At 46.6% G+C, this 144,179-nt stretch overlaps 2 protein-coding genes across 9 annotated transcripts in view; both read left to right on the top strand.

The window, feature by feature from the left end:
* Positions 1 to 31,128: 31,128 nt before the first annotated feature.
* JCAD (junctional cadherin 5 associated) lies at positions 31,129 to 81,075 on the top strand. Of its 8 annotated transcripts, none has more exons than XM_066387287.1 (5): positions 31,129 to 31,258; positions 46,118 to 46,447; positions 65,012 to 68,495; positions 68,670 to 68,760; positions 76,956 to 81,075. In XM_066387287.1, exons 2-5 carry the CDS (start codon positions 46,176 to 46,178, stop codon positions 76,988 to 76,990), a joined length of 3,882 nt encoding a protein of 1,293 aa, XP_066243384.1. In that variant the 5' UTR covers positions 31,129 to 31,258; positions 46,118 to 46,175; the 3' UTR covers positions 76,991 to 81,075. The 8 variants fall into 8 exon arrangements, with proteins under 8 accessions (XP_066243384.1, XP_066243385.1, XP_066243383.1 ...); XM_066387288.1 differs by having other exon boundaries at positions 68,670 to 68,748; XM_066387286.1 differs by having other exon boundaries at positions 65,012 to 68,232; positions 68,365 to 68,760.
* A 62,887-nt stretch (positions 81,076 to 143,962) lies between these two features.
* LOC136406548 (uncharacterized) overlaps positions 143,963 to 144,179 on the top strand; it is a 1,611-nt gene continuing 1,394 nt past the window's right edge. Inside the window, exon 1 of the mRNA XM_066386558.1 lies at positions 143,963 to 144,179. This exon is cut by the window's right edge and continues 1,394 nt beyond it. Coding sequence (XP_066242655.1) covers positions 143,963 to 144,179 — 217 coding nt within the window.

Here is a 144,179-nt window from a genome sequence, read left to right on the forward strand (position 1 = left end):
TTGTTTATTTGCTCGCCTGTCTTTGTGAGTCTCCAATAAACGGGTATGGCCCAACACTTTCTGGCTCCACACTTTCTGTACCGTCTGCCCAAATCCTATGTGGACCTGCCTGGCCTCGGTCACTGGCATTACATCTGGTGTAGTGGGCAGGGCTCAGAGCAGATGGCTATGGAACCACTGACACCCTTGAAGGGTGGGGTAGAGGAGTGGTCACTGTTCTCCAGTGTATGGTTCCCTGTGGCTGGGTGTTTTTTATATCCCTACCAGAAAAAATGAAGAGCTCTGTGCAAGAGGCGGCATAAGGTTGAAAGCTCCAGGGTGAGCTGTGGAACGAGAAGCAACAATGGCATGAGCTGGAACAGTCACTGGAGAAAGAGCTGCAGATTCAAGAATTGCAAGTCGGACTGCAGGCTGAGAACCAGTGACAGCATGAACTGGAGCCAGCACTGTAGAGGGAGGCCGACTGGGTTCAAGAGTTGTATTGTGAGGTGCAGGCTGAACACCAATGGTACCTGGAACTGGAGTGGTCTCAGGAGAAGGAATTGCAGATTCGCAAGTTGCAGTTTGCCCTGGAAGCAGAATGTTGGCAGTGACCGCTGTTGGAGAAACAATGGCGGGTTCAGGAATTCGAGAGTCAGCTTCAGGCCAAGAGGTGGTAGCCACAGGAGACAAAGCAGGTGCAGAAGACACAGCTGCATTCCTGCCTGTGAGGTGGCTCTGAGTCAGAAGGAGCAGGCATTTCTGACTTCTCCTCTTCTGAGGGGGAGGCTTAGGCTGCAACTGCCATCTGTAGACTCAGAGCTTGGCCAGTGGTTGCCAAGAAGGTAAAATCCGAGCAGCAAAGGGTCCCTCGGGGGCAACCACAGCCTCCTCTCCAGGTAGTGGAGCACTCTGTGGTCCCGCCCTACACCCAGGTGGAGCTAATGGAGTTGGGGGCACAATCCACACAGCCTGATTACCGAGGTTGTGGGACATAGGGGTGGATGGCATCATGCTCTCCAGAAGAGAGATGGAAAAATTGGCCGTCATTACCACACACTCCTCCTTGAGGCAGCGTCTTCAGAACTGCCATGACAACCTAGGAAACCACATCCTATTAGAATGGGTGATGGCTGTCATTCGTACGGTCTGGCAGAATGCTGGGGACTTACTGGGGGCAGTGAGTCAATGGCAGTGCTACAGTGAGTTAGTAAAAGTCTTTGGGAACTAGGTATGAAGAATGCTACTTTCCACCCAGGGTCCCATGGACCAGAAGAGGAAGTGTTTACGGCTGGGATGTGGGATCTTGTCCTCTGCAGCACCCCATCAGCCCTTTTTGGGTCACTAGTGGCTATCCTGGGCCCCTATGTGAGACAGCCCATCAACGTGGTTACACAGATGGTAGCAGATTTGGGGGAGCTGGAGGTAGCACGGAATCACAAAGCTGTGAGGGCTGCTGCCCGTGCTCCCCCTCTGACTAGCAAGAGGAACGGGCCTGTGAAAGTTACCCGACACAGATGTGGTAGATTTCATTGTGGCTGGGGCAGATAGGGAAAAATTGGATGGCAAGCCTACTAAGGTTCCTTTGGAACTTTGGCAGCAGCTTAAACCAGGACAGAGATTCCAGCCACTGAGATGAATGGTCCCAGCAGCTACCAATAAAACGGTTGGTGCGCGGACAGCACGGTTATAAGATTATATGATGGAGACCACTGAAGGAGAGGAGGACCCCCAAGACCCACTGTTCCAGTTTGAATAGGGGGAAGGCCAAGGGACCCGTCTAACAGGGACGGGCAGGGACCAGAGGCCACATGTGGAACTGGCTATCCACTGGTCCCCTTCTAATGTACAACAGGTATTGGCCTTGGTGGATACAGGTGCAGAACGTTTTCTCCTTTATGGGAACCCAGAATAATTTGCTAGGACCCCAGTGGCCATTGATGGGTATGGAGCCCAAACTGTTCAAGTGAAGCCAATAACTATTCCATTGGGGAAAGGAAGACTGCCTCCTAAGCCGTATAAGGTGTATGTATGTCCTATTCCTGAATATATTTTGGGGGTAGATGTCTTACAAGGACTGTGGTTGAAAACTACAGCCTGGGAGTTCTGCCTGCGAGTCCGGGTCATGAAGGCAGTGTTGCAGGGACATGCATCACATTCCCCCTTGCAATTACCCGTTCCCCAGCATGTGACTAGCATGAAGCAGTACCACCTGCCAGGGGGCTATGAAGAAATCACTGGGACAATCCTTAAACTAGAAAAGGTGGGGATCATCCGGCCAGCACACAGACCTTACAATACCCTAGTGTGGCCTGTAGGCAAACCAGACGGAACCTGACGAATGACAGTGGATTACAGGAACTGAATAAAGTTGTTCCCTCTTTGCACGCTGCTGTTCCCTCTATAGCTAACATGATGGATTGGTTAAGCCATGAGTTGGGGACTTACCACTTTGTGGCAGATTTGGCTAACACCTTTTTCTCTATTGATATAGCTACATAGAGTCAAGATCAATTTGCCTTCACTTGAGAAGGGCAGCAATGGACCTTTACAGTGTTACCACAGGGCTATCTGCATAGCCCCACCTTGTGCCATGGGCTAGTAGCTGCTGACCTGGATAAATGGAAAAAGCCAGAGGTGGTTCATATGTATCATTACATTGATGACATTATGCTAACCAGTGACTCTTTTCCAGAATTGGAGCAAGCAGTCCCTACCCTGCTATCCCACATGAAAGTGTGTGGCTGGGTGGTTAACAGGGCAAATTACAAGCACCTGGGTTGTCTGTTGAGTTCTTGGGAGTTGTCTAGTCAGGTAAGACAAAGGTTATCCCTGATGCAGTTATAGATAAGATCCAAGCATACCCTGTGCCCACTACAGTAAAGCAGTTACAGGAATTCCTAGATCTGTTGGAGTATGAGCAAGCATCCATACCCCATTTAGCTCAGTTACTACATCCCTTATATCACCTTATTCAGAAGGGGGTTCATTGGGATTGGACTGAGCAGGCACAAGGTGCACGTGCAGCAGCTAAGATAGCTGTCAAGGTGGCACAGGCCTTGACTGTGTTTGATCCTGCCAGGCCCTGTGAGCTTGATGTCCATGTAACCCCTGAGGGGTTTGGATGGGACTTGTGGCAACGGACAGAGTGCCTAGCAGGGGTCGTCAAACTTTTTATAAAAACCGCCCACTTTTGCAGTGCTGGTCAACCTGGTCCCTACCATGCAACCAAACAGCGCTGCGATTGGCCCATCATGAAAGCTGGAATGCCCACTAGTGGGCGGTAGGGACCAGGTCTACCAGCACTGCAAAAGTGGGCGGTTTTTATAAAAATTTGATGACCCCTGGACTGCAACCTACTGGGGTTTGGTCCCAATTGTGGAAAGGTGCTGAAGTCCATTACTCATTAGTGGAGAAACAGTTGGCAGCTGTGTATACTGCCCTCCTGGCCACTGAGAGTTTTGTGACCACAACTCCAGTTATGGTCAAGACCACATATCCTATTGCAGGATGGGTGAGAGATTGGGCAACCAACCTCATAGTGGTACAGCCCAAACCTCCACCCTGGCAAAGTGGGGTGAATACTTGCAACAATGCTGTGCTCTTAGCACCAGCCCATTGAGAGCAGAACTGCAGGAAGTCTTGGGTCCAGTCACCTATGTGACCTTAGAGTCAGGTGCAGCTGGGGCTCAGGAGGCAGAACCTGAAGTCAGTCCCTACCAGGAGGGGCGAACGCCCATCCCTGAGGATGCCTGGTATACTGATGGTTCCAGCAGGGACCAACCTGCCAAGTGGATGGTCATAGCCTTCCATCTGGCCACTGAGACTATTTGGATGGGCACAGGTACAGGCCAGAGCAGCCAATGGGCAGAATTAAGAGCTGTATGGCTAGTTGCTCATAATGAACCTTCACCTCTGGTGATCTGTACTGACAGCTGGGTTGTCTATTGTGGACTAATCCTTTGAATTTCTACTTGGCCCATTAACCAGTGGATGGTAATGCACTGTCCACTATGGGGTCAGGCCATGTGGCAGGACTTATGGGATATAGGGCACCAGAAATAGGTGATAATATACCATGTCACAGGGCATGCCCCTCTACCCATCCTGAAAATGATGAGGCAGACACTTTGGTGAGGGTGCAATGGTTGGAGACTGTACCTGCAGGTGGTGTCTGCTCCATATGGTACAAAAAACTATGTGGGCTACCGCTAAGGCATGGGACTTGCCCGTGTGCTAAGCAGATGTACTTGCAGCCTGAGAGCAATGTGCAGTGTGTTCCAAGCAGCACCCACAGAGACAACTGGCATCACCTGGACAGATCCAGAGAGGTCGTGTTCCTCTGACATGGTGGTAAATAGACATCATCGGATCCTTACCAAAGGCAGTATGCAATCACATGTGTGGATACTGCCACCAGTCTGCTTGCTGCTTACCCTGCCTGTAACCCAGACCAAATGGCAGTCATGCATTCTCTGGACCACCTAAGTACTATTTATGGGCTGCCACTCGTCCTTGAAAGTGACAATGGGTCCTTGAAAGTGACATTTCACAGGTTCTATGGTGAGGCAATAGGCTCAAGACATAGGGGTATCCTCTACCACCCACAGGCTACTGATATCAATGAGCAGTATAATGGACTCTTAAAGCAGGGACTGCGACAGTAGGGGGACATTGGCACCCTTACTGGGTGGACACGCCGCTTGTGAACAGTTCTCCAGATTTTGAATGAGAAACCTTGACCAGGGGGAGGATAGGAGCAGCTCTAGTGGAGGCCCTCTTGCACTGGGCAGCTGCTCCCGTCCAGTTGCAGATACACACCAAGGGCGCTTTGCTCAAGCCAGGCTTTGAACGGCAGGGCAATGTGCCTTTGCCTGCCCCAACAGCCCTCCTTAAAGGCCAACGGCTTCAATGGACACAGCCCTGGACTGTACAGGCCCCCACCTATGATGGGTGGCCTTGTTGGCACCTTGGGGTAGGGGACTAGAGGTGGACCTCCAGTTAACTCCCTGGGCAACCAGCTCCTGGCCGCCTAAGGTAGAAGTGTATTATCCCTTGATACTCAGGGAGCAGCGTTATGAAGAGCACCTTTGTAACTTCTTTATGGCCCATAATGACTTCTCCCATCTTGCTGCACATTGAACCAGCAGACCCTGGTGTGCAGGCCAGTAAGGTTTGCTATGCCCACCCGGGGCGGCCTCTGGTACCTGCTGCTCTGCTGTCTGCAGACAGAACTTGGGCCTGTATTCTGGCAGAAGGGAAAGATTTGCCTCTCTTGGTGCCGCTGACACTCTATCATTTCACCCACAGCTGTGTTAGCAATTCTGTTGCTGTAGTCTGTACTCTTGTTTCTGTAATGTACCTCACTCCTCACACAGGGACCATCACAGAAGAAACCTGTCACATAGATTGTGAGGTGAGCAGCCCTAAGGGGGTGGAATGTGGGGCAGAGGTGTTAGGCTTGCTCATGGGGTTGCCAGCTGCAAGCCCTTTGCCTGATTAGTGCGTGAGCACGTGGCAGAGGCAGGTGTGCAGAGCCTATGTAAGGCTGTGGGTGCTTCCCCTGGGCGGAGATTCTCCCAGATCACTCTCCCGCCAACCTGAGGTGTGGTTTTCCTTGCTCCCTTGCCCTTACTGAGAATTGTAGCTTTTCCTGTGTGTTTTAGCTCTTTCACTTTTGTTGTTTATTTGGTCGCCAGTCCTTGGGAGCCTCCAATAAACTGGTATGGCCTGACACTTTCTGGCTATCTCTTTACCGTCTGCCCAATCCAATGTGAACTTTCCTCACCTTGGCCACCAGCATTACTCATGGAAACCAAATGGACTTCATCCAGTTCCTGCTTGGGGGTTATTATGTTTCTGAACCTTATTATTTTTAAAAGAGAAAGAAACTAAACCTGAATCAGGGTCTTTATCACACAGTCTCCCAAACCACTCGATTTAAAATCTGGGCGCTGAGCTGGCAGGCCCTCTGCTGCTGTGAGCACACAGTGGTCAGAGGGCGCTGAGAACAGTGGTGTGTTCTGAGACTCTAGGGAGACTGTCTGATCCTGAACTTCCCATGGGAGTAATACTGGTGCTTTCTATTCTAATGCTAACAATACTTCTTTGGGATTTTGAAGCTGGATTGACTGCTTCAAACTGCCTTTTCTTTATAATTTTCACACTCAACCTAATTTGCTTTTTGCCATGAGATTCATTTTCTCCACTTTCATTAATTTTAGGCAAAATTTACTAAAGGCCAATGAGATTCTAGGTGCCATACCAGGTCTTTTTGCATAGGAATGAATAAATAACACACACAACCTTTTCTCTTTTCATATTCAGAACCAGTCGAGTAAAGTAATTGTATTACAGTTAAAATGAATTTGGAGAATGTGGTTTCAGTCTATTGGGCTTAAAATACCAAATGGGCTTAATACCACTGAGCATAATTTAGTGGGCCTCTGAATTAGATATATCTTCCCAGCCACGGACAGTGTCACTGCCGAGCAAATACAGTCCCCGCACCCCACCCTGTGAACTAAGTGTGTGCTGAGTTGTAGACTCAGAGGGAGGGTGGAGGAAGGCGCTGATCTGAGTGTGTCAGTTCCTTCCCGACTTGACAATGAGGTTCCACTCTGCCTCCTGCCCGGGGTGGAGGGTGTGAAGGAGTGAGAACCTGGGGCATGCCTCTGTATCTCCAGTGGGGATAGTACCCCTTCATGTAATGCTGGTGGTTGAAGCCAGGCCGGTTCTCACTGAATTCGGGCAGATGGTAGAGGAACTGCAGAGCCGAAAAGCATCAGGCCATACCTGTTAGAGGCTCACAAAGGTAGGTGAGCAAATAAATGAAGGAAAATCTGCTATTAGCAGTAAGGGCAAGGGAGCAGGGAAAACCACACTTCATGGTGGTGGGAGAGGGATCTGGGAGAATGGCCCCCCAGGGAAAGCACCGCAGCCTTACACAGACCACACACAGTGCTGCCATGCGCCCACACACCAATCAGGTAAAGAGCTTGCACATGATAAATTCGTGAGCAAGCCTAACACAGCCATTTTCCTCACACACTGTCACACAGGTGTCCCTAATGCAGAAGAGCCAGGATTCCTACCCACGTCTCTGCCCCAGTCTGGGGTTCGCTCCACTATACCTATCTGTTCCTCTTACAGGGAAAAGTAGGAATTCTTTAGCAAGAAATAAAAATCTCCTAAAACTAAGAAATTTGCTCTATGGTATTAAAAAGAGAGCAAGAGAGAGAGAGAGAGAGAGAGAGAGAGAGAGAGAGAGAGACATATTAGTATAACTTTTAAAAAGTATTTCTAACTTCTTGGGTTGGCCTCATCTCTTTGGTTATAAGAAGTACACGGAAAAAGAAAAGAAGTACACGAACAATTTCAAATCCTATGCTTCTGATTGGAAAGAGTTCAGGTCTTATGGTTGGATAAAACAAGGCGGACCTCCCCCCGTCTCTTCATCCAGTGCAGGAGCTACAGGCAATACAAGAGCTGAAAAAGGGAAGGTGTCTTTCATCAGTGGGAGCAAAGCATTCAGCAAATCTTTTCAACAGTGGGGTTGGAGCTCCACCCAGGCTGGGTAGTAATTAATGATTTGGATTGTTAAGATGGCTCTCAGTCCAAAGCTAAGGTGAGGTCCAAACACGCACAGAGCTCCCACCTTCAGCCCCTCACATCACCCAGCAGGCAAGTGCAAGGGAGTGAGCTCTGGACTGAACTGTCAAGCGCTGCTCCTTTGGAACTCAGCAGTACTCTATTTTCTGCCCTATCAGGAAAATGCAACATTTGGGTTAATGCCCTGCACCACAGACACAGAACAGAGTTAACACCAATTTGTCTGCCAAGGGTCAAAGCTGTCCTTTGGGAGAGGGTTCAATGTCCAAAAAGAGGCAAACAAGAGGTATACTTTGTTTCTAATTGTTTTCCTAGGCAGTTAGTCTTCAGTGTACTTGGTACATGTTCATTTTTCCTTGAGGAAAGTTCTTTTTTGAAAACAACTCAATGTACTGTTTTGGTTTTTTGGTGACAGTTTAATGTTAAAAAAAAATTCCAAATTTCTCATTCTGCTTAAGAGTCAGCAGGGATACAGAGTTTTTACATTTTTGTCTATAAAATCTCATCCAATTTGCCGTTTAATTTTGCATTTTAAGATTTCAGAAGAGTTCATTTCAACACATAGACTTTTTAGAGAGAGGATTATATTTGTGTTAGAATTTGGCTAACGAGAATCCTCTCTGATGCCATAGACCCCTGCTGTGCAGATGAGCAGGATAGGCATCTCAGATCCCATAGATTGGGCAGCATCCTAAATCTGTGGGTGCTCTTTCATAGAACAAGTACCCGAGTCATTGGTGATGCTGGAGTTTAGAACTCTTGTTCCAGTTGCCAAGCAACTAGAGGGCATCCTCAAGGGTAACCCATCACTCCCCATTCACACACACAATTCCCAACAGAGATGCTGGGTTCCTAAAACTAGATCTCACTTCTGTCTCGTAACTCATGTTGTCCCTCACTTGGAAGCCCTTGCTCTTCCTTGTCTTGCACGGGCATTTCATCCCTTTCAACGAGCCTTGTGGGATGGCATGGCTCTCCCTGGGTTCCAGCTTCTTACTTTTTCAAAACCTGTGTCCTGTATGACAGCCCAGCAAGCTGGTCTTCTCTCTAGCTTGATAGTAAATGGATTGAAAGCAAAAACCATGCTCTGGCCAGTTGGCTCAGCGATAGAGCGTCGGCCTGGCGTGCAGGGAACCTGGGTTCGATTCCCGGCCAGGGCACATAGGAGAAGCGCCCATTTGCTTCTCCACCCCCACCCCTCCTCCTTCCTCTCTGTCTCTCTCCTCCCCTCCCGCAGCCAAGGCTCCATTGGAGCAAAGATGGCCCGGGCGCTGGGGATGGCTCCTTGGCCTCTGCCCCAGGAGCTAGAGTGGCTCTGGTCGCGGCAGAGTGACGCCCTGGAGGGGCAGAGCATCGCCCCCTGGTGGGCAGAGCGTCGCCCCCTGGTGGGTGTGCCGGGAGGATCCCGGTCGGGCACATGCGGGAGTCTGTCTGACTGTCTCTCCTGTTTCCAGCTTCAGAAAAATACAAAAAAAACCCAACAAAAAAAACACCATGACTTTTAGTCATTGCAGAATCTTTGAGTTAGAAGGAACCTTATGGTAAAGATCCAGAGACAAATGTGGAAATGCTACTGAAATGTCTAGTCACATAAAAATAGTGGCAAATAGAGCAGATGGTTCATACAAAGTAAGGTCTCAGAATGTGCTCATTTTATAGCAGATCACTTTCTTTAAACCTTTTTTTAAAGTGATTTCACAGTTTGAGGGACGGATTCTTTAACACTAACTATATAGGTGTGGGGCAGCTGTGTTAGGCTTGCTCACGGGCTTACCAGCTGCAAGCACTCTGCTTGATTAGTGCGTGAGCATGTGACAGAGGCAAGTGTGCATAGTTTATATACAGCTACGGGTGCTTCTCCTGGGCGGCGCTTCTCCCAGATCGCTCTCCTGCCACCATGAGGTGTGGTTTTTCTTGCTCCCTTGCCCTCACTGTGAATAGCAGATTTTCCTTTGTTTATTAGCTCTTTCCCTTTTGTTGTTTACTCGCTCACATGTCCTTGCAAGCATAAACGGGTATGGCCTGATGCTTTCTGGCTCTGCAGGTCCTCTACTGTCTGCCCAAATCCAATGTGAACCTGCCTGGCCTCGACCACCGGCATTACAATAGGTTAAATTAAAAAAAGATACTTTTCAATTACTCTTCTGAAATAGTGAAAATATAAAAACTGAACTTGAGTTCATGGAAACCAAAAGATGTAAATAATAATAATATTAATAATAATGTTATATAACTGGAAGAAAAGATACCCGTGAATAGTGGAATATCTACTCATATTCTAGAATCAGGATTCTAATACACAGGTAGGTCTAATATCAGGATGGTTACTTTATTTTTGTTGGGGGAGGATGTGGGGCAGCTGTGTTAGGCTTGCTCGCGGGGTTACCAGCTGCAAGCACTTTGCCTGAATTGGTACATGAGTGCATGGCTGTGCCATGTGCGTATGCCTATATAAGGCTATGGGTGCTTGTGCTCAAGAGGGGTAGGGGATTGCGGGTGGTGGATTGTCTGTCTGCCACTGTGAGGGGCGGTTTCCCCTGCCTCTATGCTTGTCCACCATAGTGAGACTTTATTAAACAGAATGGCCCTAACGCTTTCTGGCTCTGCAGTTTCTCTACTGTCTGCCCGAATCCAATGTCGACCTGCTTGGCCTTGGCCACCGGCATTACAGAGGATATAAAGGCAAACCAATTTGACAACTATAGGAAAATAAAAAATTGAATGACCCTGGATTGGGTGATTGTGACAATTTCCAGGCTGTAAATAACTGCTATATTTTATATTCATTTAATTTACTCTTTCACCTCACCAATCATAGACATTTTCAGGTTCTTTAAAATGGTTTTGTCCATTTGCATGTTTTCTTTCTTATGGCTTAAATGCCTATATTTTAGTTCTGACTTACGGCTGACTGTGTTTGGACTGATAGCAGAAGTTTCATTTTTATTCCCATGTAAAATTATAGATTGAGTGATTTAAACACAGATTAGATGGTTTAGTAAGTAGGCATTTATGCTTTGACAACAAAAGTTCTCCCAGATGTCTATAGACTCTGCATTCTGGGAAGTACAAGGAACTCTGCTGTTTCCGTTGAGGGTGAGACACCCAGAAGTACATTATCTTGAAAACTGGTCAAATAAAGCACTTAATTTTTTTTAATCCAATCACTTAGATTCACTTGAATGTGCAAACATAGAAAAACCAATAAGAGTGGCTATTTACAGAAATAGTCTTTTAGAAAATGACTGCTTAGCCCTGGATGGAGGTGGTAGTAAGGGTACCCAAGAGATTTGACTTTCGGAGTCTGCTCTGGCTCTAAACAGACGTCAGACCTTGGAGAAGTCATTTGCTTCATCGGTAATAACTTCTCAGAGGTTCTCCAGTTCTAGAAAACTCTACTTTGTATAAAATAGGATATTATTTTTCCTCCTACTTCTTATGGTTTGTAGAAGAGATAAAATGTTTCTACAAATGGGGGCAGAAAAACTATCAGGAAAATTCTGGAAATTCGCACTGTAATGCTGGTGGCTGAGGCCAGGCAGGTCCACACTGATTATGGGCAGATGGTAGAAAAACTGCGAAGCCAGAAAGCATTGGGCCATTCTGTTTAATAAAGTCTCACAACAGCAGACAAGCACACAGGCAGGGAAAACCACTTTCCAGGCAAACAAACAGTAAGACTGGCCCCTCACAGTGGAGGGCAGGCAATCCGCCATCTGCAATCCCCCTGAGCACAAGCGCCATAGCCTTACAGAGGCCACACACACATGGTGCTGCCACGTGCTCACACACCATTAGACAAAGGACTTGCAGCTGGTAAACCAGTGAGCAAGCCTAATACAGCTGCCCCACATGCACTGTCTTTCAAAATACATTTTGAGTTAGGTTTCATATTATTTGATTAGAGAAGCCATTTATTTTTGCACTGACAATCATTAATAGTGAGTTGTTACAGTGTTCCCATAGAAAAACTTTTTTCAAAAGAATTCATATCCTGAGGTGTTAGAACAAGTGAGAGCTTTTCTTAGCACTACCTGGGAATGACTAATTTTTATCCTGTGGAAAGCTGGGTTTGACAGCTAATGGGTCTGTTTTGTTCTAAAACCACCAACTGTTTTAGGTACTATTAAAGGTTTCTATCATTCCAATTAATATGTGAGATGTATAAATATATATTTATAATTATTCATGTCTAAGAAAAAGGTAAAAACAATTACACGTAGACTTCAAAGATATAATATCTAAACAAATGCAGCTAAGTTTAAATTGCAGAAAATAAATTTGGTATACTGTACTTGCTGACCCTCTCATTATAGACACACTTGATATCTCTAAAACTGAAGGAACAGGATTTTAGGCAATGCTGAAGGTGACAGGCCACACACAGCTTCCCAACAAGTGTCTACTGCTTCTGGGAGCTGCTGTGCGTCAGGCAGGTGTGCCCTCCTTGGGGCTGTGTCTCAGGGACATTGGTTCTTTTCTGGTCAGGAGCATCCTGGCACCTCTGCGGTGCCTGCTGGCATTTGAAATCCAGGTTCTGATTAAATGCCATACCTTGACATACCCAATTTACGTGTTCAACTCTTTAATTTTGTAATCCAATCAAATTTCTTCTGTATGACCAAGCTAGTTCAAACTGGGTACTTGTCATTTTAACCAAAAAAGTTCTTGACTGATATATAAAATATTAATATACAGTGGCCATTTTTTCTAGCCCTTTATTTCTTATAGTCAAGCAGGTAAACTGGTCCATGGTATGAGCTCCCCAGGGGCCAAGAATGCCTTATCACTCCCAGGAAACATAGCTACCTCTTGCATTCATCATCAGGCTTCGCCTGGGGAGCCACTGGTGGTCAGCAGCAGGAGATTTTACCCAGGATGAGGGTCTGTATCATTGTTCTTCAGTGAATTTGGAATACAAACAATATCTGTTACAATTCCAAAATAGGGCTGCCCTGGGGAAAAGAAGCTTCTCTTTCCTCTTCAATAAACAGATCTTGGACTCCTGGTCTCACAAGTGAGAGGAGTTTAGGGAGACAACTGAGCTGTTAACAGGCTTGGATAAGAAGACGTTGTGTGAGGCAGGAGGAGTTGATAATTTGTGAAGATTCTGGATAGGAACTTTAAGGTAGGAAGTGTGTGATGTAGAATTTGAATTTGACAGGAGCTTTATTATAGTTTTTCAAGAAGAGGAGAGGGGATCCAAATGAGATCTATGTCAGATTGTCTCCAGGCTCTGTGCAGGAAACTGGGAGTGAAAGGAAGGTCAGTGGCAGAGCCCCAGTGGGAGACTGTTGCCAAAACTGCAGGAATGTATTAGAAGGGTGTGTTGAAAGAACACAGAGATGGGACTCAGTGATGACTTACTGTGGGGGGATGAAAGAACAGGAGGGAGGGACATAAATTGACTCAAAGTTGTGAGACTCCAGGAGCTAAGAGGAGAGTGCCACTGACGCAGCTCTTTAAAGGTAGAAGAAGAAGGGAAGGTGGAGAGAAAGAAAACAACACTGAATCTTTAGGAAAAAAGACACAAGTGGTGCTTTGAAACCTAGAGTTCTTCTAAGATGAGAATTTCAAAAAGAGGAAAAATAATTTTTTTTTCAGTCAATGACTATTATTGTAGATCAACCCACTGGACAGTTAGATAATTAATTTTGTCTGTACTTATGCTGGGAAACATCTAAATGACTCAATTCAGGTAACTCAATAAAGAAACCCTCTTATAGATTTTTTTTTTCCTGCCAAGAGATTTATATGGGTATTCCTTTTATTTTTGTTTTTTTTTCTTTGAAAGGGAGGGGTTGTTTTAAAAATTAAAATCAATGATGAATAATGATTAGAAATAACTGTGCAACTAAGGCCAGAGCTAAATTCTTTTATAACTTATTCTCACAATCTGCAAGGACTGTTCTAAGAGTTAAGCAGGGAAGGTAAACATGAAGCCTGGTTTTTGTGAATGACAGATCCATAAAATGAAGGTAGAGACCCATCAACCACAGTTGTGATCCATGGTCTCTGACTCCAGAAAGTCTTTTGCTCTCTGCTTTTGGAATAGGAGCAGCATGTGACCCAGCCCTCCAGTCATAGCTGATTGGCTCTTGGTTAACAGCCTGACACAAGGGTAGCCAATCTATGGCCAAAAATCCAGCAGGAAGTTCGGCAAAAGAGCTTCCCTGGAAGACTTCTGATCAAGATGGTGTTGTAGGTAAAATGTGGTACTTGCCTCCTCCTACAACCACACAGAAATTACAATTAAACTACAGAACCACCATCATTCAGAACCACCTGAAGTTGCGCCGAATGGAAGTCCTACAACTAGGGAATTAAGAGGAAGCCACACTGAGACTGGCAGGAGGAGCAGAGACACTGAATGGGCTGGTCCCACACCCATGTGAGGAAGATAAATATCAAGAGGGTTATCTTGGTTTCCCTTTAGAAGCAAGGGGTCCCAGCCCCACTTCAGGCCTCCCAGCCCAGGGTTCCAGTGCCAAGAAGAGAAGTCCCCATAACTTCTGGCTATAAAATCTCCAGGGATAGTGGCTGAGGGAGCTGGAGGGTTGCTGGAGTCCCAGGCAGTTCTTAAAGGACCCACACAGAGACTTACTTGAACTCCCTACCTCTAAGCTCCAGCACTGGGGCAGTAGCTTGAAAGGTGTTATGTAGGAACTAGATTGTTGGGTACCGGGGCAAGAGCTGAGATTGGGGAAGCTTTCTGCCAGACAAAAGTGCTGGCAGAGACCACTGTTTCTTTCCTGAGACACCTCCCCTCCCACACACACACTAGGAGCTGGCAGGAGGGTGCCATATCTGAGTCTCCATCACCCTGACTCACTTTGTTTGCTCCTCCAAGATGATTCCCGAGACCTTGCCCCGCCCAACTTGCTGGCCCATTCAAGCTGTTTTCAGTGGCTTTTCCATACACACAGCCAGTCTTGGCTCAGGCTTTCCTAAAACCTCTCAAACAAGGAGCATCTGGCCTCTGCAAGCCCGATACCGCTTGCTAAGTGGACACTGGTCTGGCACTAGTGGTAGCTGGCCTTGGGTCACAGCTTGGCCTCTCCTGGACACTTCCAAGTGCAGCACAAGTAGCAGCTATCTGCACATCACTTTGTAGCTCCTGCTGGGTGGCCTCAGGCAATGGCTGACCATGCACCTCCTGGGAGGCCCCAGAGCCAGTACACCCAGTAGACAGCTTCACACCACACTGGATTACCACCCTGCCACCTCCATGAGTGACACACTCAAAGGAGAGACTTGGTGTGAACCAAAGCTCCACTGAAACAAGCCCTGCTCCGCAGGGTCAACTCCTGCTTGTCTCCATTTTGTTTAGGTCTGTGTCTGGAGTTTTGTCCTGTTCTTTCATTTGGGACATTTTTAAAATCTCCTCCTTTGGCAGCCTTTCTGTGTTTGTTTCTATGTATAAGATAGAGCTGCTATGTCTCTCAGGCTTGGTACAGTGGCCTAATGTAGTAGCGGCTCTGTAGGGTCCAGAGGTACAGCCTCCCGGATCACCCAAGCTGGCCACTTGAGGTGTGCCTCTCTGTGTGGGCCGTTTGCAGTCTACTACTTGTAGTTGAGTCTTGATTGCTGTTGGCACAGAAGTGGGAGGGAACTACCCAAGGCTGATCAATTGCAAGAATTGGCTGCAATCACTGACCACTGACCTTCGACCACCATGGAGGATCAGCTGCGTGGGTGTACACCCCACAGAGCGGGGCTGGATTTAGTGGGTGTCTGGTTCTCACTGAGTCTGCCCCTTGGGTGGTGATGCTTCGATATGGTCTGAAGCTGTCCCCTGGGTGCGTCGACTTAGGGACTTCCCAAGAGGAACAGGTCAAGGTCAGCTGCTGCCTGTGTTTTTTCCAGGGCCGCTCAATACGAGCTACACAATGATCTCAGTTAGATGCCACTTGTGCTGGGCTTGGAGGTACCCAGGTGAGGCCAAGCTGCAAACCAAGGCCAGCTGCTGCTGGTGCCAGGCTTGGGACCACTTAGCAAGAGGTGCAAGCACTCTGAGGCCAGATGCCTGCTTGTTTGAGAGGTTTTAGGAAAATATGAAGGCATTCATACGGAAAATCCACTGGAAACTGTGAAAAGAAAAATAAATTAAAATAAAACAATTTATCTGTCACTTTGAAGTTCAGTTGTACTTTTCTGTACCCTATACAAGTTAGCCAGAAATTTCTATAATTACTATTCTTCCTTACCCACTAACAAAGTAAGGCAGACCTTAGACCAGCATCACCAGCAGAGAGGCGAACTCCACCAATGTTGGCTGAAGAGCTGAACCAGGGTCTGACACCTAAAACCTGTTCACACCCAGACTGACAGGGCCCTGACCTCCATCTCTGCAACATCCAATAGTTTCCCATTTCAAGGGCACAGGGAAGCAGATGACAATGACATCTGACCACCTATTACCAAGATGTATTTAAGACCTCTTGTGACACCCCTTCTGTTGTGAATGTTGCCAGCATCAGTCCCTACATCGAGGGCACCTTCCTCTTAACTCTCATCAAAGAGAAATACCTGTGGCAGGTCTGCTATATCTAGTTCTAAAGGGGAATGCACTGTTGTCCTGTGGCCTTTCTATGTAGTAGCACAGAGAGCCTGTGACCATAGGCCAGTCACTGGAGAAGAGACTTCTTTGATGGATCACTCCTGATCTGGCTCTCCCCAATTATTGCATGTCTAACTTACTGTTCTGGCCGTTGGGTCAGAGCAGCTGGCTTTTCCATTAAAAGCCGTAAGCCGGGCAGCAGTCACCTTTGTTTGGCCTTCAGCCATGAGAGCATCTCTTTCAGCCACTGTCACAGGCTTGGTGGGTGAAGTGCTCATTTTGCACTAAGTGAAAGTTCTCTGATGCTGCAATATTAAAATAAAGAAAAGGAAACCCTTTATCTAGCCTGCTGGGAGTGCAAAGTACTTCCTTGATTCAGATGTTTGCCTTTCTACACTACCTACCAGTCTCTGTGCTGTGGCTATCCATTTACAGGTGGATCCTTGTAGAATAGCTCTGAGATTTGTTGGGAGAACAGGCTTCATACTCACACACACTGTTTGGTCGACCAGGCAGACCTGCTAGAATCTCAAAGGAAAAGGCTTATTTGTTTTTAGTGACAATTATTAAAAGTATGTAGTGTAAATCAAAAATCACAATGAGATACCACTACACACATTTTAGGAGAGCTGTTTTGAAAGAGCAGATGGAAAATAACAAGTATTGGCAATGATGTGGAGAAATGAGAACCTCCTTTATTGCTGGTGGGAAAGGAATGGGGTATAGTCACATGGAAGATGTTTTGGCAGTTCCTCAAAAAGTCAAACAGTAACCACGTGATCTGTAATTTCACTTGTAGGTATATACTCCAAAGACTGGAAAGCAAGAACTCAAACAGGTATTTCTGAGTCAATGTTCATAGCTGCATTATTCATAAATGCCAAAAGGTGAAAACAACCCAAATGTTCAGCGATAGACAAACAGATAAACAAGATGTGGTCTATACATATAACAAAATATTATTCTACCTTAAAGAGAAAGACATTCTGCTTGATTAGGTGGTGGTGCAGTGGATAGAGCATTGGACAGGGATGCTGAGGACCCAGGTTCTAAACCCTGAGGTCATTGGCTTGAGCATGGGCTCATCCGGCTTAAGCGCAGGCTTACCAGCTTGAGCACAGTGTCACTGGCTTGAGCGTGGGATCATAGACATGACCCATGGTCGCTGGCTTGAGCCCAAAGGTTGCTGACTTGAAGCCCAAGGTTGCTGGCTTAAGCCTATGGTCACTGGCTTAAGTAAGGGGTCACTCACTCTGCTGCAGCCCCCTGGTCAAGGCACATGTGAGAAGGCAATCAATGAACAACTAAGGAGACTAAGGAGTCCCAATGAAGAGTTGATGCCTCTCATTTATCTCCTTCAGGTCTGTCCCTATCTGTCCCTCTCTTTTTCTCTCTCTCTGTCTCTGTCACAAAAAAAAAAAAAAGAAAAGAAAAACATTCTGATACCTACTGGAACATGGATGAACCTTGAAGACATTAGGTGTGGGGCAGTGTAGCCAGTAACTTGCTCGCTGGTTACTGGCTACAAATCCTTTGTCTGATTAGTGCAATGAGCACATGGAACATAGGGGGTGGATGGCATCACACTCTCCAGAACAGAGATGGACTGTAAGTCTGTGAAGGTTGCTGCCTGTGCTACCCTTATGTCCTGCAGCTGCACCAAGCAGGCTGCCAGAGGCTCAATGGTGTCTGCCTGAATTTCAACCCCAACTCCATCAGCTCTGCTTGGGTATACGGCCAGACCACAGAGCGCTCCACTACCTGAGAGGAGACTGTGGCTGCCCCTGAGAGACTCTTGGCTCCTGGGTCTTTACTTTCTTGGCGACCACTGGCCAGGCTCCAAGTTTACGGATGGCAGTTGCAGCCTGAACCTCCCCGTCAGAAGAGAAAGAGTTGGAAACGCCTGTTCCCGCTGACTTAGAACCACTCCACTGGCAGGAATGCAGCTCCATTTTCTGCACCCGCTTTGGCTCCTGTGCTGCTGGCTCTCAGCCTGAATCTGACTCTTGAGCTCTTAAACCCACAGTTGTTTCTCCAACAGCTGTTGCTGCCAATATTCAGCTTCCAGGGAAAACTGCAACTCGCAGACCCATAGCTCTTTGTCCAGAGACTGCTCTAGTCTCAGACACTGTTGGCTCTCAGCCTGCACCTCACACTGAAACTCTCAGACCTGGTTGGCCTCCTTCTCCAGTGCTCACTCCAGTTCACACTGTCTTTGGTGCTCAGTATGTAGCTCATCCTGGAGCTTTTGACCTCACTTTGCTTCTCGCACAGAGCTCTTGGTTTCTTCTCACAGGATTGTAAAAAACACCCAACCCATGGTCCTCACCAGGAGAGCCACCTGGAACAGCCACTTCTCTATTCTACCCCTCAAGAGTGTGGGTGGCTCCATACCAATCTGCCCCTAATCCTGCCAACTACTCCAGATATAATGCTGGTGGGGGAGGCCAGACATCTCTACATTGGATTCGGGCAGGTGGTAAAAAAACTGCAAGCCAGAAAGGGTTTGACCATTTCATTTAATAAAATCTCACAATGGTGAACAAACACACAGGCAGGGGAAACCATCTCTCAGGCAAACAAAATGGCCCTTCACAGTGGCAGGCAGGCAATCCGCACATCCACAAACCCCAATCTCTCATCTCTCTAAAGTGCAAGCACCCATAGCCTTATACAGGCTATGCACACATGCCTCTGCCATGTCCTCATGCACTAATCAAGCAAAGTGCTTTCAGCTGGTAACCCCGTGAGCAAGCCTAAAACAATTGCCCCACAGTCTTTTTATATTTTTCCAAGTTCATTTAAACATATGTACATTTTTCCACCTGACATTCTGGGCAAGCAAGTTCTGCTGAAGCATGTACCCTCTCTTTACCCTGAGAAACCTTTAACATGAATGAAACATGGACTTGAGCAATTCAGCCTTCACAGGGGTTCTCACCTGCTTATGATGTGTCTTTTGTTTCCTCCTACCATTGACAAACCATGAGCTGGCTTTGCTCACATGCTGACTTTTATTTCTGGGAAGTTGAGGATAATAGGCTGTCTGTCGGTGCTATCGCACCAGAATTTAATTTAGACTCTAATGATTAGCTGTGCCATGCTACCTGAGACTGTACGTGTGCTCTTAGGTTGTCTGAACTCCACATGAATGGACCTTCACAATATCACCACAAAAATTACAAGAGATGACAGCATCATGTGGGGGGTGGGAGGGTGCTGTCTTTTGCTGAAAAAAGCAGTCCTGTTTCTAATTCTAGCTGAGTGACATTCACCATGTTGGAGGACTAGGACTTTAAAGCTCAGCTCCAGCCATGGTTTCTGCAATCAACAAATACCTGTGCAGCATCACTATTTTGATAAAATAAAAACATTGGTGGTCTCACTCTAGAAAGGAGTAACTGTCAGACTTAAAATGTTCCTGCTCAAAGCATATTTATAAATTAGAAGTAAGAAGCCCCAGGAAGCTCTAGGCTGACTCCACTTGTCATCTCGGTGGTGAAGACGCAGAACAAATGGCAGTGCTTGGACATAAATGTCATTGTGTAACGAGGAAACAGTGCCAACGCAGAGCAGGACAGCTCCTTTGCTTTTTGCCCTGATTCTTTTGAGGGACTTCTTCTCCCTTTAGCACAGAAGTAGTCAACCTTTTTATACCTACCACCCACTTTTGCATCTCTATTAGTAGTAAAATTTTCTAACCGCCCACCAGTTCCACAGTAATGGTGATTTATAAAGTAGGGAAGAAACTTTACTTTATAAAATTTATAAAGCAGAGTTACAGCAAGTTAAAGCATATAATAATAATAATTACTTATCAAGTACTTTATGTCAGATTTTCACTAAGTTTGGCAGAATAAATCTTTATAAAACAGCTTACTATAGTTTTTTTTTAAATAATTTTATTTTTTTAATGGGGCGACATCAATAAATCAGGATACATATATTCAAAGATAACAAGTCCAGGTTATCTTGTCGTTCAATTATGTTGCATACCCATCACCCAAAGTCAGATTGTCCTCTGTCACCTTCTATCTAGTTTTCTTTGTGCCCCTCCCCCTCCCCCTTTTACTATAGTTAAATCTATCTTTTTATTTATACTTTGGTTGCTCCGCTACTGCCCACCATGAAAGCTGGAACGCCCACTAGTGGGCGGTAGGGACCAGGTTGACTACCACTGCTCTAGCAGATACATTCATAAAACAAAAACAAGCTGCCGTAATTACTACACACTTAAGATTTTTCCACTGTGCTGCTCCACAATCTGATGGCATGATTCTGACTGGATGGCATCTGCCAGTGTTTGGCATTTCTAATGTGACATCAGCTTCATTTTCTGCAAGAATGCTTAATCAGAATGAGCATAAATTCCTTGAGTGGGTGGAGAATAACTCTTCCCTTCAAAATGCAGCAAGGTTGGAGTGAACGCTGGGCATTCCATGTCCTCCGCCAGCTATCAGCTCACTTATGTAACAATTACCCAGGGCCATCAGTGTGACAGGATGTTACATCAATTAGACCATTCCATGGAATTGGGTTAAAGCTGTGTGAAATGTCACCGGATTAACAGGTTTAATGAGAAGAGCATGTTGCTCCTGAGAAATCCTATCAGAAACATATTGTAAGCAGTGGGTAATGGAGCATGTTACGTGAGCATTTCCCTGGTGTCAGGGAGGAGCTATAAATGCACAGGGTCCTCTGTCACCAAAGCAGGGTATTCCCTTCGGAGATTAGGACAACCCTGGCCCATGGCACTTGGCTCCCAAGGCCTTTACCCCGTGGAAGAATAAAATGGTTCCTACATGTCTATACTGTTTATGGAATCAGAATTTAAATAAAATAATCAAGGCCTTTAAAAATGAGTGTTGCACGGGAAATGGGAAGCTGGGGGAATGCTGTCTAAGGCTAAGTAGGTATTGCTTCTTCCATGAGAAAGGATCTTGTGTGGGATACAATGGGCACAGTACCACAGGTGGCATTGCTGGCTGACCTCCATCCCGCAGTGCCCAGCTCAGAGGGCTGTGGTCATGACTTCTTCACCCTTCTAGAGTCCTTTTGTGTGTGGGAACCACTGACACCTGGAGGTGAACGCAGGTGCAGAGCCTGCTGTCCTTCCCCGGACATCACTGTGTGCATGCAGAGCCGTGAGGGGGTGGAGCTGTGTGCAGCAGCACGGCCCTGCTCTGACCCCCTGAAGCACGGAGGGGCAGTATCTGCCTGGGAACTCGTGGAAGCAGGCCTCGATGGCCAGGCTGGCCCTTCTGAGTGTTCAGGCCAGACTCTGGCTCAGGACAATAAAAGAGCATTGAAATGTGAAATCACTGAAACTTTCAGTGAGTTTATAATATGGCCACACTACCGTTACCTTGTCCAGTTGCCTAGCTTTGCAATCTCCCATTAACATTGGGAAGGAAGTGGATATAGCCAGTGGGAGAAGACATGTTAATATCCAAAGGAAGAATCCTGCAAATTCATCTGCTCATGTATGATTCAAAGAATAGCCTTGATTTAGTATCAGATGGCTATTTTGTCCATAGTATTTTTGTCAAGATTTCTAACACACCTGTTCATCCTCTTGTTGCTGGGCCAAAACTACTTTTCCAGATCCTGAAAGCTAGTTCTTTTACTGCTCTCTTCTTTGTCTCTCTCCCTCTCTCTCTCTTCAATCTCTCTCTCTCTCTCTCTCTCTCTCTCTCTCTCACACACACACACACACACACACACACACAGAGTCATATGCTCACACAAAGCTCTGAGACTACACATCTCACATTAGATAAATTTGAGTCCTGTCATTAAAGTGTTCTCTTGGAATCTTGTGATATTTGGGCTCCCTGGAAAAAATGAAGGTATCTTTAAATAAGCTGCTTTAAACAGTATCTTAACTACACTCTTCATGATATTTCAATAGCTTTAAGGAGCTCTAGCAGTTTCTCTTAACTGAAAATGCACAGCTCTTTGTAATACCATTCTCTTGTCTGGAAAGGAAAAAGGAAGGAAGAAAGGGAGGAAGAGAGGAAGGGAAGAAAAGAGGAAGGGAGGGAGGGAACCACAATCTTGTTTTCTGATTAAAAAACTAAGTGGAACAGTCTTTCTTAAAATTTGGTAATCATCTAGAGTCTCTGTAACATTTTTTTCCTATGAAAAGCAAATGAATATAGAAATAGTTTCCTCTCTCAGTTCAGAACAAATGAGGGAACTGTGCTCAGAGGCTATATTTAGTCCTCTGAAACTGAAGACACTAATGGCTGTGGTTTGCAGAGTGACGCGAAGCTATGAAGCAATGTGCCAAGTACTTTGCATTTCTTTCATGCATTCTCACACGAGTCCTGAGCCCCATGGAGGGTGCAGCAAGAGCCCAGCGAACCTCTATGGAAAGTTGACTCTGTGCTAAATGCTTGCATGAAATAGTTGTATAATCCTCATGACCAGACTGAGGGTTGTTATCCCACAAGGAAACTGAGGCTCAGGGAGTGGAAGAGATTTGCCTGAAGACACATAATTAATCAATGGCAGTGTGGAGTCCCAACCCAGATCTGCTTGCCTTTAGAACCCAACTGTTTCTTCCTTCAGATTATGTTACCTCTGACAAGCAGGGGAATTGGGAAGTGTTTACTGAGAATGCATTTAGCTTCCCAAAGGTGGCCAGCTAATTGCTTTGCAGTTTTGAGACCTATGAAGCCAGAAAGGAGGTCTTTCTAAGAAAGCCTGTTTGTAGTAAGTTAATATTAGGATCGGTCCCAAGTTGTGGCTCTCAAACTTTGGTGCTCATGAGAATCAGGGAAGTTGCTTAAAATGGAGATTTCTGAACCCTACCTCTAGGTTCCTAGCCAATAATAGCTAAACCCTAATTTTTTTTTCTTCACTGAGCAGCAGTGCTTGTTAACTGAATTAAAGATGCTTCATTTAAATGCCAGGTAAGTTTTTATGATACTGACCATCTTTAGGAGGAAGAGGACAGTCTTGATTTTCCAGAAGCTGATGTCTTGGTGTTAGATTCCTTCTTCTTCTTCTTCCTCTTTCTCTCTCTTTTCTTTTTTTTTAAGTGAGAGGAAGGGAGATAGAAATATAGCACCCCAACCAGGATCCACCTGGCAACCCCCTTCTGGGGCCAATGCTCAAATCAACCAAGCTATCCTTAGCACCCAGGGCCTAACCAATCGAGTTACTTTCTGAGGAAGGGGAAGAGGTAGCGAAGGGGGAGAGAGAAGGGAAGAGAAGCAGGTGGCTGCTTCTACTGTGTGTTCTGTCCAGGGATGGAACCCAGGACGTCCACACATGGGGCTGATCCTCTATCCACTGAGTTGGAGGGCCAAGATCCCTTCTTATTGTCTTTATATTAGGGTTTCAAATCTACATCTAATATAATCTACCTGTCTTTTAACTTTTACATATATTCCCTTCAACATAGTTATTAAGACCTTAACATTTTACAGCTAATATCCAAAACCCAGATTTGCAGCCCTGCTGTTGCTCACGTTCCTCAGTCTGTAACCACCTCCATTTTCCCCGTGCCAGTACCCTGTTCACAGACAACCAGGGACAGTTACAACAACAACAATGATACTGGAGCAGTTATTGTGAGAAGTAGCAAAGAATCAGTAACTATGAAATGTCCTCCTACATTTTATATTAATCCTTCAACAGACAAAATCATCATAATCTCATACATAGATTCGCCTCCCCAACAAACAGATGTCCCCCCGATAAAATAAACCAGTGGCCCTTGACCACAAATAAGGCAGGGCTCTCTGGAAAAGATATTCATTCTATTTATGAACAGCATCTGTTCCAAGAATGTCTAATATTATGGCCCCAATGATAGCTATATAGGGGAGAGGGGACAAATTGGAGTGGGCTTAATACTACAGCTGTGACTAGTTAGGCACGGTAACTTTCAGGTATTTAGTGGTTTCAGCAAAAGTTCTAATACATATTCCAGACATCAAGAACCATAGAGAAGACTGTACAAATATTTAGACAGAAAAATGAATGCACTCACTCGTTTGAGAACCTTAGAAGGTACATGCAGTTTCCCGCTGGCTTGAAAACTGCCCTCGGTTCATTACTGCAGGACAGAAGTGTGTGACGGGTTCTCACACACGGACAGAGGTTGTAGTGGCAGCACATGGAGAACGGGGAGTCCTGCTGGGTCTTAGCAGTGATGACTGAGAAAAATGCACTAAGTGATCAGGAAAGGTGGGTGACAAAAGAAACATTGTAACAGTTATCCAGCAGCTTACTAACCAGTTGTTCCAGCCAAATGACAGCCGGTTTAGATTTTTATTATTTTTTTAACTACTGCTGATGAGAAGCTGACTTGTACGAATAATCTATTTTCTTTTCTCAGACTTATGTTTCATGCTTATTAATGGCCTTACTATAAACCACTAATAATTCTCTTTGGCCTCTCTTATATGGATTTTTTAAAATTTTATTTGCTTTTAGAAAATGTAATTTTTTGGGGGAAAATCAAACAGATAGCACCCAATTGGTTATATATTACCCAGCTACTTAAAAGGCTCATAAACATGGTTTGAGGACAGTAATCTGAGTTTAAGACAGACATGAAAGAAGCAAAGGTAGGCCCTGGCTGGTTGGCTCAGTGGTAGAACATTGCTCAGCATGTGGATGTCCCAGGTTCAATTCCAGGTCAAGGCACACAGAAGAAGCAACAATCTGCTTGTCTACACGTCTCCATTCTCTCTCTCCCTCTCTCCCTGTCTCTCTCTTTTCATCTTCTGTAACTATGGCTCGGTTGGTTCAAGTATATCAGCCCAGGCACTGAGGATGGCTCTGTGGAGCCTCCACCTCAGGTGCTAAAAACAACTCAGTTGCGAGCATAGCCCCAGATGGAGGTTGCCTAGTGGATCCTAGTTGGGATGCATGTGGGAGTCTACCTCCCCTCCTCTCAACTTGGAAAAAGAAAAAGCAAAACTAAAACTCAAAGCAATTTTAAAAGAAATAGACCAAAAATTCAAGAAAACCTAAACATTTTCTAAGAGTGCTAACCATTTCATCCTTTGGTAGCCCTCAGCCTTCAGCTAACATTCTGACCCTGCTCATCTGGTGAGAATTTATAACTCAGAATTTGCACAAAGTGAGTTTAGATCACCATATTTTTTACTTTGGAGACAGCCAGCAATGCAATTCAACAAACAGTTGTTTTATCTACCTGACCACAGTATGGCACAGGTTGTGGAAAACAGAAGGATTGATCTGTCCCTGGGTTTTAGTTTATAAAGATGACTACATGACAACATAGAGGGGGTCAACATCATCGAAAGAAAAGTTTAAACTCACAGTTCCCCTAGAAACAAGAGGCATGGAATGCCATGCAGGGCCAGGGGGAAGCACCGGTGTTAGAAAGCAGACAGGAACAGGAGGGAAGCATGAACCCCAGCCTTCACTGGGGTCTCTGTGGGAAAGGCAAGCAGGGCTGGAAAAACAGCTAGAGATTGGTGGGTTTGAACAGCTCTGGTGGGCCTTGGGGCAGAGGGGCTATCCCTAGCGGTCCCTATTTAGGGCAGGGAAAATATTGGCTTAGTGTACGAGACTTAGATAAGGAGGTGGTTCAGACTGTGGCTCCAGATTGCAGGGGAGGTATAAACTACTGTGGCCTTTAGCTTGGCTCGGTAATTAATGGATACCAAGCAGACAAATACAGAACCTAACAAAACAGTTAGAGCCAGACCTGTGGTGGCACACTGGATAAAGAGCTGACCTGGAATGCTGAGGTTGCCAGTTTGAAGCCCTAGGCTTGCCTGGTCAAGGCACATACCAGAAGCATCTATTATGAGTTGAGGCTTCCTGCTTCTCCTTTCCCTTTCGTCTCTTCTCTTTCTAAAATCAATAAATAAAATATTAACAAAAAACAACCCCACAGTTAGAGCAGGGATGAACAGTCATTCCAGCAGGAACTTAGAATCTGTTATGTGAACTAAACTATGTATGCCAATAAAGCACATCCAAGGTATGCCATGGTCAAGGCTGTGCTGGCTGCTTAAACAAAGTGCTCTGGAACTTTCACAGAGGAAAACAAGCAAAGACACGGAAAGTGAGTTTCTCATATAGAAGATTTACATTCTCTTCAATGCTCAACTAGAATCACGGCTTCAAAATCATATGACCCTGGTAATAAATGCTGCACTTGTACACATGGAAGAACATAAGTCAAGGCCTAGCCATGTGCCTGATATACGAGGAGTGTTAAACATACAGTAGTTCTTGCCTCTTCCTCCCAACTTGGTGTCTCTTTGGTGTGTTGCTATGTTTTGTATTATCACCGACATAATAAAAACTCTGGTATGCCATTCACTTTGGAAATGAAAGCTCTTTTTATTTATTTATTTATTTTTGGAATTAATATTAGTAACTAACTTGTTTCATAGCTGTTCACATATTTCCCGTTTTTTTTAAGTGAGAGATAGACTCTCGCGTGCGCCCTGACCAGGGTCTACCTGGCAGCCCCTACAGGGAGATGCTCTGCCCATCTGCGGCCATGCTCGCTGCCCAGCTCTTTTTAGCACCTGAAGCGGATGCTCCACGGAGCCATCTTCAGCTCCCTGGCCAACTCCCTCCAGCAAATCGAGTCCTGGCTGTGGGAGGAGAAGAGAGAGAGAGAGATGAGAGAGATAGAGAAGGGGAGAAGGAGGGGTGGAGAAGCAGATGCTAGCTTCTTCTGTGTGCCCTGATGGGGATCAACATGGAACTTTCACATGCAGGGCTGATGCTCTACCATGGAGCCAACCAGCTAGAGCCATATATTTCTCATTTTTCAAATAAAAAGTCTCACAGGGATAAAGAAAATACTCAAGTTGATTTTGGTTGATTCTTAATTAACTGGTGAGTGATGATGGAGAGCTGTCCCAGGTGCCCATATTTGGCCACATCACGGTCTTCTTGAAGCCCCATTTGTATCACCTTTGTACCAGTGGGATGCCAGCCAGAAACTGTCATTCCCTGGAGGACAGGAAAACAGGATTTTCCTTATGAATTTGGCAAAGAATTATAGGTTGCAGGCAGGGGGATGTTGGGAACGTTCTGTCAACCACTAGTAAACAGTAACCCTTTGCTCAGTGAGTGGTGACAGGGCCCAGGAGAGAGGCAGAGGGACTGGTTTCCATTAATGTGTGGCCTCATGGAGGAAAAAGCTGACAGAGAGATAGCAAATAATTACACATTTCAGTCTCCTTTCTCCTTAGACTGAAGGTACAGGATTGAAAATGTTTGTTATTTTGTTAACCCCCAAGGGTGTAAAGTTTTCTGTTTGGGAACTGTCATATCTTCTGAGCGACAGTTAACAAACATCTTGTATGCTTTATTCCCAAGGGACATTGTTGTGCTGTTCTTCATCACACAGTGATTCCCGGGCTACTGTTTTCTTGTTCTTGTTTTTGTCTTTTTTAATGTTTATTATGTACCAATTATTCTGTTAGGCTCTTGACACAATATTTCTATTTCTTGAGCTGTATCCCTGCTTCTCATCTGGGCACGCACTTCAAGTCCAGAGTTCACAGCTTCAACTGTGGGAATTAGAAATTAAATTCTGATTGTGTCCATTGTTGATGAGGCCCAGGAACTGTCCCCCTGACCCCGACCCTGTTGGTCCTGAAGCAGGTGGTCCATGGAGCACACTTTGAGAAACAGAGTTCATGGTTACAAATAATTATGTGGTCTCACTTCTGAATTAATATACTGCATGTTGATATCTAAAAACAAGTTTTATTAGCAACCGTTAAGATAAAACTCCCTGGTTTTCGTGTAATACTTATTGTCTGACTTTCTAGAACGAACCAATAAGAGGGACTTCAAGGTTTTACCAAGAACATTAATCTTTAAAAAAAAAAAAAAGAGAACTGAGAGTGCTTTTCAGACTAAGGAAAACATCAAAGGCCATCCCAGTCAACTGAAGGAAACCTTCTAGTAGGTCATCATAGAAGGGCCTATAGCAGGATGGCAGGAACATTTGAAGGCCCTTGAAAAGACAGCAGTTAAAGAAACAAGAGTTTTGTCTTTTTTTTTTTTTTAAGAAGGCTGTTAAGCATTCTTTTTCTGGTCATTGCACATCTGCCCTGATGACTCAATAGTCCAAGTTCCTTTCTGAGCCTGTGAAATCCCTTCTCCAGGACTCAGAGGAAGGTGGAGACATTTGAGCACTGGGCTGGATACCAGTACCCCTGGTAGCACTGGATTCTGACAGCATCATGCAAAAAGTTGGTTTAAATCATAGTCTATATTTTATGTCACATAGGCAGTAGATACGTTTTCCTGTGTTTAAAATCTCCCAAAATCAAGTAGGTGGGAGGAAGGGACTGAGGTTGCCTAAAAGTGGGAGTAGGTAGTGATTAGGAAAAGGAATGTGATTCTTCTAGTGGTCAAGATAAAACTTCCACATGTGCTTTCTGAGTTACAGAGATCTGACTTAGGAAGAAATGTCCTTTTACCTGAAAACAATAAGAATATATGCATGTATATTTGTGTATACATAAAAATACATAAGATCTCATATACATATATTATAATATAAATGGCTGGTTTCTCACATCTCATGTCCACCATCCCAGGTCTGTTTGTGTGGGAAAATGGCCCCCTGGATTTCCTCACCAACTTTTATCTTCATTTGGGGAAGTACCACACTCCCCTTCCTCTGTCTGCATACGTTATACAGTAATAATTCAGACAATCAGCCACCCTTAGTCATGTATCTTTTCAACCCTGCCCCCTTCCTCCTCATAGTCCACTCCCACATCTTCAGAAAACCTTCGACTTTTCTCCTTGCCCCCCCCCCCCCCCCCAGCACCACCACCTCCTTCTGGCCACATTTTTGTTGTTGTTGTTCTGCTCATTCATTTGAAATGGTCTTCGTCATGGCTGGAAAGTGTTAAAGCAGTGCTGGTGGTACACCTGTCCTGAAGAAAGAGAGAAGCCAAACATTTTGAAATGAGTTTGTCATGATAAAGAGTCAGTGTCAAGAAACCAAATGCATCTTTAACGTTGTGAAGTTGTCCTTTCCAGGATCTGTATTTCAATCTCGTTACTTTCCTTAACAGCCATTGGGCTAAAACACAATGTCTTATTATGCTTTATTTGGGTTGATTTAGCTTCTTTCCTAACATGACTTCAATGTTTTTTTCTACTGCAACTATACAGCATTTCAATTACATTATGAAACTTCTGTGAGGGTGACCCAGAAAGCCAACAATACAACATTGTTCTATGAGGAAAACATTTCCTAATGTCAATTTGCTGGCTGACTAATGATCTTGTGGAAACATTTGGCTCCATATGTGTCTGTATAGCGCTGGGCACATATAGGTGCCCCACAACAACAAAAGGTTATTTCACGGAGCTAACAAATTGAGGACAAACAGAAATTGTATGTCATTGAAACCATCTATTCCTGAAAGATGCTTTTATGAAAAGAAGTAATGTCACCACTGTTAATAACTGCAAAGTTCCAGAAAAGCTGCACCAATTTTCTTCTTCTTTTTTTGCATCTTAATCTCCCAGCCTAGAGATGATACCCTTTGTCTTTGCCTAGCCACAACCCTTTAAGATGATTCCTGCGCTCCAGTCTATGGTACACTATCAACACAAGTATTAGTGGTCGCAGTTAACATTTCCTCATTCTCATGTGCCAGTACTGTGCTGAATATTTGGAAGGCACTGTCTCATTTAATCCTCATGGATTTCCTACAAGGTTAACATTGTTATTATCCCCATTTTATTCGAGAGGACATCGAGGCTAACAAAACTGAAGCAACACATTGAGAAAGTGACAGCAGCCACAAGATTGAGACCCAAGGCGCCCACCTTTTGAGCACCTGACCATTCTGTTCACTTCTGTCTTCTTGGCTCGAGTCCTCAAATGAACTATAGATAATTTACAGCATGGCACCTGATAATAGATCTTCTTCCCTCCATTCCCTCATCACCTCCCAGCCCAGTCTGTTTGGCTTTTTTGCTCTTCTAAAATGACTGCACACTCTTCGTGGTTCGGTTTCAAAACAAGCGTCTTAGGCCAGATTCTGCAACATGCTAACTATGTGTCTCCCTGAGCCCCAGATTCTATGACACCCACCTTAAAGGACTGTGGTAAAGATGAAAAGGAAATATCACACATGAAGGGCTCAGACTGGATGACAGTGAAAACAACTTTAGATTTTATTGGTGTTACTGGGGTTACAGAAGTAAGCACAGCCCTGATCCATGGTGTGGTTAAATGTTCTTCTAAAAGTCCATTCTGTAGGGACTCGACTCTGCTTTGCCATTCATTTTGCCTCCATGGACTTAACTTAGCCAACAGTCTCTCCCTCTCTCCCCGACTCATCAGCAAAGTTGCACATTTCATGTCTTTTTTCTGACCTCCAATTTACAAGGACTTGCCCCTGAACAGACCTGGCAGCAGTCTAGTCTCTGCTGCCAGAGAAACTTGGAGTGGTTGGGAGACTGGCAATGCTCCTTCTGGTCTGAGCTCCCCACTGCTCTCCTCCTAGTCTTGGCTTTAGGAAAATTCTACTGCTGGCTTCCTCTGAGGTCTCTTCCAGCCTACTACTAAGAAGACTCTTAGATGTCTTTTTTTTTTTTTTTTTTTTTTTAAGGAGGAAATCCTAAGCACTAAGCTGTTGTCACCTCATGCCTTCAATGCGTGTGTGTCCTGTATACAGCTGTGTCAATATGTGTCTGTGTGAGTCAGTGTGTATACGTGTGTGAGTTTGCATGTGACTGGACAGGAGGGTTTCGAGGTTTTGTGTCTATGAGAGTGTGCATGTGTACATTCCAACAGGGTCGAAACTGCCAAACCTAAGTTTGGCAGGAAAAGACAGGAAAGCGCGGCCAGCCCACCTGTGCCTTCAGCACGACCCACCCAGGCAGGGACTCTAGGCCCTGGCTCAGTTCTGCGCCTGGGTGCAGCCCTCCCCCCGAGGAGGCTGGAGCCTGGAGGCGGGCGGGGCGGGGACGATGGGCGGGGCAGGGACGACGGGCGGGGCGGCTCGGGGCACGCTCGGCCGAGGCAGCTGCGGGAGGGCTGGCCGCGCGGGTCCCGGCCGGCCGGAGCGGCGGCGGCGGCGGCGGCGGCGCGGGGCAGCATGCGGAAGCCAGTCGGTAAGCCCCGGCGACTCTTCCCACTCCGGCCTCCTGCCGTGCATGTGACCGGCTCCCGTGGCGCTCCGCCGGCCTCGCCCCCACCTCCCGCTCTCGCCCTCAACTTCTCCTGCCGGCCGTTGCTCGGGTCCGAGCGGCAGCCGGCCTCGGGGGACGTGAGCATCCCGCCTCGAGCCCCCGGGCGGCGCTCAGCCTCGCAGCCTCGGGGTGGGGGGGCCGCCGCCGCGCCGGCAGGCGAGCCCCCGCCCTCAGCTGCCCAGCCCCGGCGCGGGTCGTGGGCTCCGGGGCGCCGCGGGCCGCCGCTGGCGTTCGGGTGCGCGTCGCCCCTCGGCGCGGGTTGGGGGCTGGGAGGACGGGGACCGCCGTTCCCCTCGCGCGGCGCCCCCGCTCCAGCCGCGTCCAGCTCGCCTTTTGCTCCCGCGCGCCGCCTTGGCGGACGCCTCCACCCGAGAGCTGACAGCGCTGCTCGGAGCCCCGAGGTCCCACGTTCCCACCGTGCCTGCTACCGCCGGACCTGCGGGACCTGCCCGCGGGACGTTGGGAGCCAGCCGCCGCCCCGCTCCCTGCTCGGGTCCCCTTCCGGCCTGGTGACCCCCTGCTCAGTCAGGACCGGGGATTAGGGTGCTAATCGCCGCTGCTCCCAGCGAGTGTCCGGGTGGCCTGGCTCCACTGGTGGTGGTCAAGCAAAAAAGAAAAGAAAAAAAGAAGGAGGGGTGAGAGAAAAGAAAGAGCGCCGCCTGAAAGTGCTATAGACCTCGTCAGTCCGCCGGTTTATGGGACCTGGGCCACCGGGCCGCCTGCCCACCCTCGGGGTCGCGCGGCGGGGCCCACTGGCACTCTCTGCTCCCCAGCCCGATCGCTGTCAGGCCAACCCAGGTGCCGGGGCTTCCCAGGTGCCCGGGCTGCGGCGGGGCTGGGCTGGGCACCCACAGCACAAAGCGCCGCTCGTGCTCCTTGTCGCTGGCCATAGCAGCCGGACGCCTCTGATGCTTCTGGGGTTTTGAGAGAGAAGCTGTGATTTCACTATTGAAGAAAAAGAATAAAAACGGGAACTTTTTGCCAACACAACCTGAACATGCACCAGTCCTGGTCATTCAAGCTCTGTAGAAGCAGAGGATTTGAGGGAATTAGATTAGACAGATCACCAGCCCGCTTCCCCACCACACACCCCTTGCTACCTACGCTCCCAGTCCCTGCGTCCCCTCCCTTACTCCCCCCCCCCATGCCACATTTCCCTCCCCATCTCGGGAGGAGGGTGAAGTAGTGTGGACCACATATCTTAGCCTTTTCATACCTGCTTCTCTGTTTTTTTTTGTCTTCTCAGTTTGCAGATATCCAAGTGATTTGAAGTGAGGGTTGGAGGGTGGGAGGGCATGCTTGCTAGGGGAGGGGAGGAAAGGGAGAAATAATATTTGGGTAGCCAGAAATTTTCTTGACAGAAATGGCAGACTCAATAGTCTCAACTCAGTGGTCACAGGCGGCGCAAGTAAAACTTCAGGAAGCGGGACCTTATGTCAGGTGGTTTTTGAATTTAAGATGACCAGATTCAGACCATCCAACAACATAAGTGTGTGTAAAGTTTAAAAAAATTGTTTTTTCCTTTTGCAAATCACACTCAGATTCTATTTCATGGAATTTGTGCTGGTTTTCATGTAAAAATTGGGGTGTGTTGGTTTTCATGTAAAACCGGGAGTTTAGTGAATTCATTCAGTTTTCCGTAATGTTCTGTGGGTTTGGATTTTCTGTTTACCTTGATACGCTGAACAAGCTTCCTGAAGTCCCTAAATGTTCCTCAGGTCAGGCAGCATGTAGCAAACTGTTTTACTCCCGGTGCAGTGGGTGAGCAAGTATCTGTTGAACAGACGCCTTAATTTGCTGGGTGGTTCTCCCATCAAACTTCACCCACTGCTGCAGAGACTGGAAAGGGCAGGACCTTGGCAGACCCAAGAGATTTAGTGGGAGTTGGGTGGGGGGAGGATGTCTGCGCCAGAAAAAACAAAGGAATTTTGTCCTTCTGCCTCCCTGGAACATAACTTAAAAAGGCTTAAGTGTCCATATGATTAGCTTGACAAGCTAATCAGAGTTACCTAATAACCCATCTGAGTGGTCACAGATTCCTGGGGCAGATGGTGTGTTGTTCAGTAGCTATGAACTGTAACTGGACAGGGGTGGTACCACGAGGGGAATCAGAAAGGACCAATTTGTTTTTTTCAGTTAGAAAAAGAAAGCAAGTATGGAAAGATCCTTGGAGTCAGATTTTTTTTTTTTTTTTTAATTTTCATTGATTTTGAGAGAGAGAGGAAAGGAGACGGAAAAGGGGAAGGGAGAAAGAGAGAGAGAGAGAGAGAAAGCACCAACTCCTCACACTTGGTTGTTTCATTTTAGTTGTGCACTCATTGGTTGCTTCTGGTGCGTACCCTGTGCAGGGATGGAACCGGCGACCTCCTCGCTGTGCCTGGATAACACTCTGTTCACTGAGCCACCTGGCCAGGGCCTGGAGTCTGCTTTTTAAAATGCAATTTAAAAATAAATCCGAGAAATACATTCAGTAAAGAGAGCCCAGGAGTCTGTAGTTTTGCCGAGTTCTTGTCCTTGCTGGGAGGGCCCTTCAGTTTGGGAGGACAGCAATACCCAGAGTGTTGCAGGAGTCCAGACGTTTCTCTCTTAATGAGCTTGGTGGGACTCCATGCCTCTTAATCTGGAGAGAGTTTAGAACAAAGAGCATAGGATTGAAACAATTGTTCCGCTGTGGTTTTTATTTTGATAAGCAAGGGCTTGTCTCTCTGATATCCTCTAGGCCAGCGGTTCTCAACCTGTGGGTCGTGACCCTGGCGGGGGTCGAACGACCAAAACACAGGGGTCGCCTAAAGCCATCGGAAAATACAGGTTGAGAACCGCTGCTCTAGGCCTATTGCTGAACCCATTCCTGAGGTTTGCTTTTTTTTTTTTTCTCCAACAAATGTTGCTTTTTACCTTTTGAATGGGAAGGGTTATATCATTAAAGCCTTGCTATTGTGCTTCACAAGGGCCAGCTAACAAAAGGAATGCTGAGGGACATTCACTTGCCAGGCAGGCTGGCAGCCCAGTGAAAGCTAGATCAATCTCCAATGCTTTAAACAACAAATGTCATTTAAAAAATACAGGTGCTGCCTGATATTAAAACCTGAATTATCTTAGTTTGAATTTGTGGTTTCATATATAGGATTTGGATTATTACCTTTAATTCCTTTAAATATATTTTCAAAAGACAATATAGTTGTGAACAGCCTGGCTACTGTGGCCAAGAAGCTCAGGCCGCTCAATATCTTTGTAGTTTGTGGCTTGTTGAGTCTCTCTTGATAGCTCACCCTATTAAGCTTGTTTATTCTCTATGTAAAGGAAAGAATTTAGATATCATTATGAAGAGACAGCAAGATATATTTCAAAGAGGGGAAGAAAAAGAGAGAGGGAACAACTGTATGTATAGGAAGAGCAGTTGGAGTAGGAGAAACCAGTTACTGCTGGTGAGTGAGCTCTTGGCTGGGGTTATTGGGTTGTTGGGAACTTTTACTTTTGTTTAAATACTAAATTGTGTAGTGTTTACTTCTGGAATAACTTTATATTACTTTGTAATTAGAAGATAAACAAAAATGTAAGAGTTATATGTAGTCATTTAAAATTCAATGTTTTTGGCCCTGACCAGTTGGCTCAGTGGTAGAGCATTGACCCGTTGTGTGGATATTCCGGGTTCGATTCCTGGTCAGGACACACAGGAGAAGTGCTCATCTGGTTCTCCACCCCTCTCCTTCTCCTTCCTCTCTGTCTCTCTTTTCCCCTTTGGCAGCCAAGGCTTCACTGGAGCAGAATTGGCCTGGGCGCTGAGGATGGCTCCATGGCTTTTGCCTCAGGTGCTAGAATGGCTCCGGTTGCATTGGAGCAACGCCCCAGGTGGGCAGAGCATCGCCCCCTAGTGGGCATGCTGGGCAGATACTGGTTAGACACATGTGGGAGTCTGTCTCTCTGCCTCCCTGCTTCTCACTTCAGAAAAATACACACACAAAAAAATTCAATGTTTTTATAAAACCTTGGCTCTTTTATCCTAAAAGTATTTGAAAACAAAACTAGTGTATTATAAATTTAATAGACTGTTTTAGGAATCTTTATATGTGGATTTTGACATGCTTGATGATAATAAAATTAAATCTAACCTATTATAAATTTCACAGTTATTCTTCTAAGTAGCCAAAAATTTTAGAAGATTTAAAAAAGTCATATTTAGGGCCTGGCTGGGTAGCTCAGTCGGTTAGAGTATCATCTGACATGCTGAAGTTGCAGGTTAGATCCCCAGTCAGGGTGCATACAGGAATCAACCAATGAATGCATAAATAAGTGGAACAACAAATTGAAGTTTCTCTTCTCTCTCTCTCTCCCCCTTTTTCTTCCTTTCTCTCTAAACAAAAATAAAGAAATCTTATCTAATTTCAGTTCTTTTCTTAATGACTGCTAATCTTTCAGAAGTAGTAGTGAGGTACTCAGGGTCTCAAGAGATTATGGTGAGGATTCCCAAAGCATCATTGTGTGATAGGATCCAAAGAGGAAAGAGAAGACGGGAGTGTGTGTGTGTTTACACAAGTTGGGGAAAAGACAAAAAAAAAGTTAGAGATAATATTTGTGGAAAAAAGTGAAGTGAATAATATTTTCTTCTTGTTCTGTCTCTTTTTGGATCACAGCCTTAACACTGACCCAACCCAGAAAGATTGGGTTCCAGGACCCTTTTTGATCTTTGACCCAAGTTTTTAAAGTTTCTTTTCCTTTTTTCCCACTTTACAGAAACAACTCAGTGATGGTTGTCTTACTAAAATTATTATTTCACAGATTAAATATGCTTTTTGTGTTTTAGGAGATTTTTAACAACTTGAGGGCCGTGGCAGAGCGGGCCATTGCACAGTGTGGTTTGGTAACGGCACTGTGTGAGAACTTGCTGTCCCAGAACTTAAACTGGAACTGTTGAGTTCTTTATTTATTAAGGCTGAAAAAGGAAATGACAATCCTATTGCTCATAGTAAAATATGTCGTTCTACCATTAAAAAAAAAAGCTTATTGAAAGTGTTAAAAATCTATGTATTAGTTAAGCAACATGCTCCATTCTGGTTTGTTTCATGTCTTGACTATTTACCTTTTCTTTAAAGAAAGTACTTTGTTATGTAGTAATCATAACATTAGACCAAAAAGTTGTCAGTTGAAGAAATATTTACAGTGAACTGCCAATATTTGAGGGACTAGTTACATCTTAAGTATGGAATGTCAGTGAATCCAGCTAACCTTTAGGTTCTCTGGAGTAGTAACAATATCTAATCAGAATCCTTAGAGTGCTATTTGTAATCTTGTATTAGATTTTATCAGCAAAACATAATTTTAGGCTTACTGGAAACAGGTTAAGAATCTGTAGGCAGATTAGGGGAAGGGCATACGAAGGGACAAATATAAGGTGATGGTAAATTATTTGGCATTGTGTGATGGATATACAACATAATTGACTAATCAAATGATGGAATGATGTTTGCCTGAAATCTATGTACACTTGTTGATCAATGTCACCCTTAAAGTTAACTTTATAAATAAATAACAAAACAAAAAAAAATGAATCTGTAGGCAGATAAGGACACATGCAGCATATATGTACTAGATCAGTGGTCCCCAACCCCCAGGCTGTGGACCAGTACTGGTTTGTGGGCCATTTGGTACCGGTCCTCAGAGAAAAAATAAATAACTTACATTATTTCCGTTTTATTTAGATTTAAGTCTGAATGATGTTTTATTTTTTAAAAAGCCAGATTCCCTCTGTTACATCCTTCTAAGACTCACTCTTGATGCTTGTCTCGGTCATGTGATACATTTATCCATCCCACCCTTAAAGGCTGGTCTGTGAAAATATTTTCTGACATTAAACCCAAAAAAGGTTGGGGACCAGTGTACTAGATTCTTAGAACCTTATGTGAATTTCTCGTTTTATTCTTGTTGGAGTCTTCCAAGTACATAATCTGTTTTCAAAGCTACATTTTCCTGATCCTACCTAAGCAAGTCCTTGTTTTAAATTTTTTTCCTGCTTTGATGAAATAATAAGTTAAAGTATACTGTTCACAAAAATTCAGGGCTATTTCAAAATTAATATGAAGTGATAAAATATCCCCCAATTTTTTTTGAGCAGTATATATGAAAGTGCCAACATATGACCATTTTTTTTACCTGCAAAATGGTGCTTTGTAAGGTTCATTTTATGACAGAACCTCATAAAATATATTTCATGACAGAGTCTCATAAAATACAGTAAAATATAGACAAGGACATTAAGAAGAAATTCAGGATTCAATACTGTAGGTATTTTCCCTTTTAGTGTTTATCTCTCCTTGTGCATGTGTATGTAAATGAAATGTGTATTATACCGAGTCAGGTTTTGTATCCTGCTCTTATTATTTAACTTGGTACCATGAGCTTTTTCCTGTGCCATTATATATCTGAAAATATAATTTTGTATGTGTGTTTATATATCTTTTTTTTTTTTTAATTCAGTGAGAGTCAGGGAGGCAGAGACAGACTCCGCATGCGCACTGACCGGGTTCCACCCAGCAAGCCCAATAGGGGGTGATGCTCTGCCCATCTGGGGCATTACTCTGTTGTTCAGCAACCAAGTTCTTCTTATTGCTTGAGGCAGAGGCCATGGAGACATCCTCAGCACCCAGGGCCAACTTGCTCCAATTGAGCTGTGGCAACAGGATGGGAAGAGAGAAAGAGAGAAAGAGAGAGAGAGAGAGAAGTGAGAGGGGAGGGGTGGAGAAGCAGATGGGCGCTTCTCCTGTGTGCCCTGGCCAGGAATTGAACCGGGACTTCCACATACCTGGCTGATGCTCTACCACTGAGCCAACTGACCAGGGCGTATATACATATTATAGTCTATCATGTGGATGCACCAGAATTTTTAACCATCCCAACTAAAAGTAGACATTTAGTCTAATTTTTTTTTTTTTTTTTTACAGTGACAGAGTCAGAGAGAGGGACAGACAGACAGGAACACAGAGAGATGAGAAGCATCAATCATTAGTTTTTCATTCTGGCACTTTAGTTGTTCATTGATTGCTTTCTCATATGTGCCTTGACCGTGGGGCTACAGCAGACCAAGTAATCCCTTGCTGAAGCCAGTGACCTTGGGTCCAAGCTGGTGAGCTTTGCTCAAACCAAAGGAGCCTGCGTTCAAGCTGGTGACCTCAGGGTCTTGAACCTGGGTCCTCTGCGTCCCAGTTTGATGCTCTATTCACTGGGCCACTGCCTGGTCAGGCATTCTAATTTTTTATTATCATAATTAACCCTTGGCTAAATATCCTTATAAAGCTTTGTATATAGCTCTGATTATTTCATTAGGATGGAAAGTAGTAGGATTTGTCCATCGGGTTTAAGATTTTTAAAGATTTTATAACATATTAATCATTTTTAAAAAAGGAAATTTTCATTTACACACAGACATATACATTCATACACCTGCAGATAGGAGAACCTGAATAGGTTTACTGTGCCTTCGGCAACAACAAATAGTGCTTTTTAGACAATAATAGTTTGATAAGTGAATAAATGGTATTTTGGTTGGATTTGTATATCTTTGATTGTTTGTGAGGATGAATATTTGTTTTGTATTTTTAGTGGGATATTTATCTCTTTATTAATTTTCAGTTTAGGATATAGGCAAATTTCTAAAAATAAGACAAATTCTGGTTGAATTAATCAGTTTATTTGTATTTTGTTTTATTTCAGAATCTTGGTGAGTCTTATAACTATAGATATGAGAATAAAAATATTTTAATTTTTATAAATAGAAAGAGATTAGGAAATGATTCCATTTGTGAGCTTCTACCTCTAATGATAAGAAAGCCCAGAATTGAAGTCACATCCCAACTAGGCTATGGCTTCCACAAGGGAGGTGTTGGTGAGTCACAGTGTCTTTGTGTTCCCCAGCACAGAGCCCAGGGCCTGGTACGCCGAGTGCGGACGAACAGGCGTCTTGACCAGTTTACGTTGGAATGAAGTGTGTCACGCCTGCATTCTGGAACTTCTGGAGAGGGGAACAACTAGATGGAGTACTCCTTGCCCCTCCCCTGCCCCCCAGTATCCATCTCCTCCTCTTCTCAGTGTGTGACCACTTAGCTCTGCTCTCTCGGTTGGCCACTAATGAGGCCAAGGTCAGAGGTTCTATCTTCATGTGGCCTAGTTAGCTTTGTTCTGTGTCATGGCCATGAGCAGTATATTTTTCACCGCAGGCAGCTGGCAGAAATGCATGCTGCTCGGCACAAGAGGGGAACAGGCTAGAGGGGGCAGACTCCTAGAGCAAGAGGGATCCCCAAAGAACCTCTAGTCTAATCTTTTTATTTACTTCTTCAAGGGAGACTGAAGCACAAATGAGCTCTCCCTTTTCTCCGTGCAGTGTCTCAGGGTCAGTTCAGTACAACAGACGTGTCTGAGCAACATGGAGAGACAGAAATATGTCCCTACCGTGAGGGGGTGGACAACTGGACTCCCTGCTTAAAGCTGATGAATTGTTAACAGCGCCTTCCTAAGTTTATCATCCTTTCCATGTGACTATAAATGATATGGCTAATAGCTTAAGAACTTAGAAATCTGGTGCAGTAAGATTACTTGAAGTGGCCTCACTTAGGTCTTTGAAAGGGACAGATAATGTGAGGAAAATCCACTTGAAAATGATTTTGGGAAAAGAAAATTTTATGGGAATTGGTTGGTTAAATCAAAGTCATGTATACTTGCCATCTTCTCCAACCAATAATTATTTCTGACTATGTATTTCTGTTAATGAAAAAAACCATTATCTTAATCAACATTATTTTAGTCAACTTCAGTGTACTTCTTCCCTTGAAAATTACTCTTCTTATTTTTTTATTTTTTTTCTTATCCTTTCCACTACTTCCCCTGCATGTTACATAGAAGGGACTGATATAACTCCTTGTCCGCACGTCTGTGCTTGGCCTGGCTACTTTAGCCCACTTTCCTGCGAGGCTGTTTACGGAGCAGCCTCACCCTTGCTTGTCCAAACCCTTTATGGTTTTCCATTGTCTGCTAAAATAAAGTCCAAATTCTATTAATGATGCAGATAAGAGTGGCTATTTTCATATAATTTTTTCCCCTGAAAGTTACTCCTCTTTCATTTAGTATAGATGTAGTTTATCTGCTCTTTGGTTTTACACAACGGGTTTTATGATGGCTCCATGTTACTGACAAGGACCCTGAAACCTCATATGATGGAAGAGGTCAGCTGAATGTCCCGCAGGAATTGCATAGCATACTTATGAATGAATCATACTACTATGTGTTCAAAAATTAATATTAGTATTGTCATCAAGACATTTCAGTCAAGCGAGGTATCAACCCTGTGCATGTGTACTTGTGTTCATGTGTGTGTCTGGTGTGTATAAGGAAAGAAACATCTAGAAGAGCCCTCCTAATCCCACCGAATAAAGGAAAATTTACTTTTTCTTTTTTATTATTATTTATTTGAGAGGAGGAGAGATAGACATCCGCATGTGTCCTGACCAGGTTCTACCCAGCAACTCCTGTCTGGGGCTGAGTCTCAAAGAAACTGAGCTATCCTTAGTGTCTGGGACTGACACTTGATCCAGTTTAGCCACTGCCTACGAGTAGGAAAGAGAGAGAGAAGAGGGAGAGGAAGGGAAAGAGAAGCAGATGGTTGCTTTTCTTGTGTGCCCTGATCAGGAGTCGAACCTGAAACATCCATATGCCAGGCTGATGCTCTATCCACTGAGCTAACTGTCCAGAGCCTATTTTTTTCTTTTTAGATGTACAATTTTTCATTTTAATGTCATCATGTCTCTTATCTTTTCTTGTTTATGCATTATTTGGTAAATTGTGAAACTTTTGTTGTTATCTAGACAAGTGATCCTATAATAGCACGGGTTTTGAAGCTAGCTGACCTTGGTTTGACCTTGTGTCTGCAATCATAAGTTGTGTAAGCTAGGACTCAGTCAACCTCAGTTCTCTTGTCTGTGTAATGGAGAGATTCATATGTCTATCAGGAAGTGTGCTGGAGTATAAAAGGAAGTCAAGTGTGCCAAGCAGTTAGCACAGTGTTTGGCACATTGCCCAGGCTCAGTGGATGGTTGATGTTATTATCTTTCATGTGTGCTGCTATGTTGAGCTTACAAAGCAGTCTCTTCCTTTTGCTTTGTATGTAGAGAGTTTATTGGGGCAGGAGAGAATAAATTAACCATGCACTAGAAGATATTCTTGATGACTTTGTTATGCACCTACTGGAGAATATTTTGAGCATTTTACCACCTATCACAAGCATCCTCAGAGGGGCAAAGTCATAGAATATAAACCTATGGATGTCACGAATCAATCAGAAAAATCTGCTGTGGGCAAACTTGCCTGTTCAGCACTGTTATTCCTCCACTTCGTCCCCTTCGAACCAACTAAATTAGAGACTGCATGAGCTAAGTAAGCAGTTCTTTCTGGGTGTCATCTCATGAATTTAACTTCATTTAAACCAGTCTCATAGAGGGGATTGTGATTGAGAATGGTGGATTGAGCCCTGTCTAACCACCTGGCTCAGTGTTACTTGCTTTTTTGTTTGTTTATTTCACTGTTTCTTCAATTATAAGTTTCCAAGATTGTAAGTAGCATTTTAATAACAGAGATAGGAAAATAAAATATATATTTTGCTTATCCTCTTGTGTGTGTGTTGTACACTCAGAACAAAATCTTTCCATAAAAAGAATTTTTATAAGTCCAGTTTTTTTCTTTCTATATATAGTTGGCCCTTCAAACCAGAGGGGGATGAGGGGTGCTTACCCCTCAAGAAGTTAAAAATCCAAGTATAACTTTTGACTCCCCAAAGACTTTACTGATAGCCTACTAAGTCATAGTTGGAATGTTATATGTATTATATACTGTATTCTTACAATAAAGTAATCTAGAGAATGGAAAATATTATTAAGAAAGTTATAGAAAAAATACATTTGTGGTATTTATTGAAAAAAAAAAACACCTCACGTATAAGTGGACCTGCACAGTTCAAACCTGTGTTCTTCAGGGGTCAACCATATGGTCCTACTGAGTTTGTTATTGATTAAATACACCCCTTTTGCTCAACCCATAGGAGAAAACTGAAGGCTTGGAGTCACGTCACTTGATAGAGGCCTCCCCATGAAGTGAGAGTTAGGATGCAAACCTAGGTCATCTGACATCAAAGCACGTGTCTGCTCTTGCTGTGCTCTGCCACCTTCTCTGTGCTTGAGAGGGATAGTGATTTCCAACCTGTGCGCCGCAGGATTTTTCAGACATGCAGTACCTGACTCTTTAGTCAGGGACACTGATCTTTCCTCAAATAAAAAACTGACAACAGCCAACAGAACAACCCCTGTCCTGTGTGAATGAATCAACATTATACCTATTTTTTTTGTCAGATCAGCAAAAAATAGAATACTTTTTTTGGTGTGGCGCAGCCTTTCAGTAATAGTGTGTGTGTGCCAGGAGATGACCCAGGTTGAACATCGCTGTTGTGGGAGAAAATGTGCGGTCGTCGTTACACGGGGATGAGCAGAAACAGTTGAGCGCGTGCCACGCAGAGGGCAAGACCCATTGCACCATTTTTCTTCTGACACTAGAGCTTTTTGACTGCTTTGTCAGTGGTGCCATTGAAACGATGGACCTATCAGTACTTTAGGAATCTAGGGGCCCAGAGAGCAGCAGGAAAATATGAAAAGAACAAAAGCTAAATCAAAAGAAACAAAGAGCTGTGTCTTGGCTTTCTCAGACCAAAGAGGGGAGTGCAGAGGTGGCAGCACTGCACACTGGCTGGCTTCCGGGACCTACGTGGCCCTTGCTCCCGTGGCGCTGGCCTCTCTGTGAACCAGTGACGACATGTCCCAGGCCTCTGGTGGCAAGCCCCTGTCGGTCATGGGTAGAGCTGGAAGGAAGCAGAAGACAGTACTTTCCCTTAAGGACATTCCTTTCTTTTTCATTTTCTGCCCTTAGGAATAGGAACATGGCTTCACTTGGTAGCTGTGCTGCTTCTTGGAAAGAACATTTCTGTTAGGACACACAGCTGTATTTGCTGTCAAGAACAGAGCAATGAACTTATCAGATAAAAGAATTTCTCAGAGATCGACAGTGTATTTGAACTTGCTAGCATTTCAGAGGTCATCGAGTCCAGTACCTGGACAAGCTTTTAGTCCAGCAGCTCCCTGGATGCTTTGCCCCTCCTCAACTCCTCCATGTCCCCTCCTGGTGGCCACTGTGATTGACGTGTTAGTGAGGCAGCCCATTCCCTCTTACGTGGGTGAGGGCACCGGAGACAGTAAGCTCACTAGGACGGGGTTAGAGCGACGGGTGACTGATTGCTCAGCCATTTGTGCTGGGGGAGGCAGTATTGAGCACAGGTGTGGAGATGAGGGCGAGCCAGGCTCTGAGCTGGGGTTGAGGAGGTGAAGAGTGTGCAGCAAAGGACTGCATGGTGTCAGGGGACATTTGATTGGGCTGTGGGACCTGATGCTGGCATACTTTGTACGCCTGACCCCCACAAGCTCTAGCCTCTGTGATATGAAAAAGTTAGGACTTTCTAGTAGTCAGTATGATTTTGACCTCAGACCTATATAGCTCAAGTTATGGCTCTTAGGGGTTTGAATCTTCTTTGAAAGATGTTTATGGCTTGGCCTGGGTTGTTGGGCATTTAAAGGTTTGCTAAATATAATTACCAGGCAGACATAGCCATAATGGCCCAGCTTCCCTAACCCCAAAAGGAAAATAAGCCACATCCGTGTCTTGTGAGGGTCATTTCTTACTACTCTAACATGGACTGCGTGCGGCACAGCCAGCCCCATGGTGGACATTGACCTGCTCTCAGATTATGAGACAGCTAGTTGGAGTGCTGTGCACTTTGCTTTTGAAGAACCTGACATAGCAAGAGAGAGAAACTGAGTGTCATAGAGGTAAACTCGGACTTGGACTCTGGTGCTGACTAGATGTGTGACACTGAGCCAGTGGGTCTAAGGACCCTGGTCTAGGTTACCAGGATTCTGTTACATTATTTCTTCACTGTCAGAATAGTTGTACCCCAAATCTAGTTTAAATGTGAATTCCCCCTCTCACACACATGCCGTTTATCTAGCAAACTCCTAATCATTCTTCAAAACCTAGCTCAAAGGCCCCTTTGTCTCATTTATAAATTCACCCCATAGTTACATATTGCAAGGATATATGTGCTAAATTCTGGGTGTCTAGCATCAAACAAAACAAAGACCCTGCCTTCCCGGCCATTCCTGTGTGTCCCCATATCCCTGTGTCTGTAAAGGAATCTCTTTCCTCAAAGACTATATATAGTCCAGTGACTTGCTCAATTGAATCAAAGAGCAAATATTTGACTCTCTGGTCCTCCCATTTCTAAGTGAATGACCCAAGCTGTACAACTCCCTAAAAGACATACAGCAGGAATGTCAGGGATGGAAGAATTGCTAAGGAGGTTTTTCTACTAGTGCAGCAACTACTAGGGTTTGTCGACCTCACATAACCATGCCGGAACCTGAGGGAACACTGTAGCCTTCCAGAACCCTACAGGGGCTGAGCCGGGGTGTGCCGGTGAGCTGTGCAGCCTAGTGTGCCAGGAGGGAGGCCGTGTGCAGTCAGAAGAATCGGGCCCCAGCACGAGTCCCCACGGACAGGAAGCACATGCAGCTCCCTTCACCTGCACGGGGCAGCAGGCATTTCCTGGCCATTGTTCGCGGGGCTGCCTCAGCGCTGTTTCCGTCCGCCAGTGAGGCAGGTTGGAGTGGGCCAGCTCCTGCAGGCCTGGTGTTGGGGCGCCTCTTGTCCAGACCAGCATCACACCCCCCAGGGAGCCGGGGCCTCTGACCAGCTGCCTTCCACCCTACTGATAGTGAGAGGACACGGGGAAGAACAGTCTCTCCTGTGAAAATAAACGTGGCAGCCCCACCCCCACCCCGCTTTCACACACAGACTTTCAAAAGTTTCCTGTTCATCTCTTTAAATTTTTTTGGGTTCTGTGGTCTGAGGACAACTTACCTGGAGAAGTAAGTAGCTGCTAGTGAAATCATGGACCATGGCAGGGCTTGGCTGTGGACACCCTTGGCCCAGAGATGCAGAGTTATTGGGGAGAAATTTGATTCCAAAAGGTTTCACGTGGAAAGGGAAGCTCAGGCTGTGCGGTGGGCTGCGTGTGTGCCTGTTGTGTCGTGTTTCTGTGGTTGTGCCTGAAGACTGAAGACTGGCTCCAGCCGGGGCTGTTTGACCTGGTCTGACTGCCCTTGCTCGGTGTATCCTGCTGATGTGGGTCACAGCTCTGGGTTGATGAGAAGTCTCATTCTGCCCTCTTAGAGTGAAAGGTATATCTACGAGATGAAGGCAGAGGAGTATAATTAGATAAAGATGCTGCCAGTTTCTCTTTTCAGAAATACCACGTAGTAATTGCAGCTCCTGAGGCTGTATTTAGTTTGTCTTCTGTCCTTTGCCTGTCATTTTCAGAGGACGAGGGCAAGGGATGGTGAACACCATGAGTCCTGTCATTGCTTAAACACCACTCCAGACTCTTCAACAGGAGGCAGCCCTTCAAGGAGGGGTCCCTGTAAGCCACCACACCCTGCAGCGCCCCTGTGCCTCCAAACTCTGCACTTGGATGGGATAGAGGGTGGCTGCAGACAGTGGGCCCCTCGCTCCCCATCCTGTGCAGGCCCCGTGCCGTGTTCATGACCTGAGTCCGGTTGGGTCAGGGGAGGGAGGAGATGGTATCAGACACAGCTGCAGGGAGACACTGGGAGACCTCACCAACGCTCTCTGTTGTCCCCTCAGCGCGGGTCCTGCCACGACGCCCGTCCCAGCCACCGAGTGTGGACGAGGCCAGTGCAGCATGTACAGTGTAGAAGACCTCCTGATTTCTCATGGGTACAAGCTGTCCAGAGAGTTCCCAGCACCACCTGAGGGTCACCGTGAGGGCTGCCAGCCTGTGAGGACAGGAGCGAGAGGGGGCCATGGCCTGCGGAATGGCTGTGAGGATGGCCCTGCCGCCTTCCCACACAGTAAGGGAACTGCACGTGTGACTGATGCTGAGAAGCAGCACCATGTGCTGAGAGCCCACGGAGAGCCCCGGGGCGCCTCCGCTGCCTGGATGTCTGAGGATGGGTAAGTGCTCACCTACCAACTTCTTCTGGCTCGCAGGTGTGCCAGCAGGTATGAACTCCTCATGGTTGGTTGGGGTAACGGGGTAGGTGTGCGGGACAAGAGTGGTGCTGTCCATGGAGGTATTGGATGTCCCAGCAGCATGGAGCAGGGGCCAGGCCATAGTAGGCCTTCAATAATCCTGTGAGGAAATGAATTCCGTCCTGCTCAACACGGCAAGTCAGGACTTGGCTTCTTTGTTACCTTGTAGTCTCGTTGTATGGCCTCCACTAGGAGTCGTTTTGAGACTGTAAAAGCTAGTTTATGCCTGACCAGGAGGTGGTGCAGTGGATAAAGCATCAGACTGGGATGCGGAAGGACCCAGGTTCAAGACCCCAAGGTTACCAGCTTGAGCGCAGTCTCAACTGGTTTGAGCAAAAGCTCACCAGCTTGGACCCAAGGTCGCTGGCTCAAGCAAGGGGTTACTCAGTCTGCTGAAGGCCCGCGGTCAAGGCACATATGAGAAAGCAATCAATGAACAACTAAAGTGTCACAATGAAAAACTGATGATTGATGCTTCTCATCTCTCTCTGTTCCTGTCTGTCTGTCCCTATCTATCCCTCTCTTTGACTCTCTCTCTGTTTCTGTAAAAAAAGAAAAAAAAAAAGGCTAGTTTATGTCAGGCACACATTCCTGGTGCATTAAGCTTTCTTATTAACGTGTTTCAATACTTGGTATGTTGCAAAGATGAAAGAGGTTTGCACCCCCTTCTGTCTGTGCAGGACTCCTTTCCTCTTGTGTTCATATCATTCTGCTGGCTCCCAATGTGTGTTCACCTTGCGCACACACTGGCCTCCGTGTGGGTACTCCTCTGAGGACAGCGGCATCTGTGGGCATTTGTTTATAACCACAGAAGAGGCTGGCTTGGTTCGGCTGGGGGTGCAGAAGGGTTTAAGAAAGAAAGATTCTAGCTCTGTGGCAATCTGCCACAGAGCTAGCATGGGAGAGGAGCTGTGACTGCAAGGAACCCTTTGTCATCACTTCATAAAACTGTTTGTCTTTAATACCGTGTTGGAACTGGGTTCAGGACAGGGCCGGGGATGGGGATAGGGGTGGGAGCCTCAGGCTTGGTGGGGGCTCTGCCTAGATTGAGCACTTTATGAAACTCCATGTAACCAACCAGAAACAGACCTTTACAGGGAAACATGCAAGCCCAGGAAGACGGGAGTGAATTAAGTCTAAGGGGACTACACTAGTCTTTAGGGGTGAGAAGTCACCCTTTTATAGGAAGGATCTCTTTTGCTCATTGACAGCTTGCAGGCAAAAAGTGGGAGGGATTGTGTGCTTATAGTTCAGAGCAGGGGTAGTCAGCCTTTTTATACCTACCGCCCACTTTTGTATCTCTGTTAGTAGTAAAATTTTCTAACCGCCCACCGGTTCCACAGTCACGGTGATTTATAAAGTAGGGAAGTAACTTTACTTTATAAAATTTATAAAGCAGAGTTACAGCAAGTTAAAGCATATAATAATAATTACCAAGTACTTTATGTCAGATTTTCGCTAAGTTTGGCAGAATAAATCTCTATAAAACAACTTACTGTAGTTAAATCTATCTTTTTATTTGTACTTTGGTTGCTCCGCTACTGCCCACTATGAAAGCTGGAACACCCACTAGTGGGCAGTAAGGACCAGGTTGACCACCACTGGTTCAGAGCGTCTAACACGTTGGCTATTGGGTAAAAATGAAGGTGGTCACCCCTCCCTACGCCCAATGTAGTGAAAGTACGTTTGTGTGGATGTTAGATCATTTCTCTGCTGGGAGTGTTGGGGGGGATTATCACTGACAGAGCCAGGTTCTGGAAGGGACCCAGAAATTTGAACCTGCTTTTGTGTGACCTTGCCCTTCACAAGTCACACTTGCGTCCGCTGCTGTCTTGAGCTTAAGTCTCTTTGGAGCCATGTTTCCAGAGAAAACACACTGACTATGGACTTTGGAAGAGGGAGCTCACGGGGAGCTGACTGGGAATTGGGACAGTTTAGTTATAATGACACAGACTTGTACTTGACTTTATTCTGACTTCCGTTGCTTCTGGATTTTTTTTTTGCATGCATGTGTGAGATTGAAAGAGAACGAGACAGAGAGACAGAGAGAGAGAGACAGACAGGAAGGAAGAGATGAGAAGTGTCAACTGGTACTTGTGGCACTTTTAGTTGCTCATTGATTGCTTCTCATACATGACTTGACAGGCCTCCAGTGAAGCCAGTGACCCCTTGCTCATGCCATTGACCTTGGCCTTCAAGCCAACAACCATGGTATCATGTCGATGCTGTGCTCAAGTTGGTGAGCCTGCACTCAAGCCAGTGACCTCAGGGTTTCGAAACTGGGACCCAGTGTCCCAGGTCAGTGCTCTATCCACTGTACCATCACCGGTCCCATTGCTTCTCATTTTGTGCCCAGTGTTATCTATGCTTCCAGCACTGGATGGCAGGGTCCTGAGAGCTCCTGCCAGTGCTGGGTGTGCCAGGCATGTATGGAGCACACATGGGCTTAAGTCATTCTTTGTAGCATTGTAACGAGCACTGACGGGCTGTGGAACCCATGCACATGTGCCATTTGGCTGTGCGGGGTCTCTTAAGGTCTTGAACGTCTGGGTCAGAGATGAGAGGTCCCTGAGTGAGAGGTGGTAAAATCCCCTTTAGAAATCTGCATGGGCAGTGTGGCTCCCAACCTCATCTGTCGTTTGCTCAGAACTTTCTAGCCCCTTTGTGAGAATAGGTTCTTGAAGACCACAGAACCCACCAGCTGGCCTCTAGGTCGGTGGGCATCATCAGGTCTGCCAGAAGTCTTTCCTTCTGTCACCAGTAAAGTCCCCAGGATAAGTGGCTTTGGGTTGCTCGGGGATGTCTTCATACAGATGACAGAGACCTGGCCAGACCTGGCCTCTTCCCCTGTTTCTGCACGTGGCTGATTTCACTTGGGAGGTGTATACTAGCTTTTGGATTGGGAGGGTTGGAAGAGGAAATGAGTAATACATGCTTGCAGAAATCCATGCCAGTGCCCAAAGCCTCAGAGACCAGCCTGGTTGGGTTATAATGTAATGATGTATTTTTTTTCTTTTTCTATTTTTAGTGGCCTATTGGAGGTAAACAGAAAGGTGGGCAGGAGCAGAATTAATTTTTTCTCATCAGACAAAAAAAGTGCTTTGGGAGAAAATAAGTAGGTGCTAGTTGTTAGCAGCTTAAAAATTAAAAGCAAGATAAAGTAAATTAATACAACACTACTTTGGCTTCTATAAACTGTAAACCTGGATAAATAAATGCATTGTGCCCGACCCCAGCCTCTGTCACTGGACGAGGGCAGTGACAGTCCTGCAGCCTGGCCTATCCCATAGTGACCCTGCGCGCTGGCCGCTGGGTCTGGGCGGGAGGTGAGGCCTAGGACAGCCCTATGCAGCTCCAGGCCATCAGGGTGACTGGAAGCATCACCAGCAGTTTCTCTGGGGGGCGGAGGTCTACCCTAGAGAGTGTCCCCACGCCACAGGGCAGTCCTCAGCGCTCCACTGACTTCCGGAGGAAGATGTCTGTCACAGTCACTTGGAAGGCCACAGGGGCTAAGCAGAGTCAGTTGCTGTGTTCTGTCAGGATAGGGGAGGTGGAGGCACGCTGGCAGGGCCGTTATTTTACAGCCAAAGAGCGTGAAGCCTAGCGAGTGTCAGTGGCGTGGTGAGGCCCCAGAGCAGTGAGTTGAGCCTGGGGACTTTACTCATGGCGAGGCCCCAGAGCAGTGAGTTGAGCCTGGGGACTTTACTCATGGCGGGGCCCAGAGCAGTGGAGGTGAGCCTGGGGACTTGACTCATGGCGAGGCCCCAGAGCAGTGGAGGTGAGCCTGGGGACTTTACTCATGGCGAGGCCCCAGAGCAGTGGAGGTGAGCCTGGGGACTTGACTCATGGCGGGGCCCCAGAGCAGTGAGGTGAGCCTGGGGACTTTACTCATGGCGGGGCCCAGAGCAGTGGAGGTGAGCCTGGGGACTTGACTCATGGCGGGGCCCAGAGCAGTGGAGGTGAGCCTGGGGACTTTACTCATGGCGAGGCCCCAGAGCAGTGTAGGTGAGCCTGGGGACTTGACTCATGGTGGGGCCCCAGAGCAGTGAGGTGAGACTAGGGACTTTACTCATGGCGAGGGCCCCAGAGCAGTGGAGGTGAGCCTGGGGACTGTACTCATGGCGGGGGCCCCAGAGCAGTGGAGGTGAGCCTGGGGACTTTACTCATGGTGAGGCCCCAGAGCAGTGGAGGTGAGCCTGGGGACTTTACTCATGGCGAGGCCCCAGAGCAGTGGAGGTGAGCCTGGGGACTGTACTCATGGCGGGGCCCCAGAGCAGTGGAGGTGAGCCTGGGGACTTTACTCATGGTGGGGCCCCAGAGCAGTGAGGTGAGACTGGGGACTTTACTCATGGCGAGGGCCCCAGAGCAGTGGAGGTGAGCCTGGGGACTGTACTCATGGCGAGGCCCCAGAGCAGTGGAGGTGAGCCTGGGGACTGTACTCATGGTGGGGCCCCAGAGCAGTGAGGTGAGCCTGGGGACTTGACTCATGGCGGGGCCCAGAGCAGTGGAGGTGAGCCTGGGGACTTTACTCATGGCGAGGCCCCAGAGCAGTGTAGGTGAGCCTGGGGACTTGACTCATGGTGGGGCCCCAGAGCAGTGAGGTGAGACTAGGGACTTTACTCATGGCGAGGGCCCCAGAGCAGTGGAGGTGAGCCTGGGGACTGTACTCATGGCGGGGGCCCCAGAGCAGTGGAGGTGAGCCTGGGGACTTTACTCATGGCGAGGCCCCAGAGCAGTGGAGGTGAGCCTGGGGACTGTACTCATGGCGAGGCCCCAGAGCAGTGGAGGTGAGCCTGGGGACTGTACTCATGGCGAGGCCCCAGAGCAGTGGAGGTGAGCCTGGGGACTTTACTCATGGTGGGGCCCCAGAGCAGTGAGGTGAGACTGGGGACTTTACTCATGGCGAGGGCCCCAGAGCAGTGGAGGTGAGCCTGGGGACTGTACTCATGGCGAGGCCCCAGAGCAGTGGAGGTGAGCCTGGGGACTGTACTCATGGTGGGGCCCCAGAGCAGTGAGGTGAGACTGGGGACTTTACTCATGGCGAGGGCCCCAGAGCAGTGGAGGTGAGCCTGGGGACTGTACTCATGGCGGGGGCCCCAGAGCAGTGGAGGTGAGCCTGGGGACTTTACTCATGGTGAGGCCCCAGAGCAGTGGAGGTGAGCCTGGGGACTGTACTCATGGCGAGGCCCCAGAGCAGTGGAGGTGAGCCTGGGGACTGTACTCATGGCGAGGGCCCAGAGCAGTGGAGGTGAGCCTGGGGACTGTACTCATGGTGAGGCCCCAGAGCAGTGGAGGTGAGCCTGGGGACTGTATTCATGGCGGGGGCCCAGAGCAGTGGAGGTGAGCCTGGGGACTGTACTCATGGCGAGGCCCCAGAGCAGTGGAGGTGAGTCTGGGGACTGTACTCATGGCGGGGGCCCAGAGCAGTGGAGGTGAGCCTGGGGACTGTACTCATGGCGAGGCCCCAGAGCAGTGAGGTGAGCCTGGGGACTGTACTCATGGCGGGGGCCCAGAGCAGTGGAGGTGAGCCTGGGGACTGTACTCATGGCGAGGCCCCAGAGCAGTGGAGGTGAGCCTGGGGACTGTACTCATGGCGAGGCCCCAGAGCAGTGGAGGTGAGCCTGGGGACTGTACTCATGGCGGGGGCCCAGAGCAGTGGAGGTGAGCCTGGGGACTGTACTCATGGCGAGGGCCCAGAGCAGTGAGGTGAGCCTGGCTCAGATACAGACCTGGGCTGCCGGGCCGGCTGGTGGCTGCCACTCTGCGGCTGCTGTGGGTCCCGCCGCACTCTCCCTTGTGAGGCCTGGCCCACTGGGAAGGGACACTCGGTCCTCCCAGCGCCTTTTACAGTTCTCAGTGCTAGACCATCCTTTCGCACATCCTGGTCCTCTGCCCTCCCAGCGGCTCACGTGGATCATGATAGTTTTCAGCGCCCAGCTGCCTCCTTTCCTGTCTGAGAGCTCCATAAGGAATGCATCCTGTTATACCTGCAGTAGATACGTGCACATCACGCTGCTCCTCCATGGATCACGCTGCTCCTGTGCCAGCCAGTTCCTCTGCGTGGGCCGACCCTCCAAATGGGCTGCTCCTCGGCGACGCTGCTTCTCCGGGGGCCCCGCTCCTGCATGGGTCCCCCCCCCCCCCCCCCTGTAGCCTGCTCCTCTGTGTATCCCGCTCAGGGCTCCATAAATGAAGGTGCATTGTCCATCATCTGCGGTTGCTGCAAGGGTGCTCTGGATTTCTTCCTTTTCCTCTTATAATTAACATCAGTTTAGTGCAGAGTTTATGTAGGGGCTGGTTCTATCAAGTAAAACTTAAGAAAAAAACCCAGATTGTAGCAGGAACAAAAGTGCTCAGACAGTGTTCTGGAGGAAGAGGACTTACTAGCTGGCGGAGCAGCATGACCTTCTAGGCATCACAACATGAGCTTCCGCAAGTGAGCTTTTCTGAGTCTTATACACCTTTACAGCTTTAGCTTTCACATGAAATATGCCTGATTTCTTTGACTTCTTTGCAGACCTACGTGACTTTCATGTCTCCGGGAGTGGAGGGGGTATGAGAGGAGGTTCTGGCCATTTGTCCTGGAGTATTCACATATTCCATTTTTCTTGTTTGTGTTTGCAAGTTAGTTCAGGGAGCTGATAAAGGTACTACACAGCTGTGCTTTGTTACTTTTTAAAGGAACTCAGCCCTTCTAGCCCTTCCTCACATAAGATAGGGAATAGGGAGCACTGACCAGATTCCCAGCGGTTCAGGATCTGTTTCCTAACTGACTGAGGAGCTTCCACTCATGGGATTAGGCAGTACTGAGCACCCCAGATGGGAGGAGGAGAGCTGCTCTGATGTGCGGAGAGGCAGGGGTCCACTGGGCCTGCTCAGCAGTTTTGTGCCCATGCAGTGGCTCCAGGACCAGGAGTCTGTTCTCACTTCACACAGCTGTCTACCCAGACTGATGACCCCAGAGCAGTGGTTCTACACAGCTACATTCTGTGTGCTGCACTGGCCATCTCGGGCCTGGTAATTTTATAGGCACGTCTGGCACAAATAATGGGCTTGACCCTGATTGTGCGACACCGTGCTCAGGGGCCTTCCCAGGCAGCGTTGTCTGCCTTGTCACCCCCCGGCTCTGTCCTGGGCCCCGCTGACCTCCTCCTCTGAGGCGCACCTGCTCTCCTGTGCCCTCTCCCATGTCCAGGGTGTCCGCCACACAGGACACCATGTGCTCCCCACTGCCTACATCCTGCCCAGAGGCACCCAGAGCCCTCCTCCCTACCTTGCCGGAAAACCCACTTTCCCAGTTTGACTCCTGCAGCTTCTGCAGCTGAAGTTGCTTTCTCCCCTGCCTTCTTCCAGCACTTTCTCTTAGTCCCCAGGTCGGGCAGCTTCCTGAGGGCTGACACTGTTTCTCATTCATGTCTGATTTGCTGGCTCCTTTGAAAGCATGCTGCATTTATGAAGCACTCAGTGTCTTTCGGAAATAAATCCGTGGGCTCAAACCTAGTCCTTTTATGGCAAGGCGGAGTGTTTCAGATCACTGCTAAGTGAGGTGGAGGTGGAAGAAGAGGAAGAAGAGGAAGAAGAGGAGGAGGAGGAGGAGGAAGGAGGAAGGAGGAAGGAGGAGGAGGAGGTGGTTTGCCAGTGAGAGGACTGTGTGAGGCAAGTTTGGGGCTGTTCCATCGTGACAGGAGCTGTGCCAGTCTCTGTTCTGGACATTTGGAGGCGGCAGTGCTGATGGCTTCATTCGGACACATTAGCTCCTGAGGAATGAGCAGGGAAGTAGGGACGAGCAAATAACAGAGATTCCCAGCAGGCTGGCCGGTCCTGGTGATCAGGCTGTGCTCCTCTGTGCAGTTGTGGGTGCAGGCAGCTGAGCCCACCCGCGTGAACAGGGGCGGGTGTTGTGAGAATGTGATGGGGAGGCTCCTGGACCATCCACAGAGAGAAAATGTGCGCTCACAGTGAGGTAGCTGGGAGCCAAGACTGGACTATCTATGTTGACGGCTTCCTGGGTTCGAGGTTGTCCCCTCTGCTCAGGGGACTCTCAGTCCCTGCCCCCTTTGCAGCTACTTCTTTATCTCCCTACCCTCCGCTCCCTCTGCTAACCAGGCACTTCCTCAGGAGCCTGGGCTCCCATTGGTGACTTTTATTATTCTCTTGCCCCTCCATCATGGTTTAACTTCAGAGCCCCCTGATGACCACTGGCATTTCTTTTAGTTTGATTTTTGAGAGAAAGAATTGATAGTGTTGGTGAGCCAGTGGATGCTGTGACTGTCAGGGGCAGCAGGAGGAAGGGCTGGGGAGGGAAGGACTGCAGGTCGGTGTCTGAACTTGATCAACACTGTGGGTAAAGGGGCTGTGGACGAGGGGTCTCCAGGCTGGGTGGGGGTGCCGATCATGTATCTCCAACTTGTTCTCTTCAGGGACTATTCACTCAGTGACTCTAAAGACTTGGCATTTCCCCTTTGAGTCATTGACTCCACAGAGCTTATCTAGATGCACCTAGGTGGTCTCAGTGAACAGGTTGTGATGCTGAAACTGGCTGAAGGCTTTGCATGGAAATCCCTCACCTTGTACAGAAAAAGTCTCACACCCATGTCCCATGTGACGATAGTAACCATAGGTACATAGCTGGAAACCCAGTAATGTCTGAAACAGCACACAGTCAGCATTCTGTAGATCAGATCATTTAATGCTAGGCTTTTATTATGTCCTAATTCTTGCCATACAATCAACAATGGACACTTATTGAGTGCATTGTATGAGTGGTATCTCTGTCCTGTCTCTGCTCTTGAAAGCTTGTATTTACATCTGTGTTCAAAGATTACAATGAGAAGTTTTCTTTTAGTTCATCAGTTTGCACTGAGTTTAACTATTTATGCACAGAGTATCTTGTTCCAAGCCTTGCTTGCCAACACACACACACACACACACACACACAAATTAAGAGGGGAAGTGGAGGGAAAGGAGAAAAGCTAGCTGTTATCTATACCTGGAGGAAGCTGTTACTTAAAATGTTACTTAAAATGCAAGTAGCTGTGCCTGAATAATACTTAGCTACCATTAAACTATGTAAACAACTGTTATCAGGCATCCAGGGTTTCCTTTGTGTGTTTCCTTTGAAATATTATAATCAGAGGAAACTGTAAAATAAAGTCACATGGCAAAAGTTTGACTCTTAACAGTCACACCATACTAGGTTTTTCTCTGCTTGACCCCAGGAATTCTGGTAAAATATTCTGTTAGTTAACCATGAGAATGACTTATACTTATCTCTTGTCATCAGCGGCTGTTGTGACTAATTAGAGAGTTAGCAATCGAGAAGAGGCTCTGATGTGGCAGTGATCTGGGCTTCATCTTGGGAGGTTTCTGTTTGAACAGTAAACATCCATCCTAAATAGTGCTACTGGATATGGTAAACAGTTCATTTTCAGAGGCTTTTTAAGCTTCTCTCAAATCATATCCTGCTTATAATGGTTTTCCGAAAAAGGAAGCTTCAAATTGAACATCTGTTTCTGTGCAGCTCTTTCTCTTTACAAAACCAGACTTCCACAAACAGTACTTGTCTCCTAGCTCCATGCTTTGTAGTCTAAGTGTTGCTCTTGTAATTTTGATCTCTTCAGAGAGAAATCTGAATTATTAGCGCTTGAGCTCATGAGCACACAGGCAGACTCAGCCCACCTACTTTTCCCATTGTCTTTCTGTGAACCCTTCTGAGGGGCTCTGTTCCTGTTCATGAGCAGTGTGACCTTCTAGAAGTGCCTGGACCCCAGGTCTCTTTCCTGCACACATTCTTGGATTGTTCCTTTACTGCCACCAGTTTTTCCCAGTCAGAAGCAGGTTGGACCCTTTGAACATGAGTCTTCCGGAAGAACAGTGACGAGGAAGACTTCTGAAATGGGAAGGCGTGAGCAGCCCAGCTCAGAACTTCATGTCTGGTGGTAGCTGTGCCATTGCCAGGAGGAAGGACTGTTAGCATTGGGTTGCTCCGTTAGCTGGAGAACTGGATGAGTTAGCCAGCTGGGGAGTAACCATGTGAGAGACGCTGAATCATAAGACTGAGAGACATGGGCCCAAAAGGAGCTGGGTGGTCTTCAGTGCCTGGTACTTTGTTTTAGAGATGACTCCAGTTGACTGTTGAGCAACGTGGGTCTGAATTGCGGGTTCAAGAAGCTGTGGGTGAAAACAGTATTTTGGACTGACAGTTGGGGATCTTTGGGTAGAGGGGGTCAAGTGTATGCCTTGTTCTACTCCGTCGTGTGCAAAGAATTTGACCGTCTGTGGGTTTGAGAATCCACAGGAGTCCTGGAAACAGTCCCCCAGCAGATGCCAAGGAATGGCTAGGGAGTCCATGTCACATTCATATTCTTGACAGCATGGGGGTCAGCTCCCGAAACCCTGTGCTGTTCAAGGGTCAACTGTATCCTTTTGAGTTCTTGATGAAGTCCAAAGAGCCAAGACTAGAGTCTAGCTCACATGCTGACATGTGTCAGCTATGGGAGCTTAGGGCTTTAGTCAGCTCCCTGCAGGTGCCATGGCCTCACAGTGGACTGGTTCTTTATAGCCCCTCCTGCTCTCTGGTTTGCTTGTCCCTGGTGGCTGCTCTAAGCTTACCTTCCGATGAGCAGAGGGGCGGAGGCACAGAGAATACTCGCTATCTGTTCATTGAGTAAATGAATGACTATATAAAAATGAAGGGTAGTGGCAATGGATGGATGATGCTAGTGAAGATATTTTAACTTGGTAAAAATATAATGTATCCTTATTAGAGAGAAAATGGGGACATACCTAAAATAATCTGCCCTACCTATTGGATTTATGTGAGAGAAATCAGATTGCTGCTGGCTCTTTCTGCTTTGTTTTCATAAACTAAACATTGGTTTGTTCTACATCATCATGATGGAAATGGGCGTAGCTTCTTCCTCAGAGACCGGTCTGCCCTGGAGGGCAGAGCGTTGTTATGACAGTCAGCTATATCATTGCTTCCTGCGATTGTGAAGGCCTATAGATGACCACATAGAGGAAGACAGCATGGACCTAAAATAATTGCTGCATTGAGACAAACAGTCCTTCTCCTGTCTTCCCTCCATGACCCTCACCCTCCTCCGTGGATCACATGAGGACACACTTCAGAATGATGTCCTCTGAATTGTTTAATTGGGTCAACCATACTCATCATAACTAAAAACAGGAGTTTCTGACGTTAGAACTTTTGCTAAATGGTTTGAATGTATTATCTCATTAGTCCTCTCAACACACTTCAGAAGGAGGGAGTCAGTGCCATCCCTTAGTAGAAATGGAGAATCGGGGCGGAGAGAGTTGAAGTATGTTGCCAAAGACATGCTGTGAGAGAGTCATGTGTTGGCGTCTGAACCCATGCCGTCTGGTCCGGCCAGGCCAGTGCCCAGGGCAGATGCCCACTCTCTCCTGGCAACATTGCTACACTGCTCCTTGATGGTGCCGTGGGAAGGCTGGAGCCACCACAGTCATGGAGCCCTGCATGGGTGCCACGAGCCTGGGCCGTTAGTAACTTATGGTAAAAACAGGTGCAGCCATTCTGCACTCAGCGGGGGAGGGCAGCCTCTTAAAGGAAGGAGGAAAGGTGTTTGCCCTGACCTTTACCTGGGTTTTACCTGCAGGAAACCGCCAGTCCACTAGTCTCCACTGCTCCCTGCCCTCAGGCCGACATGACCCTCCCTGAGGGCCAGCATCTCCATGGGCTTGAGAAGGCCCCTATATCCTAATGGGGCACAAATGCTATTTTATAGAGAGTTATTTACACAGTGCAGTACATTGGAAATACCAAGGCATGCTAAGAAATCATATCCCAGGCTTCTGGGCCCAATGAGTGTTAAGAGCAAGTTCTGTAGCAACAGATAGCTGACCACATCACAAAAACATGTGAAACTCTCACATTGGGGCTGGTGAACATGAGTCACTCTGACAGAGATGCCTGAGTACCTCTGCCCATCTGGAGGGGAGAGCTTCTCTGAGAAGGGGAGGTCCTCCCACATGCTGCCTCTGTGCTCAGACTGTGCCTCTGGCTGAGCCCGATGGACCCACGTAGGAGGGAGCAGCTGCTGTAAAGTACTACAGCCACCCTGGTCCAGAGTGTGCCCCCAGGGCTGGACAGTGGAAGGAGTCCTCGGGTTTAGGACCACTTCCGTGGGGCCTCCCACCCTCCACTTCAACCTCACAGAGAAGCACAGCTGACTAGACTAGGGGGCCGCCCACAGAACCAGATTCAGCATTTCGTCCATGGAGGAGAGGGGGCACCACCCCCATGCCCACTGGCTATCAGGCACAGAACTAGATGATAGCACGTGGGCGTGACAGCTGAGGATCTCGGAGTCCACTGGGAAGGTAATCCTGGAGCGGGTGGGACTGCAGTTCACGTCATTCAGATAAGTGCTATTCTAAGTAGGATTTTACTTTTAAAAGAAAGGCAGTATTGTGGTTGAAAGTGAGTTATGGGAACTAATGGAAATGTTTCATGATTTTTTTTCATTAGCTTTTATATATTCAGTGACTAGGTTTATTTTTTTTTTCTTTAGACATGTTGTTTTTCACAGGTTTGTATTTCCAACATTTTCCAAACAGTTTTTATCAGTTGTTGGCATCCTGTCTCTTTTCTGGGATAAAGCACGGAGCTGTTAGCAAGTGTGACTTCTGTCTTGTTTCTGCCCCATTCTCCCAGGAATTCTGGATAAAGGCCCTGCTTGTCTCATTGAACTTGTCAACAATTTATTTGGGCTATCACATTCCACTTGGCTTACCTTATCCTTTTCCCACCCTGTATTAAGGTGTTCAGCATGTTTTTGTAAAAATATGTCATTGTTAATATTTCTAAAATGTATGTTATTAGCCTCGTTTTTAAAAAAGAAAAATTTGATATCTTATTTCCTCAAAGGTATTAGAAAATAGATTCTTGGCTTTGAAGCCATCTGAGGCAGCATACTTTGTAGCTAGTCATCGACAATATCTATCAAAGCCAGTAAATATCTCTCTTAATAACTTGTTTGAAAGAGAAATTTACCAGAACAATCACCATGTGGGGACCACTAGTGCAGGCATGGCCCACATATGGCCCGCGGGCCGAATCTGGCCCGCATAATGAGTTTATGCGGCCCGCGATTAAATTTTTAATATTCTCCACTACTTTAAAATCTCAGCTACTCAGAAGTGGAAGCGTCTTTGATTATTGGAAATTGGGATATTTAAGAAGATAGTGATACGTGGAAAAGAATTCCGCGTGTGACTAATCTAGGGTTAACTTCCAATAATTGGTCGAGTGGATTCTTGATACTTCTTTATTTTTTAAAGAAATTCCATTATAAAGATTTACAACTTTTGTACTCGTCTGTACTCAGTGTGAACTGTTTGACGTTTAGCGGCGATGTGAAACCTTAGGTGGAGTTTGCCAGTGTGCGCCCAAGGTCAAACAATCGTTATTTTTGTGGTCAGGTGTGCTGAATCAAGTGGCATTGTAACATAGACAATAGCTGCCTGCAGTTGATAACTGAAAACGTGTCCAGGCTGTTTGTAAAACGAAATAATTGTTTTATTTGTGGTATAACCCCTTCAAGCTCATTCTGTTAATTAAATATTGTTTCTATTGATTGTGATACAGTTTGGATATTTATACAGTATGTAATTATATTTTTATTAAAAATATTTTTATTAAAATAATATTGTATATTAAAATTTTTTTCACTCACATTTATTCATAAATTACATAATAAAATTTTGTTTACTTAAACAAATCGTTTTTGTATTTAACATTTTTTAATTTTAATATTTATTCCAACCCGTGAAAAAAGTTTTCTTTCTAATCTGGCCCAGAGGCAAAAACTGTTGGCCACGCCTGCACTAGTGCCTTTCAAAGCCAGTCTCATACTCGGTACAAAATAGATGTTTATTAAATAATGCTTTATAGTTTTCTGTGCCATGTGGACTGTTTTTAAAAATAGATCATTAAGCCTGACCTGTGGTGGTGCAGTGGATAAAGCCTTGACCTGGAAATGCTGAGGTCGCCGGTTCGAAACCCTGGGCTTGCCTGGTCAAGGCACGTATGGGAGTTGATGCTTCCAGCTCCTCCCCACCTTCTCTCTCTCTCTCTCTCTCTCTCTCTCTCTCTCTCTCTCTCTTTCTCTCTCTCCTCTCTCTCTTCCTCTCTGTCTCTCTCTCCTCTCTAAAATGAATGAAAAAAAAAAAGTTTGCTAAAAATAAATAAATAAATAAACCCTTAAAAAAAAGTAGATCATTAAAAATTTCCTAGGTGACCTGTGCTTTCCTTAAATGGGATTTAGGCACCTTGTGCAAATAGAAAAAGTTTAATCCAGAATGCTTAGCTATTTTGATTGGTCATATGAGGCAGTTTTGATAAAGTTAGGGTGATGATGCACATTTGGGGAGGGGAAGAAAACTGACCACATGACTTGTGTGGGTGGCTGTAGTCTTTTTACATCCCTGTCCTGTTTATGTCCTTGTCTTCTGATTATGCTCATGGCATATAGACAGACACCTTGGGCTTTCAGCCCCCTCTCGGCATTTAGGTACACCACGTGTTTACCAAGAAACCACATTATCCATTGAGAAAAGGAGTAGAAGCCACCCTGTGGCTTATTCCATAAAGTGGTACACCTCAGGAAAATGTCTGTAAGACTCGAAGGAGTGTGTGGTGCCTATTAAAGCGAGGTGTGTACAAAGCCCACTCATCGTGAGCGAAAGAACAGGGACAGGAAGTTACTCTGATGCGGAGCGCTGACCACATACTTCCTAATGGTTTATTTTACTCTCTCTTAATTGGGTCTGTGACAACGGAAACTTCTTGTTATGTTCCAATTTTTGTCTTGCCCTTGGACTTTTCATAGAGTCTCAGACCCTTTAGCCAGTGGGTGCTGAGGACTTGAAATGGTTTATCTTTGACAGGTTCCCAGGCTGTAGATGGGAGGAAGCCCTCACAGAGGGCTTCCTAAGGAAAGGGGCTGTGGCTCTGGACTGTGACTTGCAGGCTCACCGGAGTGGGAAGGGGTGGAGGGAGAGGTGCAAATCCCACCCCCTGCTGTGATACAGTGACTAATCCTTATAGAACTTGACCCACGAAGTGTCTACTAAGCATTCAAAGCCCAAATGTTCAAAACCTGATTTTGATGACAAGAAAAGTGACAAAGAAACTGACTTTCCAACAGATCCAGTGTTCAGGCAGCTTCCACCATGTGTGAGTAGTAAATGGAAAAGCGTTTAGGTTACTCAGTGGTAAAGGCTTTAACCTCAAATTTATTTTTAAATATTTTCTACTTTTTCAACCTATAACTCAGCATTGCTTTAAGTGACTGCTTAACAAGTCATTAGGGGCGGGAGGTGGAGGCAGGATTTGATGAATTATCCTTACTGTTTAAGGCAAAGAAGTAATTCCAAAATAATAATAATAATCATAGGTTTTTTCCTATTCATTTACCACCTGGGCTCCTGCAGCTGCCTCCTGCCCTGTGTCGGGCAAGGTCCTTCTCCAGCCTGTCTCTGGGGCGCTCAGTCCCTGGACCTTTATGTGCCTGACTGCACAGAGCAAGTGCCCAGGAGACGCTCCCTGTTCTCTGTCTTCTTGACCATACCGTGCTGTCAGCTGAAAAGTGGACTGTTATAGAAATCCCCTGAAACCACAAATGACATGTAGACACATGAAAAAAATTAACCTGACTAGTAATCAGAGAAATGCAAATTAAAAGGATTGAGAAGTTATTTTCACTTATCTAATTAAAAAGAAAATGATTATGATAACCAGAGACGGTTAAGGTTCGGCAAGACCAGCTCTCCCCCCACAACCCCGGGGAGTTTAAATGGGAACAGCTGATCGAAGGTCAGATTTGACAATGTGAATAACATAATGCCCCTGATCCACTAATTCCTTTTCTAAGGATTTATTCTGAATAATGATCTGAGACATGCTTGGTGTTTGTGAACAACAGTGCTTCTCCTAGTGGTTTAGAAAGTAATCTACATGGATGTCTAGCGGTGGTTAAGCAAATCATGTCCATGTGATAGAACACTGATCCATGAAAATATGCACTTGAGGAATTTTGCATTTCACTGGGAGGAGTAGAGCAGAGTGGCTGACTGAAGGGAATTGACAGTCACCCTTCTCGGGTCTGAATTCTTTTCCCACCACTACCCACAAACTGTGACTTGGGAGAGTTGTTGAACCTCACAGCTTTCTTCTCCATTGAAGGGAGAAAGAAGTCATGGTGGTTGTCACATCAATGAGAGAATTCATTTGGCATGGTATGCATGGCGTGTGACACAACATAAGTGCCCAGTAAATGTTGAGTGTTACCCAAGTAAACGTGTACGTCGCAAATTCCTCCGTGCTCAATAGAAACGCGAGGGTCCTCCCTCAGAGGAGTGCTGAGGAAGCTCCCGTGCACTTTCACCCAGAATGCACTTGGTTAGCAGCTGCGTGTCAGCTGTGTGGACAAGTGTTAGGAAATGTTCACATAAAACAGATCCCTGGTATAATGAATACTGAGGTTGCTGGAAAGCCCACACCCTTGCACACAGACTAGAAGATAACAAAATAACTGTATCTGGGTGGAAAGATTATAAGTGATGTTTGCATTTTTGTTTTTATTTTTTTGCTTTCCTATATTTTTCCAAATGATCAACAATGAATGCATATTACTTTTATAATTTAAGAAGCAAACAACAGTTAAAACTTGCTCTGCTTGGCCCATGGTTAATGAAAATAATTGAGTGCCATAAGCTTCCTTCTGTTAATAGTGTTTCTTTGTTAAAGCCCTAATCTTTGGTGATTTGTAGGCAATCCTTAATATTTCTGTCCAGTATAGCACTGTTGTTCAGGTTTCTTTTTTCTCCAGCTGCAGTTGAACAATGATTTGGAACTTTGGATTTATGCTAGACTCCTTTGAGGAAATACTGAAATATACTGCCATTGGGCTCCTTGCCTTGACTGATTAGATCCAGATATAAAGGGGTGGCCTTGAGTATTGATATTTTTCAGAGGTTCACAGGAAATTCTAATGTGCAGCCAGGTGGTAAACAGCAGCCTGGAACCAGCCTGGCATTTATGCTGTACTGTGCTCCCATTTCCTGCCTGGCAGTGAGTTCTGCCCAGGAACAGCACCCCCTCTTCCTCTGGTCAATCTCAGCCAGCCCTGGAAGTGTTCCCCACTTTGCCTGAACAGAAGACTCCTCTGGAGTCCTTGTTAACAATACTGCCACCTGGATCCTACCCCATACCTGAAACTGACTTCTGGGGGCAGAGAATTGTGTCTTTAATGTGCTAATGATTCTTACCATGAGGGAAGTGTTGGCAACCCTGCGAGAGCTACGGTTCTGTGTTAGTCACACTCTGGGTGTTCCTGGCAAACCTGGAAGACCCCAATGCCTTGTCCTGCCCCTGCCTCCAAGATGCCAACGTGATGGAGCCAGGACACTGCCTGAGCACCAGGAGTTAGAAAGTCCCTTTGGATTCTAAGGTACAGTCCTGCTTGGCAACCATGGGCAGTGATGATTCTCAAAGCGGGGTGCCGGGGCCAGCAGATCCAGCATCACCGGGGGACCTGTTAGAAATGCTCATTATGTTCCATATATGAGAGAGATTGCGCAGTATCTGTCTTTCTCTAATCTCACTTAGCATTATGCCCTCAAAGTCCATCCATGTCGCAAATGGTAAGATTTTATTATTCCTTTATGGCTGAGTAGTATTCCATTGCTTCTATATACAAACAAAAGAAAACAAACACAAACTCAGATACAGAGAACAGATCTGTGGTCAGCAGAAGGGAAGAGGTTTGAGGTGTGCCAGAGGGAGGAAGGGGATCAGTGTGTGTTGATGGATGGATAGTAATTAGACTTTTGGGGATGATCACTTTGTAGTGAATACAGATGTGGAATCATAATGTTATATACCTGACACTTAAATAATAATTAAGAATGTACCTTGTGGAGCCCCACAAGCTCTGCTGAATCAGAAACGGGATGGGCCCCAGAAGCCTGTGCCTTAGAAACCTTCTTGTGGTTCCAGCACACGGTGAAGTTTAAGAACCACTGCAATAGGGCGGGGTTTGTGAAGAGCAGGTTCTCAGATGTGCTTCCCGCGAACTCAGTGGTCTGGACTGAGCTAGGAGAGGACTCCCAGGGGCCCATGCCCACACCTGAGAACCACTGTTCCTGGGTTTACTGGCTGCCTTGGCATCTAAAGTTATAAGGACCTTGACATCTTTCAAGTGTGACCAGTGTCCTGATGTCTTGTGGGCAGCCTGTTGCTGCCACTCCTAGGCCTTTGGATGGCAAAATACAGGGCTACCTTCCAGCCATAATTTTCGTGGGACAAGTCCTATGGTTGAGCAGCTATATATCAAAAGTGTTGACCCATTTTTGACTTGGAACACTAGCCACAGAGCAGAGAACTGGTATTTCTTCTGTGTGCTTCCTCCCACAGTATGACGTCCCTGCTTCTCTGTTTTGCAGGTTTGATCACCAGCCCATGGAAGCATGGTTCTCTCAGCCCCAGAGTGGTCACAACCACACCTACTGGACAAGAGAACAGGAGGTCAGTGGCTTGAGGGGTCCAGGAGCCCGTGAAGATCCAGAGGTCCGAGAAATGGCCCGAGCCCACAGCCTGCCTGTCCATACAAGGCTGGGGCCATGGGAAGTTGGAGGAAGGACAGAGAATGTGATGAAGGAGGTGGTTTGGGAAGAAGATCTGAGACGGGCCAGTCCTGCCAAGTGGCAGGACGTAAGCCGGGGAAGCTGGAACCAGTCAAGGAAATTAGAGAGGCAGACGTCTGAGGGTGCTGAGGAGAAGCTGTTTCAAGATCTGTATCCGTTTGTGCAAGGAGAACACGTGCTGACTTCCCAAAGCAAAGGGAAATCCCGTTCGCTGCCTAGAGTTCTCTCCCCCAAGAGTCTGGCGTATGTGGAGATTCCACTGAGTGATGGGCACTTGCCAGATATCCCTAAAGTGCCATTTTACCCTCCAAATTGGGCACCAAATTTGGAATCTAAAAGGAACCCCGAGAAGGGTGGCTCCTCAGTCCCTGTACCCTGGCCGAAGTTTGGCCGACCCCTCAAGCCTCCATCCTATGACTCCCACCCACACTTCAGGGGAGGCGGGGAGCACAGTGACTCCCTGGACAGCCAGCAGGCGGACGCGAGTGTTTCCCACAGGACCAGACCGAACGGCTCCAGGCAGGAGTTCGGCCTGCCCGACGCAGGTCTGGAGCCCCCCGTGTATGTGCCTCCACCATCGTACAGGTCTCCGGGCCAGCACGTCACAGACCCCTACTCAGAGGACGTGGCACCCACGCAGGTGTGGGGCAGCTGCCGTCACCCGGCTGAGGAGGCCGTGGCCAGCCTTCGGCTCCCTGCCAGTCCCCTGGGGCCGGGGGCTGAGACTGGGGGGAGCCCGCACTCTCCTCGGCCCCCTTCCACCCCTGGGTGTGATGGCTCTGTCCTGTACATTTCCTTTGATGACCCGCGGGTACGACACATTAAACTGGCCCCACCCCACAGTTTCTGTGAAGAAGCAAAGGTGAATGAGAATTTGTACAGCTTGGGTCCAGTCTCCACATCAGAGCCGCAAGACACGCACCACAGTGGTGCCGTTCTGAGCCCACAGAACATCCTGCTCCCGTCCAGGACTAAGGGAGGCCCTGCCCTTGCTGACCCTAGCCGCCGGTGGCTGTGGGGCCAACTCCCCAGGGATGGAGAGAATGATGGCTCTCCTGACCAAAGTGACCACAACATGATGAGAGGACAGTGGTGTGACGGGAGAGGCAGCCAGCAAGGACAAGCAGGAAGCCACATCTTCCCGAACCCTCTAGAAGAGAGTGCCTGCGAAACCCAAACCAAGCTCAGAAAGTTTGAAACCGGGATTCAGACCAAGAAAAGTTCAAAGAAAAAAATTAACGAGACGATCTTTTGTTTGGTTTCCGTCCCAGTGAAGTCCGAGTCCCACCTGCCAGCCACAGACACGAACAACAATGACGTGCAGCCTGGTGCCGAGGAGCCCCGTGGGCCCAACTTTGGGAGCGCAGCTCTGCAAGAACAGCATCTGCTGGGTGCGTCCTCCACTGACCTGGAGCTGCAGGCGCTCACTGGGCACATGGCTGGCGCGGCCGAGTTCCACGGGCAAGATCTGGGGGACCCGGATGACCGGCCAGCAGATGTCCTACACTTCGCTTGCCCTGTGATGCCCAGAGAACTCCAGTGTTCTGGCCTGTGGCCAGCACACCAGTACAAAGATCAGCAGACACAAACCACTTTCACAGAAGAATCCAAAAGCCCGCGGCTTCTCCCTGCTGAGAAGATGGGAGGGTCACCTAGTGCTGTGTGGCCTTCAAAGTTTCTCAGCCCCGCTGCTTCTGAAGCTCTGGCGCGCATGGCTGTCGCTTCCAGTGATCAACACCAGAGGCCAAGTGTCCATCACCTCCCAGTTCAGCCGTCCCTCCACCCTTCTAGCTGCAGTGCTTTCACAAGGACCTCCCTACTCACAAGCCAGACCCCTGAGCGAGAAGCAGGCGGCAGCCAGCCCTGCGTGGACTCCCGTGGCCGTGGCGCCAGCCCTGAGTCCAGAGGCGAGGTGGTGAAGGGGGCAACCACCGGTCCGTGTAATAGTCAGCAGCTGTTTGGTCAGTTTCTTTTAAAGCCAGTTAGCCGTCGTCCCTGGGACCTGATAAGTCAGTTGGAAAGTTTTAATAAGGAGCTTCAGGAAGAGGAAGAGAGCAGTCACAGTGAGGACAGCGAGACAGAAGGGCAGCCAGGAAGCCACACCGATGGCACACCCAAGAATTTGGGCCTCAGCGACCACAGCTGGGCGGGGAGAGTGGAGGAACCACCAGGGAGGCTGGTGCCGGAGGAGCCTGCGTTTGGGTCGGGAGGAGCGAGGTGTAAGTCTGAGAAATGGAGTGAGGAGCAGAAGCCTGCCCCCTTCCACCTTGGTGCTCGTCCTCAGTGCCCAGGCCCCTCACAGGTGGAGGACCATGGAGGCCAGGCGATGCTGTTTGCGCAGAGAAGCTTGATGACAGAGAAGAGAAACCAGGTGGTCGGGAAGAGAATGAAGGAGCTAGCAGTCAGCCCAGGGCCTGTGAAAAGAATGACGTCTTGTAAGTCAGGTGGCCAAGTGTCCTCACCTGAGCCAGTGGAGCTGAGGGAGCCCTCGGAAAGGCAGGAACTGCCCAGTGTTGTCAGGTCTGTGGCGCTGAACAAAGCAATCCCTCCAAAACCTGGTGGTGGGGAGGAGGCAGACATGGCGGTCCCACTCTCTCTTGCCAGCAAACCTCGAGGACTCTCGGCACCAGACTTGAGGTCTGTGGGGCTGACCGTGGCACCAGAATGGAGTGCCCTGAAATTAGACTGGTCCTCAGCTGAAGCGGGTGCAATAGAGATCCCCCCAAATGAGTCCCTTCAGGAGAGGGCTGCAAGGATCCTGGGCATTGAGGTGGCTGTGGAGTCCCTGATGCTGGGCGCCAGGAGAATGGGACAGAACCAGCATCCTGGGCCTGATGGCAGGGCCCAGAGTTCGGTGTCCCCGAGGGAGGACCTAGTGTCCAGTCCAGCCCAGCCGGATGACTCCACGGTGTGCCCAGATGCCTTTTCCAGCAGGAGAAAGTGTGGCTGGACCAAAAGCCCTCTGTTTGTAGGGGAAAGGGACAGCGCTCGGCGGACTCCCGGGACTTCTGAGCACTCAGGTGTGGACGGGGTCATCCCCAGCATGGCCCCTGACCTCAGGTCTCAGCCCAGTGCCCCAGAGTCCAAGCCCTTCAATCACAAGGACATGGGGACAAAACCACCCTACAGGTCCACTTTGTTCCATTTTATAGAAAGGACTCCAAGTATGGCAGGCTCAGAAAAGAGGCTCAGAAGTACTTCCAAAGTGATAGAGAGTTTGCAGGAGAAGCTGGTGTCCCAGACGATGCGAGCCACCCCTGACCGCTTGAGGAGGATGAATGAGGTGAGGTCCGTGTCTCGGATGCGGCTCCTGAGCTCCCGGAGTGCCGACTCCGCTGAGGGCGCCGAGGAGGAGCTGAGGGTTGAGAGGGGCCCAACCTTGCATCCAGGAGGCCTGGAGTCTCTGACCATGGGGGACCCGGCCTGGAAGGTAGGAAATGCACTCTCTGTCTCCAAGGGCGCCCTCTCACTGGGAGAAAATGGGCATCTGGCAGCAGGAAGGGAGAAGAACAGCATGGATCAGGACTTCGGCCCAGGTGAGGAGTCAGGCAAGTGGCAGGTGTTTGGTGTTAACTTAGTGTTCTGGAGCATAAAATATACTAGGCTGATGAATAGTGAAAATATGCATTCTTCATTTTACAAAGGATAATCTAGATGCTTTCTTTACAAATCAAGATCTTAGAGTATATTTTAAGTGATTATGTCTTTATAGAAATTATCCATATGAACAACTTTTGGGGCCCCTTGTGATAAGGTGAGCCAATAAAATATTCTAACTTTGATGCAGGCACTTTGATAAATCATTTTTTTTTCAAGCAAGAGAGACAGGAAGGGAGAGAGATGAGAAGCATCAATTTGTAGTTGTGGTACCTTAGTTGTTCATTGATTGCTTATCATATGTGCCTTGACCTGGGGAAGGGGGCTCTCCAGCCGAGCCAGTGACCCCTTGCTCAAGCCAACATTACCTTGGACTTCAAGCCAGCAACCTTTGGCCTTACGCCAGCGGCCATGGGGTCATGTCCATGAGCCTGCACTCAAGCCCATGATCTCGGGATTTTGAACCCTGGGTCCTCAGCATCCCAGGTCAACGCTCTATCCACTGTGCCACCACCTGGCCAGGCAGGCATCTTGATAAATCTTGTAGAAGACCCACAGCATTTGTGCTCCATACTCTCTTCTAAAATAATAGGCATTTACCCAAATAAACCCTCATTGCTCTTTATTAACCTAATAAGAAAAGACATACAGGTTGATTAAATAAACTAACCGCTCCACAAGGCTGCGTCTCACATTTCACCTTCTAAATTCCTTTGGCTTCCCTTGCACTATCTATGAAACTTTAGTAGAAAAAAAATGAACAGCTTTTGCTCTGTCAACACCCCACCCCTAAAAAGTTCACTCACTAACTGTTGGATAGAGATCTCTATGTTCTGATTCTGAAATCCCATGAGAGATGCTTTTGGCCACAGAGTCCTGCTGGCCTTTGGGCCTCTCTATCTTCTGAGCCTCCTCCCTGTCAGCTATGAGACAGGTGACCAATGACAGTAACCGTGGTTTTTGCTCAAACACAATTTCATCATCTCTGCTATGACACACATAGGCGAGGAGAACTCTCAGCATCTCTATTCCAGATGCTTTTTTTCGGGGCTGGAGATTATCGGTTATAGATCCAAAACTGTGGGAAGAAGAATCAAGGTCATTATCGTAAGGTCTGCATCACAGATTGGAAGGGATCTTAAATCGTTAAGTCAGACCTTTTCACCGTGTGGGAAAACACATGCTCCCATGAGGTGAGAGTGGCCTCCTGAGCCAGCCCTCCCATCTTCTGTGCTGCCCCCCACCCCCACATCATGCCCTGCTTCTCTGTTTTCTATTTCAGAATGCAAGGATGAGTTTATTTGTTCATTTACTTTTCCATGAGGACAGAGTCATCTAAACATCTTCCCATTTTCAGAGTTCAGAATGTCAGTATTTCTTTCAGTTTCCTTTTAACTTACTTTGAAGTAGGTTTGAATTCCATGGTGACTGTTATTTATTTTACCCATTTCTCTTACCTCCTAGCCCCTCTGCCCATCCTCAGCTTGTTTTCTCTATCTGTTGGACTGTTTCTATTTTGTTTCCTTTATTCATTTGTGGTTTTGTTATGTTTTTTTTAGATTCTACATATAAGTGACATCCATATGCTATTTGTCTTTCTCTGTCTGACTCATTTCACTTAGCAGAATGTCCTCTAGGACCACCCATGCTGTCACAGTGGCAATGTTTCATTCTTTTTCATGGTTGAGTAATATTCCATTGTATATATGTACCACAACTTTTTCAAATCCATTCATTTATTGATGAGTTGCTTCCATATTTTGGCTGTTGTAAGTAGTGCTGCAGTGAAGATAGGGTTGCGTGTATCTTTTTGAATCAGTGTTTTTGTTACAAATTCTCAGAAGTGGAATTGCTGGGTTGTATGGCAGCTCTAATTTTAATTTTTTTAGACCCTGGCCAGTTGGCTCAGGGGTAGAGTGTTGGCCTGGCATGTGGATGTCCCAGGTTTGATTCCCTGTCAGGGTGCACAGGAGCAGTGACCATCTCCTTCTCCCCTCTTTCCCTCCCCCCTCTCTTTTCCTTTCCTGAAGCCATGGTTCAGTTGGTTCGAACTCATCAGCCCTGGGTGCTGAGGTTGGTTGGCTCTGAGGAGCCTTCACCTCAGGTGCTAAAAATAGCTTAGTTGCAAGCATGACCCCAGATGGGCAGAGCATTGGCCCCAGATGGGGGTTGCCAGATGGATCCTGGTAAGGGCACATGTTGGAGTCTCGCTATCTGCCCTCCTCTCACTTGGAAAAGAAGAAAAAAAATTTTTTAAAGAAACTCTGTACTATTTTCCACAATGGCTACACCAATTTAAAATCCCACTAACAGTGCATGAGGGTTCATTTTTCTCCACATCCTCACTAGCATTTGTTGTTTGTCGATTTTTTAATGACAACTAGTCTAACAGGTGTGAGATGATATCTCATTGTGGTTTTAGTGGGCATTCCCGTAAGGATTACTGAAGTTGAACATCTTTCCATCTATCTATTGCCCTCTGTATGTCCTCTTTGGGGAAGTGTCTATTCAGATCCTCTGCGCATTATTTAATTAGATGGTTTGATTGTGGTCTTTTTTGGTGTTCCTCATATATTTTGGATATTAACCCCTTATCAAATGTCTTATTTGAGAATCTCTTCTCTCATTTAGTAGGTTGCCTTTTCCTCTTGTTGCTGGTCTCCTTTGCTGTACAGAAACTTCTTAGTTTGATGTAGTCTAATTTACTTACTTTTTCTTTTGTTGCCCTTGCCTGAGGAGATGTATCAGAAAAAAAATATTACTAAGAGAAATGCCAGAGGGTTGACTGCTCGTTTTCATATAGGAATTGTATGGTTTTGAGTCTCACATTTAATTCATTTTGAGTTTCTTTTTGTATATGGTGTAAGAAAGTGATCCAATTTTATTTTTGCATGTCCTGTTTTTCTAATATCACTTATTAAAGAGACAGTCATTACCCCATTGTATATCCTTGCCTCCTTTGTCATAGAGTAATTGACCCTATAAGCAAGGATGAAATCCAAGAATTTAAAAGTAAGTGGAAAAATATCACTTGTTTCAGGAAGAAGAATCCAGAAATCTTTGTTAAACAAACAAACAAAAAAAATCTACTTGGCACTTTTTAAATTTTTCCAGAAATGCTGTGTGATTCTCAGGAATGTCAGTCCACGGTGCTCTGTCCCTTCTGCAGAACACCATGTTACTGAGATAACTGACAGGTCAGGGCTCTCTTGGACCATCTAATTTTACAAATCTGGTCTCTGCTGAGGACGAGAAATACCAAGAATGTAGAACCTTTGCCACCATAGTGGAAAAAGTGTGACATGGCCCATTTTTTGAGCCGTGGGGATTTAGTAGGAATCAGCATGATTCCTCCTCTCCCGCTCCCTCAAAATATGCCCACTCACTTCTTTTTTAATTTAAAAGTAAAACTTTTTTTATTGATTTTAGAGAGAGAGAAGAGGAAAAGAGAAAGAGAGAATGAAAGACATCAATTTATTGTTCCGCTTATTTATGCGTTCATTGGTTGATTGTTATATGTGCCCTGACTGGGAACCAAACCCACAACTTGGGCCTATCAGGATGACCTGGTGCCCATTTAGGTTTAAGTGCTAGGTAAAAAGACATTGTAGGCTTTTTAAAAGTGAGTTTCTTTATCTATAAAATCAGGATAATTTTACCAGTCCTACTTCATACTGAGAATTATAAGGACTTTAAAATAAGACAAATCCCGTTAAAATAAAATACCAGTTTGTAAGGTTTCTATGTCTCAGTTCACGGGCACATTATTTCAGGCAGTATTTTGTGACATAAAATTTCTAGTTCAATAAAGCACTCCCTCAATTTTTAGCTTGACCATTTGACACGTGGATGGGATAGGTATCTGAGATCACCTAGATTATGCCAATTTTAATTTTAGTCAACCATTAAAAACACCTCCCTGTGACCTTATTATTATTTTTAGCCATAGTTACTAACAAGTAGAAACATTTTTTTTCTCATCTTCTGATGCATTTGTAAATACACAGTAAAATGACCAAACCTCTAAAGGCAGAGAGTTCCTTATGACAGACCGCTACCTTCAGGCATTCTTACGGAATTGCGCAGGACACAGGACTCCACTGGAAGGTCTCTCTAAAGGCAGAGAGTTCCTTATGACAGACAGCTGCCTTCAGGCATTCTTACGTAATTGCGTAGGACACAGGACTCCACTGGAAGGTCTCTCTAAAGGCAGAGAGTTCCTTAGACAGACCGCTACCTTCAGGCATTCTTAAGGAATTGCGTAGGACACAGGACTCCACTGGAAGGTCTCTCTAAAGGCAGAGAGTTCCTTAGACAGACCGCTACCTTCAGGCATTCTTAAGGAATTGCGTAGGACACAGGACTCTACTGGAAGGTCTCTCCCACACTCAGTGGCCCAGGAGAAACTCCTTCGGCCTTCATATGATGGCCACCAGGTCTTGATAACTCAAATTAGCCCTTTAGAGAGGCTCTGTGACTTAGGACATAAAACTTTTGGCATATGTTAAATTTTCTCTTTGTTGTTGCTTTGATGCTGATAAACTCTTGGACTGTGTTTGCCTTTTACTAAGTTTTATTTTAAGCTCAAGAATCCCCATCTATATCCCCCTCCTCCTGTCCACATCTGTCACCTCTGTTGTGTCAGATCCACCGCCCTGTTCCTAAGTGCACAGTCCACTTCAATCAACATTCTGCTATGGAATTTTTTTTTAATTAATTATTATTTTTTTATTCAGTAAGAGGAGGGGAGGCAGAGACAGACTCCTACATGTGCCCCAACCTGGATCCATCTGGTAAGCCCACTAGTGGGCAGTGCTCTGCCCATCTGGGGTTTTGCTCTGTTGCTCAGCAACTGAGCTCTTCTTGGTGCCTGAGGTGGAGACCATGGAGCCATCCTCAGTGCCTGGGAAAACTTGCTCCAATTGAACCATGGCTGCAGGAAGGGAAGAGAGAAAGAAAAAGTGAGAGAGAGAGAGAAGCGAGAGAGAGAGGGTTGGAGAAGTAGATTGGCAGTTCTCCTGTGTGCCCTGACTGGGAATCAAACCCACTGCATCCATACACAGGGCTGACGCTCTACCACTGAGCCAACCCATGTTTACCTGTGACTGCTCCCCCACATGTCCCCTCCCAGAACTTTATTGTTTATGTTGTGCTGTAGTACCTGTCATCACAAAATGCCTTTATTTCAGCTTAAAGATGGACATTTCAGCTAACATCTTTTCTGTGGGCTTTGTGGGCTCTGGCTAAGAAAGCAGCAGTTCAGCCTGACCGGTTGTGGCTCAGTAGATAGAGCTTTGACCTGGGACACAGAAGACCCAGGTTTGAAACCCTGAGGTCACTGGGTTGAGCATGGGCAACCAGCTTTCTTTAGCACAGGGTTGCTGGCTTGAGTGTGGGATTCTAAGCATGACCCCATGGTCACTGGCTTGAGGCCAAAGTCACTAGCTTGAAGCCCATGGTTTCTGGCTTGAGCAAGGGGTCACTAGCTCGGCTGGAGCCCCCTGGTCGAGGCCCACATGAGGAGCAATCAATGAACAACTAAAGTGATGCAACTACGAGTTGATGCTTCTCATCTCTCTCCCTTCCTCTGTGTCTCTGTCTCTCCATCTCTTTATCTGTCTTTCTCTCACTAAACACACACACAAAAAAGAAGAAGAAAGCAGCAGTTCAGAACACAGAATCCCATCTCTACTGGGTGGATTAGGCTCCATTTCGGGATGGAATCCCAGGCACAGCTCGTGTTCAGAGCCTGCGGTTCCATCGCTGCCACACTCTCCCAACGTTAGCACAGGAGGAGTGTGAGGAGGGAGCTCTGGGAAGGCTTCGTGATGCCACACAACATCATTGGGAGGCCAGATGTCCGCACATCTTCATGGGGTGTTCGTTTATGGCCTGTCCACCAGGACAGGTTTAGTGACTTCTCTTCACCTGAAATAGTGCCCACAGGAGCCAGGACTCCCAACACATCAAGCAACCTCTGTTCTCTAGACTGGGCTGTCACGTGTGACTCCTGAGCCCCTAGAACATGGCTCATCCAAATTGAGATGGGCCACAGTATAAAATGCATACCGGAGCACAAAGCTTAGTACCAAAATAATCTAAAATCTCTCATTTTTTTATATTGATTATTCATTGAAATGATATTTTTGATCTCTTTGGTGAAACAAAATACACCATTAAAATTCATTTCATCTGCTTCCTTTTATCTGCTCTAACGTGGCCACTAGAAAATGTAGAATCATGTTACACGTGACTCATTTTTAATGGACCTAAACCCTCTCTAATATGAGGAAGGAGCCTGTGTTCTACTGAATTATTTTTCTGCTCTCTGTCTCTGGGCCTTAAGCTTCAACCCTGGGGCTCTGGGGTGCAGGCCTGCTCTGTGGAGGTGTCCCCAAGGACCTGGCTCTGCAGGGGCTGGTCTTTGCCCAGTGTCTATGTAATCTTAGGCTTAATAGATGCTCAGCCTCTTCCCAGCCTCTCAGCAGCTGCAGTGCACCCTGTCCAGAGTGGTCCATTAGTGACCGCCCACCTCATTCTCAGTGGGAAGAAAGACATCTTTGCTCACAGGTGGTCCCTTTCAGCTTCGGCTCATGGTGAGTCTGGTTTGGCACAAAGGTGTGGCGCTCAGCTAGCTTTTAACATCTCTGTGGTTCCATTGGGCAGTGTTCTGTGCAGGATGTGGGAAGACAATGACCCACATGAACTCCTCTCCCCAAAGGCAGAGATGGTCCTGCCAAGTGTATAATGTCAGACCCCGAGTGCTCTACACATGGTCTCATTGTCACACTTGTACAATCATGTTATAAATGTATTGTAGCTAAGGGGGCAGGTCGAGGAGATGTTGGAATCTGTGTGGCCTCATGATGCACAATTTTCCAGGTGACTTGAGAGGTTTGTAAAGGTTTTCCTGATGATCAAATTGGACCACCCTTCCAAATTTTCTTTTGTGTTTTCTCCTAAAAAGTTAGAAAACCTTTGAGCCATTGTGGCTGGAATTTTTATTTTATTTTATTTTATTTATTTACTTTTGTATTTTTCTGAAGTGAGAAGCAGGGGGGAGGCAGACAGACAGACTCCCACATGTGCCTGACCGGGACCCACCTGGCATGCCCACCAGGAGGCGATACTCTGCCCATCTGGGGTGTTGCTCCATTGCAACTGGAGTCAATCTAGCGCCTGAGGCAGAGGCCATGGAGCCATGTCCAGCGCCCAGGCCAATTTTGCTCCAATGGAGCCTTGGCTGCAGGAGGGGAAGAGATAGAGATTAAGGAGAGGGGGAGGGGTGGAGAAGCAGATGGTCATTTCTCTCTGTGTGCTTTGACTGGGAATTGAACCCGAGACATCCACATGCCGGGCCGACGCCCTACCACTGAGCCAAGCAGCCAGGGCCACGTGGCAGGAATTTCTGACCACAGAGGTACAACATTGAGCTTCAAGTTTGCCTGGACCCAGAGATCTGTGACTCCCACGTACTTAAAAGTGGCCATCACTGGCTGCAGCAGAAAGGGCAGCTTAGGACTGTTATTTTCTGCATAGTGTCCCATCTGGGAAAACCAGGATATCTGGGCCCAGTTTGGGATTTTCCAGTGTGGACTATAGAATGCATCTGTGGGCAGCTCAGCTTCAGTCACACCTGTGTGTGGGAAGGCCCGGAAGGTCTGTGCTAATGGGCCGTGTCTAGCCCGGCCTGCCTGCTGGCTACTGGCCCTCAGAGACGGGAGCACAGGCTGCCAGGATTAGAGGGTCCTTGAGCTTTTCCAGTGACAGCATTTGATCATGAAGGTGCACATTGCAGAACAAACTTTCAATCAGATGTAGTTTACAAAAATAATAAACAGTCCTTAGAATCAGCCAGGCACACCACTTCTGGTTAACAAGCATTGTATTTAAGATTAATTTTGTTGCACTATGAACAGCAGTGAGAGACCCTTGAAATACTAAGCAACTCACTGCTTTCCATCTGTGATTAGTAATCGTCATGCATGTCCCTTTAAAACAGCTTTTTAACAAAGAGTTTTTTACTTGGTGGTTGTTGAAATGAATTTTGCTACCTAAACGTACTTATTTAAATGGTCTGAGGATTAAAGAAGATACAGATCAACTGAATATCCTACTAGTTTTCTTTTCCATCTTTTTTTTACAGACTTGTATGACCCCAGCCGAGTGGAGAGGGTGTGATGAGACGCGGCAGAGGAGGGCCGGTCCACCGTAGGTGCTGACGCGGTGTTCTGTGGCACGGGCCGGGCACTGCTGGCTTTCCGCGCACTGGGACATCTGCCCCCACGGCTCCCAGGGGACGCATCATGCCAACAGAACTGCTCTGTGGAAACAAAGGAGCCGTTCGATGAACCCGTCTGCTAGTGTAACACAGAGAGTCATGCCTGTATTTAGAAAGGAGTCATATAAGACTCTCCTGAAGGGTGGATTTAGCCAAGCTGGTAAATAGTTTGGTGTGAACCTGGTTCTGTGACAATTTGAACATGGATGCTAGAGTAAATGATCCTGAAAGGACCGTGAGGGTTGCACGTCCCCTGTGCATCTTCGGGACTTGTGGTCCATGCTCACATTAAGGGCTTTGGGACAGAGGACAGGCTAGTGGTTCCACACCTTGAGTTTGGGAGAAATGTGAATGAGTCTCTCTGATCTATTTCTAATCAATCTGGCCTTTCTGCTGCTGGAAGTAACTTCACTTATAAGAAACTTACCACAAGAGACTAAAAGCAACGTCTTTTTTAAGTTCCTAAAAGATTAAGACCCGAGGTAACATACTAAGAGTATTATTTATCTGGTAAAGAAACCCGTGGATCGTTCGCTAACATGCCATCGTCTGCTTTGCACTCGGTGTATTACCTATCTATTTTTTATTTTCTGTATGGACATTGAGAAATTCTTTATATGAAAAATAATTGCTGGTTTAAAATAGATCATTTTAACAAAGTAACTATATTTCTTTTTACCAAAAAATGCTATTTTTTTATGATGTAAACAGTTGTTAGGCAGCAGATTTTTAAGGAAGTATTATTTTATTTAAGATGTGTCCCTTTGTGTTAAAGGGACCCAGAAAGGGACCCTGTTTGCTTTAAAGCATATATCCCTTACTCATGCACAACTCTGCTGTTTCTATTTTATCTTAGAGATGTCTGTATAGACATCCTACAGGGTTGACCAAATAAACTTCTCACAGAAATGTCTTTACAAATGTAGGTATAAAGTTATATGTGAAAATAAGCCTCTCAAAAACAGCCAATGTCCTTATGACCATTTTTTTTTATGACATTCACTAGAATGACCAAAAAAGCAGAGTTTCATCTTTGTATATGTATGAGGAGGGGAGGGTCTCCCCTGAGACGGTAATTTCCTCCTCCACTCCCTGCCCCTTTAAGATATATGTATTTTTTTTTTATCTAGAATGACCTCTAATTCGTCTCTGCATATTTTTAAAAATGCTAGAGACATCATATCTATGCCATTACCAGAGTATTATGAGGCCTATGTATTGTACTGTGTTTACTATTGCATTAACCTGCACAAAGCTTATGCATTTTTTATGCATCTGTTCCTTCTTTCTAAGTAAGGTATTCTTGCTATCTAACATTTCCTGTATGGGTTCTTATCTCTGCCCTCCTTCTGTTCCTTTCTTTTCTTTCCTTCCTTCTTTACTTCTTTCCTATCTTTTTTTTTTTTTTTTGAGGACCCACCTTATCTATTTGTAGATGCTTCAAATTCCTAAAATGTGAACTATTGGGTGGTCTGCAGTTTGGCCCTGAAACAACTCTGACTGGGCTCTCATGGCCTGTCTTTGTCTGTACCATATGACCACGTGATTTTGTTTTGTAAGAACTTCACTATATATTGGGACTGTAATAAATAAGACAGAATCTAAGTCACTTTCCAGTACATGTATCTGCGCCTGTTCTTAACTATCACTCACAGGCACTTCTTCCCGGCCTTTGACTCGTGTGTTTATTGTAGGCTCTTGTTTCTGTAACACAAAGGAGTGGCCAGGTCTCTTCTAGGAGGAGCTGAACTTGTTTTTCCCAGGAAAAAAAAATTAGTGGGTATAAGAGACCTACTACTTGGTCATACTCGGTGAATCACTTAAGTCATCTGGTAGAACCAACTGAGGGTGGTTACCTGGAGGCCTTGTGTGTGTCCTGCTTCCTTCTTTAAATGCAAGCTAAAGAAAGTATACGTGTGTATATACATGTGCAGATCTATATGTATGTGTGCATACAGACACATACATATATCTGAACTCGGTTCTGACATTCCTTCTGAATGCTGTTGATCCCATATAAAGACGTCTTTGAATGAAAAGAATTAAATAATTAAATGTTAGCTTATTCCTTGAGAGAAAGGATCCTAAAGGCAAAATAATCAGTGTACCTTTTGTATATCACAAACAAGCCAAAATATAGTCCTTTTGTATTGTTATAATTGTTGCATTATTGCTTTCTGAAACCATTCTGAATTTAGTTGGAATTATCAAAATTTATACTACTAACATTCATTTCTGGATTCCAACTTGAATAGAAATATTTTGGGGGAGGAGGGAAGTTAACTTTGAAAATTGCATATTCTGAGGTAAATAACACCATCTAATCAGAAATAGCTTCCTCAGAGGTTTAGAACTGAATGCTAATTACTTTTTTGTTATTTCTATCATTCATACATACATACCTCTTTGTTATTATTTGTGGCAAAAAAATGCTTTTTTATTTTGTGTTTGCCATTGCTTTTCTAATATGTATGACTAACTTTTGGTGTTTAATAATTTAGGACTTATGAAATTAAAAGTTCTAATTTTAACCAGTTGGACATTATATGAGCAATACATATGGGATGTATTTGTGCTTTTTAATTTGCAAAAGAGGGGGGAAATGTTGGTCACAGAGCTCTAATAATCTCTTAGAACAGTGGTTCTCAAAATGTATGCCAGGGTGCACCAGTGCTCCCTAGAAGATTTCCAGAGAAATGTGTGCCTGTTGGGGACCAAAAATCCAACAGGGTTTTTGGAGTTTAGATTTTTGGGGGACAGAGGTGTGGGGAATTGGCTGTAAGCTGACAGTCTGCCCAACCCCCCACCTCACTTGCCTGATTAGGTTACAAAAGGCTGTTAAGCTGTGGTGCTGGATTGTTTACACTACCCCCCATGTTCCCTGGAAAGACTGGAGGCAAGTTTCTTCTATCCTTTGTTTGGTGTAAAGTTAAGATTTGCTAATGGCCTCACTTTGCTCTATAAATAAAGCAAGATGCGGTTTTTGGGCACATCTTTGTTCTTGCCAGCAGCAATTACAGGGCCCTCCCGACCCCGTATTTTCTTAATTCTGCATATTTTCTTAATTCCGCACCGTTCCCACTCGGGACCTGGAATTACTAGCTGCGCTGGTTTGCGGCTTGTGCCCAGATATAAAAATAAATATAGTTACTCTATTATACCATTTCATTATGGAAATACTGCTCTTTTTGTTAACACATCATTATTAATTTATTATTAACACATCATTATATTATTTTTAGATAAATACACCCAAATAAAATGGATAGATTTCTCAAAAAGAAGTGTGATGTTGAAGAATCCAATTCTGGAAGTAAGCAAAAGTTAAGTGTAAATAAAATAGGACTTTAAGGCTGACAGGCAGATTAATTTATAGCATTTTTCACCACTTAACACTGGATAATACAATTGGATTAGAAACCCATTCATGGAAGCTTCAAGTGATTTTGGTTTAACATTAACAGAAGAAGAAGAACTGGCAGCTATATCCACTGATCGTGGATTGATGATTATAAACATAAGGAATTGTCTCTTGAAGCCTTTTGGATTTCTATAAAAGAATATGTGGTAATATCTAAAAAAGCTTTGAAAATTTTACTACAATTTTCAACATTATATTTATGTGTATTAGGATTTTCTACCCTCAACACAATTAAGAGTAAAAAGAGAGGAATTCTTCAATGTATTGATGAGGAAATGAGAGTTTGCCTTTCAAATATATACCCAAACATTGAAGAAATCGCTAGGACACATTAGGCTCATGTTTCTCATAAACACAAGAATGAAAAAACTTAACACATTTGTGCCAGGACCTGCCAAATTTACTAAATCTTACTAAGAATGTATCTATATATATAAAAAAATAATATTTTTGTTGTTTTTTAATTTTTTTAACCCCTCTTTTTTATGAATTCTAAAAAGTATGACTCAAAAAATGTAACATAAAAATGTTTTTTAATGTCAGAATAAATTTAATTTTGTCGTATTTATTTCATTTAATTACCATAAAAGCACGCTTGGACTTTATATTTTTTCCTTTAATATTTGACTTAATTATTATAACATATTTCTCAGAAATTTGTATGTAGTGCGCCTACAATTATTTTTAGGATTTTAAATGCGCCTGAATTCAAAGAGTTTGAAGATCACGATCTTAGAAGAAAATTTCTGAATGATTGAAACCCAAATATCCTTGTTATTATTTTCTACCTCATTTTTCTGCAAACTATAGAAAACTCACGGGAAGCACAGCCCTTGACTGCAGCTTCAGAATCCTTTTCCATGTTCATAAATTATTGAGGTTTATTTTTTCAAAGTCCTTTAAAACGTTTGTGCTCACGGAGAGCCTGGCGCCTTACTTAGAAGCATAGGTAGAGGTTTTGATTCATGTGGCAATTCTAAATAGAACTTTTCCTACTCGTCTGACTGTTGGTGGACGTTCATTGCTTAAACTTCACTGATGCTCAAACTAGACCTTGGCCTTTTTGTGTGTGTCTGGCAGCAAAGTGTCATATGCTGATCAGGAGCGTGGTTTAGGGCTTCTGAGGGGAAATAGTGAGCCCACCCTGCTGACACAGGTACTTCCCAGCTCTGAGCAGAAGGGGACTGATAGAAGGTAAGATTCCCCCACCATTTCATCGGTGACCCCCAGTGACTCTGTTTGTGTGTGTGGCTATCTGGTTGTTGTGTTTTGTTTAAAATGATTAAATAATACACAGTGTAGTGTCAGGTTAGTTAGCATCTCTTGGAAATGGACCCATGCAGCAGAATTCTCTCTTAAGTATCTGGGCTTAGAGAAACACTTCCAATTTCCTGATTCTCTTGTAAGCAGTTATTTTAGTGTTTGGGCCATTGTTCTGCCAGACCCATCTGTGAGGCGGGGAGCTTAAGAGGAGGAGTGAAGGAGGGAGTGTTTCTGAAGCTGACGCTGTTAGAGCAGGCGTGGGGGAGTTCTGTTTTCTGTTTTGTTTTTTCACTGTGGATTCTGTGCATCTGCTTGTGGGAGAAGAGTTATACTCAAGACAGGGTGTAAGAGACATGTTCCAAGTGACCTTTAGAGGCTGCACGGTAGGTGGTCCTTTTCCTGGATGATGGGTTGGTGCACTAGGGGACCCTCCGAGGGGAGATGATAATATAACATTAAAGGAAGAGTGGCCCCCAATCTGCACATTAAGGGGTGGCTCAGACTATGATTCAGATTGGGCCTCTTGAGAAGCGTGGTGTGGTCCGCACACAGCCTGCGGAGATGATCCAGGGGCCTGTCTGTGGTGTGGCACAGCGGGAGGAGTGCCTGCAGGTTCCGACCATGACTGAGAGACCCTGTCATGGCTGGGTTCTGCTGACTGTAGAGGACAGGAGCGCCCTCATGCTGTGGCCTCTGACTGGAATGCAATGGCAAGTCTGGTTCTTTGTCCAGTGCCTTGATTGGGGGTGAGGAAGAGTGCCCCCCCAACATTGCCCCTTCCCACATGGAGCCAGGCCCCTGGGCTTGCAGCTGAGCCAGGGGCAGCCCTGCTGTCTGCTGCCCTCACCCTGCTCACTGTCCTGGGACAAGAGGGAGACTAGGCTCAGAAGCCCATGGCAGAAATGAAAAGGAAACCGTGTGTCTGAGCCAGGGTGAGGAGCCGTAACCTACAAGTGATAGCACGCAGGAGGTGCTTGTTTCTTACCGGAGTCCACTGAAATCTGACCCCTCATGCGCAGGCCTGGCAAGGAGGCTAAGTAGTAGCGTCTTACAAAGAAGAAGAATTAAAAAACACAACAAAAAAACAAGAACTTCTAAAATACAGTGAAGATAAGGCCCTGTGGCCCCACAGAAACTGTGATTACACAGTGTCCCCTTGGGTACCACTGACGCAGAGGCAGGCGGGAAGGCCCAGGAGAAGGCAACCTGGAGTGGCCAGCAGCCCGCTGTGGGCATGCCTCAGGGCAGGCAGTCTCGGGGACCCCAGGCGACCAGAGGTGAAGACTGGTGACGCCAGCGCAGCCCACGCAACCATCTTCAAGGAGCTCTTGTGTTTCAGGGTGACTGACCTTAGTGACACACATTCCAGATAAAGATCCTACTGGATGCCCCTGTATTTGTTGTCTTTGGCTGCAGGTGCCACGGCTCCCTGTGAACCATACAGGCTGGTCCCCGGAGGGCACAGCTCGGATGTGTCAGTCACGTGGGGTGGGAGGCCCCTTTGGTCTCACCAGCTATTCCCTGGGTGTTGAGACGCCTCCTTGTATCTCTGGCAAAGGCTCGCCTACATGGTGGAAAGAGACCGAGCATCCATGTGGAAACCGGGTTTGAATTTGACTCCCATCGATCATGGTATGGCCTCACACCATTTTCCCCATCTGCCTCTCCCTCCTTGAATGTAAGAGTTCAGTGAACAGAAGAGCCCACGGCACGCGGTGGGTACTTAGTGCTTGCAGAGAATGTCAGCCACACTTCATGGGAACAGAGCACATGAGTGTCTGCTGCCTGCAGGCTTTAAATCCAGGGCGTGGTCTTTGTTCAAAGATCCATCCCGTTATGTCCAGCATGCGGTTCTCGAAGCAGAGGCCTATGCCCCGAGTTCGTTCCTGACAGCCCAAAAAAACGTAGGAGCTGTTGCCTCTTAGCTTTAAGAAGTTTTGGTTCTTCTTCCCAGCTTACATGACTTCTCTCTCCCATTAGCGTTTGCAGCCACACTGTCATTGTCCTTTCCTCGGCCGCACGTGTGTGGTCTCAGCGTGACTGTGCTAGGGCTCTCGCAAGGTCTGAAATTTCAGGTTGTGTGGAGATGTGGCTTTTAAAGTAAGAGCTCTTCCCAGTGGGTTCGCCATGAATGCACCTTTTAAGATACACTGCTCACAAAAATTAGGGATCAGAGAATATGCAGATACTCTACTATCAGCTTTTTGTATAGTGCATTTTCACCAATGAAATAAAAGTTGGTTTTGCATTTTATTTGCATAATCAAACAACTTTCTTTGACTTGTTTGCTTTTCTGATGTTCTTGTTTAATAAAAAAAAAATCAAATACTTATTTTATTGCTTCCTATTCATTTTGAAATATCCCCTAACTTTTGTGAGCAGTATATATCTGAACAAGAAGTCCCTTGACCAGATTAATGCTCTACGATAAAATCCACAACCTGCGTGCCGGCGGGCCCAGTCCTGGGCCTGGCGGTTCAGTAACTAGCTGTGACCAGCCGCCTCCATACTGTCTCTGGAACACTCCATGAATGTAGAAGAGAGAGTGAACTACACTAGTTTCTTCTAACTTTAAGATTATGTAACTATTTTTTGGGCAACGTTGGAAGTCTCTTGCCCTGCCTGTAGGGTCCAAGAGTAAAGTGATTTCAAAGCTTCTGCCATACACGACTGCAGCCTGGCCGTTGCCTGGGTGGGTGCCCTGCCATTATTTCTTTTACCAGGGTGGTCCATTTCCTCCTGCCAGGAATTTATCAGGCTTCTCGACCCCATGCCATGGCTGCGGGACAGCCAAGAGGCTGACAGTCTTGAATTCTTCCAACATATATATTTTTCTTAGGTTAGAGCAGAGCACTGGGTGTTTATGAGCCTGGTAGTCAGCCCACGACATTCATCGACATTCATCCACGGGGTCTACAGACGGTTTTTCTCAGAATTTGTCTGCTTGGGGTCCTTTGAAATGTATTTAGGTTTAGAGATGTTTGGGTGTCACCAGCTGAGCTGCTTTCTACCCCACACGAAATCTTCCCTCAGGTGGTCAGCTTGTATTTATTTCAGAGGCTAGAAGTACTGTTGATCGCCCCAGGGCTTAAATTTTGGGGCTAGCAGCTCTGTGGGAAGCACTAGCCCTCCCAGGCCCCATGGGCCTCTGTTGGATTCAGCTGGGAACCAGCCCTTGGCTGAGCTAACAGGAGTGTGTGCTTGTGCGCACAGGGGCTCTATCCACTGCCCCCTGAGGCTGTTTTTCTCTGTGCCATGACACCTGCTGCATCAGCTGGTGTTCTCACCTGGCCTAACCACACCAATATGTTTCTAAGACAAGGATAGCAGGGTCAGCTTGTAGAGAAAGGAACCCCAAAGGGCTTTTATCTAAAGTTTATTTGGGGTATTTACAATAAATGCTCAATATGGGGATGAGGAGAAGACAAGGACACTAACATTGTTGGGTATGTCACATGCATTGACTAATTTAATATACACTATTTTACAAAAGACAGTGGGTGCCGAGAAGATGAGTAATTCCTTATAGAGGCAGCATGCAGCAAAGCAGGGGTGCGGAGCTACTTCCCAACCCCAGACTCCATGCTATTTATCTTAGCTTGCTGTGCATAAAGGGATGACCCTCCGATAAGAAAGTCAATGATAACAGCTTATGATACTAAATGTAGTTGTTAGGATCAGGCTCAGTGACTTCTGTCAGAAAGTTGGAAACAACCATGATATAAACAGGGTGAAAGCTCATGTCCCTCACACTTCGAAGGCATCCGGGGGCAGGCCATCTAGCGTGTTATCGCCAGCATGGCAACTGGGCTGCCAGGCTCCTTGTATCTCTCCATTCCAGCAGTCTGTCACAGTGGCTTCTGTTGTCAAGGTAACCTCATGGTCCAAGATAGCTGCTAGAGCACCAGCCGTCTTAGACACTTTTCAGATAGCTGACAGGAGGAAGAATTCTGGTTAGCTTCCTTTAAAGGACTTCCAGGCATTCCTGCACTCCTACACTCTTTCCCTTATAGTCCATTGCTAGAACTTAATCACATGGTCAAACTAGCTGCAAGGGAGGCTGGCAAATGTAGTCTTTCAAACTGGGCACCATTGTGAGTCTGAGTAAAAACCAAATTCTGTGACTAATAAAGAGAGTGATTATTGACTGGCAACCAGAAGTCTCTGCCGTACTTACACTACCCAAGGCATCAGTCCCAGGGTGGACAGATGCTCACCAACTAGCACTAGAGAGAGTTTGTGTGCCTTCTGTGTCTCTGTGGAAGGCTTTGTGATGGGAACCTCACAAGCAGCCCTGCAGATTTTATCTCGCCAAAGACTGAGCATGTTGTGCCATCCAGGGAATTTTTAATAGTGCCTTCCTTCCAACTAGGGAGCAACCATGAGGCCAAAGGGCCAGCCCTGGAAATGCCACCTTTGCAGACCAATCTCAGGGTTCATCAAATGCAAGCGCTGGCTTCCCAGGAGCTGTACCTTCAGGGGAAGGAAATGGTTTTACCATGTTGGTGCCCCTTGGTTCACAGAAAAGTGTGAGGTGAAGGGCAAACATGAGAGTCTAGATGCCTAGTTTGTGGGTTTGGGAACAACAGACTTTGCTCACCCTGACTGCTCTCCCGTGGACACTCATCACTCCCTTTGCAGAGGGAGAAGCTATGGATTCTGGGCTGTCCACATCAAGGCTCCCAGCAGCCTGCAGGAGAAGCCCTCGGTGTGGGCGGGGTGGGGCTCACTGCAGGGAACCAGACAGAGCAGTACGTGTGTCCTTGCTGGAAAGTCCCGAGAAAGGTGACTACTGCCTTCCTCCAGAGATGGGACCCCTCAGCCCTGGAAATCCTGCCGTTTACTGCAAGGTAACCAGAACTGACTGAGCAGTTTGGTATTACCACCAAATATTCTGCCTTTCTAATAATTTCAGTTCCTGTAAGTTGCAGTGGAAGAGTTCTGAACTTTCCTGGTGTGAGATTTTTGTTTTGACAGGCAGCTCTGTTGAAGATGCAGCCCAGAAACAATTAAAAAAAATTTTTTTTGTCAGGATTAAAGGCAGAATTGAAACAGAAACCACAAGAAAACATTTCAAGATGTCAAGGGGGCAAATGGAGTCACAGACAGCATGATCATGCAACATAAATTAGCACAGCATCAAATACTGCACTTCCTGGTAGGTCTTTCTCCAAGAGGGAGCAAAGAGTTTGGTTCTGGGTGGGCATGCTGAGCTCAGCAGGGCAGAAAGGCCAGGAAGGCGGGTGTGATGACTACCAAATTTCAGCCAACGGAGAAGGCATGTCATTGGTTTCATCACTAAAAAGAAAGAAAATGCTGTTGATTGAATTACTTCTTCCCTTAGATTATGAGCATATCCCAATTTTAGAGATGTTACAGTGTGTAAAAGACATGTGTCTGTCACTCTCTGTGGTTCCACAGGGTCAGTGCTCCCCTGTGGGGCCCCTGCTGGGCTAGTTCTGGAGTGACCTGTGGTCCAAGAGCTCCTAGCCATCCACAGGTAGCACAGGCAGCGGGGGCTTCCAGGACGTGGCTTTTAAACTCAGGTGTGTATCCCAATTCCTGGGACTTGTTAAAAGAGAAAAAGAGGCTGGTTGAGGGTGTCTGGAGAGGGAACTAAGACATTTCTTTTTTTTTTTAGCTAAGACATCACCATAGACACTCGGGGGTTTCTCTTTAGTCTGCACAAGTGGTTCGAGAGACCAGCCACCAGAGCCTCTGGCTCTTCCTGGCTCAGAGTGTCTGTGTGTACCGGTCTCTCATCGACTGGCCTTGGACTTCTGCCCTTGACAACAACCTTTCATTCTTCAGGTCACTCTCAAGCCTCAGGCTGTGCAGCAGCTTCCCTGGTCCAACCAGGAGAGCCTGGTGCTAAGATCTTAATGGGAGCTCCCCCAAGTTCGTACATTGAAACCTAGATAGTATTAGGAAGTAGGGCCTTTGGGAAGTGATCAGGTCAGGAGGGTGGAGCCCTAATGAATGGGATTGGTGCCCTTCTCAAAGAGACCCCAGCTAGCTCCCTGGCTCCTTCCATCACAATGAGAGGGTACAACAGAAGTCTGCAGCCCAGAGGAGTTCCCCACTGTGCTAGCACCCTGATCTCAGACTTTCAGCCTCCAGGACCATGAGAAATCTATTTCTGTGGTTCGTACACGTACACCACCTGGTCTGTGGTGTTTTATTCTGACAGCCCAAACAAGAAACCAGTCTGGGAGCTCTGAGATGCTCTTCTCCACAGGGTACTCTGATGATCATAATGGAGTGCATTTAAAGTGTTGAATGTCACTGTCTCCTAGACAACAAGCATGCTGAGGGTTTGTCTCATGAAGAGTCTGGAACACATTTACAGTGTAGGTTATCCAACATTTTTTTTTTTAACCAGAGCACAGCTGTTCAGATGTTACACAAAAGGAGGAAGTTGGGGCCACCAGGTCCTCTATTTTCTTTTGGTAGAGCAGGAAGTGAACACCAGAGTACAGCACAAATTTACAAGTCTGGGAGTGTTTATACCAAAATGTTTATTAGCACTTATTATCTCTGGAATTGGGATTATGGGTATATATGTATTGTTTGATCTGGATTTTCCATAAGAAACAGCTATTGCAGGGAGGAAAAAAAGAAAATGTGATAAGAAATGGCCAGCAAACTGAACTGGACTGTGAGGTGCTGGATGGGGTGAGAAGGGTGGACCGTGAGGAGCTGCAGGGGTTAAGATGGGGAGGTTGGGACTCTGCTCAGGGTTGCCCTAGCAGAGCAGAGGGCACAGCAGCTGGCATTCAGGAACAGCGTGCAGAGGGCTCGAGCACAGGTGGCAAGTGGAGAGTGGGAGGCACTCTGGGGTCTCCAGCCTGCAGACTCTCTGTCCCTCATTCGTCCTGGGCTGGGCCCTCATGCGCTTGACCTGTGGGATGTGCACACTTGTCACAGGAAGGACCCGCTGCTGGAGAAAGTCAGCAAGGCACACTCGGCCTCTTCAAACCCACTTCCTCCTTATAAGGGCCAGTCCAGTTACACCCTCAAATTGGGCCTCATGTAAGTGGACACGAAGTGACCACAGAGGTCCCCATTCCTAGTGGCTCATGCCTACCCTTCTTTCAATAGGGGATGATACCTTTTATTACAAGTAAGGATAAAATCTAATGTTGTTTGAGGTGACTCAACTGAAATTTACCCTGAAATCAATCACTCAGTTATTGATACCAGGTTATTTTCCTTTTTAGTAGAAGAGAGGTTCTTTTGTCTAGAACAGGGGTCTCAAACTCGCGGCCCGCAGGCTGCATGCGGCCCGCCAAACAATTTTGTGCGGCCCAGAGACTAATCCACAAAGTTCAAAATATTTTGGATAAAATTAAGTAAGCCTAGGGGCCTACTTGTATTTTTCATTTCTCTAGCATCCTAGCTAGATATTAGCTTAGTTAACAGCAGTTGTGATGCGAACTACAGTTTCTGGTCGTTTTGTGACACTGAGTAAACTGCATGTACGATTGTGCTTGTTGTACTGATTTTTTTTTTTTGTTTTCAACTGCAGTGAGAAAAGTGTTGCGTAACAGTTGCCTTTTGTAGACCTAGTGCGGCCCGCCGAACGGCTGTGATCTTGCTCTGCGGCCCACATGCTGAGTTGAGTTTGAGACCCCTGGTCTAGAAGTTCAATGCACTATCCATTACAGCACAGAGCCAGGTGAGAAGATTCTTTTAATAAGGCTTCTGACCGCAAGCTAGAGATGTGGTAGCAAGCCTCCAAAATGAACCCAGAACTCTTGCTCCAGGAAAGTCACTTCCTTGTGAAGTCTTCTCCCACATTAAATAAGCCTGAGCTTCGTAACAGGTGGGCTGTTAAAAAAATCAACAGTTTGTGAGTTCTGAAACTAGGTCATCAAGAGCCTGGCTTTTCACCTGCTGGCTCAGACACCTCGCTTTGAGGGAAGCCAGTCGCCATGTTAGAAGGACACACAGGCAGCCCTGCGGAGGTCCTTGTGGTGGGGAGTGGTGGTCTCCTGCTCACAGCCGGTGCCAGCTCACTGGCCTGAGGAGCAAGCCCTCCGCCCTGGTTCAGCTGCTCTCGCTCCTGCGAGCCAACAGAAAGCATGCAGAATGATAAAATGAGCATTGTGCTCAACAGCTGTATTTGGAGGGGATCCATTAGGCAGAAATAGCAAACTAAGGCTGGATGTCTGACCTTGAACTGAGGAAGAAAGAAGAAGGAAGGGAAGGAAGGGAAGGAAGAAAGGAAGAACGAAAGCGAAAGGGACTCTTGTGATTTCTGTTGGGAAAGGTAGAATGAGAAGCCTGGGGCCTGGTAGGATCTGTTCTGGTGGCTTAGTCTTTGGCTGCAAGGTCCACCCTTTTTGTCTTCGGCTCTGGAACAACAAGTAGAAGCTGCCAGGATAGCTATTTTTGCCCTTGGGAAGCCCTTGTACATGAACTTGGGCAGAATGCTACGTCTGCATTATGCCATTGTGGGCCCGCACACTTTCTACTCCTGTTGCTAAATCACTGTCTTTATCATAAAGGTCTGTCCCTCTCAGAGGGTCTGTGTTAGCACAGTGCCCACATTATACCTGGTTCAGCTCCATTCCCCACACCTGAAATCGTACCAGGAAGAAAAATAAGCTAAACTTGCAGGGGTCTCAAACTTGCGGCCCGTGGGCCGCATGCGGCCCGCCGAACAATGTTGTACTGATTTTTTTTTGTTTTCAACTGCAGTGAGAAAAGTGTTGCGTAACAGTTGCCTTTTGTAGACCTAGTGCGGCCCGCCGAACGGCTGTGATCTTGCTCTGCGGCCCACATGCTGAGTTGAGTTTGAGACCCCTGAAAAGTGTGCCAAATGTAATTTCTTTACAGTAGCTCATTAAGGTCAGGTGGTGCCTGTGAGAGTGTTATTTTATTTCTTTTATTCAAAGAAGTTTCCATCACAGGGCCTTTGCACGGACCCTGGTTTTTACAGATGACAGAGAACATATGTCTTATGGTGTTCATGAAAAGTAGCAACGGATCATTTTTCTGAGGCATACACATGACTCCTTCAGTTTGAAGATGGGGTGTAGCAGTAGTCACTCGCCAGGTTGGGAACCCAGCATCTGCCCACCCATGGATGAGGCCAAGGGCACAATAAGACCTGATGGGTGTGGGAGTGTGTTGCCGTTGAGTCAATGTTTGTTCGTGAACCCCCACTGCCCGCCCCCCAATGCATGCACTGAGGGCTGCATCTACACCCACAACCATCCATCTGGGGCTCAGCCACATGGCCACACTGTTCGCTCTGGCCAATGATGGGCTGGCAGCTGTGATCTAAGCTTACCTGTTCTTTCCCGTCACTGCAAGGCTGTGCCCCAAGCAGTCCCATTATTCTGGAAGACTAGGGTATACACAGAGGTGTCACCCTGGTCAGCCTGAACACCTGTGGCTTGACACCTGGGGTGACTCACAGAAGTGAGTGAAAAAAAAGAAAAAGCAAAGGCTACTGTGCTCTGTTCCAGAAGTGTTAGCGGGCGCTCCACCGGGTGCGGGGTCTCGGTGCTCCACCGGGTGCGGGGTCTCCGCGCTCTGTCCCGGAAGTGTTGGCGGGCACTCCACTGGGTGCGGGGTCTCGGCGGACCCGCTGACTGCGGCGTGGAAGACGCGTGCTCCAGGGTATTCGTGGACTGCTGACTTGCAGGTGCCTTGGGTCAGCGCCTTCGGGAAGAGCAAGTCTCCTGAAGATGTGAGTGTGCTCAAGAGTCTCTGCCCTTCCAGCCTCCCTGGGAAGTCTCTCTGCTCACCCCGACTCCCATGCATACCTGAGGGTCAGGGTGAATGCAGACTTTTCCTCTTACGTGTCTTCTTCAAGGACTTGGACGTCCTCAGAGGGCTTCTCTGCTTTTTTGTACATGTGACCATTTTCCCAAAATCCTGATATGAGATGTGGTTTTGCTTCTTACTGAACAGATTTGTTATTTTGGAAATAGACTTGATTTCTAGAGGGATGGTGATATGGAGAGAATAAGAACGATCATTGAGGTTTGGGGAGTCCAAGTTAAAAATCCAGTCAAATATCAGCACTTGACATTGGTCATTGGCATCTGCCTCCAGGGATGAAGGCTAGCTAATGATGTACAAACATCCCTCCCAAAGGAAAATATCCCCTGGAGCTGGGAGGCTCAGCAAGGTGCAGGGAGCCACACGCAGGGATTTTCCTGTGGGAGCCCTTGCAGTCCGTTTGGGCGAGGCCTCTGGGAAGGTATCATTCTTCAGTGTTAACTTTAAAGTGTGGGCCCTAGTCTGCCTTCTGGGGAGCAGGGGGTGGGGATCATGCTGTCATCTCGAGCAGAGTGTTCTGCTGGTGTTTGAACACCAGAGGGCAGCATATGCTCATGCCAAGGAGGAGAAGCCCCATGAGCCACAGTCCCCAGACTGTGACAATCAGTGGCTTGCAGTCTTTCCTGCAGACAGAGTACACAGACCAGATTATCCAAAGATCTTCTTTGAGGTACTATGATGTGGCAGATGGGCACACACACAAAAAAGGCTTTTAAGGGGTTCTTTTCCTGGATTCTTATTTTATTTGTGAAAATGTGTGGATAACTAACAGATGCATATGGACCTTAGAGGAAGTTCATCACTGTGAACACAAGCATGTCAGCATAAAAAGGGTTCTTGTGAGAGTTAAATGAGATAATGCCTGCGAAGAGCTTAGCAGAGCACCTGTGCCGTCAGTGCAATCCAGTCACACGGCTGGAAAAGAGGCCCACTCTGGGCCTAAGGCCCTTGAGGGGACAGTGTGGGGCCTGGGGCTCCTGCCACACTCACCTTCCCCGCAAGGACACAGCAAGAGCCCCTCCAGGCAAGAGGCCCTCACTGTCTGTCATTTGTTGAGGCACCAAGAGAGCCCTCAGTCCCCAGGCCAGATGACACTTCTGGTCACTTCATTGAACAGACAGAACCCCTCAGGTCTGGATCCTGGGAGGACAGAGCAACAACAGGCAGATCCTGCCTGAGGGCTGCCGGCTGACCACCCAGCCCTGTGCTGCCGCCCTGCTCACTGCTCCTTTGCTCAACTCCAGGGTCCCCTGCGCAGGAGTTCGCGGTATCCATCCCCAGTGGGGCCTGATTGCTCTGGGTGTCCCTCAGCTCTCTCTGCTGCCCAAGTGAGCAGGTTGGAGCAGCCCCTGGCAGCAGCGTGACAAGCTGTTCAGTTGCACGTGCCACTCCCCCTGTCTGCAGAGGTGCTCAGCCGTGGGAGCTTTGGAAGTTCTCAGAGGCAGGACTGCTGAGTGCTTCCGGCCACAACAGGCTGTAGATCACAGTGGGATGAACGAGGCTTGAGTGACATTAGAGATTGTTTGCCCAGTGACCTGGAGTCTAGATTTCTCAGTGTTAAGCGTAGCCACCCACCTAGTAGCTGGGCAGGTTGGACAAACACCTAACTCTTGCTGCCCAGGCTCCACGGCCCTAAGCAGCCAGACAGCCTCGTTTTTGCCCCTCTCTCCTCACAGGACAGTTGTCAGAATAGATAAAGCAGGAACACTTGACGGACGTACAGCACTTACACATCACATAATGCTTTGCGGGGGGAAAGTTCTCCAAGCTTCCCTTCCCTTTATGTCCTGGTGCCCACAGAGGACTGACTGACTGTGACTGGACTTCATTCAGGACCCACTCTCCAAGGATGGAGAGTGAGCAGCGTAGGGAGAAGCCACCACATCTCTCTCCAGAGTGCTAGTTGACTGCCCAGTCGATTGAAGAGCACGTGTCCCACTGGACCATCTATGTTTTTACAAACTCTCCCAGGTGATTCTGCTGTGCGGTCACAGCTGCTACACGTGACCCCTTCTAAAACGTGGCAGGCTCTCCAGGCAGGAGAAATTCTGCGTGTCATTTGCACGTGGAAACCTGGTTCTCCATAAATAGAAACTGCCAATGTCCCGAAGCTCTAGACCCAGGGCTGCATGGGCTGTGCCACGCTGTGTCCATCCCCTGAAGCACATCTCTCTCGTTCTGTTGTCCTGTTGGATACTTCCAATGACAGGTGATGGGGTGAGGGGCTGTTTGTGAAACTGATGGACAGATTGACTTCATCCTGGGTTTAGAGAGTCTTGGCCGTGGGTTGCAGTGGAACCAACTCTTCCTGTAGGAATGCAAGTTTCAGGACCAGGGCCCGACTACTCTGGGCTTGGAGGCTCTGCTCCCTCTCTCTGCCTCACCTCTGTCTTTTCTGCCCCACGGTCCCTTTCCTTTGGTAACTCCTCCTGAAGTGACCCAGGAGGTGAGTAAGGGGAGGGCTCATTTCTTTCTCCTTTTCCAGACAATCCGGGAACAGTTTTCTGGACTTGGCTCACATGCCAAAACCCCCAGGCAAGAGGAGGTCCTTTGTTCTTTATTATTAACTTCCAGGACCTTTCGCTGATGCACAATTAGCTCCGGCTGTCAGAGATGGGAGAGGGAGGTGTTGGGAAGACCATTCCCTCAGCACAGACATTCTTCAGGTAGAAATGTCAGTCTGCCTAGTGTTGGCATTCCTGCCACCCTGGCTTCATGGCGCCTTCAGCAATATCCTCAATGTTTCTAGTGTGGCCCCTAAGCCTACCAACAGTGACAAATGCTGTCCCATCTCCTCTCAAAAACTCAGACCCTCAGATGGCCTACCATTTCTTCTCCATGGAGTATGTTTCCGGAGAGGTAGATGCCTGTCTTTAAATGGTTTTTGGTCCAAATTCAAGGAACACATGGAAAATTTGGGGAGAACAAATGAGAAATTACAAAAACAAACAAACAAACAGAAAACGTATGAGTCCTTTTCTGCAGGGACTCCTTCAGAATCCTGTTTTGGTAGATGCCGGTTGCTGTCCCCCCCCCCCACCTGTTCTCCCCTTCTCCTTGAGGTTATGACTAAAAGTCTCATCAAGGCCTGCCCTGTGGTGGGTGTGGCCCCTCTGGCTGATGGAAGGTGACCAGGTGAGGCACGCACCACTGCTACCTACCTCACATGCTCCAGGAGGAATTCGCTACCCTGGACACTGTCTCTACCCCTTCAGTGACATCTCCTGGTCTGACTGCAGCCTTGCAGCTGAAGGCAACACCCTAGGAAATAGCAGGGTCACTAGACCAACATCGGGGTCCTTGCTAGTAAAGTCAAAGTTTTCACTGACTTAGCAGAGCTGGCCCCCCGGCGGGTATGGTTCCCTAAGCGGGGAACAGACCCCAGCTCCTTCTTGCAGGCTCCAGCCCTGGGTTCTGTGCTGCAGCAGCTGAGCCTCCTCCCACAGGTGTCCACGCACCGTGTCCGTTTCTCCTCTGCCTCATGGTCTCGGTTCTTGCGTAACCATTCACCCCTCTCTTCTCAAGAAAGACAGCATGCCTGCCTCTGTTTTGAAAATAACTTGGCTTCTACCTGTCTTCCTTTCCTTGTCATCCCAGGAGTGGCATAGGTTTATGATGATGGAGTCACAGTTTTGGTCTAAAGTTAAAGTCTAAAGTGATGATCCTAGAAAACCAAAGGGATCCATGGAAAGTCCTCTAGGAGCTGATGTGGTCAGAGCAGCTCTCAGTCAGCCAGTGGGGACCAACTTTCCATGAAGTTTAGAGGAAGTGTTTGAAGGGCCTTCACAAGCCACCAAGGAGAAGACGGGCCTTTGAATCGTGTTTAGGTTGGGCAAGATGTGCCCAACATGAGAAGGGTTGGGTTCTTAGATGAGTTGAGCAACGAGCACATTCTTGTGCCCAGCTCATTCTAGGGCACTGGTTCTCAACCAGAAGCAATTGTGCCCCCTCCAGGGAGACATAGGAAATGTCTGGGGATTCTGTGATGGTTAATATTGGGGAGGGGCCCTGGCCAGTTGGCTCAGTGGAAGAGCATCGGCCTGGCGTACAGGAGTCCTGGGTTCGATTCCCGGCCAGGGCACACAGGAGAAGCGCCCATCTGCTTCTTCACCCTCCCCCTCTCCTTCCTCTCTGTCTCTCTCTTCCCCTCTGGCAGCCGAGGCTCCATTGGAGCCAAGTTGGCCCAGGCGCTGGGGATGGCTCTGTGGCCTCGGCCTCAGGCGCTAGAATGTCTCTGGTTGCAACAGAGCAATGCCCCAGAGGGGCAGAGCATCGCCCCCTGGTGGGCATGCCGGGTGGATCCCGGTCGGACGCATGCGGGAGTCTGTCTGACTGCCTCCCCGTTTCCAGCTTCAGAAAAATTAAAAAAAAAATATTGGGGAGGGGTGCTACTAGCATCTGGTGAGTAGAGGCAGAAAAGCCACTAAACATCCTCCAAAGCATGGGACAGTTCCTTGACAGAATTATCAGGCTCCAAATGCGAATACTTCTGAGGTCGCAGAACCCTGCTCCCAAGTACAGGCTTGTTGAGAGGAAGGGCAGGGCCAGGTGTTGCAGATGCACCTTCCAGAACTTGCCCAGCTCTCTCCCTGAAGTGCACGTGTTTGTTTTCATGTCAGTTTTAGACACCTACATACACTGCTCTTGTAGCTCCTTGGAGCTGAACAGTATAAAAATGGCAAGATCATGGACCCTTGGCAATTCCTTGGTTTCCCAGCATTCTAGAAACCAAAGAGGTCCTATTTGAGTCAATTCTGGGCTGGTTCAGAAAGTTTCCTCAAGAATAATTAACAGCACTATATCCTGTCAAATATTTGATTTTCTAAGTGATGTAGGCGTCTCCTCTAATGTTGAGAACACCCTGCGGCCCTGCTGCCTGGTCACCGATACTCCACAGCAGCCCGTCTCAGAGCCGCTCTCTCAGTGTTAGCCCGGACTGTTTCACAAACAGCTGCCTTTTTTAAAAATTTTATTTAGAAAATTAAATTTAACAGGGTGCCATTGATCAATAAGAGTACAGAGGTTTCAGGTAAACATTTCTATAGCATTTGAACTGTTGAATATGTTGTGTACGCATCACCCACAGTCAAATCATTTTCCGTTACTGTATATTCGTCCCTCTTTACACCCCTCCCCCACCATCCCCTCTGCTTGGTAACCACTGTACTTTGATCTATGTCCGCGAGTCTCAGTTTTATATCCCACCTCTGTATGAGATCATATAGTTCTTAGCTTTTCCTGATTTACTTATTTCATGCAGTATGATATTCTCAAGGTCAATCCATGTTGTTGTAACTATGTCATCATTTCTTACGGCTGAGTAGTATTCCATTGCGTATATGTACCACAGCTTCTCTATCGAAGGGCACTTTGGTTGTTGCCATGTCTTGGCCACAGGAACAGCTGTCTTGTACCAGAACCGCCAAACCATGTTGAATATTCACTCTCCTGGCAGGTAGCTCCTGTTGTCCATACTTGTCTCTCCAGCCCTTCCCTGGGAACTGGCCTTTTGGATGTCGTTCTTCTCCGGACCCCTCTGGGGCTAGTCCCAGCTTGGGAACAAAGACCTGGGGGTAGCTTCTTGGTCTTGTTCGTGGTGGTGAATGGGGCAGTGGCTGATGTAGAGGCAAGAAGGGAGGCTTCAGAGAGTGTGAGTGCCTACAAAGCTCAAGTGGGCGCTTCATTACACAGTTCTGTGGGTGCCTTGATGGTGGGCAGTCCTGGGCATGCCCCTGAGCAGAATGTGGGACACCATCACATGTCAGAATAATGATGACAAAGAAGCTACAACTCCTGAGACACCATGCCTGCTGCTCCACATACATTATATCTTAGCCCTACTCCTCAGGGACCTGACCCAGTATCTATTCCAGGCACTGGGGGAACTCCAGGGAGCATAGCAGACCAAGGCCCCTGCACTCAGAGGGGCTGTGTCCTAGTGAAGGAAACAGAAATACCAAATAAATGAAATATGTGGTACTTCAATTCAACACTCTCTGTGGTAGATAAAAATTAAGAATGGAGAGAACTTTCTTAATATGTTAAAGCATACCTCTAAAAAAAACCCTCCAGGAAACATCTCAGTCAATGATCAAATATTGAAGGGTTTTTCTCTGAGATTAGGAAGGAAACAAACTTGTATTCATTCCAGTGCAAGAGGTCCTAGCTAGTGCAGAAGGCAAGAAGAATTAATTGGTAAGTAAATAATAAAGTTTATAAAAAATTATACTGTTATTATAGGCAGGTGCTATGATTTTGAACCTAGAGATTAAACTATTAGAAAATTTCTCAGTGCCACTGGTTTCAAGATCAATCTTTTAAAAATAATATTTTTAGAGCAAAAACATCTAACAAATAAATTAGAAGATTAGGTTTAAAATGGTATTTATAACAGCATTAAAAAGTCAAATATCTAAGGAGTAAAGATGTTAGGTATTCTACATGAACAAAGATGAAATATTTAGAGAAATTTAAGAAAACCTGAATAAATAAATGGGTAGCTCATGTTCATGTTTTGGAAGATGAAATATAATAAAGATTTTAATTTTCTCCCACATTCTCTCCAAATTGAATCTGTAGATTTAATGAAATTTTATTTAAAACCTCAGTCGTTTTTATGGAAATAAACTTCATATGGAAGTGCAAAGGCCAAGGGTAGCCAAGACAGTCCTGAGAAAGAACATAACTGGAAAGTGATTTTAAAATTGTGGTATTGGCCTGAGAAGAAAAAATAGATCAGAGGAAAATAATGGGAAGCCCAGAAGCTGATCACCAGGTAAATGGTCACTTGATTTATGACGTGCAGTGGGCAAAGATATTCTTTACAATCAATGGTGCCTGGAGATGTTGGGTATTCATGTGAAGGAAAGATGAATCTTACCCCTCCCTTGTACTATTAACCAAATCAATTGCCTTTGTATTTTAGATTTTATTGTGATAGGTAAATTATGATGTTCTACAGGCATAGGAGAATATCTATGGCTTTGGTTGGCCAAATGTTCTTAAGAACACATAAAAAAAGAAACTGACTTAGAAGTTAATAAATTAGTCTACCTTACAATTAAGAATTCCTGCTGATTAAGAGATACCATGAAGAAAATGAAAACGCAAGCCACATGAGGGAAAAGATATTTGCAATACATATTTCAACAGAAGACTCAGATCTGAAATATGTAAAGAATTCCTCCAAATTAATAAGAAAAAGGCAGGCAACATAAAACAAATCTTGTGAAAGTCTTAATTATGTAGTAAAGTATCAAAACATGAAAAGGTATTCAATCTCATTGGTCATCCAGGAAACGCACATTAAGACCACAATGAGGTATGTACCACACACCAGAATGGTTCATGTTTTTTAAAAACTAACCATAAGAAGCATTGATAAAATGTGGAGCATTGGGAGTGCCCCCACCGCCTGTGGTAGCGGACACTGGTGCAAGCACTTTGGAAAACTGACATAGTCATCAAAAGACATATGCAAGAATAGCCCCAAACTAGGAAAAATACAAATGAATAACTAAATTATGGTATATACATGCAACAAAATGTACACAGCAATGAAAACAAAAAAACATGTATGTCCTGAGACAACATAAGTAAACCATACCAGCAATATGTGATAAGAACAAGACATGAAGAGGACATATTTTGCAATCTATTTGCATAAAGTTCAAAAACTGGCAAATTAATCTACGTTGACAAAAGTCAAGAAAGCAAAGTTAATCTATTGTGATAGAAGTCCAGATGGTGGTGACTGGCGGGAGGGCTAGTGAGTGTGGAAGGCTCCTGGGGTGCTGGCAATGTGTCCAGATCTGGTGCTGGTTCCAGGACCATTACATACGTACGGAAAAGCATCGAGCTGTGCTCTTAAGCATAGGACCCTTACATACTTAACTATAAGCAGGTAGCTCTCCAATTTAAAGAATTAATCTATTAGGTCAGTTCATAGGGTTAAAGAAAAGTTTCACCTGTTTATTCTCTGTGGGGTGAAGGCTGCCCAGTTGGGGCTGACTGTATGGATCTAGGAGTTGAAGTTCTTGGTTTCTTTTAACAACACGCACAACCTCCTCCTTCTCTACTACTACCTCCTTGGAGACGGAGGGAAATCTGGTAATGATTTAAATTGCTCTGCTAACCAAGAATCCTACAATTGACCACATCCAGAGTTATTTCCTGGGGAAAACTGACGGTCTCATGCACAGCTGGTGACAATGTGAATTGGAGGACAGTTTGGTGGTTATCGATCACAACTTTTAAGATGCATACTTTTTGATCCAGCAATTATAGTTCTGAGTCCATACATGGGCACATAGGGTCTCTTTACAAGAACCGAAGGTTTTATTGAAAGTACAAGATGAAAAAATGGCAACACTCTAGATGTCATTAGAAACCAAGTCAATACACTGAATGGAATTTTATGCATTATGTAACCATTAAAAAGGATGAAGTGAACTGACATGGAAATGTATCTATGAAAGACATTTTTAAAAAAATAAGAAATTAAGTAGTAAGTTATAGAACCGATGGGAGAGATCACCTGACTTGGTCGCAGGCAAGAGTTCCAGTCAGATGGCTGGGGCTCAAACCTGCCTCTCCTGCTTCCCAGCTCTGGGACCTTGGAAGAGCCATTCAACCTCTGTGTTCCTCAGCTTCCTCTCTGTGTCACGGGGGTAAAGATAGTGCCTGCTAGGGTTGTTGTGGGAGACAAACAAGTTATTGCCTGTTAAGTACTTAAAACAATACTGGTCCCAAACAAACATCCCCTAACTGTTAGCTGTCACTATAAACACAGAATGATCCAATTTATAAAAATCAGGATTGTAGAAAATGTGTAAGTGTCTATAAATACATGTGGATACATTTAACAGGGAGCTGTCTCATACTCTCATACTTTACCGTGTGTGTGTGTGTGTGTGTGTGTGTGTGTATGTGTGTATATGTATTACTAATGTAACCTTCTTAATGGTATGTTTTAAAAGAATGCTTTCCCTTGTCTGACCAGGCGGTAGCACAGTGGATAGAGCATTGGACTGGGACACGGAGGACCCAGGTTTGAGACCTCGAGGTCGCCAGCTTGAGTGCGGGCTCATAGGGTTTGAGCAAAAAGCTCACCAGTTTGAGCCTAAGCTCACTGGCCTGAGCAAGGGGTCACTTGGTCTCCTGTAGCTCCCTGGTCAAGGCCCATATGAGAAAGCAATCAATGAACAAAAATAAATAAGTAAATAAATAAAAGAATGCTTTCCCTTTCCTACAAAGTAAGGGCATAGCTCCCGGGGCTGCCGCCCTGGCCTTGGGATACAGCCTGCCTGAACTCGGGTCTCTTTCCCATTTCTGCAGACGCAGCCCCTTCAGCTCACCCCAGCTCCACCCTCAGCAACCCCTCCCCAGCGGGTTCTTGAAGAGGAAGGAGCAGAGGACAGTCCACACAGAGTCCTCTGGCCAGATTGAAGGGCCAGCACAATCACGAAGGCAGAGTTTTGCCTCCTCCCTTCCAGCCTCCCCTTCCTGAGGTCCTTCCCTGTCCAACCCCATTAGGGACTCTCTTTCCTTTTCCTCTAGAAAACCTCTGTAGAGAAGTTTCTCATATGCTCACCCATAATGAAATCTATATGACTGAGAAATTGCATGGTTGTTCTTTTTTTTTTTTAAGTGAGAGAAGGGGAGGCAGAGATAGATGTGTGCATGTGCTCTAACCGGGATCCACTCGGCAGGCCCCAGATCAACCCCCACCTGGGGCCGAGGCTCTGACCAACTGAGATATTCTCAGAGCCTGGAGTCAAAGCTGGAACCAACTGAGCCACTGGCTGTGGGAGGGGAAGAGGGAGAAAAGAGGGAGAGAGAGGGAAAGAGAAGGAGATGGTCACTTCCCCTGTGTGCCCTGATGGGATCAAACCTGGGACATCCACACGCCAGGCCGATACTCTACCACTGAGTTGGCCAGGGCCAAACTTTTCTCCATGAATAAAAGAGAAGACTTACACACACACACACACACACCCCAAAGAAAAAAGGGTTAGAACTTGTGGATCAGCAGAGAGCTTCAGTGGGAGTCTCTTTCTCACAAGAGATGAAAAACAACCTTCCATATGTAGTTTCTTGCTCTGTCTGTCACTGGAGCTGTTTCTTCTGCTGCGCCCGGAACCCGCTCCAACTCTTGATGTCCACGTATCAAAGGCCTGGTGGTGAGCCCCAAAGCCATGGGGTCTGGAGTGAGGCCTGGATTCCATCTCGATTCTCTCTGGGGTATCTGCAAATGTGGTTTTAACTTGAGACTCTGGAAAATGGGAATGGTCATAGTTCTTACTTATATGGCTATATTGCAGAAATTTATGACATTTCTTGGAAAGTACTTTCAACTTCTTAAGAAAATATCTCAATGTATTACATTTCTTCAGTGTCTGCCCTTTTGTGTATACTTATTTAATCATCAAATATTTATTGCTCATGAGGAACAATTTTTTTACTTTGTCTTTCTTCTTTCTACCTCTAACCAGGAAAAATACAGACTGAATACTACAAGAAAGCAGCATAGAGAGGTAAACTGATTTTAAAAAATAGAACGATCAATTTTTAACTAGTTCAATGAAACAAGGATTGTCCCGAAAATGCACTTACTCCAAGAATGCCGGGGCTTCCTGGACATCTTTGGGGTCAGGGAGCACAAACAGACTGAGTTCTTCACAGAGGACCATCGAAGTCACCCCATCAGAGACCTAAAGAGTTCTCACTCAGATGGTTATCTTTTGCATGTAGTGTGGGAATATCTATGTACTTGAGATTCAACGCACTTGGATGAAACACTCTTGTGAGAAAGCTGTTGAGGAGTTTAACAATCTAGATGTCCATAAAAAAACTTTCCACAGTCAGGCACTACAGATACAGCTGGAGGAGTTGGCAGCTCTACGTGGACAGGAGAGAGTGATTAGGCAACATCTGGGAGAAAACGAGTCCTTTAGCTTTGTCTTGAGAGATGGGAGACATTAGGTAAGCACGAAGCCATTAAGCATTAGGAGGACAGGTGGAACTGCATGGCGCCTCTGGGAAGCTGCTCCCCATGAGTTATGTTCCTACATTTTAGCTGCCGGGGAATCATCTACTCATTGAGGGGATTGTGAGCTAGGCGCTGTGCTTAGATTGATCTATTCCTTCGCTCCCCCCATCAGTGCACCAAGGTTTTATACCCAAGTAGCAAGTAGCCATGGTTACATTTAAACCATACAAGTCCAGCAACAGGAATTCTGAGTTGTTACTGTTCGGGATATGAAACAGGACAGCCACTTTGGAAGACGGGCAGTTTCTTACGAGTTCAAGGTCACTATTATTGTGCAGTCTAGCAATTGGGTTCTTTGGTATTTTGATTCATTGACATTTTTCAACTCATTTGTTGTTCACCCAAATGAGTTGAAAACTTACATCTATACAAAAAGTTGCAAATGATTTAATAATTGCTAAAACTTGGAAACAGCTAAGACACCCTTCAATAGATTAATGTATCAACAAAGCGCTATATCCATACAAGGAATTATTAATCAGCAATAAAAAGAAATGAGCTATCAAGCCAGGAAAAGACATGAAGGAACTTTAAGAGCATATTGTTAAGTGAAAGAAAATATTCTGGAAAGGCTATGTACTGTATGACCCAAGGACATTATGTTCAAGAAAAGACAGTAATGTGATCAGGAGTTGCCAGGGGTCATTGGGGAGGGAGGGAGGGACAGAGCACAGGGGATTTGCTGGCAGGGAACTGTTCTATACAATCATGTAGGGGTGAATACCTGTCATTATACATGTGTCAAAATCCATAAAATATCTGACACAAAGTGTTTTGGATGGACACAATTTATGTAACTTAAAATAATTTACCAAATAAAACATTGTTTTAGAGATAAAAGTAATACATTCTATTTGGCAAACTTGCCTTTTTAAATAAGATGCCCCTAATAAAAAAGGTTAGAACGAGAGTGTCAACTATGGGCTTTACGTCTGTCCAAACTGGTGAGTAAAGTAGCAGAGGGCCACCAGCCCTGTCACCACTGGTGTTTTCTGGAGCCTGCAGTGGAGCCTTCCACAGTGGGCGAGCTTGCTGCTGCGGAAGGAAAGCCAAGAAGTATCACAGGAGAGGATACGCCTGCTGTTGGATACTTGTGGCTCTTTAAATTCTGTTTCTCCTATTTCTCTTTCTCCTCTTCCTCCTCCTCCTCCTCCTCCTCCTCCTCCTCCTCCTCCTCCTCCTCCTCCTCCTCCTCCTCCTCCTCCTTCTTCTTCTTCTTCTTCTTCTTCTTCTTCTTCTTCTTCTTCTTCTTCTTCTTCTTCTTCTTCTTCAATGTTTCTGTAAGTTGCTCCCTGACTAGCAGCATCTGCACGACCTGGGAACCTGTTGGACAGACACACTCTCAGGCCCCGCCCATACCTGCTGAATCACACTCTTGGGGAGGGCTCAGCAGCCTGTGTTTCAACAAGCACTCCTTTTCCTACCTACACAAGAGAAACCTTGTATGTGATGCCTCTCACTGAGCAAGGCACGCCATTGTGCATGCGGGAAGTCACCGTCTCTCTTAGAGTGTTACCATTGTCATATTGATTCCCATCTGTCCCTATTGATTTGGAAAACTAAACAAAAGATAGATGAATGATGATTGAATGAGTGAATCAATCTATATCAAGTAGGCTGTTAGTTCTTTGTTATTGAAATGCCGCAGAGGACATTTCTGACACCTGGTCATCTTTCTGAGAGGTGGAAGAGTGATTTCAGACCTTTGTGTATGCACCAAGCTCTCTGCTTAAACAAGGGGGCAATTCTGTCCTCCAGGTAATTACAGACCTTCCTCCCAACACAGCCCTCACCCCATGGGATAGAAAAATAATCATCAGGCTGAGATTTTTAGAGAAGAGAAATACCAGATTCAGAAGCAATTCTCATGTGCAAAAGAAAGAAATGGTTTTAAAAATGCATTTCCACCTGACCAGGTGGTGGCACAGTGGATAGAACGTTGGATGGGGTTGCGGAGGACTGAGGTTCTAAACCCTGAGGTGTCAGCTTGAGTGTGGGCTCATCTGGCTTGGGTGTGGGGTCACTAGCTTGAGTGTGGGATCATAGACATGACCCCATGGTCACTGGCTCGAGCAAGGGGGTCATTCACTCTGCTGTAGCCCCCCGGTTAAGGCACATATGAGAAAGTAATCACTGAACAACTAAGGAGCCGCAACGAAGAATTGATGCTTCTCATCTCTCTCCCTTCCTGTCTGTCTGTCCCTACCTGTCCCTCTCTCTGACTCTCTATCTCTGTCAAAAAAAAAAAAAAAAAAAGACAGGAAAAAAAGGTGTTTTCTTCCAGCAATCAAAGGCACTGTTTTGTAAGTCGGAGCTTATTGGGGAGTGAAAGGGTTCCAAACGTGGCTCAGCACTTACACGACACAAAACAAAGCAGAGGTCACAGGGTCACCACGTAGGGCCACACAAGTGTATTTCAACGGCAAATCTTCACCTGTATGTTGTAGTCCAAGTTCTTCATCCAAGACTAGATTGTGGGGCCCTCAGAAATAACGAAAGCCTCTGTCTGCAAATGGACGTCTGTGCCTGAGTCCTGGGCGTGGAGGGTGGGCTGCTTTCTCTGACACCAGAAGTCTCCATGGCTTCACCCGCCTCCTACCTGGTAGCCTTTTAATCACTTGTCATTTCTCTGGGTACCCCCAGGCCTCTTCACCCCACATGCCCTTCTCCATCCTGAGGCTAAGGCCTGCTCATACTGTAAGCGTCAGTGTATATGTCATGCAGAGAGAAACGCCATGACCACCAGACTATTTCCACCCCTTTGCTTGGCATCCCCATGGCGTCTTGTCCCCTTTCCTAATGCAGAGTGTGTTGCACGATCTGTAATTTACTTCAGAATCCATCAGTGGCATGACAGTGTGAAATTATTTGTGCTGGTTCATTGAAAGGTTGCCAGCTAAGCAGGTATGATGATTGAACACATCAGAAATAATCCAATTAAAAGTGGGCAGTGGACCTGAAGATACATTTCTCCAAAGAAAACATACAAATGGCCAACAAGTACATGAAAAGATGCTCTGCATCACTAATCATCAGGGAAATGCAAATCAAAACCATAGTGAGATATCTTAGAATGGCTGTCATCAACAAGAAAAGAAAGAACAGTGTTGATCAGGATGTGGAAAAAAGGAACCCTTGTGCATGTTGGTGGGAGTGAAAATTGGTGCAGCCACTGTGGAAAACAGTATGGAGATTCCTCAAAAAATTATAAATGGGGCTACTATATGATCTAGCAATCCCACTCTGGGTATTTATCCAAAGAATATGAAATCAGTATCTCAAAGAGATATCTGTTTGTTGCAACATTATTCACAACCTACATGTCCATCAATGGGTGAATGAATGAAGATGTATGATATATATCATATATGGTATATATCATACATCTTCATATATATAATGAAATATTATTCACCCACAAAAAAGAACACTATTTAAGACACCATGAATGAAACTGGAGGGCATTATACTAAGTGAAGTAAGTCAGACAGAGAAAGAAATACTGTATGATCTTACTTATATATTGAACCAAAAATGTCAAACTCACAGAATCAGAGACCAGAATGGTGAAAAAACGTTGGTTCAAGGGTACAAACTTTCAGTTACAACATGAATAAGTTATGAGGATCTAATGTACAGCATGGTGACTATAGTTCATAATCCTGTACTGTATGCTTGAAGTTTGCTAGGACAGTAACTCTTATAGGGAGGGTCTCTCCACACACTTAAAAGACAGCAGCAATGTGAGGTGATGGGTGTGTCAATTCACTTGATTACAATACACCATAATATATGTGTATAATATATAAAATTGCTGTGTACGCCTCAAATATTCACAATTTTATTTGTCAAATGGTACCTCAGTAAAGCTGTGAAAAAAATAAAATAAATCCATGGGCCACAGGTGACCATTATGAGCACGTGTTATGTCCCTGATCAATTCTCCACTCCTGAAGTTAGCAGACAGACACCGGAAACTGGGCTGTTGTGAACAATGGATTGTTGCCTAGCATGTTGAATGTTAACAATAAGCCATCATTAGTTCAATCAAAGGAGGTCAAGGCAGGTGGTTAGGAGAAAATATTTGAGGAGCATTCCTCACGCCATATAAAGGAGGCTAGTACCCTCGCATTTAGGGGTAGTTCTGTGTCTGGACCCCAACAGTCTTATTTCTGGTAGATTGTTTGAGAACATTTTATTGCCCAATACAACAGACTCTGTTCACAGAATGTGCTTTTTCTGAAGCACATGGCCATGTGAAGGGCACTTACTCGGACACCTGAACATCTTGTGTCAAGCTTTCCAGTCACTTTGAATTTCTTCCAGGCTGCTGTGGTCTCACACAAAGAACCCAAAGCTGGGCAAGACCTAACTGTGACTACTTGTCTTAAGTCTGGTTGTTCCTGGTCAATGGTCAGTGCTAAGAGGGCAGGGACAACTCATCAAACAAATCCTGAGAGCAAAATACATTTTGGAATAGGTGGCTGAAGTATTCAGCCTTACCAAGCCAGGCACACGAAGACAGCCCAAAAATGGGCTGAAGAAGATATAAACAGTCTTGTAGAGAGTATGAAAATACACTGGCCAAGAAAAGATTGTGTTTCCTCCTGTCCGGTGATGGAGTGGTGGATAGAGCATCTACCTGAGATGCTGATACCCCAAGTTCAAAACCCTGCGGCCATCAGCTTGAGTGCAGGCTTGGCAGCTTGAGTGTGGGATCATTAATGAGAGCCAGAGGTCCCTGGCTTGAGCCCAGACCTTGCTGGCTTTAAGCCCAAAGTCGCTGGCATGAGCAAGGGGTCACTGGCTTGACTGGAGCCCCCCACCCCAGTCTAGGCATGTATGAGAAGCAGTCAAAGAACAAGTAAAGCGATGAAACTATGAGTTGATGCTTCTCATTTCTCTCCCTCCCTCTCTCTCTCTCAAAACAAACAAACAAACAAACAAACAAACAAAACAAATAAAAAGTATGAGAACACATTAGCCAAGACAAGACAGTGTTTTATGTTATTTCACTTGAAAAGAAGGTTGGCTAGCAGAAAAACAGCAAGAATTTTCATATACTGACATGTATTTTTATTGAAATAATTTTTCCATTGAATTTGAACTTTGGTCCTTTTTTTCTGTACTGTAAAATGCTCTGCTTCTATCATGATTGGAGATCATGAACAAAGGTGGAGAGGGGAACAACTATTTCCAGTGGTTTTAAATTATTAAATTCCTTATTAAGTTGTCCCACACTTCAGTTCCTGTCGTTTTCTCAGACTTCTATGTCAGCAGGGAACCGCACACAGCATGTGTAAAATAAAAACGGGGAGGACCCTCTAAGTACAGATGTGTGATGACCATCAGACTGACTGAGAGATGCCTGGTGTTTCTTCCTTTGGGTACATGTCGTATTCCATTAGGGAAGAGCTGGGACCTCTCATCATAGCCAGAGCTCCCCAGGCTGATCACTGATGCTTCAGGCCAATGACGTGTCCTGCTCTGTGGCTTGCTTTCCTTCGGCCACAACCGGGAGGCGAAGGCTCCTCAGCGTTGCTATGGGCTCTGCTCCCCCGCCACACGGGCTGCGTGTGGCTACTGAGCCCTTGTGTTGTGGTTGGTCTGAATTGTGATGTGTTCTCAGTACAGACACAGTGGGAGTTTTGAAGTCTTGGTATAAAAAAAAAAAGTAAAAATTTTAGTTATATTTACACTAATTACATGTTAAAATAATCCTTTTGGGAACAACTAGATGTTGGGTGGTGGGCACACCCTGGAATACAGGAGTGAGGTATTATAGGACTGTGTACTTGAAACGTAGCGTTATGAACCAGTGTCAGCCCAATAGATATTTAAGAAAAATTCAGCCTTTTCTTTTTTGTCTTTTTAATGCAGATACTAGGAATATTTAAATCACACATGAGGTCTGCATTTCTATTGGACAGCATTGCTCTAAAAAAGGGTTCTACAGTGTGTCCGTAAAGTCATGGTGCACTTTTGACCAGTCACAGGAAAGCAACAAAAGACAATAGAAATGTGAAATCTGCACCAAATAAAAGGAAAACTCTCCCAGTTTCATACCTATTCAGTGCAGTTCGATGTGGGCTCACAAAACAGATTTTTTAGGGCTCCTTAGGTAGTTATCCTGTATAGTCTCTACAGACTCATCACTGACTGATGGCCTATCAGAACAGGGTTTCTCCACCAAACTGCCGGTTTCCTTCAACTGCTTATCCCACCGAGTAATGTTATTCCTATGGGGTGGCACTTCGTTATAAACGTGCCAATATTCACTTTGGTCACGGATTCGAATTTAGTGAGCCACAGAACACACTGAACTTTCCTCTGTACCATTCCACATCTCGACTGGCATGGCCGTGGGCTGCTCTGCTGTATACACAGTGTTACGTCATCATCTGCACATGCGCACATGCTGCCACATCATCCTACAGAAACTGGGAGGGTTTTCCTTTTATTTGGTGCAGATTTCACATTTCTATTGTCTTTTGTTGCTTTCCTGTGACCGGTCAAAAGTGCACCATGACTTTACGGACACACTGTATTTGGAAAGTAGCTGAGCAGATGAGGCAGGGAACTGTCTGGGGCTCGGCACTCTGCTAGCTCTGGGCCCTGGCCACCCAGGTTTCTGCTGAGGCAAGTCTTCTGGGCCAGGCACACTAGAGCCCGGTCTGAAGTCCCTCCCTTCTGCTCACCCCCCAACGTTTCAGGCGGCAGCCAGCTAACCTGACACACGAATCCTCGTGAGCAAGTGGTAGATGCTGTTGGGTTAACAAGTTCTCTGTTTCAACCTGCCAGTCCTGCAATTTTGCGTGGTCTTTCTGGAGGGCTTCTCATTCATTCAGTAAGAACTGGCTGAGTACCAACCATGTGCCATACACACATGGCCATGGTCCCCAGGCCAGAGACCCACTCTCTTCTGACAGGGACAGCTTCAGGGCAGTGAGCAAGGTTCTGGAGTGTCAGAGTTGAGGTGTGTGCAAATAAATGGATTCAGAATCAGGAAACACAATATGACTTGATGCTCAGAAAGGCCCAGGGAACCAGCACAGGAGAGCCCGGGTTTGAGAAGCGTTTTGAACAGTGAACAAATGATCTCTGAGGGGAGAAGTGAGGAAAGAACATGCTGTGGCAGGGGCAGCAGACACAGCGGCGTGGAGCCTGGGATGTCGACCCATTGCTGACTGGGAATTTCAAACTCTCCAAAGCAGGATAGGACATTGGGCACTCCCCAACTATGGGCGTATCTAAAGGGATTCTTCCAGCTCTTGCTTCTAAGGACTAAACAGAAAGAAGTAACATTATTAATAACTGATAAAAGGGCTATTTCTGCCCACATATTAGAATGGGGGTGAGCCATTGTTGGACAAAAGTTTCAAGGACTTCTTAACTTTCATGGTAATTAAATCAGGAAACTCCTCTAGGAGAGAGTGATGACTAATTTCAGGTGAGGCACTTGAAGCCCCTGAGTTTGAATACTCTTTTATTTCTGATTAAAAGCGGGGGAAAGAAGGCAGGAGAAGGATCCCGTTACTCACATGAGGCATTGTCAGCAGCAGTTTCTGGCCCAGGGGGATCAAGAGTGCTCTGAAGGTGCCACGCTGTGGCTGTATGTGGGCCCCTTCTACTTTTTCCTCCAGGTCAAGAGTGGTCAGCAGCTGCAGTGCGTCGGTCAGTAGTGGGCACTCAGGCCCAGGGCCGTGGGTTCCTGGCAGGCCCTCAGCAGGTGCGGTCGGTGCCCTCCCTCTGGTGCTTCTTAGTTGGTAGAACCGGTGTTTCTTGGGGGACTCCGGCCTGGGCTTGATCTGACCATGGTTCCTACCTTTCTTTTGCTTTTTGTTTTTTAAAGATTTTACTTATTGATTTTAGAGAGAGAAGGGAGGTAGGAGCAGGAAGCATCTACTCATAGTCGTATGTGTCTTGGCTGGGTAAGCTCAGAGTTTCAAACCAGTGACCTGAACATTCTTTATCCACTGTGCCACCACAGGTCTGGCCTTGTCTTTCTTAGAAAAAAAAAAAAATCTTAGAAAAGAGTATAGTTTCTATTCTCCAACCTTCATTTGGAAAATTTTAATCTTAAAGGAGAGTTGAAAAAATTGCATCATAAATACCAATATACATGGGGTCCTCGGGTTACAGCAGTCTCGACATATGATGTTTTGAGTTCACGATGCTCACTCCCATTAAAACTTTAAAAAATTGAGTCATGAGTGTTTCGTTTTACGCCATTAGCATTTTCCTTATGGACTATGTGGGTGAACTAGTTTGGTTGCGCTCAGTAGGAGAATACCCAGTAACGTGGTGTGCGAGTGAGGGAGTTGGAGTCCCCTAGCATGCTTACCTACATCAGTTTGGACTGTTAAAAGTGCAGGTGTTCTGTTTGTGTTGCTTTGGTGACTTTTTGGCCCTTATCATGGCTCCTAAACTGTGTTAGGATAGGTAAGTGATTTAGACTAGGGTGTGTTTTTACTTCCACCAAATTTGGGGTTCATCACTGTTGTAGGAGTGGAGCTATGTTGTGACCCAAGGGCCCGTACTCCTTCACCATTGCCAGCAATGTCGGCATCTTGCACACACCCTCACTCTCTTTCTCTCTCTCGTCTCTCCCTCTCAATCATTTTCTCTCTTCTCCCTCTTTCTCTCTCTCATTTGAAAATCAGAGACACCACAGCGCATTGCGCCTAAATATTACAGCCTGTATCTCCTAAGAATGAGAATGTTCTTCCATGTAATTAGAGTAACAGATCACTCCTGTTATTAATGTTAGTGTGATCTAAAACGGAATCCACATTCTAAGTTTCCTAACAGCCCAGGTAACACCCTTTAGAGCTGTTTAATCTGAGCTTCACAGTGCATCAGGCTGAACAGTTTTCAGTCTCATCATGGGGCCACCCTTGCCTTCTGTGTTGCTTTTGTTGGTGGTGGTTCATTTTTTTGTTGTGGTCTCTCATGCCATTAGATGTCACGACATGACAGTGTTACGAAGACCCCAGGCCAGCAGTCTCACGGCATGTCTGCATTCTGGATTTGTCTGGTGAGCCCTAGTGGGGAGGCCAGGTCAAACACTTTGGCAAGAACCCCACCTCCACGATGCACATCTTCCCACTGGATCTCATCAGGGGATGCACGAATGTAGACTTTTGTGAGCTATGTGCTTTAAATTGTCCAAATGGGGAATAACCCTGAATAGTTTCACCTGCGTGGCCCAGATGTGGTTAACAAGACACCACTGAGTGGCCAGCATTGGTCCAGTTATATTTTTATTAATAAAGTACAGAAACTAAAAGAACATGTTCTTTTGGGGATTGTTTCAAGGATGGAAAGGGGTTCAACTCTCTCTCTCTCCCTTCCTCTGTTCCCACGGGTTACTAGTTTGATGTGAGTATTATGTTAATCACCCCCTTGCTGCCTCACTAGCTCCCATTAATGAAATATTCCACCTGGCACACAGTCCTGCCCCATCACTGCCCTGGGGAGCCATCTGCTTGCCTCGCACATGTGGAGTTGAACTTTGCTTCTCTCCTTTCATTCTGCTTAGTAAGCAGACCCTGACCAGCAACACCTGCATCTCATTCACTCTGCAACCTGAGCCAAAGGGTGAGGAAGTGAGCAGGCAGGGCTTCCAGAGGGGATGGGCGGGGGGGGGGGGGGGGGGGGCTGCCTGGGGGGGGGGGGCGAGGCTCCTCTGTTCCTCTTCTTCTATCAGGGGAGGCACCTAGGAGAGTTCACACAGACTCTTGTCAAATCTCAGTAGATAATGATGCTTCTTGTTTCCTGAATGGCTGATACATTCTTGCTAATGCCCAGCCATGGTCAGCCCATTAGCAGTTCCTCCTTCCTCGCTATATCCCTTTTGCTCAAAGAAAAAATTAAGTCTTTATCAGGGCCCTGATAGGGCAGACTTTGGAACAAAGGAGAATGCAAAAGCACACTATTCCCTCCCCAGTTCGGCACACTGAATGAACACTTCCATCCCACAAGCATTCATACGCTACGTATGCAGTAGACATTGCTTAAATGAACAGACCATTGGTTTGAGATCGGAGTCATCAACATGCACACCAAGTACCCCCGCTACACTCTCAGCAGACAGGCTCAGCACAGGCATGCAGACATTTGCCAGGTGAGTCCGCACCATGGTGTCACAATCTGCTATTTCAGAAGGCGTTGCTGGAGTTTCTTATTGTAGGAGTTCACATCACCAGTCATGTTGCCCCAGTCGTTTTTTTACAGACAAACATTTAGATTGCATTTTCCATCCTTTCTCAAGCTGGGCTTGAGCTTGCCTACTGATGGACAGCCTGGGGTAGTGACTCACCAGCCAGCAGCTCAGCATTAGGCCAGGGGGCTACAATCCCATGTATGACATGTACGTCACACTCAAGAGTTACTAAGTAACGTAATGCTTATTTCCTGAGCACGTACTGGGCTCTGTGCTAAGTGTTCTACAGATACCTCATTTTTCTCCACCGTTTGAGGTAGTTAGCAGATCAAAAACTGAAAGTGAAGCACTGGCCGTCGATGGGTCAGCAGATAAGCAAGATGTGGTATATACATACATGCAGCAGAATATCGTGCAGCCTTGAAAGGGGGGAGTTCTGATGCATGCTACAACACAGATGCACCTTGGAGATACTATGCCAAGTGAAGTAAGCTGGTCACAAAAGGACAGATGGTGTATGATTCCTTTTATATGAGGTTCCTAGAGTCATCAGATTCATAGAGACGGAAAATAGCGTGTTGGTGGCTGGAGGCTGGGGAGGTGAATGTGGTGTTGGTGTTGAAGGCTACAGACTTTAATTGGGGGAAGATGAAAAAGTTCCAGAGATGGGTGGTGGTGATGGTTGCGTAACACCGTGACTGTCCCTAGCCACTCAGTGTACACTCAAAAACAGGAACAAATTATGGTATGTATATTTTGCCACAATTAAAAAGTAAAAATACTGTCATGAGAGAAATTGATATTATAAAGTGACTTTCTTATTTGGTCAGTTTGAGAATGTCCTTTCTCTGATGCTCACTGTAGGTTTTTTAGTAGTAAGGATGGTTTCCTAAGAACTACCAATGTAATCTATTCCCCAATGTCCTAAAAAAAAAAGAAGTCTCTTCTACTGGCCATTGTTTACTTAATTTGCCTCTAAAGCTATTGAGTAACTTCCCTGAGCCCCCTGAGTGTTCCTTTCCTGGGTTCATTCCCACTCCTTATCTGGGAGCTCTGAGGGGAAGGTTCCAGCCCACTGGCCCAGTGCCCATACCCACTGGCCTGGTGCCCATACCCACTGGGCCTACAAGGGAAGATGTGGACTCCTCCCATTCCAGGTGCCCAGACCATCCTACCAGGAGTGAGTGATCACCACATGGGTTTTTAAAATATGGTCTTATGTGGGAGGCACTGCTTGGACATTTCCATTTTGGGAGGTGAGGGCAAATAAGACCAGAGAGGTAAAGGTTTGCCTAAGGCCATGGTTCTCCAATGTGAGCAGGTGTCAGATTCCTTGGGCTGAAAACATTGTGCCCAACTACACCCCTCCACCCCAAGGGCCCCTGAGTCAGTGGATCTGCAGTGGGGCCTGGGGATGGCATGTCTCACCAGCCCCCAAATGAAAATGGAGCTTGTGCAGCCAGCCAGGGGCCCCACTTTGAGAGGCATTGGCTGAAGACCACAGAGGTGTTAAGCAGCAGAACCAAGACCAATGTTCCTTCTACTCCAAGTCCTGTCTCACTGATGCAAGTGTGTGCAGAGGAGGTAGTACCAATTCATAAAACTGGTTCCACAAACCATTCCTCACAACCATGTCACTATTGCACAATCAGGCAACCATTGGCCCGCAAAAGCAGGAGTCACACAGCTCACCCCTTTCCCTCAAGCTTCTTGCACAGGAAACCACAGTCGCTGTTTGTTCATAATAAATGTATAATTTCCCAAGGTGAGTCATTCATTGTAGACAAGGCCTACCGGGGGTGAGGACGACAGAGATGCAGAGACCTGACTCTGGGGACCAGGTTCAGGGATGCAGATCCGCTTTATTCAGGAAGTAAGCTAGCTTATATACACAGGTTCAGCCTATAGGGTATTACAGCGTGTTCTTCAAAGCCAATGGCTAAAAAGATCAGGGAGCTGCGTGGTTGGTGCTGAGTCACTTCCTTACAGCGGGTGAGCTCCCTCCAGCCTAGGAGGGTTTCAGGTGCTGAAGTGTTCTCACAGCCTTGCATCAGCCACAGCTGCTAGGAATGTGCTCTACACTCTACCTACATTTCCCCCTTCTCTTTTAATTAGGGCCAGTTGGACTTGATGAATGATAGTTTGCTGTTGTTGTCTCTATGGGCAGGATAATGCCAGGGTGGGGAAAAGCAGCCCAGCCGTGGGGGTCCGCCCGCATCTGGGAGTTAGTGGTTACTACAGCACACATAAGCAGGAACAGAGCACCAGGGCCTGGGGGCCCGTTAGGGGCCATTCTCTGGGCCTGCCCCACCAAAGCCTCCACATCCCCCCAGGTGATGGGGTGCACACGTTGGCTGCAAGCTCTTCTCCTGGAGCATTGAGGACCTCCTCCAGGCAGCCATTTATCAAGGGTGAGGTTCGCCATCTCCTGGGTCGGGGGGCTCATTGGAGGGGTCATCTTGGGACACTGGACTTGGTTGGATATTCCATCCTGGGATCCAAATGGGCTGTGGGCTGTTTTCTGGGAAGACACAAGCAAAACCTCTCCCATACGTTAGAAGAGGGTATGGTCCCCGCCATTGAGCTGTGGCTGGGTCTTCCAGCGTACCAATGACAATGGGGTCGGTTGGCTACGAAGGCCTCCCCAATGCTTGTAAGCAGGAGTTACGCTATCAGAATCAAAAGTTAAATAATTGAGAGTGAGTACAGCACTGAGGAGCACTTATCTAGGTGGGGCCCGGGGCATATTCCCCCTTTCTTTTCGAATTTGAAGCTTATATCTCTGTGTCCCTGTTCAACAACAGGTTGTCCTTGGGGGTTGTAAGAAATGCCAAGGTGGTGTGTGATTTGCCATTTGCAACAAAAGGCTTTAAATTGGCTGCTGGTATAACAGGGCCCATTGTCAGTTTTAATTTCCCAAGGTATGCCAAGGCAAAGCATGGCTTGTCAAAGGGCATGAATTGCATGTGTAGTTTTTTCTCCTGCTAGGGCCATAGCCGAGATGGCTCCAGAGAAGGTGTCTACTGCTACGGGCACGTAGCGAAGTTTGCCAAATTGGGGGACATGAGTGATATCTATTTGCCACACAGTTTTAGGCTGTAGGCCCCGAGGGTTGACACCTTGTGGCTGTAGTGGGCCTAATGGTAGTAAGGGCCTGCACTGTTTACATGTACAAACAAGGTGTTTGCAGGCTGCATGAGTGAGATGAGGAAAAAGAGATTTGAGAGAATGGGCAGACATATGAAACCAGGTGTGAAGTTGTCTGGCTTGCTCAATAGGAGAAAGAGTCAAGACTAGACAATCAGCTTGTGTGTTGCCTGCCATTATAGGGCCAGGTAAGCCAGAGTGGGAGTGGAGATGCTGAATATACCAAGGGTGTTGACACTCTTCTAACAGTTCTTTAAGCTGGCTGAGGGCCGTATCAAGTAATGTCTGCTTGGATCGGAAGGTGGAATGGGCTAAACCAGTGGTCCCCAACCTTTTTTGGGCCATGGACTGGTTTAATGTCAGAAAATATTTTCACGGACCGGCCTTTAGGGTGGGACGGATAAATGTATCACGTGACTGAGACAAGCGTCAAGAGTGAGTCTTAGATGGATGTAACAGAGGGAATCTGGCCATTTTTTAAAAATAAAACATTGTTCAGACTTAAATATGATATAAATAAAATGGAAATAATGTGAGTTATTTATTATTTCTCTGCGGACTTGTACCAAATGGCCCACGGACCACTACGGGTCCGTGGCCCAGAGATTGGGGACCACTGGGCTAAACCTTTGACTATTTGTACTGCATAAGCACTATCTGAAAAGATCTTAAGGGGGCCATGTTGCCAAAGGCGTAGAGCATAGTAGATGGCTAGCAGTTCACCTACTTGTACTGACCCCTCATAGCTATATTTGTGGAATTTAGTGCCTTCCGTTAGTGCTTTGAACACTATCCCGCAGAAGGACCGACTGGCATCTGTAAACGCAAGCATGCTGTGAGGAAGAGGGGTAGATGCTGGATACGAATGAGGGGTGGTTTATAGGGGGACCCTTTGTAGTGTCTGTAAAAGTTGATCATTGGGGAGGTGATTGTCTACTTGTCCAGAATAGTTAGCTAAGAGCATCTGTATTTCTAAATCATTGGCTAAGAGAAATTGAATATGGTCGAGAGGAATTGGCAGAATAAGTACATCAGGCTCTTGGCCATATAAGGTGACACAAGTTCGCCATAGCTTCCGGCCAAGAATGCAGATTGTGGTCTTGCTGGGGGTGATTTTAGACAGCTGACTATATGCTAAGTGTACCCAATAAAGGGGTTTGTTCTGAAATAGGAATCTGGTAGGAGTGCCTTTTGTGGCCAGGACAATAGCTGAGATTGGCCGATCAGGTTCTAATCTAGCTGTCAACACAGAGCCAATAGCAGTGTTGATATTTGCTATAACCTGTTTTGCTGCTGTAGTTAGACAGTGGATGCTAGTAGGCTCTATGTCGCCCTCAAGGAGGGAGAATAGGGCGTCTAATTCGGCAGTAGAAATAGATAGGTATCCATGTATCCAGTTTATTTGGCTGCATAGCTCTTGTAATTCATGTAAAGAGTAATGCTGAGGGATAGCAAGCATAGGGGAAATAGGTGTAATTTCTTCCCTTATGCAGTACCCTAAGAAAGTAAAGGGCAGCAAGGCCTGTACTTTCTCTGGTACTACAGAAAGCCCAATGGCATTCAGATTAGTTAAAAGCTGCTGGTAACATTCTTCTAAGATCGTAGGCTCAACATGAGCTATTAATAAGTTATCCATATAATGGTATATGAGGCATTGCTTCCACAAAGGTTGCGTTGCGGTGCCTACATACTGCTGGCAGATGGTGGGGCTATTTTTCATGCCTTGCGGTAGGACTGTCCACTGATACCGTTGAGCCGGAAGGGTGTGATTAGTGGAGGGCACAGTAAAAGCAAAATAAGGCTCGTCCTCTGGGGGCAGGGGGATTGAGAAAAAACAGTCTTTGATGTCTATAATTTTGATATGGGCCACCCGCGGTACCACAGAGGGATGTAGTAAGCCTGGCTATAAAGTGCCCATTTTTGCCATATGCTTATTAATGCGCTTAAATCATGGAGGAATCTCCATTTTCCGGATGCCTTCTTCTGTATTACAAAAACAGGCGAATTATGAGGACTGGTGGAGGGTTCCATATGTTTGGCTTCTAACTGTTGCTGGCCTAGCTTGTGTAACTCTTAGTTTCAGCTTTGTTAATGGCCACTGCTCGACCCAAATTTGTTGGTCAGTATCCCATGTAATTTTGATAGGTTCCGAGGATTTTAGTTGAGCAGTGGCCTTTAGAATTGGGGGGGGAGGGGGGCTGGCTAGTAATAGAGACACAGAATAAAGATAGCATGTCTTGTCCCCAAAGTGTATGTGGTAATTCAGTCATAAATAAAGGACTGAAAACACAGTTTCCCCATCAGGATCAGTCCAATGAAGTGGCCGTACGGCTTGTTGGGCTGGTTGCAGTCCACTAACTCCCTGTACGAGAGGTCTGGGCCGCATGGCCCAGCCTTCCTTTTTATCCTCTTCCCTAATTACAGAAACATCAGCACCAGAGTCTATGAGCCCAAGAATGGGGTGGCCTTCTACTCGCAGGGTCAGAAAGGCCTTATTCTGGGTTGAGGGTGAGGCCCAATAGACTCCTATGTGGAGTTGCTCTCTTACGGGCAGGGCTGAGAGCTGCCCCATTTCCTGTTTAAAGGCTCCAGGGGCTTTCCATCTGCGGTGGTGGTTGAACGAAAATCTCATTTCCAGTGAAACACTTTTTTGCAACAGGGGCACACAGAAGGTGGTTTTTAGTAATTTTTCCTTTTCCTATTAGGGCACTGCCACGCAAAATGTCCTGTGCTCTTGCATTCAAAGCAGGCTCCTTGTGCTTGCTGGTATCCCTGACAGGAGACACGTAACTGAGCTGCAAAAGCGGTGGCGAGGGTGGCTGCTGAGTTGCTGCCCGCATCTCGGCAGGCAAGGACCCAATCACCTAGGGGCGCAGCTCTGATAGGTCCTGTTGCCTGTCTACACTCTCCATTAGCACCTTCCCACACTAATTCTTTAGTTAGAGCATCTGCCACATCGGCGTGCGTTACCTTATGCTTTATGGCTTCTTGGACCCTTCCTAAGAAGTCTGAAAAAGGCTCGTTGAGACCTTGAAGCAATTTGGAAAGCTTCAAGCACCTTCCATGAGCATTAGTTGGGGAAATGCTCTAGTAGCACATAGGCGCACTTGATCAAAATACTGAGGGGGTCCTGTAGCCTGTACAGCAGGGAAGGCACATTGCCCTTCTCCTTTGAGGGCTTCAGGGGGAGGTTAATACCAGCCCTTTGATTCCTTTCTCCTATTATCTCACAGTGCTCATTGTACAAAGCTTTCCATTGAATTAAGTCTCCCATGGTGAGGATTGCTCGGGCCAACATTTTCCAATCATAAGGACAATTTAAATCAATACTGATATTTTCAAGTAATTGCTAAACATAGGGAGAGTGAAGGCCATCTTCCTGGATGGCTTTTCTGAGAGTAATGACTGTTTTTTGGTCCTGAGGACACCAAGCTTGTGGCCACGTAACGGTAGGGTTAATGTTGACTGGACAAAGGTGAGGGGGCTCTAATCCCAATACTGCACGAGAAACATCTCTTTGCTGACACAAAGGGGCATATAGGCTGGCCCATGGGTATACAGTGGGGACACAGGTTGGATTTATAGCTGGGGTAGAAAATGAAGTCTGAGGAACTTGGGTGGGGCACTGAGCCCCGGCAGGGACTGCGGAAGTAGCGACTTCCGCTTTTTCAGGCGGCAGAGCTGATGGTGCAGTTATTGATTCAGTGGTTTTGTTTCTGCGCGCTCGGCTGCAAGTTTATCAAACTCAGAGGCCCAATTACCTTCCTCCTCTGCAGGGGGAGGCAAATATGGGGGTAGGGGCTCCTCTGAAAGAGGACTAGCCTGAAGGACCTTAGGAACCGGCAGAGGGTCCTCAGCAGGAGCACTGGCCAGGCAGGCGTGTATTGCTAACAGGGCAGGAGTGAGGCCGAGAGGGAAGGTTTGTCTTTCATGTACTTCGGCTGAATGGTCGCATTGGAGAGCTCGGGCCCAAGTGTCTGGGTCCCAGAGAGGTGTGTCCTCAATCCAGGGATTGGAACCAGAGAGGATCTCCCAGGAAGTACAACTAACTTTAACTCACCTACTCTGCAATAAGTCATGGAGGGCTCAAGCTTAAGGGGCTCGAGAGTGAGGGAGAAGGTTTCCCATTGCAGAGGGTCACTCACCCGTCCCTTGGATGCTGGTTGGGTCCCTGTTCAGGCGCCAGTTGTGGACAAGGCCCACCGGGGGTGAAGACGATGGAGACACAGAGACCTGACTCCGGAGACCAGGTTCAGTGATGCAGATCCGCTTTATTCAGGAAGTAAGCTAGCTTATATACACAGGTTCAGCCTATAGTGTTACAGCATGTTCTTCAAAGATCAGGGAGCTGCGTGGTTGGTGCCGAGTCACTTCCTTACAGCGGGTGAGCTCCCTCCTGGGTGTGCCTAGGAGGATTTCAGGTGTTTGAGTATTCTCACAGCATTGCATCAGCCACAGCTGCTAGGAATGTGCTCTGCGCTCTACCTACATTTCATCCTGTCCTTTCATCAATGGCTAAAGTGGACGTCCAATCCCTGGGAGAAGTGGCAAGCCACAAACTCTTGTGCACCCTCGCCTGCTCAGATGTTCTTCATGGTCATGGGGCTCAGCCTGGACTTGACGATTTGATCTCCTCCCTTTCTCATGCCTGCAACCTGGGAGGCTCCACCCCCAGAAGCCAAGTCCATGGCAAAATGCTGTATGGCCCACAAATTTCCATCTAATGATCTGGACCTGCAGGCTGAATTACATGTGGAACCGACCAGCATCCACTGCGGTTAGCAATGCCAACGACAACATGAAAGCCGCGCACTGTCCTCAGGGCACCAGGGAAGCTGTGCAGCCTGGCCTGGACCGTCACGTCTGCACTGTGTTCCTAGAGGCCACATGACTTCCTCAGGACAGCAGTGTCCTGCCAGGGTGCACTCTCGCTCACACACACAAATATACCCAAGCCTCTATCTACATGAATAAATATATTCTCAATGTGGCACAAATCATTTTGACTTTTGTTGTTTGAACTGCCTAAAAGGGTGAATTTCAGTTTTACGGCAAACACAGTGAATTACTCAATATGCTGTGTGTGTGTGTGTGTGTGTCTGTGTGTGTGAGTGTGTCTGTGTGTGTGTTAGAGGTGAGGGAGGGAGCTTTGCAGCCCAGGTGTCTGCTCGGAGGACGGCCTGCCGCATTAGTCTGAATTCTCAGCTCACGCCAGCGGGTGGCCAGCTCAGCAAGTCCCCCTGCCCAGGGGCTGGGCTGCCGAGGCTCTGCGTCCAGATGGGTGGAGTGCACTTTAATTATTTATGTGTTTTTACTACCTTAGGCCCTGCCGATAATAATTCAAACTCTCTGGTTTGCGTTCTGGCAAATGTCAAAAAAAAAAAAAAAAAAAAAAAAAGAGCATACAGAACACAGAGAAACTACATTTTTGAGGCATCTGCAGAGGGAAGAGGGAGTTTCTGAATTTATGCTTAGCAGTTGGAGTTTTCTCTAAGAGTCCTGCATCAGAGACATGAAAGACAGTGTCTTCCCTGGGCTGTGTCACGTGTGCCCAGGAACAGAGTGAGAGAACTTGGATTGTGGATGCGAGTGTGTGCAGACCCACGCCAGGTGGTCTTGGACGAGGAGCAAAAGAAAAATTCAATGGTGACTTGGCCTATATTTAAAATTTTGACATTGTGTTCACCATGGAGTCTTTTGCACTAACTTTTATTTTTCTGATGTGACATAGAGTTTTCTAGCACTGCCTTGAGAGGTTGCCCCTGAGACGGGTGCTTCAGGTGCCTCGCCAGAGTCTGGCTGTGAGTGTGTGTACCTCCAGACGGTCGCGAGCCCAAAGCCTTGAGTTCCTCACCAACGTCTAAGGTCATGATTTGATGAGACAGGTAGTGTTTTGGACCATACCAGCTTAATTTATGGGGCACTTCTCCGCTGGACAGTTCTCACACCTTCTCTCAGTCTGTGAGCTCCATGCCAGTGGACATGACTTATTCACCCAGTATTCTCCAAATGAGGACAGTCCCTAATTTCTGGTAGATACTCAAGCAATATGTGTTAGTTAGAAAAACCCTGTGAGGTTAGTTTTGGGGCAGCTGTTGTACCAGCTTCAAGCACTTTGCTTGATTAGTGCGTAAGCATCTGGCAGAGGCACGTGTGTGTGGCCTGTAAGGCTATGGGCGCTTGTGCTCAGGGGGATTGTGGATGCACGGATTGCCTGCCCGCCACTGTGAGGGGCCATTTTGCTGTTTGTTTGCCTGAGAGGTGGTTTCCCTGCCTGTGTGCTTGTCCATCGTTGTGAGACGTAATTAAACAGAATGGCCCAACCTTTTCTGGCTTCACAGTTTCTCTACCATCTGCCCGAATCCAATGTGAATCTACCTGGCCTCAGCCACCAGCATTACATTAGTGTTGTTACTTTTCTCATTTTACAAATGAAGACACTGAGATTTTGGAGACATTTGATAATGACCCAAATTCATACGGGGGTGGTGAGCCCCATCCATCTACTCCAGTGGTGGTCAACCTGGTCCCTACCGCCCACTACTGGGCATTCGAGCTTTCATGGTGGGCGGTAGCAAAGCAACCAAAGTATAAATAAAAAGATAGCTTTAACTATAGTAAGTTGTTTTATAAAGATTTATTCTGCCAAACTTAGCGAAAATCCAACATAAAGTCCTTGGTCAGTAATTATTATTATATGCTTTAACTTGTTGTAACTCTGCTTTATCAATTTTATAAAGTAAAGTTACTTCCCTACTTTATAAATCACCATTACTGTGGAACCGGTGGACGGTTAGAAAATTTTACTACTAACAGAGATAGAAAAGTGGGCGGTAGGTATAAAAATGCTGACTACCCCTGATCTACTTCAGGTCCTGTGCACTTGACAAGTGACCTCTCCACTCCCCTCTATGGTCTTGTAAAGCTGAGGATTCGTCCCTCGCAGTTCCCGCTGCCCACAGGTGTTGGTGGTTGTGACTTCTTGGAAAACCAAGTAAAATAACTGTGATTGGATATATCTATATTTGTTTCTTGTTCAAGCCCTGTGGGTCATGAACATTTCTAAATTCCCAGAAGCTGCCAAACGTGCCACTTTCTCTCTGAGGAATGTTGCCAAGCCTGCAATCTTCAGCCTGCTTGTTATCAGGAACAGAGATGCTAAGACACCTCAGCAGACACAGGTGTGCTGCTGCTCCCACCTGTTGGACAGCCACGAACTTCTAGAGCAACCATGGGGCAGCAGCCTCCATTAAGTGCCTACCAGTGACTCAGAGTTTTGTGGAGTCTGTTCAAAGTATCCGAGGTTTATTTTTATCCAGACTATAAATCTAAAATAAAAATAACAGGGCCATTGGCCTTCTGGCTGTATTTTAGTCATTCTGTAAAGTGATAGATAACACACAGAACGATAACTGGTAATATGCACTTACCTACAGCACTAATTTTTAGTGCTGAGAAGATGGGCAATTACCTTTACCTGGAGGGCAGAAGTGCGTGAAGAGCCCCAAGGTCTGAAAACTGGCAAAGCCAGAGGGAAAGAATTAAGAAATTCAGCTTTGTCAACAAGAGGCATAATGATCTAGAGTAGGGATCAGAGAGTTTTTTGGTAAATACAGTAGTAAGTATTTTGAGCTTGAAGGCCATATGGTCTTTGTTACAACTCCTCAACTTGATGGAGAAAGGTAGCCAAAAACAATAAGAAAACAAGTGGGTGTGGCTGTGTTCCAATAAACCTTTATTTACACAAGTAGACAGCGGGCCAGGTCTGACCCAGGAAATGAGCTGTGCTTCTTTGCCAATTCGTAACCTAAGATGTAGTTTCCCTTTACTTAATGATGTTATTTTTTTTTTAAGGAAGAGGAGGGGATATAGTGAGGCAGACTCCCACATGTATCCTGACTGGGATCCACCCGGCAACCCTCTTCTGGGGCAGATGCTCAAATCAACTGAGCTATCCTCAGTGCCTGAGGCCAATGCTCAGACCAACCAAGCACCTGGGGCCACACTTGAACCAACTGAGTCACTGGCTGCAGAAAGAGAAGAGGGAGAGAAGCAGGAGAGGGAGGGGGACAGAAGCAGATGGTCGCTTCTCATGTGCCCTGACCAGGAATCAAATCTGGGACATCCATATACCAGGTGACACTCTCTCCACTGAGCTTACTGGCCAAGGCAATGATGTTATTTTATCTTTGTATTTCCAACCAATTACATGGACCAATAACAAGAATGATGGTTGGCACTTAGAGAACATTTGTTACTGACTGCACATATAAGCAAAGATTCTCTCTTGGGCCTGCAGAAGCTATCCTTCCAGTCTCTTCCATCTCGTCTGACACCCCTAATCCAAGCCCATCCTCTCTCCCCTGGTCTCTTACAATAGACTCCTCATGGACATGCCTTCTTCCACGCCTGCCGGTGCGACCTATTCCTACACAGAAGCTACAGCGAGCTTTTAAAACGTAGATCAGATCATCCCTCTGTTTAAAACCATTGGATGACTCGCTGCGGCCCTGGGGATTAAGAGCCACGTCTGCCTGGGGAGACAGAGCCCTGCGGGATGGGCCCAGCCTGCTCACTCTCCGGCTCCAGCCGCATCGGCCGTTTTCAAGTCCCCAACTCACTGGCTCCGTGTGCCTCAGGCCTTCCCAGGGCACTTCCCTCTTCCTAGAACCCCCCACCCCAGTCCTCTTTAATCCTCAGCGTCCATCTCAAACATCACCTTTGCGGGTGAGCCTTTGCTATCTCCCAGAGGAGGTCTGGATACCCGGCATGTGTTTGCTTGGCTCCCTAGTATTTTTATACCTTGTGCACATTTCCTTTGATAAGTAATTGCTCATTTATATTTGAAACGCTTGGTTTCTATTACACCATAAGCTCCCTCTATGAGAGCAGTGACAATGACTGTCTCGTTGAAGCTGTGTTCCTGGCACCGAGCAGAGAGCCCAGCACAGAGGGCGTATGGCGGTAAGACATCATGAAAGTGCATGGGAATCAATCGAGGCATGTTGCATCCGATGGAAGTGGACCCCTGTCCATGGCACCCTCATTAGGTTAGGTGAATAGGAAAGGAGGCGTCAGAAAGCAGCAGGGGTGACCAAGAGCCTGAGCATGCTGTCCAGCCCAGGTGCCTGGAGAAGGGAAGAGGGCAGCTGTGAAGCCCAGGCCAAGGGACAAGTGAGGAACAAGCAGGAGGCTGCTCAGGAGTGGGAGGCAGTGTCTGGGGTAGGACAGACAGAGACTGGAACACTTTCCAGGGGCTGGTTCTGAGCTCTCTTCTCATTGTTCTCAGACCCGTGCATGTCGACAGCTTGCTTCTCCGCTCCCTGTGACCCTGGATCTATAACACATCCAAAAGCTACTTAAGCCTTCTTTTTTTGCCCCTTCTTTCAGTGGTTTAAATGCCCTTGGATGGCATAGCAATCAAATACAAGCCCGTGCTTGAGAGTCTCACAGAAGCTTATCGTATACAAATAACAATGTTTAAAAAATGGGGAGAATCAGATTGCCTGCCTCAGAGAGCAGTCGTGCAGATAATGCAGGACAGTCCGTACACAGGCTGAGCACGTGCTGAGCGCTCAGTAAGGAGCACCACTATGTCAATTTAAGAAACTTCCAAACCTGTAAGGATGTTTTGAGTTGATTTGAGCCAACTTCCAGGAAGTGCTCTAGAAAATGGGGGTTTAACCACTTACTTTATACATTAGAATCAAAGGGAAGAGGTAAGGGAGTTACATAAAATTGATGATAGATTAGGGAGTCAGGAGAAAGTAAAGAGGGAAAATCGCTGGGATTTGATAAAAAGTAAAAATGGTATACAGTATACTGAAATTTCTTTTACATAGGCAGGAATAAGATAGTTAATAGTTAACAATTCACATGATACCAGTAACAATGAGGGGATTTGTTGGTTCCTGCTCTGGTGGGATGCCCGCCCTGTGAGGGGCAGGAAAAGAAGATGACCCCCACATTTCAAAGGCATGTCATCAAGTATGTTATTCTAGATGCCAAAGACTACAGACAGTCTAGATTAAGGTAAGCATGATCTTTGTTAGAGAAAACTACCTCCCTAGGACAGGACTATGCCCCATGAACTGCTTTGAGTTAGGACGTTTGAATTTCCGACCATCCTGTGTGGTTACTGCAGGTCTCTGAGTCTGCAAGGCCACCATGCAGGCTTCCTCTGAGCCTGTCGGGTTCAGCATGTGGCCCGCTTCTCTGTCCACAGCTGTTATGACATGACAGCCAGCCTGTGGGGGCAATCCTGGCCCACAGACACTGGGGTGATATAGAGTGCATGTTGGGATCCAAACTTTATATCCTTATTGGTGTGTGAGGGGGCCCTCGGGGTCCTTGTGCAGACTATTTCCCTTGGCTCCCCTGTTCTAGCATGATAACCAGACAGGGCTGGAGGATTTTGTGGAAACGGGATGGCCTTGCTCCCTGACAGAATTGTCAGCTTCCAGCATCCAGAAAAAAAGTGCCTCGGGGAAGATTCCCAGGCTTCCTTTTAGGTTCTGGAGGGACACATTAACAAAACATGGGGCGCAGAGGGATGCATCTTTGATCTCTGTTCCATCCATTCTTTCACAATCACAGACCCGGGACCTCCCGCCAATTTCTGATCTTTTGTTCCAAGTCAATTCCATGAACACTCATAAGTTGCTTTGAAGATTAAAGCACCACATCACTGCATCACAACGATACCACTATTATTTTAATAAGTGGAGCCTACACATGTCTTCTTGACATATGAGCTGTTCAAAATATTTGTGTTTTTTTTTTTTTTTCTCTTACTTCAGCTGCATGGGAAAAGAATTTGAGTCGTCTCTCGCGTACATGCTTTGCATCCACCATGATGTGGAACGAATCTAGTTTTCATAAAAACATTTTCCTTTTCTCCAACAAAAGAATGAATGTTTCCCTTGGGGATAACTCTCTGTTTAGCCAAAAATCAAGTAATTACTTTTAGAGATATGTATTTCTTGTTAATGTCTAATGTATTGGGGTGCTCACAAATGCCAGTAAAATGTACTGTAACATTCATGCAGCCAACAGAGTTCAGTACACACTGGGGAGAGAGATGTAGGTGAGCATAACAATGGACACACAAATGAATACGAGAATGAATGCTATGTAAAGAGGGGAGAGAGAATCAAGGATCCTATTCTCTCGGTCCACCGCCACGTGGGTGTTCTGTACGTAGGCTCCAAAGGGCCTTTGCAAGGCGCTTCTCTGGAAAGTAGATTTGCCGTGTCATGGTGCATTGCTTTGGCCAGCTTTGCTGACCTCTCTGTGAGTGTTCCCATGTTTTCTCTTGCTCAGCTCTCTTGGCAGCTCTCGACAAGGCTGAGGGTCTGGTCATAGCACTGATGGCACAGGCTGGGCAGGGAATAAGGAATGCTTTGAGAAGGGGTTGATGAGTGGCCTCTAGCTGTCACTTGGGAACACAGAGTGGGCTCATATGTGCCTGGGAGCATCTCTCACATCTCCCACAGGCTTTGTCATTTTGTTTCCCCTCCAAGCCTGAGCAAGACATTCGGTTTAGCCTGGTTTCACCTCTCAGCTATGGTGAGGGGGGTCCACAGTATGGTCCGATGGTGTCTATGCCTCAGAGAAGGCGCTATGTCATAAAGTTGGGTGTGCCCATTGGGAGAGGAAGTCCGCTTTGCTGGCAGCCAGGGCCTCTCCTCTGTCATAGGCTGAAGTCTCGGGGTTCTGGCTGGGACTGTTTCCTCTGGCTCTCTGGGTTAGACGGGGCTCTGACTGAGCGCCAGCCACTGCCCTTGAACCCCAGAAACCCCACTAAGCGCTAACCCCACTGCAGCCCTCCCCTCAAGTCCCAAAACCCACTTCCTGTTTCCTCTCTGGGATCTGTCACGCACTGCCCTGTGACATCTCTGGCACTGTTCAATCTCTACTGTAATTAAACTTCATGTATGCCTTGCTCTCTGGACTACTTAGTACAGAGCAGAGAAGAAAGGATCTATCTGGTCAGACCCACCTGCAGGGAGGGATTCCAGTCTCAGGACGTCAGCCCAGAGCTGGCGCCAATGCCACGTTAGCCAGCACTCCATGGGGCTTGGCTTCTCTGGCATGTGGAAGACTAGACATCCCCTGGACTAGTTTAACACCCCCAAAGCAAGACCATGTTCCAGCCACTCACTCCGACACCTGCTCGGGAGCTCATCTCTGCTGGTAGGAACAGAAATGAATGTGTTCAAGGGTCTTGACTCTCTCAGAAACACAAATAGTCTCTGCTTGTCACAAGGGTGTTCCCCTCTCCCTACCACCACCCTGCACCTGCACTGTGGGCCAATGGAGAAAACTGAGGCCTTTATTCAGGATGTGGGCATCTGTGGGCTCCATCTGACTCAGGGCATTTCCTGGAGCAGCTCCAGTGAGTGACAGAAACGGCCTTCCCCAGAACGGAAAGAATGCTTTAGTTTATGGATGATTTCCAGAAAGTGCCAACTTCACTTCGGGCACAGCTTCCCCTTCCCTGTGATCCTCACTGAGTCTACGCGTGGCTCTCCTCTCTCCGGCCTGCCCCTCAGGCCTGGCATTCTGGGCAGCTGCAGCTGATGGCATTCACTCTGCCTCCTCTCCGCCAAACATGTGGGAGCTGGGCGTCGTTTTCTCAGGGCGTGTCCAGCTCCATGCAGACAGCTTTGCTGGCAGTTTTGAACATGGGACAGGAAGTCCCTACCAATCCCAGGTGTGGCCAATATCAGTCTGTCTCCTGGTCCCCAGAGGCCGCAGCCTGGGAGCCTGGGAACACAGCTCCTCCTCCTCCAGGTAGCAGGCTCTGTCCGGGCTGGGGCAGCCAGGGACATGGATGCCCAGCCATGTATAATTGATGACATAATAAGAGGTCTCTGGCTGTGGAGGAAATATGATAGGACATAAATCACCCTGCCAGGGTGAGAATGAAATTGAGATCCAAAGTTTAAAAATAAGGACTGTACTTCTGCTCATTAAATCATCATCAGATGAAGGATTCTTCTTGATCACAGAACCTCTGGCTGAGGAGCCAAGCAGCCCTTTTGCTCAGAAGATAGCTATTTGTGAGGTTCCTCTGTGAGCCGGACACGCCACTGCTGAGTCCTACCTACTGAATCTCCCCAACAAGCTGATGGACAGCCCTCAACAGAGAAATTAGAAAACTGAGACTCTGAGAATTAAGAAATTAGACAGATCAGGCAGTGGCAAAATGGATAGAGTGTCGGACTGGGATGCAGAGGACCCAGGTTCGAGACCCCGAGGTCGCCAGCTTGAGCGCGGGCTCATCTGGTTTGAGCAAAGCTCACCAGCTTGAGCCCAAGGTTGCTGGCTTGAGCAAGGGGACACTTACTCTTCTGTAGCCCCCGGTCAAGGCACATGTGAGAAAGCAATCAATGAACAACTAAGGTGCCACAATGAAGAATTGATGCTTCTCATCTCTCCCTTCCTGTCTGTCTGTCCCTGTCTGTCCCTCTCTCTGTCTCTCTCCCTGTTTCTGTCACAAAAAATTAAAAAAAAAGAAAAAAGAAAGAAATTAGTCTGAGGGCAAACAGTGAGCAATAACGTGCATGGAATTCTAATCAGGACCTTAGATACCCCCCCCCCCCCGCCCCATCTAGGATTGCACAGCGGGAATGAGACAGGGAGGACGGGGCCCACGTGCTGAGACACACGGGAGGGCAGAAGGTGAGCCATCCCCCCTCAGCTCTGAGCATCTGAGCCCGGCCCAGCCTGGCCTGTCTTGAGGGCTCAGTGACCCCAGCATGGATTGTCTGAGCAGCAAGATCCTGCCCTCCCTGGGAGTGATGGAGTCAGGCGGCCAGGCAAAGAAGGAAGGCGAAAGAAAGTTCTCAGCTTCACAGAAGCTGACAAAGGCCCATGTTGTGGAGATGAGAGAGAGAAATAAGTCCCTAGGATGTGACTTCAGTAGGATCATGCTGAAAGTCCCTATGCATTCAAAAAGAAGTTTTCCAGTTTGATCCAAATATTTTTTTCTGTTCCTAACCCTGCTCAGGGGGTCATGCCTAGTTCCCAGTCTCAGGAGCAGCTGGAGAGGACAGCAGGGGTGTGGGGCAGCTAGTGCATTAGACTTGCTTGCAGGTTTACTGGCTATAAGTACTTTGTTTAATTAGTGAGTGATCACGTGGCAGCGGCACGTGTGTGTGGCCTGTACAAGGCTCTGAGTGCTTGCACTCAAGAAAGGTGGGGGATTGCAATTGCATGAATTGCTTGCCCGCCATTGTGAGGAGCCATTCTGCTGTTTGTTTGCCTGAGAGGTGGTTTCCCCTGCCTGTGTGCTTGTGTGCCGTTGTGAGACTTTATTCAACAAAATGGCCCCAATGCTTTCTGGCTCCACAGTTTTTCTAAAGTCTGCCTGAATCCAATGTGAACCTGCCTGGCCTCAACCACCAGGACTACACCTGGTGTAGTGGGCAGGCTCAGAGCAGATGGGTATGGAGCTGCCAACAACCTTGAAGGGTGGGGTGGAGGAGTGGTCACTGTTCTCCAGTGTATGGTTTCCCATGGCAGTTCTTTTAGGGGCCATAATCTGGGTGTTTTTTACAGCCCTGCTATAAAAGAGGAAACCAAGAGCTCTGTGCAAGAGATGGCCCTAGGTTGAAAGCTCCAGGATGAGTGTGGACCAAGAAACAACGACACTGGAACTGTCACTGGAGAAAGAGCTGCAGAGCCAAGAATTGCAAATCAGACTGTGGGCCCCAAAACCAGCAACGGTGTAAACTAGAACAAGCACTGGAGAGAGAGGCCGACCAGGTTCGAGAGTTGTATTGTGAGGTGCAGGCTGAACACCAATGGCACCTGGAACTGGAGTGGTTTCTGGAAAAGGAATTGCAGGTTCACAAGTTGCAGTTTGCCCTGGAAGCTCAACGTTGGCAGCGACAGCTGTTGGAGAAACAACTGTGGGTTCAGGAGCTCGAGAGTCAGCTTCAAGCCGAGAACCGGCAGCCACAGGAGCCAAAGAGAGTGGAAGAGAGAGCTGCATTCCTGCCAGTGGACTGGCTCTGAGTCAGCGGGAGCAGGCGTTTCCAACTCCTCTTCTGAGAGGGAGGCTCGAGCTGCAACTGCCACCTGCAGACTCAGAGTCCAACCAGTGGTCACCAAGAAGGTAAAATCCCAGCAGCAAAGAGTCCCTTAGAGGCAAACCGCAGCCTCCTCCACTCCTCCACAGCTAGTGGAGCGCTCTGTGGTCCAGCCCTACACCCAGGCAGAGCTGATGGAGTTGGGGGTGCAATTCAGGCAGAAACCCATGGAGCTGCTGGCAGCCTGGCTACTGAGGTTGTGGGACATAGGGGTGGATGGGATCGTGCTCTTCAGAACAGAGATGGAGAAATTGGCCACCATTACCACACACTCCTCCTTGAGGCAGGGTCTTCAGAACTGCCATGACAACCCAGTAAGCCATACCCTATTAGAGTGGGTGATGGCTGCCATTCGTACGGTCTGGCAGAATGCTGGGGACTTGCTGGGGGCAGTGAGTCTGTGGCAGAGCTATAGTGAACTGTTTCTGGTCCTTTGGGAGCTAGGTATGAAGAATGCTGTTTAAATCCAGGGTCCCATGGACTAGACAAGGAAGTGTTTATGGCTGGGATGTGGGATCTTGTCCTCTGCAGTGCCCCATCAGCCCTTTTTGGGTCACTAGTGGCTATCCTGGGCCCCTATGTGGGACAGCCCATCAACATGGTTACACAGATGGTAGCAGATTTGGAGGAGCTGGAGGTAGCACGGAATCACAAAGCTGTGAGGGCTGCTGCCCGTGCTGCCCCTCTGACTAGCAAGAGGAACGGGCCTGTGAAAGTTACCCAAACACAGATGTGGGTAGATTTAATCATGGCTGGGGCAGATAGGGAGAAATTAGATGGCAAGCCTAATAAAGTTTTGTTGGAGATTTGGTGGCAGCTTGAGTCAGAGCAGAGATTCCAGCTGCTGAAAAAGCAGGGGAAGCGGGTGGCCCAGCATCTGCCAGGAAAATGGCTGGTGTTCAGGTTACAGGATCCCCAAGATTTGTTATCCCAGTTTGACTAGGGGGAAGGGTGAGGGACCCATCCGACAGGGACAGATGGGCGCCAGAGGCCCCCTGGGAAATTGGCAATCTGCTGGTCCCCTTCTAATGTGCAGCAGGTGTTGACATAGAAGGTAATAGGTGCCTTTTTTTTTTTTTTTTTAGAAGCAGCAGCTAAGAGAACTGTTAAGGTGACCCAGATCTTGACTGTGTTTGACCCTGATAGGCCTTGTGAGCTTGTTGAGGGGTTTGGATGGGGCTTGTGGCAACGGGCACACACTATGGGAAGGTGCTGAATTCTGTTAATAAAGAGCTGTGTGGCTAGTGCCTGTAATAGACCTTTCCCTTGGGGATTTGCACAGAGAGCTGGGCTATCCTGACGAGATCGGGCGTGTTCAGGGTGGTATGGCCGTAGACGCAAAGAGCTGGGCTATCCTGTACTGACTCTTGGACTGCGACCGGAGAAGGGCACTGACTGCCTTGACGAATGGACACGTTGCTCATGAACAGTACTGTGAGAGACCTTGGGGCCCCTGTGGAGACCCTCCTGCACTGGTTCTCATCCAGTTGCAGAGGTGCACCAAGGGCAATTTTTTGTTTCAATGGACACAGCCCTGGACTGTACAGGCCCCCACCTATGATGGGTGGCCTTGTTGGCACTGTGGGGTAGGGGGCTAGAAGTGGACCTCCAGTTAACTCCCTGGGCAACCAGCTCCTGGCCGCCTAAGGTAGAAGTGTATTATCCCTTGATGCTCAGAAAGACAGCGTTATGAAGAGCACCTTTGTAATTTCTCTATGGCCCATAATGACTTCTCCCATCTTGCTGCACATTGAACCAGCAGACCCTGGTGTGCAGACGTAATGCTGGTGGCCAAGGCCAGGCAGGTTCCCATTTGATTCAGGCAGATGGTAGAGAAACTGCAGAGCCAGAAAGCATTGGGCCATACTTGTTTATTGGAGGCTCGTAAGGATAGGTGAGCAAATAAACATAAGAGAAAGAGCTAATAAACAAAGGAAAACCTGCTATTCACAGTAAGAGCAAGGGAGCAAGAAAAACCACACCTCACGGTGGCAGGAGAGCAATCTGGGAGAATCTCCACCAGGGGGAAGCACCCATAGCCTTATATAGGCTCTGCACACCTGCCTCTGCCACGTGCTTATGCACTAATCAAGCAAAGTGCTTGCAGCTGGTAAACCTGCAAGCAAGCCTAACACAGCTGCTCCACAGCATGCCAATAAGGTTTGGTATGCCTGCCCGGGGCGGCCTCTGGTACCTGCTGCTGTGCTGTCTGCAGACAGAACTCTGGCCTGGATTCTGCCAGATGGGAAAATTTTGCCTCTCTTGGTGCTGCTGACCACTCTATTATTTTGCCCATATCTGTGTTTTTTAATTCTGTTGCTGCAGTCTGTACTCTTGTTTCTGTAATGTACCTCACTCCTCGCACAGAGACCATTGCGGAAGAGATCTGTCGCATAGATAGTGAGGCGAGCAGCCCTAAGGGGGTGAATGTGGGGCAGCTGTGTTAGGCTTGCTCATGGGGTTGCCAGCTGCAAGCCCTTTGGCTGATCAGCATGTCAGCACGTGGCAGCACCCTGTGTGTATGGCCCATATAAGGCTGTGGGTGCTTATGCTCAGGGGGATTGCAGATGTGTGGATTGCTGGTCAGCCACTGAGGGGCCATTTTGTTTGCCTGAGAGGTGTTTTCCTTGCCTGTGTGCTTGTCCACCATTGTGAGACTTTATTAAACAGAATGGCCCTAATGCTCTTCGGCTCTGCAGTTTCTCTATCGTCTGCTCGAAACCAGTGTGGACCCGCCTGGCATTTCAAAGAGAAAGGCCTGATGCGACACCTGGCCAGTATCTGGGCCTGGACGTTTCTGCAGGGGCCATTGCTGGAAGCTGTGGGAAAGGGAAAGCTGACAGGCAGTGTCAGGACTCCCGCTGAAAGGAGACGGGGTGGACAGGCCAAGCTGTGCTCCTGCCCCAGCCGCTGCTCCGCTGGAAGACACCGTGCTTTCCCCTGCCGGCGGGAGCAGGGCCTGTCTGCAGCAGGCAGAGGCCGGGACTAGGACCCTCAGGCGCCGAGCACCTTCTCAGTGCCAAGCCTGGGTGACAGGCTGTGGGGGAGACAAAACACGCAACATGGGACAGTGGCAGCCTCTTTAAAAGGGACATCGAGTTGCTAACAACAATTATACCCAGATAGAAGGAGTTTAGATGACTTTTTCTCTTCCTTGTTTTTCTCCTTTGTTGTCATAGCCTCATTTTCTAAATTTTCTACAATGGACACTATATTAGGAAAAAATAAACTACTATTTTATTTATTTTTTTTAATTTTTATTCATTTTAATGGGGTGACATCAAATCAGGGTACATATGTTCAAGAAAACATGTCCAGGTTATCTTGTCAATCAGTTATGTTGCATACCCATCACCCAAAGTCAGATTGTCCTCCATCACCTTCTATTTTTCTTTGTGCCCCTCCCCTTCCCCTTTCTCCTCTCCCTCCCTCCCCCCCAGTAACCACCACACTCTTGTCTATGTCTCTTAGTCTCGTTTTTATGTCTCACCTACGTATGGAATAATGCAGTTCTTGTTTTTTTCTGATTTACTTATTTCACTCCATATAATGTTATCAAGATCCCACCATTTTGTTGTAAATGATCCGATGTCATCATTTCTTATGGCTGAGTAGTATTCCATAGTATATATTACCACATCTTCTTTATCCAGTCATCTACTAAAGGGCTTTTTGGTTGTTTCCATGTCTTGGCCACTGTGAACAATGCTGCAATGAACATGGGGCTGCATGTGTCTTTACGTATCAATGTCTCTGAGTTTTGGGGGTATATACCCAGTAGAGGGATTGCTGGGTCATAAGGTAGTTCTATTTTCAGTTTTTTGAGGAACCACCATACTTTCTTCCATAATGGTTGTACTACTTTACATTCCCACCAACAGTGGATGAGGATTTCTTTTTCTCCACAGCCTCTCCAACATTTGCTATTACCTGTCTTGTTGATAATAGCTAATCTAACAGGCGTGAGGTGGTATCTCATCGTAGTTTTGATTTGCATTTCTCTAATAACTAATGAAGATGAGCATCTTTTCATATATTTGTTGGCCATTTGTATTTCCTCCTGGGAGAAGTGTCTGTTCATGTCCTCTTCCCATTTTTTTATTGGATTGTTTGTTTGTTGTTGAGTTTTATGAGTTCTTTGTATATTTTGGATATTAGCCCCTTATCTGAGCTGTTGTTTGAAAATATCATTTCCCATTTAGTTGGCTGTCTGTTTTGTTGTCAGTTTCTCTTGCTGAGCAAAAGCTTCTTAGTCTGATGTAGTCCCATTCATTTATTTTTGCCTTCACCTCCCTTGGCTTTGGAGTTAAATTCATAAAATGCTCTTTAAAACCCAGGTCCATGAGTTTAGAACCTCTGTCTTCTTCTATGTTGACACCTGTTGTGAAAGACAACATTGACACTTAGGAAATGAGTAAGCATCGAAGCTGGTATGTGACGGAGTTCTGAGGGTGCTTCCAGAGGTTTGAGACGGGGACACAGTGCTGGCTCTGGTCACTGGAAGGGCCTCCTGGTATGAGGGCACCTTCCTCCTTTATTGCCCACACCACTCTTTTCCTCATCTCATTAAAGATATATTTCTAACAAGATTTAATTTTTCCTATTTGATTATTTTAATCACAATGTATAATAATGTGTTTTGATTAGATGTGGACTAATATTAAAAAATAACTAGCCTGACCAGGCGGTGGCGCAGTGAATAGAGCCTCGGACTGGGACTCAGAGGACACAGTTTCGAAACTCCGAGGTTGCCGGCTTGAGCGCAGGCTCATCTAGTTTGAGCAAAGCTCACCAGCTTGAGCCCAAGGTCTCTGGCTTGAGCAAGGGGTCACTTGCTCTGCTGTAGCCCCCTGGTGAAGGCACATATGAGAAAGCAATTAGTAAACAACTAAGGAGAATAAGGAGCCACAATGAAGAACTGATGCTTCTCATCTTTCTCTCTTCCTGTGTGTCTGTCCCTGTCTGTCACTCTCTGTTTCTCTCTCTGTCTCTGTCACAAAACAAACAAACAAAAAACTCACAAAACAAAACAAAAAAACCCTATATCTGCAAGAAATAACTTTTAAATTTCCATATTTATACATATTTCTGTGGCAAAGAAGTATGCTGGATGGTCATTGAAAGATTTTTTTATCATCAAAATATATTTTTTGGAACAAAATTCTTTGTGGGAGAGGAATGGAAATGCAATTCAAAGGTACTAAGTTTCCAGCTAAAGAAGAGAACACTGAGTTGTTTCTTTAATGACTGATAGTAGACATGAAAACACTGCAGTGTTTACCTTCTATTATATATATTTTAAAAAGTGATCAAATCATTTTATTTTAAAATGGCAAAATTTCAATTATGCTAGAATTTATATCTTTTGCAACCATTTGAACTTATAAAAAGAAAAAAAAATTAGATGTCAACTTAAAAATGTGCAAGTTTTTCCAAAGTCTTTTCAGGTGTAGGTTAGTTAGCCAGGAAGATTGGGAGACAATGGTTCCTTCACAGAACTCCTGGTCACTGGATCTGAAGTCCTAAAGAACAGAAACCCATCACTGCCATGCTATCTTACAAAGAACTCCTCCCAGGATTTTACATCAAATTGACACCTAGTTTTGCATAGTCTTCAACTGACACATTGTCTGTGCTCTTCCAAAACAAGACAAACCCCTCAGATCTGCCTTTTCCCCAGCTTTTTTATCTTTTTCTGCTTTTTGGGATTCTGGCAGTCTGAGCTGGGGTGAGGGCATTAGCTGGGCTCAACTATCTACAAAGGAAAAATATATGTATATGTATGTCACTGAATATAACATATGCCCATTTATGGACAGAGACAAGTGCTTGGCTGGCCCCTTTAGAAATATTTATTATATAGCTAATTGTAAAGACCATGTATATATTTGAACATAGGCAAAATATACATGACATAAAAGATAAAGTAATTTTATAGTTACGAAAAATGCAAAAGCTTTATTATCATCTTGATTCATTTAAAAAGAATTGTGGCAGAGTTTCTGCTTTTTTTAGGAAATTGGTGGGCTGGTGACACAGCTGTGTGGAGTGTGACATTAGGTCAGGGCCCGATGACTGCCCACCTCCTGCTTGTGTTTCCAGGAAAGTGGACAGTGGTTTGTGGAAAAGAAGTCTGGAAACTCTGGTTTCCCATTGATCCCCACACTTCACTCCTGGGTTCTATCAAGGGGAGGAGCGGCAAGGAGCCTGAGGGACAGGGCGTCGGAAGGAGGCTGCCTGCTGCCCCTTCTACAGGGCTGATGTTTGTTTTGTGAGCACTGCAATGGCTGCTTGTGGGATGGTCCCCACTTACCTGGGCATGTGACCCAGCTGAGTGTGGACTGGGCATTGCAGGCCAGTCAGGGGACACATAGCCAGGTAAACACCGTGTACACACAGGACTGTGGGAGGCAGCTGTTTGTCCATGCGTTGCAAATGCACTGAAACTCGCCCTGCAATGCAAACCTTTCACATTCTGAATCCTCCTCTGTAATGCCGGTGGCTGATACCAGGCAGGTTCCCATTGGATTCGAGCAGATGGTAGAAAAACTGCAGAGCCAGAAAGTGTCGGGCCATACCTGTTTATTGGAAGCTCGAAAAGACAGGTGAGCAAATAAACAACAAAATGGAAAGAGCTAATAAACAAAGGAAAATCTGCTATTCCCAGTAAGGGCAAGGGAGCAAGGAGAACCACACCTCACGGTGGTGGGAGAGCAATCTGAGAGAATCACCACCTGGGGGGCACCCACAGCCTTATATAGGCTCTGCCACGTGCCTCTGCCATGTGCTCATGCACTAATCAGGCAAAGTGCCTGCAGCTGGTAAACCCTCGAGCAAGCCTATCACAGCTGCCCCACACCAGGATTTTTGCATATTATATGTAGTTAGCCTTCTGCCTTCTCCTCATGGAGCTAAGATAACTTTCAAGGCACTATATTTCTTCCTTGGAGAAGAGTCACAAAGCCCCCTGGGTCACTGTGGATTGACCCAGGATGGATGACCTGTGGATTGGATCAAACGGTTCTATCTCCTGGGACATTGGCCTAGGATACAGCAGTTTGCACCTATGGTATTATAGACAGGCCCCAAACCACCAGGAGATGGAAAACCAAACCTTAAAAGGAACTTTGGTTTGGCTCTGTTGCTCTGCATAATGCTTTGGTGAGGTTTCCAAGTGCTGTCAACTGAAATCTCTCAAGGAACAGATACCACAAATCATGTTGAATTATTATAACCTGGGACATTTATCCTAAGTTGGATGTAAACCTGGTGATTTGGCCAAGTTTTTTCTGTAAAACCACTATGCTTCATGGGGGCGGAGCAAAGACTTAATATGTTGTTTACAGTAAAAGTTCAAGGTCTGGGACAGGCTCTTGGCTCTGCTGGAACCTGAAGCTAGCCGGGATTCTGGGCCTCAGAAGGAAACTTCTGCATAGAAGTAGGGGTCACTGTACCTCTTCGGAACTGGTATTCACTCTCTGAAGACTCTTCTGCGGCTGCTGCTTGAAAATGCTCTGGAAACCTCAGGGAACATTTCCCCAATGCATCACAATTTTGGAAGTGAAAGAAGCCAGTCAAATAGGCCTCAGTATTTTCCTTGGCCTGTGTGGATGGCTGAGACAATAGTGTGCCATGGCCGCAGTCCACGCGTGTTCAGTCATAACAAGGAGATTTTTCTTTGCCTGTGCGGTGGAGGCGGAAGGCCAGTGTGTGCAGAGGTGAGCACACGGGGATATGCTAAGCGCACAGGCCAGGCCTATGTGTTCTAAGTGCTTTTCCCCAAGATTCTCTCGTCCTTGGTCCAAGTCCTAATGAGGAACATCCAAATAGCACCTGGGTTGTTTGACCAGTGCTAGAGGCAGAAGTCACCTAACCTTGGAGTACCTTTCAGGCTGAAAATCGGAACGGCCACGGGCGCACACCTGAGGACACACCGGGATGGGGGGCCGTTGCCTCTGCTGGGAGGCTGTGGCTGTGCCCTTTGTGGCCCTCACACCCGGTCAAAGAACAGCCAGCGGCAGCTGTGTTCAGACTCGTCTTGTTTTCACAGAGCCCACCTTTGGCTGGTTTCATTTGGCCCCACTCAGGAAACCCAAACATAGCCATTGCTTATAGAGAGAAAAACAGTTATGCTTAAAGATAGTGCATTATAATTAAAGCAAATTCTCACATGCTTCTCATTTTATCCTTAAGACAGTATGCAAAGAAGGCAGGGCATTCCTGTCTTCCTTTTCACAGGTGGAATCCTTGTGTTACAGGTGACAGGGTTTTTTTTGTCTGAAGTCACACACCAATAAGTGGCTGAACTGGTATTAGATTCAGTAGGATTCTTGTATGGGTTCAGATAAATGGGAAGGTTATTACTAAGAGGTAAAACTGGAGAGAAATGGGGGTCCTTTGGAGTCTTTTAGAACACACTAGAATAGGATAGCTTAGGTGCTTCTAAGAAGGTCTAGAAAGATGACATATCAAGACTTCATGAATCCTAATTCTAAAATTCCAAGTCAAACATTTAATAAGGTGGCATATTTCACACACACACACACACACACACACACACACGCGCGCGCGCACACACACACACACACACACACACACACACAACAAAAAACGAATAAGAAAAAAAAAGAAAAACATCAGGCCCTGGCCAGTTAGCTCGGTTGGCTAGAATATCATCCCAATAAGCAAAGATTGCAGGTTCAATCCCCATTCTGGGCACATACAAGAATCAACCAATGAATGCACAAATGGGTGAAGTAACAAATTGATGTTTTGCTCTCTGTCTCTTTCTAAAAATCAATAAATAAAAGTTAAAATTAAAAAATAATTTTGTTGTGTTGGAACAGTGAGAAACAGACGTCTTGCCACACAATCAATTAGCCATATTAGGGAGCCATGAATGCCGGCACGTGACCGCATGGAGACCTAAGTCATTCAAATCAATGTGGTGCTAACTACAGTCTGAGATTCGCTTATAAAGGCAGAATTACATACTGATTAAGGAATGAGGAGAAGAGAAAACATAGCAATAGAACAAAGCAGTGAAATAATCTTTCTTACAATGTTTGTCTATAGGGCTAATTCTGGGAGAAACATTCTGAGAACACCTGCAACCTTGCAAAGCCAGCCCAGAGCCACAGTCTGGGGAACCAGCCTCAAGGCCAGGAATAGGGAGTCTTTTAGAAAAGTAAGTTCTGCTAAAAGTCTCTTTGTTTTAGAGAAAGTAAGTTCTGCCAAAAATTATTCATCTGAAGAGCCTTTCTTTTCTATATTTCAATTTTAGCTGTGGTTGCCAACTTAAAAAGCTAATGAGTAGGAGTTTATTACATCAGTTAGAAATGCATTTCCTACCAGTTACAAATTTGGTGTGGGGTTATATGGTACTGTCATTTTTGAAAGGATTTCATTTTCTGTGCATATGTTCTATTGCAGTGTCACATTTCTAGTAACAACAATTTTATTGTAATATTTGGAATTTCTGATAAGACTTTACTGGTAGAGGTGTAGTGTACCAACTTTTGTAACATTCAAAAACACTGTATCATCTGAAGGCTTATTAAATTGAAAATAGAACCTGTAGAAATCTCAGAACTTTAGACTTGCTTATTATGTCATCTGTATTGATCACAAATGTATATAGTACCTGAAAGAGAAAAAAAAGAAAGAGAGAGAAAGAAAGAAAGTACAAAAGAAAGAAAGAAAGAGAGAGACAGAGAGAGGGAGGGAGGAAGGAAGGAAGGAAGGAAGGAAGGAAGGAAGGAAGGAAGGAAGGAAGGAAGGAAGGAAAGAAGAAAGAAAACCAAACAATTGTTTCTGTCCTTCTACTCTTGTATGTGTGGGAAGTTACTGTTGTCCAGCTGGGGGGCTGGAGAGAACTCAGAGCACAGAGACCCCAGTGGCGATGGTCGGGGGAGAAGCTGGGCTGATATGCCACTTGATGTACAGCAGGGATGGTCAAGCATGATCAGAAAGGATGCAGTTTCAGGCCTGCATACTGAATGTCCTTTCTTGAGCTCAGGTGTGTGCACTTGTCCGGGGTTTTTGAAAGTATGCAGCAACAAATGCAAAACACCAGTGACCCCCCTCCCCACCCCCCCGCCGTGTGCCGAAGCAGGTCCATTCTACTGTGACTGGCATCCCAGACTGGCATCATTCACAGCAGGGTCTGGAGTACCTGGGAAAGATTTCCTGCAGGAGGTCTGAGAGAGGCCTGTGAAACTGGGAGCTTTCGAGAAGGGTTTACGACAGTGATAACTGCACGCTATGCAGCAAGCAGAGGTACCTTTTACAATAAGTACTAAAATAAAGCAAATATAAACTAAAGAGAGAAGAAATGGAAGGAGAAAGAGTAACACACTTGATACATCTAGTGACTGCTATGAGGGAAAGGTCACAAATTAGGCACTGAAATTTCTGGGAAAATACAATCAGTGACATTAGGCCAGTGTCTATAAGATAGAGGTTGATAATGGCTCAGGACAAGCACAACGATTTGGACAGACAGTGAGAGAGAAGCAGCCCTAGGAAGCTTGCGAGGAGGGCCACCGACAGCCTCATTTGCCGAGAACCAGGGGCCTTCTGAGAACAGAGACACCTGTTTCTCTGTGACAAAACCACAAAAGTCCAGGGCAAACCAGGATAGGCTGGTCACCATCCCATTATGGCATGAAGCAGTCTCTCCATCCAGCAGGTAACGGCTTCAGCACTCACTTTTTTTTTTTTTTTTTTTGTATTTTTCTGAAACTGGAAACGGGGAGAGACAGTCAGACAGACTCCTGCATGCGCCCGACCGGGATCCAACCAGCACGCCCACCAGGGGGCCACGCTCTGCCCACCAGGGGGCAATGCTCTGCCCCTCCGGGGGGTTGCTCTGCTGTGACCAGAGCCACTCTAGCGCCTGGGGCAGAGGCCAAGGAGCCATCCGCAGCGCCCGGGCCATCTTTTGCTCCAGTGGAGCCTTGGCTGCGAGAGGGGAAGAGAGAGACAGAGAGGAAGGAGAGGGGGAGGGGTGGAGAAGCAGATGGGCGCTTCTCCTATGTGCCCTGGCTGGGAATCGAACCCGGGACCCCTGCACGCCAGGCCTACGCTCTACCACTGAGCCAACCGGCCAGGGCCAGCACTCACTTTTGTTCCAACCCACAGCTGCAGATGCTGACAGATTCCTCAGGTGCTGACCTTGGGGCTCTGGCAAACAGAAGTAAGGGCAGTATAGGCAGAGAGGAGAGCTGGTGCATTAGAATAGGAAAAAAGGGAATATATTTCAGAAAAGGTTAAGCCCTATGAAAGTGTGGTGGGAAGCACCATTTGTGAACCGTTGATATAGACCACAGAGTTTGGGGGACCACAGAGTGGGAAACCACGGAAAAGCTTGTCTTTTAATAGAGAGTTCATCAAAATTGGAAGTCTAGAGAATAAGGGGAGATTTATTAGCCATTCCCAGGTAAGACGAGCATTTCCTGGTGACCATTTGAATGTGAGGAGCAAGCAAGACAGGACAGTTTGAAGATGACTCTGAAGTGTGCACCTAATTGATGAGCTGGATGGTAAAACCATGATCTGAGATATGGAATACAAGCAAAGGTATCATTTTAAGGAGGAATTAAAGGCAGTGTTAGGTGGGAGAGGGGAGAGATAAGGTGAGGCATCCACCAGGTTCAATCTGAACACGCTGGGTGTAAGGTAGTGGTGTCCAGAGAAATATTCAAGAGGGGCTAAAACAAACGTGGAATGCCAGGCTGGTGCTCTAGACCAGGGGGTCAGCCCTGCAGAGAGGGTAATTAGCATCATGGCAATGGTCGGGCTTTTGAAGAATGACATTTACAGCGAGAAAAGGACCATGAAATGTTGGGGAATGTTGTGGAACTTAAAAGGTGTTCTAAGTCTTAACCCTAAGTGCCTGTGAAAGTGATTTTATTTGAGAATAGGATCTTTGCAGATGTAACCAAGTTCAGATGAGGTCTTCCTGGATGAGGGTGGGCCCTAAATCCAACAATTGATGTCTTGATAAGAGAAAGAGGAGGGAGACTTGGACACAGACACAGAGAAGAAGGCCATGTGCTGATGGAGGTACCGATGGGGTGCCCTTGGATGTAGGATTTTTAGCCACTGGAACTGTGAGAGAATAAGTTCCTGCTGTGTTAAGCCACCCTGGCTGAAGCACTTTGTTAGGGCAGCCGCAGGAAACTAGCATGGGGACAGCGATGTTTCTGGGTGAGGTGGAGAGCCGTGGAAGGAAGAGGAGAAGGGAGGGTGGCCGGTCCGTGGAGCAGAGAGTTGGTGTGTTTGGCCAGCAGGTCTCGCTGTGCAAGGTGGGAGTGTGACCAGGCTCCTCTGAATTGGAGATCCGAATAGATTGAGGATGTTGTGAAAGTTAGTTAATGCAGACTACGCTATCAAAAAGCTTTGGAAGAAAAAAATAAGTTCCTTTTAATTTGGGAAGGGAAAATATCCCCCTCAAAAACACTGGGACCATTTGAACATTTCAGGGAACTTCCTAGACTAAAACACCTCTTCAAATAAAAATAATTGAGACAAGATGGCCCTACATTTAATTTTCAAAGTGTTGTCGAGTTATCCAGTACTTACACGTGAAGTTGATATGATGTTTCACGTCTCATCTTCCTGTCTGTCCTATGCTTCCATTCACAGGCTTCTCCATGGAAACTTCTCAGAGCCTTCAAATGTGGGCTGTGTGGAAGACCTCCGCGTGTCCTTCTTTGTGTAAAATGCGGTCCTGTCATATCCCCTGCTGGCCTTCCTTTCAGAAAGCATTTTCTTCCTGTCAACCAAGTCAGAAACATTACACAACTTGAGCATAACTACCCCTGTCAAAGTCCAGACCCAGAGAGACCATTGGCAGAAATGGCCTCATCTGATGTGTGTCCTGCATCACTTCTGCAAACTCCACCTCTAGGTTTTTCCATGTCACCAGTCATGTACCACCCATCACCACCCATCACTACCCATCACCCTATCACCCCATCACCCCATCACCCCTATCACCATCACCCCATCACCACCCATCACCCCCATCACCCCATCACCATCCATCACCCCCATCACCACCCATCACCCCCATCACCCCATCACCCCCCATTACCCACATCACCCCCATCACCACCCATCACCCCCATCACCCCATCACCACCCA

This window comes from Saccopteryx leptura, chromosome 5 (assembly GCF_036850995.1).
Source record: "Saccopteryx leptura isolate mSacLep1 chromosome 5, mSacLep1_pri_phased_curated, whole genome shotgun sequence".
NCBI classification, from domain to species: Eukaryota; Metazoa; Chordata; class Mammalia; order Chiroptera; family Emballonuridae; genus Saccopteryx; species Saccopteryx leptura.

What these genes read in the sequence shown, in the direction of transcription:
- JCAD (XM_066387284.1), top strand. Translation starts at nt 46,176, where the DNA reads ATGTACAGTGTAGAAGACCTCCTGATTTCTCATGGGTACAAGCTGTCC. An exon ending in GCCTGGATGTCTGAGGATGG is followed by an intron (nt 46,448 to 65,011) that starts GTAAGTGCTCAC and finishes TCTGTTTTGCAG; the next exon opens with GTTTGATCACCAGCCCATGG. An exon ending in CGGCCCAGGTGAGGAGTCAG is followed by an intron (nt 68,761 to 76,955) that starts GCAAGTGGCAGG and finishes TTTTTTTTACAG; the next exon opens with ACTTGTATGACCCCAGCCGA.